Source organism: Hemibagrus wyckioides, linkage group LG16, assembly GCF_019097595.1.
Source record: "Hemibagrus wyckioides isolate EC202008001 linkage group LG16, SWU_Hwy_1.0, whole genome shotgun sequence".
Classification (NCBI taxonomy): Eukaryota; Metazoa; Chordata; class Actinopteri; order Siluriformes; family Bagridae; genus Hemibagrus; species Hemibagrus wyckioides.
In genome coordinates this window covers 13246720-13388607 of record NC_080725.1, presented here as the reverse complement: position 1 = coordinate 13388607, position 141888 = coordinate 13246720, and the positions used below count along the sequence as shown (strand labels likewise).

The window sequence follows — 141888 nt, the reverse complement described above, 5'->3', positions numbered from 1 at the left end:
ACAACTCTTCCAAACCTTTCAAAATTGGAATGCTAACAAACTTTTTTGGGAGGACAATTCTAAAAAATATTCAACAGGCTCAATTACTTCAAAGTTGTCCTTGTAATAAGTGGTTCTTTTGTATTCAGTTGCGAAAGGTCCACTTTTTGAAAGGAAAGTTAGGGGATTCATTTTTTCGACTATTTCAGCTAAGGCAGCAGTCACAATACACAATTGTGCTTAACCAATACACTTTCAATTATTCTTGGAGTGAACTGTTGCAAAGTTGAATAAACACTACAAAGCTGTAACACAACACACAATGTAGAGTTGTTTGCATGGGAAGTAACAGTGATGCTACTTTGTGTTTAATCAAATCCTGTAGGTCTTGTACATCTATGTCACTATCTACTGTTGAACAATCCAGGCAGAATGAATGGGTTTCAGACTCTGCATTTTCAGGGTTTGAATCACCAGGAATGCTAGTTTGTAGTCTGTTCGAAAATCTTTAAAAGTGCTGTGGCAATGATCCCTACTTTTATGAGCACAGAAAGTGCTGTACACACTGGAACTACTGTCTTAAAAGGGGCACCTCACTGGCTCTTTCTTTTTAATGTGTGTTTTAAGATGTGCAAAATTACTGTGAAACACTGCAAGCCTCTGAAAAATTACACAGGTCACAGTTCACATTCGATATTACTTTAAACAATTTTGAGGAGGCTTGAACACACTGACTATGGTCACAAGTTAAATGCTTCTTTAGAGATAGTTCACTGCATGGGAGAGGACAGTGACTTGCCTGATGGCAGTGTTTTAGCTTGTAGTTCGTGATTAGGACACGCTGCTTAGGTGAAGAAAATCTACAAATCTTGCAACACCACCTCATAGATATGGAGTTGTGCGTCCACTCTTCTTGCATTATATTGATCCTGCAAATAAAAAGCAAAAAATCAAACTCCAGCCAAGTATACATACACGTTGCATACAGAAATATTCACTGAACATCTTACTTCCCAAATACAATGAGGAAAAAGGTATAAACACTTTCCACACTATGGCTGGCTGATACACTGAATATTATAATGATGATGTTGCTGGCAATATAAAATTGAGCAACACTGTAAATGTTGTTTTTATTAGGTGAAAATGTTTTCTACAAATAACGTAATTCTGAATTTCATGATTCTTCAGGGTTTCACAGTTAACACAAATGGCATAAAAGTTTAATAATGTGATTGTTAAACTACAAAAAGTTGTGACATTACATTAATACAAGATCAGTGTGCAAGTTAGCTATACAGAAGACACACCGTTTGCATGGGCTCAAAAACATTCATATGGTATGTAATTTGAAAGAAAAATGACTAAGCTATTAAGAAACGTCAATCAAGCAATTTTATAATATAACAACAAATTAGACCTAAATGTTGTATCCATTTATAAATAAAAATGCATATTTCTCATATTAAACACAAATATGGACTGGCTTCTCTGATAAAACTAATGATAATGAGATCTGATTAAGAACACACTAAAAAGTCACTTATATATACTCTGTCTTATCTGTTTATCAACATTAACTTACAATAGTCAAAGATGACTTCTCTTTCTGCTCGCATCTCGACAGAAGCTCGTGTCTAGTGAGCAAACGTTTAGTGATTGCCAGTTCTTTCCTACAGAAAGCACAAATCAAGTTTGTGCTTTCTGTAAAAAAGTACATGTAAAAAAGTACAACTTTCTGCAAGTTGACAGTACATGATTTTACTTGTCCACCTGACTAAAACATACAATTTTTACCAGTGGTGGCCCATGCATTTCACACATAGGCCTTCACTGGTGTCCTTCCTGAATTAATCCACCTCTATAGCATCATTATGACGCCATGGCAATAGATACTAATCAACCGTTAAATAGCTAAGTAAAAAAGAAATTGGGCTACAGTATTTCACACCTCACAATGAATAGTCAATTTTATTATGTTTACTTTTCTTTAAAAAAAAAATATTCTTGATGAAGTATGCAGCAAACTGTAATCTCTGGAGGACGCAGCATCCGAAATGAGATGCAGTGAATATAGAAACAATGTATAACAGTGCGTTGTGTCACAGGCTCTTGTAGCGAACATGAATAAAATTACATTACATATAGCAAAAAACAAATTAACACAACTCAGTCTCACAAGTTTCCTTTTACTGCAGCAAAAAAAAAAAAAACACAGTCCACCCCGGGGATCAGGAATGAAGGTAAACTGTTTGTTTTGTGCAAAAGAAAACCCAAAAGCATAAAAATGGATCTTGAAAAAGCTTACCAACTATTTTGAAGAATCAAAAGGATTTTGAAAAGTCCGCCTTGAAAATGCATTTGTAAGGATGTCTGCGACCAAATCAATTTCTTCTCCTCTGTCAGCCATTGTGAGTTAAAAAATATATATATTATTTAGTTTGTGCGGTTTGCTGCCTCTGACTACTCCAATTATCCAATCAAAAGACGTGAAATTGCTGGCGTAATCGTATGCCTGCTGGATAGCCCCAGTGACGAATCTGATTGGTTAATGGAACAATTTCATTGCCACTTATTTTAAGCTACGGGTGCCTGCACTATTGATTCTGAAGGCCTTAAGGCAGATTTTCACTCTGGCGACACATGATGTCAGCCACTGACTGAAATATGATTGGATAAAAACTCTTATCATAAATATACAAGCTTCTACTGGAAGCAGCGCAACCAAGAGAAAAGCTATGAAATGTAGAGAATAGACTATTGGGAATAATTTAATACACATTCATGGAAAAATATATTAAATATATTAAAATGCAAATTAATGCATGTTTAGACCAACAGAGAAGGCCTTGCTGGCCATGACGGTCCGCCACTGCTTTTTCCAGTGTATGTGTTTTTATTGCACTTTTTTTTTCAACTGTTTATAAATACATGTTTATTTTCACTGCTCTATTATTCTATTTTACTACTACTTTTAGCACTTATCTTACTATGTTGTGCTATTTTTGTCTAATACAAACATACACGCACACACACATACACACACAAACACATACAAACACAAATTATTGTCATCTACTAAAATGAATCTAATAATGATGCGTATCCTGCATAGTGAAATGTGAAATGACGACACACAGCACCATCCACTTATTTTCATTCGACACAAATGCAAAACACTTTAATAAAATAAAAAACACACTCAACCATTTTTGGATTAAGTTTTAATCCCACCCACTCACACCCAGCCCAGGAGCTTTCTTCAAAATTTGCAGTAAAAAAAAACGATGCCCCGAACATAATTACATGCCAAAGTCCATCTGAGGAATTTTTTTGGAGAATGTGAAGCATACAGCCTAAAAAAAAGCTACAATCTACGCTATAATCTACGTTCTCAAACCTGCAGCAGGACTCGTCACATCCTCCAGCTCCTCCTCCTGCTCCTCCAGCAGCGCTCAGACTTTGGCATGAAAATGAAGCAGGTTAACTGTAATAGTGTTGCTGCTGTATATCTTAAACAGTTTTCCGTTTTCTGTAATCTGTGTTGTCAGCTGCGTTTGCGCTCTGAGTAAGGGTACATTATGTACCCTTGTGCATGAATTGATAAAAGCTTGCTGTAAATCATCGATAGTGCGCAGCATAAATGAATTGGATCAAAGAGATTTTTTGTGGCTTTGAAGACTTTTAAAAACTTTTTTATTTTTTTATTTTGCTTGAGATAAAACGAAAGTTTGGCCAAGTCATAAGTCAGTGCCATCAAGCTTTTGGGAAATGCAAGCGGATAACGCAACGCACTTACACGAATCATCTCAACACATGAGTCATGTTGTGTAATGTGGAGTGTTTAATAGGAGAATGCCTGAGAAATGGGCCATGTCTTTATGCTAATGGTGCCACGGGGTAAGGGGCCACTGCTGAAAGCAATCCGAGCGCATGCCGAGAAATCAAATTTGATCGGGGTTGATGTTGCTTAAGAGTTTGAAGAACCCATAACGCATGCAAATGAGTTTTTTTCATGCGCAAGCCTAATGTTGGCAAATAGACATTCAGTGCATGGCACTATTCATTATTTTACATGTGAGCCAAAAGTCTTTTGTTTGAGAACCCAGGATAATTATTTAATCTCTCTCCCTGTGAAAGGTTGGGAAATAAAAGCAATAGAACAATATCTAACAATATGACTAAAAAATTGTACAAATTTGTCAGGTTTACATCATGCCCTCTACGCAGTGACACCCAAGCATCTCTGTCCTTAGTAATTTCCTCCAGATCCTCCCTGTGTGCTCCCATGCCAGCTGTGAGATATAATTACTCCAGCATGTGATAGAGGACCCCAGAGTATACTCCTCAGCATAAGGTACCCAATAGGAATACATATCTGATGCTTTAACCACCTCGGTTGGTGCCTCTCATCAATTTAGTGCAGGTTCTCTTAGATTATCATTAACTCATGTGGTAGAAAGTGAGCCCAGAAACCAACTCAATCTTGGCTGCTTCGATTTTATCATTTCAGGTGTCACAAATTATAGACACAGGTGAAGATTGGGATGTGGATCATTTGGTAAATCAAAAACTTGGGGGGGGGGGATGAACATCCCCACACCTATCCAATGTTTTGCTGAAGAAATCTGTTTCAAATTCATCACCTTAGATCAAGTTGAGCCATCAGGGTCACAGTCTATCCCTAGAATTTTGGGTGTAACTCAGAAATACAATCAGGGATTGGTTTTTAGAGTACCTTCTAAACACAAAGATCACCAATCCACTTAAAAATGGGGAGAACCAAGGATACAGGAAGAACCAAAGTTCCATCCACCATTTCTACCAAATGTGAGGCCTATTTTAGGTGAGTGGTACCTCTCAAATTCATGCACCAGCTTGAATCTAAACTGGGGTTAATTTTTGTTTATACACAGAGATGTTTTCCCCTACCAAGTTTTTCATAACTTCATGAAAAAAAGGCTTTTCAAGCCTTCTTCCATCTCCAACCAAATTGGACATGGCACTCACTCCCAGCTACAGGCCTTTGGTTCATCCATTTTGAAGCCTGTTCTGTGGACTGCTTGGCCACTTGGCCAACAATCGGTGTAGGTCAGGGTTACTATATGCAAGTGAAATGGAGATTATATTTTCTTTAACTTCGTGATTTGGATTCTTTTGACTTGTTGTTGTTGGCCTGTTGACTTCAAGGAGCATATAGCGCTGAAAAATCATTAAATCATGCACGCTTTTCTGCCACAAGGCTTCAGTTCAGGAAGGATGCATCTGCGTTTTTCCTTTTATTTTGCATTAGTTTACTGATGGAATAAAAAGCAGCTCTTGGCAGTCGACATTTTAACCCAACGCACTTCACTTACTGAAGCCAAGCAGTTTTCTGGATTAAAGCAGTACTGCTGCCTTGTATTAACATGTAAATGAGAAATAGACAAAATGTCAGCATTAGGTCTCTCCCCACACGCTCAGCTGTGCTGCTCTGCACTTTGCTTTTTGTGGCTCCACAATTACAAACAGCGAGTCCTATTCCATTACCCGTCAAGTGTTGTGCAAGGTCGCATGGCATGCTTGACCGATCTGACATGCTCTCAGCCTTTTGACTGTAATTGCCCTTTAAAGACAGAGGAAGTCTAGACTGACAAAACTGGAATGTGTGTATGTAAAATGTCTGATGGGCTGATGACCTGCACAGGAAGCTGATAAAGAAAAGATACTATGTAGAACTTCCAGAGCTCCAGAGTGTTTTTCAACTCTGTGTGAGTCTGTGTGAGAGACGTTGAAGGACTGGAACCATGTCCAGGGTGTCCCCCCGCCTCGTGCCCCGAGAGTCCCCTGTAATAGACTCCAGGCTCCCAGTGTAGGATAAGAAAAACAGAAAATAGATGGATGGTAGGAGTCTCCAGTTTCAACACTGTAACAGTCAGAAGTCAAGCTGTAACTTGGACAGGGGAGTTTACATTTTGTGGTAAAATGAGAAGCTGAGATTGGACTTGTACCACCATGTCCCATGTCATTCCGTACAAATATTGTTGAATTTAAAAAATACAAGATCGTAAATAAATACATTGCAAATTGCTGTGGAATAATCACATTGGGATATGATGTTATTGGACCTTAGGATGGTATTAGTGACTCCACTTCCTCTCACCTCCACTGTTAATTAGTTTTCTATCACAGCACACCCCTTGTGTTTTTTATTCCTGACATGGCAGTATTTGTGCACCACAACTTTAACACAGAGCTCACTACATGTAATCAATGGCATCCATTCAAATTTTCCTCAAACTCCATGGGAATATTTACTGCATTGTTAAATTATCATTCACTTGGCCAGTTCTGCGTATTTAGCTAATGCTGCACCTTTAAGGGTCTAAATAGAACCTTTGAATTATTTTGGCCATTGTGCCCTATTTTCAGAACAAACAAATGCTCAAGAACAAACAAGGTGGTTACCTTACTGGCTGAAAGGGGACTTTTAGCGGGAATGCGTCCTTCAAATGCAAGCTGTGAATTTTAAAGACGAAAGCTTTCAGGTGTTTTTTATCATCTGAAAGTAACACCTATTGAACTATAGCAGAACAAGAAAGAGAAGATTTGTACAGAGTACACACACACACACACACACTTTCCAATAAATGATAACCTTCAAGCTATATGTTCCAAGTAGAAATAAAGTGAATGGCAAATAAGTGTTTAGTCCTCCTCCACTTTAAGCTACTTCAATAAATGGATCCTATTCACCTAGTAGACAGCCACCAACAGGCACAGACTTATCTTAAGACTGTCTAGAGGTGAAGCACATCCTCTGTACCCACTCTCATATACCCCTGTGTATTAAACTTCTCAGGACAGGGTTGTGCATTTGAATGGACTTAAAAGCATGTTCTTGCTTCAGACCTTGAATGCAAATGTGGGTCTTAAGTTCCACTTCTAGCTTCTGGAAAGATCTCCATATGTTCTATGCAATTCTCAATCAAATGAATAAGGACTAAAAAGGAAAATAAAGGGAAATAAATAAACAACATGTCCACCACAAAGCAGTTTGATGTTTGATTTGGTTTTACACTGAGTTTAGCAGCCCACATGTACAAAAAATGTATCACTTGTTGAATCACTTGTAATAATCCTTTGCAACAGAGTTAACTTAGAAGCAGATTAGGATCACTTCACTCAGGTGCTCTTTTACGCTTTTACTGACCTGTTGTTTTGGCCCTTCACCAAAATATGTGAAGAAATATGTATGAAGTATAATGTGTGTGTGTGTGTGTGTGTGTGTGTGTGTGCGTGTGTGTGTGTCATGCACTCTAAGACCATCCCCTCTCAGTCCCACCTCTGCTCATTCCCATCTTTGACTGACAAGATAACACCAGAGTGTGTCTTGTAACAGTAATGATGTCTGAACTCTGCTCCCTTCATCTTTCCTCCATCTCTCCTTTCACCTCGGTTTTAAGGTAGTGCTTTATGACAGTTTTATCAGTGCACCTCTCACCAGTCATGGCAGCTGAGTGGCCAGTTCCTGTTCTCTCCTTTAACACTGAGCCCATTACCATCTAACATAGTCACTTCTGGCTCTGTCTCATTACCACACACTGTGGAAAATGATGTCCTGCTTTCGAAAAAAGAAAGGTTATATGAAGGAGACAGCGTTAAAGTATGAGAGTGTGGCTGATTTAAAAAGCAATGCACTGTTAAAGACGTTATTCTACATTATACCAGAGCGCAGTCTTGCTCAAAAGGTGCTGATTAATTTCCAAGAACTTCACTTAAATCATGGAGCAATCAGGAATCCAGAACAAGTGCTTGATATTTCTAGGTCAGCAGTGCCAGATTAGCTGCCAGCAGGTCATTACAGCTGGCACAGCATACACGCCTTTTCTGTAAGGAAGCAAAAAAAAAGACAACCGATATGTAAAAACAACATGTTTGTTACTGTTGATTATTTTGTTTGGGTGCACCTGCTTGATTAGAAAGTCACCAATTCGTCTGTTCTTCAGACTCAGAGTGCCAGGTAAGTTGACGGTGCATGGCGGTGTGGGCGATATGTCTCGAAGCAGCTGTTGCCATGTGAGCTTGGACCCAAGGCTTTCACCTCTGAGACAGCTGAATCCTGGCAACAGCGGAAAACCTAGCATTACCTCAGCAGCTGGAGCCATGAATGGGTGCAATTATAGCCATTAGGTTGTTTAATTAAGAGATTGCTGTCAGCCTAAGGGGAAAAGTAAAAAAAAAAAACAATATGTCTCCTTTTGCTCGCTCCCCTCCCAGTCTGTGCCCTTTCAGGAAGCTCTGCACACTCATGACTACTCTGCTTATAGTAATGAGCTTTCAGCAACTTCTCTGGGATTCATTATACAAGCTGTAAAAGGGCAAGATATTACTTGCCAAGAAAGCAGCAAGTGATTGACAAAGTGTTAAAATTAATAACATCTGCAGATCCGCAAGTCTGTGAAGGTCTACTGAAGTCAAAATCAGAATCACCCCCCATACCCCCTGCCAAAATGACCCACTTTTTGTTTTGCAACACTGCCCTAATCACAAGTCCTCCTTGTTAACCCACCACTAACACTTAAAAGCACAGTTTTATCTAACCTAAGTAAGAGAACCTATGAAAAAGTGACAATACGGTAGCTTCTCCACAATTCATTCATCTTTTGTAAGTGCCAGGGTCTCAGTGGATTTAAAGCCAGTCCAAGGAACCCTAAATAAGAGGCGAGGACACATACTGGCTGTGATGCAGGTCCATTGCAGGTCAGCACATACACATTGACACCTTGGGATGATTTAGTGTAGCCAATCAACTAACTGTGAGGTTGTGAAGCACCAAGTGGTGACACCTCTTCTCCAAGAAAGTAACATGATATATTTTTATAACAAACAGTACAGCCCAGTTTTGTACAATGTGTCACCATTCAGTAGAGCTGACAAGCCAGACCACATCACACAAGCACACACTGAGAAAATAGAAAACAAACTAAACAAGAATCAGAATAGGAAATGAACCATCAAACACAAAGAAACAATACAAGGAAATCTACATAAAAAAGACACATGAACATGAGGGTAGGATAGGTACAACTTTATTTATTTATATATTTTCTTATGGGCTAAAACCTCATTTCCTTATCCTTACCTTTCCAAAGGTAAAGTCAGCATCATCTATCAAACCACTGTCTTCCTGTGAAGAAGATGAAATGGCATTTAACTCAATATTTGTGACCAGGCCAAAGGGTGACTGTTTCACCAAATTTAAATGTAAAGAAAACTTCTTGGTTTGTCTCAGCTTGAAGAGCACACAAACACACACTTTCCAATAAATGATAACCTTCAAGCTATATGTTACCAAAACAACTGAATGGCAAATAGGTGCGTAGTCCTTTTCCACTTTAAGATACTGCACTAAATGTCACTAGAGGTGAAGTTTCTCCTCTGTACTCAACTCTCATTTCCCCCCTCTGTATTAAATTTCTCAAATAGCAGAGGGTTGTGCATTTGAATGACTTTAAAGTGTATTCTTTCTTTAGACTTTGAGTGCAGACCTAGTTCTTAAGTTCCACTTGTACCTTCTGGAAAGAACTCTATATGATCTCCAAAAGATCGTTAAAAGCCCCAAATTCCTAACAGGTTGCTTTTACACTGAAGGTCAGAGTCCTTGATTAGTTCCGCCAGCTGCCTCTCCAGAGTCTGATCCTATTCAGTTGCAGGTGTAATGCAGGCTTGGTGAAGCTTGGCAAATTGGTCAATTGAGGTGTGGAGATTCCAGAAAGTGGGCATGTCAAATCCGGACAGATCAGAGCTGTTGACCGACTCACACAGGAATACACTGGCATTTTATCAGTATTTTTTCACAAGATCAAGGTCCATGTCTCCTCTGAGGTCATATTACTATATGAAGAGTTTGTCTCCAAAGTATCTTATACATCAAAATCTCAAAAACTGTTTCACTGGACTGAACCATTATAGCAAACCATTTAGTATTAGACAGATTATGTGGATGGTTTCATTCAAAACAAGCGTCTGTTTCCACCTGTTTAAGAAATTAGTCTTGACTTTCATTAGACTTAGGCATGGTTTTTTAGTTGGACTGAAATCCTGAACACACACTGTCCCTTTCAAGATATAATCAGGTAACCCAGGATGATAAGATCAGACACCCCTGGACACTCCTGTCCTTTGGTGACAGGTTTGGAAGCCCGTGTAATCTTTCACCTTTATAGCCTATCTATCTTAAGGTGTGACATATTGGGTGTAAAGAGTGCTTATTTGATTTTGTCAGATTAAATCAGTCTGGCCTTTCCTCCTTTGATCTCTCTCATGAACAGGGTGTTTCTACCTGCAGAACTGCAGATTACTGGGGGGATTTTTGTGTAAACTCTAGAGACTGTTGTGCCTGAAAATCCCAGAAGATCAGCAGCTTCTTATATACTCAACAACAATCATGCCATGGTCACTGAGATCACATTTTTACCTTATTTTGATGGTTGACCAACATGGACTGGATGAAGGTGTCCAGCTATTCACATCATCCTAAAATGATGGTTTTCCTTATTTGAATTGCTAACACTGAAAATGAGTTCACTGGAGTGAACTAATGAACCAGCGGATCTTTCCCACGGATTTAGCCTCTGATGAGGATAGAAGAGAGAGCAGAGTACTGCCAGTTGAGGCAGCAATACATCTGACAGGTCACGTTAAGTCATTTCCATTTCATCTCACATTTCTGACAGGTTGAGCTTGACCGGGTCACAGACTTACTCTTGTTTTTACCCTGTTGCTGTGTTCAACTCTTCACATCACTCACCATTTGTTGACCCAGACCAGATCATTTAATAAGAATGTATCTTATTTTTATCTCAGGGATAATAGACAGTATAGACCTCATTTGAGGTCATTCCTACTCAGGATATGTATGTAGGATTTATTAAAAAAAAATAACATCTTATGTCTCTATAATATATTTATTTTAATAACCATTAAAGAAATTATTACAAGCAAGAAATATGCACTAAGAGTCATCTTAATATTGTTCTTATTTTTAGTAAATGTGTTTACTCTTATTTAGTTTCACTTTTTTGTGTTTATTTGCTCATTGAGTCATTTTAAATCCTGCCCTTAAACGTATTTTAATTTCAACCCTGTTCATCTGCATTATTTCCACGTGTGAGCCATCTGGTTCAGGATTTAAATTAACACCAGTGACGTTACTGCAGATGGATGTTTTCATGCAAAGATGTGGAACGCATCACTAAAAATGGAGCTGATGGTCTCTAAGGCTTCCAGTCTTCCTTTGTTGCTTTCTGGGTTGGGGCCCCTTAATCGCTCTTTGCAAGGATATATTTTCTTCTTAATATTATTATTATTCGAATTCATTTAAGCGCATTCATTTTCATTTTTGTAAATGAAAAATCAATTTAAATAGAAGAAAATTCACACAACACATTCAAGCTTATTTCATATCATTTTACCATATGCACTACCTTTTTTATGTAGATGACTGTTAAGGAATTAGCATGGTACTGCCCAGTCTGTCTAAATTGTCAAAAAACTATATATTTAACATACAAGCACTCTGAAACTTAGTCTTTAAACTTTAGAAGTGATTGAGAGAATGCTTGAAGAAGACACACAGGGTTAGACACTCTGCAGGGCCAGCAAAAATAGTCATTTCTCTCCGTCTGTGGGGCAATCTGCATTGCAATAAGAGACTCCTTTTTCTGTACACTGGATGCAAATGAGAACACACAGACACACACACTGGTATGGTGCCCATAGAGACTTGGATGGTGTTCTCATTCCTTTAAGCCGCTTCAGTGCATTTTCATTAGCAACCGGCATTTTTGCCACAGCCTCCTGCTAGTTTCTTTGTCAACAACAAGGACAAGTAGACTTTAGATATAGAGTTCAGGCCTAAAAATAACTGAGCCCAGTTTTCCCCCAAAGACAAGCTCATCTAAAAATTTTAAAATAATAAAAAAAAAGGGTTCAAATAGCAAGAGAACAAAATTTTAAGTCTGTTAAATGAGTGTCAGAAGAGTCACGTGTTGTGAGATTCAGGGTTTCAGCTTCTGTTCCTAAAATAGTCCCAAAAAATAGTCAAGATCTTCACAAATGGTTCCTTGTACTGTAGATACAATACTCTTCAGAATAAAGACTGAAGAGCAGACAGTCTTGATGTACTTTTTTTTTTTCAGATTTGTCTGCTTCAAATACAAATGAAATGATGATGATGAATGCTTATTACGACTGTTGGTTATATAATAATTGAATTTACATGAAGCAGAATTTCATTTCTACAATTATGTTTTAAAATTTAAAATTGTGCAAAAACAAGAAAATAGCACACAATTTGGCAAAAGTTGCAAAAACAATGCAAATTTCACAACATGCAACTAAAGCCATCATCCATTCAAATGCGTGGAATGTGAGTATAGCTCTCATAGAAAGTCATTAGAGATTTTCAAGATGCCTGAGATTTCAATAATTCGGTTAATCTAATAAAAAAGCACAAAAAATTCCACAAATTGCATAACAAAGTTTGAAGAAAAAAAGGCTGCAAAATCAAGCAATTTCGTACTCAACAATCACAAAAAATACTTAGGAAATCAGTTAGAAATATAAAAAAATACATAGAATAGAATAACACATCTGAGAAGTAAAATCATGCTAGAACGTGTAAGTCTTATTTGCATTCCTAAAAAATAAAAAAAGTGAAGCAAGGCTCTGAATCCAGCGTCTCTATTGGTTTGTAAATGAAGTGAGGGGAAAACAATCCAGGTGGACTGATGTCCCGGAGAATCAGGAAGTGCTACTTCTTTGGGGTCTTAGTAATCAGATTTAGTTTAGACTTTATGAAAAACACAACTGGAGCAAGAGACACAGGAAGGACACCATCCACAGAGCCATGATGATACTGTAACTACAAATTTACCAACTATATATGAAACTCTTGTTTTATTCCTTACAACCACAACCACCATTTTTTTTAAATCTGTTTTTCATAATTAGTGTAATAAAAATAGCACCATGATGGAATCATTGTACCAGAATTTCAGTTTTTCTGTTTTGGAAACTCTCCAGCTGAAATTATCTACAGCTATTTGGACAGGTTTCTGATGTTCATCAGAAAGCTAGCTGTACAGGAGAGAGCTAGCGTGCCAGAGAAGACGATACTGAACCGCCAGATCAGCCTGGACCTCAGCCAAACATCTAGAACAGAGGCTAATGAGATGCAGAGGAAGACGACTTTCCTCATTTTCACTCTGGAGGACTTGGATACAGAGGAAAGTGGCATGAAATCCAGTGTCATGAAAACTACACCTTCCATCAAGAAAATCTGATCTGAGTGGGAAAATAAACAGTAACTTGATTGAACCGAATTAATATAAAGGAACGATGTGAAAGTATGACAAAATACAGTTAGAGGCAGGGGCAAGGGAAGAAATTAATGAATTCTTTAATTAATTAAGCAATTAATTAATGAAGAAGACAAGTAAATCTGAATCCGTCACAAAATGGATGAATTTAAAAATTTTATTATTATTATTATTTTATTTTTTATAATAATATTAACTAAATAAATAAATAAATATAAATACATAAATAAATAAATACAGACAAATCCAAAGCAAATATATATATATATATGTATATATATAAATAACATACAGTATATATATATATATATATATATATACTCTATGTTATATTTTTAAATAATAATAACTCCTCTCATCTGACTGCTAAGCCACACTAAATAATAAGAGAAAAAATGTAGTTTGGTGGATTGCACAGTTTTCAGTCAGTTGATAATCAGCAGCTGAAAGCATTTTTTAAGACGCTTTGAGTTGCTGGGCCATTTCACGTCGGCTGAAAGAGCGATTATTTTCCTCATGCTTTTTCTGATTTGTTTCATCAGTCTGCTTTACAGTTAGAAAATTCTGGAACAGCGTGCCTACCAGCTCGAGCTGGAGGTCGTCAGATCCTGAGGATCTATATTGAAGCTCGTGATGTAAACCCTTCATCTTCTCTGTGAAAAAACACATCGGAGCAGACAAGCGCAGACCCAAATAACATGCAGACCACGACTGTTGATGTATGTGCTGGAAATGATGGCCAGCTGTTGTATATTTATATAAATACAGAGTGGAATTCATTTTTATTAATCTCGTGTTTCATTTTTATTTTCTGGACGGCTTTTGGTTGGTTTAATCGCAGCTCTAGTGTGTTCATGAATCCATAAAGTGTGTACTAAACGATGTGGAAAAACAGTGACACACACACACACACAAACACACTTTAATTCCAAAAAAATGTGTATACAATCTCAAAAAAACAGTATGTTATTTATCAAAGGAAAATGTCTGAATTGTTTGGTTTTTCTGTAAGAACACGCTTACATCTATGGAAAGAGTCTCCCATGTCAGTGCTTTCTTTCTTTCTTTCTTTCTTTTTCTTCTTTTATTAACATGATAAGCAATATTTTTAATATTGTTTGTTTTTCTAATGGTGACAGTTAGTAACAACACAGTGTAACTTAAAACAAATAAAGTGTATTTTTTTCAATCAGATTCATGCAAAACAGTCAAATTGCTGTGACAGAAGAGGAATAAAATATTTTTTGAGAGGTTCAGCTGGTATCAGGCTTCATCTTTTCTGAAAAAGCACTACACTAAGTTTACATAGTATTGTGTGTCTGTGTGTGTGTGTGTAAATTATCAGACTTGCACTCTTTTCTTTCAGCTCAGTCTCCTTGCTCTTGTTCACGTGGACCTGCTATATGTTCGGCAAAGCCGAATTTCTATAAAACACTGAATCGTGGAAAAAAGCTGTGATGCAGTGAGCTGTGAGACTCATCTATTATGTTCTGGAAAGAGCTCGAGTTAATAAATCAAACCTGGCATGCACATAGAGCACAACTTTTTACTTTTCTTCAATTTTTTTCTTTCTTTTCACTGTAAGAAATGAGACCTGAAGAGTTACTGAATAAAGGCTGATATTTCTCATTATAGAGTGCTGCAGGGATGGGTCCCGAAACAGGAAACCAGTCGGCATGTTGGTGCTTCCTGTTCTGCCATCCTGAACTCATTGGAGTTTTTTTTAATGGGTTTATGCTTAAACATATACAGAGACTGTTTTAATTGCTGTTTGTTGTTATGGACATTAAACATCATCAAGCCAAACACTAATGTTTGGATTAGTGTTTGATTTGGAAACACTGTTTCTACTAATAACACTTACAAAATATTCCATCTTTTTATTCACTCAGATTCATCTACGAAAAGAGTGCAGAGGAACTGTATAAGGAAACATGATTTTAATTAAAAAGTGAAAACTTTTGATTTGTCAGAAGTTATATTCTATTGTATTTAGGCTTCAAAATTCATAAAAGTTGTGTGAAAATGATCTTAACACTTTGACACAGAGTTTATTTTTAGCAATAATCCTTCTGGATTGCCTAAAAAAAATACATAAGCCCTCCCTGTAGCACAATATTATATTATTATATAAGAAGACAATTTCAACTATTTCTAGCTTCTTACTCAGTTCAAGCTTAACGTCGTTAATGTCGTTTTTTTTTTATATGGGAGATATTCTGACATGCCATGATCTTATATCAGTTACTTATAACACATTACTTCCAAAACACAATATTTTGCACAAAATGTGCAACAATAATATATGAGCATCATGTATTGTATTACTGAGAAAATCAAGTTTAAAAAAATATTTTACAGACTGAGATCAGGCTATAAAACGAATATTAAAAAGATCATTTCAAGCTTAAAAATTTTAATACTGTTAAAAATTGTCTGAAAAATAGTATGTGTTTAAAAACACATAAATCTAACAAAGGGAAAATTTGCTGAATTTGTGTGGATTTAGGAATGTTTTGTGTGAATTCTGGCTCTGACAGTTAGCTACAGCCTCAACCTCCACCTCAACCTCATCCTCATCCTCATAGTCAACCTCATCTGTAGCTGCCTGTGATTCTTTCTAACAAATATAGTTACTGATATATTTGGTTTTATTTTAATTCAAATAAATCATCACTAAATTCAGGAGGAAAATTTAAAAAATCCTCAAATTCTGTAACTTTACTTGATCTATAAAGATTTTGGCTGTTGGCTGAAATGAGTTCATGAGAGCACATTTCCTCTCCAGAACATATTCCTTCATAAAAGAAAAGTCCTCCAGGTCAGTTTTATTCCCACGCTCTGTATTCTCAGCTGGAGTTAATTGACTGCCCTGCTGAGATGAAGCACCTAAAAAGGTCAGGTTTTCTTTCAGTCACTGAACTGTCCGAGTTGTGGTGTAAAGGTCGGAGTGGCGCCTCGTAGATCTCACACAGAGCTTCGGACATGCTCACGGCTGCATGGTCTTTATGGAAAATCAGAACAGTGATTTAAGGATAGACCACAGGCCAGCACCGTTCTCTCTGAGCTTCCTACAGCGCAAGGAGAATGTGTCTGGTTCAAGATGGAACCATGACTGAATACACCAATGTGCACTGACACATCCCACTGTCGTGCTTCAATTTGTGTTTTTTTTTTTGGATATATAATGTAAACAAGCTGACATGGCATACCATCAGAGACATCAACAGAAAAATAACACTTTCAAATAAAGCTCAGACTATGAACTATTTAGTATCTAGTATGTGATTTATTAATGAACAATTAATGAGTAATTAATGTATAATGGATCTAAATAATGTATTGATATATAAATATCTGCTTTTGTCATATAATAAGGATATCAGATTATTGGTAAATAACTTCTGGAACACAAAGACTTCAACTTCTGCTTCCAAAACTGCTCAATGTACTGATAATTAAAGTAATAATTTTACTTAATTAATATATTATTAACTAATGCATGCTAATATAATGAAAAAGAAGAATTATGTAATAAACTAAAGCCTCATTTCGAACACTTTCTAACCAAACATTAAACAGTTCCTGTTTACGAACAGTTAATTTCTACACCTTACACAATAAATAAGTATTGTTTACAAATAGCCTGTTTTAAATTTTTTTTTTTTTTAAGAAACTACATATCACATGCTTATAAATACTTTAATAACAACTTCTAGTTAATAAACTACCTATTATATGCTTATAACTAGTTTATTACCAAAGCTTATTTCATCAACACATGACCTAGTTATAAATAGTTTACTATATAAATCAGTCTGTAGCTTATTACCAAACATATGAACTAATACACTACATATTACTTGTTTATAAACCCTTTATTTCTAATGCGCTGTACATTACATGTTTATATAGTTTAGAACCTTAATTAAAAAATAACAATTGTTGGTCATCTTGAGGTTGAAAATAGAGAGTGAGGATAATAAATATAGAGATTTTTACGCATTAAACTCACCAACAGATGATGAGACGTTATCTGAAACATGAACCACATGAAACATGAGTCTTTATGAGAGCATTCTGGGATCTGGAGGTATTCTGACGTTTTCCTGATCCTCACATATGCCTCCGGCTGGCAGACACTCGGAGAAGAAGAACCTTAGTGTGCTATACATATTCTTCTATATTCCTCTCATTTCTTAACCTGCCTTGGGCCTGACATCTTTATTACTGCAAATACATCAGGGTTTTTTTTTCTCCCTTTTTCCCTTTCCATTTCTGCAATTCCATTCATCAGGTAACACACCGGGACTGCGAGGTTGAGTCAAGTGACATGAGGAGCAACAAGGATATTAAACGTATAAAACAGCTTTCATAAAACACGACAGTGAGAGGAATGACGCAGCCAGGCGAGAAAAATGCACTGTTATAGTAATGCAAGGTTTTTCTCTGTCGGAGCGTGAATCTGTCCTGAATATCCTGGTCTGCTTTGTCACCATTTAAATCATGAGATATCAGTATAACTGGCATACAAACATCTCTGCGATTTTTTCACTAATTGTCACTACATTACAGATGAACAGTAAAATTCTGCATAAAGATAAACCTGTTGTTGAGTGACTCGAAGAAGCTGTATTACTGTCACTACATAATAAAATATTTTCCCCTAAAACCACATCTGTAGTGTTTTATTATATCCTGCTTACAGCATATATAATGCCAAATCCTTACACATATGTAGACATGATTAATGCATTTTTTCTATGAATATTTATGTCCATGGAAATAAAAAAAATGAGCTGGAAATATATTTCATATGAATATGCACAGTTATACAAATCAAACAGTTTTCCCGGACGTATGTGTCAGACAAGGGGGGTATGAAGACAGCGGTAGAGATGAAAACCAGCAAAATGAAATATTTAAGTGGAAGAATTAAACTTGATGAAATACTTTAATACCAAAAAAACTAAGTGTACTGTATTTTTTCCTATAATTAAGTTCCCAGCGTTGGTGTCATTATGATTTATGGTGCCTTATTCTACCTTCTTTGCTCTAGCTCATTTTTTCATTAGGCTTTTTTCTGTTGAGTTCAGGAACCGTTGAATGCACCACGGTCGCCATGACAACATGTGATATTAGCTCAGGGCTGTGTCAAATGTGTTGGGATGGAGTTGGTGGAATTTTTTGTATGAAAGAAGTTCAGAGTAGTGAGTGACTGGCAGAAGCCAACAGCCAATGAGAGAGAGAGTGAGAGAGAGAGAGAGAGAGAGAGAGAGAGAGTGAGAGAGAGAGAGAGAGAGAGAGAGAGCTCAATGTCTTGACCTTGGAAAAGATTTGATGTTTATTGTGTCATTCTTGATTCTGTCTCTTTCATTTATGATTTAAGTCTAGGCTCAATCTCAGCTGATCTTGGACTTAACAATAGTGCTTTTGACCAGTAAACCCTAGAGTTTATGGTTCTTTGTTGAATGAATCAGTGGAAAGGGTTAACAGCGTGTGTGTGTGTGTGAGTATGTGTGTTTTAGGGTTATGTCTCTCCAGTCAGTCAAAAATCTCTACTTTCATCTGCGACTGATTTGGTTCTGAACCTGATTAGGAGTTGAACCTGATCACCATCAGGACGTGATAATGACTATGAACCTGACGTGCATCTGAATGAAGAATCCTCGCCCTGTTTCAGCAGCGCAGCTCCTTGAGACACCATGACTGGAATTCTGATAAACGAACTCCTCTGATGATTAGTGTGTCCTTACCAAGCGAGGCCAAAAGGATGGTTTCGACTTCAAAGCACGTTCCTCTGAGATTAAACCGATGGGTGAAAGCGCTCACGGTGCTAATAACATCAAACATGACCCCATCCAACATGCCAAATCAGTCTGATACACACTGAAGGACCAGAAGTTAAGAAACTGTTTATTTACCGCAAACTGAAAGGCGGGACTGAAGCGGCATTAATGAAGACTAACACCTTGCCTGTAGAGCGTAAGCAGCCACAGATGTGGGAGCTTATAATTAACTTCCCACCGTTTGCCGTCATTATGATTTATGATGCCTGATTCTGGTTTCTGTGATTCCTAACTCAACAAACCATTTGAAGGCACAGCGTTGCCATGACCACCTGTCATAGAAATTTCATACCTGCTGAGGTGTTCTGATCTATATCCATTGCATGGACACTTCATATTTCAGCTCAGATACTAAGAAATATCATCATCACTTTCTAGCTTTAGGTCTACAGGAAGTCGGAGTATAGAGTGACTGGCAGAACAGCCAATCAGAACACTGGAACAAAACAAATCACTTTCGCACACTAAAAAGTTTTCTGATGACTGCATGGTTACTTAAATGACAATGACAGCTTAGTTCAATAAAATAAAATAAATAAATAAATAAATAAATAAATAAATAAATAAATAAATAAATAAATAAATAAATAAAGGGCATATACCATTCCCACATTGTCTATTGTCAGAATTTATTTTGGCCTCAGCAGACTGTTCATGAGTAATCTGCTGCCATGTACAGGCTAATTTTCAGGACAGCCATTATCAAGCCTTTTGATGCTGCAGACTAATAAGCCTAGGCGAGAACGATGCCAAGCTGACGCTGCTGAAATGAACAATTTACACTCACACCAGGGTAATAGACGAGTCCGTAGCCTCAGGGCTCATTGTGAAAAGTCAAATAATAACAAGAGGACAGCAAGCAGTCGGGTCATTAGCATTATGGAATTAGAGAAGCGCGTAGGGACAACACCGTGTCTGGCGCAATACGTGCGGCGTGAAAGAGGAAAAGCTTTTGAGAAACGTAAGTGCTAAGCATAATTTAGCAATTAACATTACCGACAGACTGTAAGGTAAGTCAGTGTTAGACATTTTAGTATTGGAGTGTCAAAATCTGCTCTTATATTTATGACACTCTTGATTGAGGCTTTTACATCTTAAACATATTATTCTCTAATTGTATATGGTAGAACTGTATTTCTGCAAAACATCATAGAATTGTATTTGTAGCTTGGAATTTCGGATCATATGTCTTCCGTGAACTATTTTGATCGAGCATCCGATCTGAGACACAAACTAGGATAATCCACAGCTCAGGGCAGGAGAAAGTCAGTCAGAATTAATGCTAGAGAATGTGTGGTATGATTTCGCAAAGATACTGATACACTAAACACAGCACAGGTGAACACAATAGGACAATGAATCAACAGCAGGATGGAAACTGCTTTAATCAGAATGACATGATGTCGTTTCATTAAAGATTTATTGAAACTGCAAGTTTTTTATTCTCCATCTCTGTCCTCACTCTCCATCTACAGCCACTTTCCTACATTTGCTGCACGATTTCACTCATTCTATCTCATTTCATTTCTGTTTAGGCGGTGTTTTTAGCCATGTAGAAGATACGTTTTGCACACTCTGGTATTATTTAAGTCCACTTTATTTTTAATTAGTGGATATAACATTTTTCCATTAATAGAATGAATAGAATTTTTTACTAGTTTGTTCAGCTGTGTTTTTTATGTAAATATTATATGAGAAACTCTATAATTAAATATAAACTTTGTAGTTCTAGATTAATGCTAAGTGCTCTGCTTTACCATATACACACTTGTCTTTTATTTGCAGCTTTTCTATTGTATAAGAAAATGAATCCACAGCTTTTGGCCAATCAGATTTGATAATTTGAAAGAGACTGTATAAATGGCCTGTTTGAGGCTTCACATGTCTCAGTGATGATGATGATGATGATGTTGATGATGATGCACGTTTTTAAAATGCTGTGTTTGATGTCCTGAGCATTTTGTTTCCTGTTTTGTTTCCTTGGGCAGCGATAAGAGCTACAAGTCGTTATTTACCCCAATTTGCCAATTTCCTCTGAAAGGAAGAAAATGACAAATGCTACACAGAGATCTTTCTCCTTCTCTCTGTTTTTCACAGTCAATGACATTTCTTGTCAGCGCAGAGTGCCAGATTAGACGCCGGCAACTTTTCAGTGTGGGAGATGTGGCGAACGAGTCTTTATCTCCTGCAAACAGACACATCCGATTGCATCCTAAAGGCTTTTATGGATTGGTGTGTGTGTGTGTGTGTGTGATTGTGGAGGGGGTTTTAGTCGGACAGCTTTGATTGCAAAAGACTTGAATGTCTCCTTCTAAGGAAGCACAGGGCTTTATTACTTCCTCAGAATGAATCGCTTTATTATGCTGTTATCTAGTTTGTTTTGTGCAGCTCGATTATACTTTTCTGTTTCAGCCAAATATCTCCTTTCTCGCCGTGATTATTAGCTTGAGATTCAAATCCGTCGCGTCAACAACGTGCCTCCGGATGCAGAGAGTTTCTGATCTAAAATAACAGCAACCAAACAGGCCAAGTTTGGAAGATTGTATCGTCTGCATGATGCTGTTACATGAATTTCTCAATTCTGATTAGTCAAATAAATCAAAACACATGTTTTGATAATATAAATGTGCTTATTCGAGTACATTTAAGTTCAGTTATATTTTCGAGAACTTACCTTTCTTCTTCCTGTGAACACCCCGTTGAACATATGACTTAAGGAATGTTCCAACGATTTCCTGGGGGTTTAGGTAACAGGGTTCTTAAATAAAATCATTTGTTTTTCTATCAGCTTCTATTATAACAGAAAACTCGGAGAAAAATTATTTAAATGTTAATGATTATTTTTGTGAATATTTTACAGAAATGTTTTTTATTCATTCAACACATTTTTATGTGTTTTATTCATTTTTTAAGCTATTTATTCGAAGCATGAAAAGTGGATGTTACATCATTACATTTAAGAATATGTTTTTACCTTGATTTTACATATAATATTATTTTTAATTATTTTTTAATAATGGTACCACAATAACGAAATCACTTCTTTGATAACGTTTTTTTATTCTTTCAGGCTCAGGAATGAGGCTGCACTCCTGCACTTCAGCTTGTGGCATGTCATGTAGCACTGTTTAATAACACGCCTAACAAATGAGGGGATTTAGCAACTAATCATGAGCTTGAAAGACTAAGGTCTTATTATTTCTCAGGTTTGGAGATTTTCCTTGGCATGGATACGAACCACGGGCACTTTAAGACCTAAAGCATTCACCCACTAGCTTTTTTGAAATCTAGTGATTCTTTGGGCTTGCTCCATTTTCCTCTTGAAAGGGAAAGTAAACACACACATACACACACACACATGCCTTTAAGAGATAATTATCAGGGAGGAGGCGTATGGCCCTGTCCAGCTTTATTATGGTTGAGCGTGACTCAGGCGCGCGCTCGGGCGGTGATGAATCCGGGTTATCATTAGCGGCCACAGGCGGCTTTTAGAGAGTCAGCGGGCTCATTAGAATGTGCCAGAGAAGCGCTGGCATTAACGGCTTTCTCCATGCATCACTATGACAGGAGTTATGATTTGAAAGAGTCGAGTGTGCATCTTGCATGAGACTTTTTTTAGCCATTCCGAGTTAATTGAAAGGGCAAACGGGACATCCAGGCGCTCGGTGATCAGCGTAGCTGTAGCTTCACGTCAAGGCTCAGACAAGCATCTGAAAATCAAAACATTTTGATGAGAACAACATTAACCAGACGTCCGTCAAAGAGACGTGCGAGGTCTTCTGTTGGATTTTTCAATGTCTGGTGAAAGGGTATTCAGCTACAAGCAGGTTTCCTGTAATTATTCTTGTGCTTTCTGTGCTGAAACATGGAGAACCCTCTCACACTGGGCTCTGTGTTTTATCCTTTGGGATAGTGTGAACCTCTAATTAACCAATGACCTCGAATCCAGTTTTGCTTTCTATGCTCTTCCAACAAGTGGCTGAGGGAGGTGAAGTTCTACAGGGCACATTTTAGACACCTGATTAAGGCAGTCTCCAGCAGGCAGACAGGACTATCGCCGTGACCTTTAAGTGCTAATTGCAGCGATGTGATGCACTTGGGAACTATAAAGTCCAATTAGCGCTTAACTGACAGCACAACAGAACAAAACATGCACATTGTTTTAGTAGCCTGTGGTGTGTTTAGTGATAGTAACAGAGCTGCCTACAGTGAAGTACACATTTAAATGCCACATCAGGAACCCGCTTGGCCCTAACAAGGATCAACTTTTAGAAAATCAAAGTGGTATGTGTTTATGTCTTAATGCCAGTATTGTAACCTTAGTGACTTTATCGCTATGGCAAATTTATAGAACTTTTTACCACTTTTTACCAAGTGGAAACACGTACCAATTTTTTTAAGCAGACTCTCCTGTATACACTGATCATTGTTCCCAACAACCAATCATTGATCATCATCTTTTTTAACAAGCAATCATTGATCATCACTGTATTCAAAACAACCAATCAGTGACCATCAAAGTTCTCAACAACCAATCACTGATCACCATCGTCCTAACAAAATATATATAAATATATCAACAAACAACCGCTGATCATCACCAATCCTAACAACTAATCACCATTGTTCTCAACAACCAATCACTGATCATCACCAATCCCAACAACCAATCAGTGATCATCAACCAATTACCAATCGCCATTGTTCTTACCTTCACTGATCACCATCGTTCTCAACAATCACTGATCATCACCAATCCCAACAACCAATCAGTGATCACCATCGTTCTAACAATCACTGGTCACCAAATATATCAGCAACCAAACATTGATCATCACCAATCCCAACAACCAAACACCAATCAACATTGTTCACAACAACCAATCATTATCATGATTATCATCAAAACCAACACCCAATCAGTGATCATCATAGTTCTAACAATCACAGATGAACAAATATATCAACAAGCAAACATTGATCATCACCAATCCTAACAATCACCAATCACTATTTTTCTCAACAACCAATCACTGTTCACAGTCATTTCAAACTTCTTCAGTGATCATCAATGTTTTCAACAACCAATTACCAATCACCAAATTTATCAACAACCAATCACTGATCAGCATTGTTCCCAACAACCAATCAAGAAGAACCAATTGTTCTTCATTAGAACCTTCTTCTTAGTGACACTGACTAATAAAATTTGGTTATTCCCACCAGAACAATTTCCTTCATGTCTGTTTCCCAACTCCTGCCTCTGACCGCTTCATGTGCTCTTAATGGAAAACGTTTATAAAAACGTACAGAGAGTAGTTTATCATATTATCTTATGACCAAAAGCTACTCCTTTCTATAAGCTAGAGTTAGCTTCTTTTCCATGAACCAGTTATCTTAGTGCTGGGATGAAGCCTCACCAGATGTTTCAGGCTTCTCTGCACTTAGCCGTTGCTATCTTACATCTGAACGCCTATTAAGAGTGAAGAAGCGTAGTGTTTCCAGCACTCATCGCTCATCCGGTCTTCATTGTGATATGGGAAATAAACCCGGGCTTGCTTTGCATTCCCATTACACGCTATGATAAAACAGGTCTTTGATTACTGCTTGATGTTCCTTTTAATCTCAATGACAAAACGTGGTGCTCGACATGGCATATTACGGCAATGAATTTAGAGGAGCAGAGATCATTTTCATTTCAGCAGTTAGAATTTGTACATTGGTGTATCTTCAGAAGGCCGAAAAGCAGAGGAGGGTAGAAACAAAAGCATGTTGACTTGGTTATGTGTTTGTTGCTACATACTTTCCTGATACTATTAACATTCAGCTAGTTTGCATGGTCAAGTTATTATCATGCTAGCTAACATTTAGCCTTAGCATTCTTTAGAGAAACATGGACTTACTTACCACCAGAAACTAAAAATCAGATGTTTTTATTTAGATAACTTTCCTCACTGTTTGGTTAAAACCTGAACAGTTTATAAAAGCTAGAGCACAGGTTCATGGTACGCTACATTATTCTGGCAAGCTTCTCTGGTATAAATGTCAACAAGATCTTGAACATATTAACACTGCTAGCTGGAGTGTTAGCACATTGGAAATCTTTTAGCAGCAGGTATTATTGCCAAGGTGCCCAAGCTAAGATCTTAGTGAGTCTCAAAGAAAAGCTGTTGGCTCTGGATCACTGCAGGTTTTTTTTACCCTGTAAGAGCCAGAGACGTTCGATTCACCTCTTTGCTCATTCTCTCACATCCTCCATAATTAGCTTTCGCTTGATTCGTGTAGAATTTGGAGAAGTCTGATGTTTCAGTGGGTTTATATTTCTCCAGCTCACAGGGGTGATTTTTTTTTTTTTTAGTCAAGGCTTCAGGAGGAATGTGGAGCAGTGCAGTGGTGGAGATCACAGCGCTTGACTTGTCTCTTCCTGCTGCAGGATTCTGACGAGTGTAGGAGGAAGCAGCTCGGTCTTGTTCGTCCCAGAGGACTGCTTGGCCTTTGGCTTCCTCTCACAACCAGCCAGAGCAAGGGCTTTAACAAAACACCAGAAAATAACATTCGGTCTAAATCCACTACGGGAATCTTACATCAGATATTAATGATGATAATTATGAAGTAATTATGTAATAAATTTATTACTTATTGATGCAACCAATACACTTTGTACATTTTATCTGTTTATGTTATGCTAGTTCAATTCAATTCTACTTGGGGGAGAGCTTTTAATAACAGATATTCTCACAAAGCAGCTTACAGGAATAAAAAAAAATGTAAACAAATATTACACAGTTGAAACATTTTATTTATATTCATCCCTAATGAGCAAGCCAGCTGAAATGGTGGCAAAAAAAGTGTTCATGTTCTAACGTACGTAATAGCAGCTATAAACAGTCCTTTCCTGATCAGCTTTGTGGGTATTTTTCTATCTTGACCTTAAAACATAACATCTGACAAAGTGACACTGGAGATTCCTTCCATAAATCTACTTATAAAAGACTTACAAGAAAGCAATATTAATGTGAATTTTTTTAATATGTTCTTCTGGTGAATGAGAAGAACTGAATGAACCTGCTGATATAGAAATTTAATCAAGGCCTTTTGACCAATCAGAGTCAAGAATTCAACAGTTCTCAATATCTCCTGAGCAGGTTAGTACTGACAAGTGGATTAAAAATTCTCCAAAAACATACTAGTGATAGTTCTCTCTGGACTCGGGTAAAATATCACCAAGAGCTCAGTATTTGTAAGTGCTTGAACCCCATGCTGACTACATGCCATGTCTGGTTAATCCCACTCTCTGGTGTCATCCTGAAGAGGACATGGTTTTTGAGTCAGTCTTCCTCATATCATCTCAGGGAGTTTTTCCCTCACCACTGTCACCTCTGGCTGGTCAAGGATCTAAATCCAGCTCTGGATTTCTGTAAAGCTGCTTTTTCGATTGTGTAAGTCAATTTAAAATCTGAAAACGCTACACAGCCAACATTTCACTGATGAAGATCTCAAGCCACAGACAATGCCGAAGACCTCAGAACGCATTCCAGGCGTCAATTTTTAATGTTTGAGTCAAGCAGATGGAAAATAATTTAGAGCTGTTTGGACACGTCAGGAAATAAATGGAGCACTTGTATTGTATTAGGGATAAAAACACTGTGCTAGTCTCCAGACAGCTCCAGACAATGATCTGTGTTCGAACACCATTTTTGCAGCTCAACTTGTTAAAACCACTAAACAAGCTTCAAAGGATTTCAGCCTCACATCCAAAAAACGACACCCTGATAAGAAACATGTCCATGCTATGTCTGCTGTCTTGTGTTGTCTTGTGGTGTCTCATTCACTGTGCTGTCTGTTGTATCCTGCACAATCCACAAATATGAAGGAAGTGAAATAAAACGTTGATGTTCACGGTGTGTTACCTGATCGTTCCAAACCTCCTTCTCTATCTCACCTCACACAGCCACTGTGAAAGCTTTATCATGATGGTTGTGTCAAATCCTTACCGTGTCTGCTAATATTAAAGCAGCTAATGATGCGGCAGTGTTGCTCTCTGCCGTTTCCGTGTGCTTACACAAACACGGCCTATTAACTTGACGAATAGCCGGAAAACTTGGATATTACAATGCGTGGCAGATGTGTTTCACCACGTTCTCTAGACAGATCTGGAACAGGTTTGAAGATTCATTGCAATGCATTAGATAAGGGTTATACTGGAATAGGCAAAGAACACACACACACAGAATGGTTATCTGTCTGGGCTCTAATACACCTGTACTGTAGACTAAAATCATTTACATTTACACAAAGAACATGGCTCCCTTATCTTGTCTCGTATCATCTACTCAGGATGTAGTCCATGACTGTGGTACCATTTACCCCTCTTCAACTTTTTTTTTTTTTTAAATCAAAGAAAACATGAATAAAAAGTTTGTTTGCTATCTCAGGCTACAATATTTATTTATTTATTTATTTATTTATTTTTACAAAATTGTTTTTTTCCCCTTCAGTGCCACTTCCTATGAGCTAACAATGCACATATCTGTTACAAATTTTTCATAAACATTTTTAATATTCTGATATTTCAATCTGTGGTTTGTAGGTCAAATATTGTATAATATCATTAAAGTATTTATTAGAAATGTACTTACAGAACTTCTTCTCATGATCTACAAAAAAAGCAGATGATGCAACTTCCTGTCTGATGTCTTTTATCAGGGTGAATCTGGAACCTAATGGAAAAGAGTGCTTCAATTCTATTTCTGAAGTTTTTTTAATGATTATATGTTAAGGTGTGATGGAGACCCAGACAGAGTTTGAATAATAACCACAGTGTTTATGAGGCATTTCACATGATTTTTTTTAGGGTTCAACCTCTTTATTAAAGCCCCCTGAAGGATCCAGTGTCACAGCAGCCAATTATTTTTAGAGAGTCTTGTTAGTGTTTCTTTGGGCCAGTTTTAAAGAGGCACTAGCTTTTCATTTGGATGGGAGAGAACAAACTGGTGCTGTTTTTCAGACCCAGAAGACATTGATCGGGGAAATCAGATTGCTTTGTAAAGCAGGAATATAATCTAAAGATAGTGATATAAAGATATAAGATACATGTTTGTGTGTCTTTATTATCGACTTCTGTTTTGTTTCAGGGTGACAGAAATCACACACACATGCACACACACACAATACAAGAAAAGAGCAAATAAATAACTAAATATTTTATAAATGTGTAATATATAAATATAAGTATAAACATAACTTTTCATTATAACTGTTCATATTATTATTATTATTATTATTATTATTATTATTATTATTATTATTATTATTATTATTATTATTATTATTATTATTATTATTATTATTATTATTATTGGGCATTGGTGGCTCAGTGGTAGGTTTCTCACCTACCATCTGGAAAGTCCGGGTTCAATTCCCAGCCATCCGGCGTAAAACCTGTGTCAAATTGTTGTGCAGACCAGTCGGACCACTGTGGTGACCCTTCACACACAGGGAGCAGCCAAAAGAACAACAACATTATTATTATTAGTTTTGATTTTTTTTGGCCTTTTTTTCTTTTATATGCCTCAAAGTTACACACGTGGATCATCACATTACATTTTCTCCACTGACTCATGTTTGGTTTCTGCCCACAGACACGTCGAGCTGCACATGAAGAGCGCGTAGATCAGACATTTACTGCCACCTACTGTGTGAGACACTGAAGTGACAGGAAGTGCATGAAGAAGAAATAAGTCTATAAGAGAAGAAAGAGAGAGAGAGAGAGAGAGAGAGAGAGAGAGAGAGAGAGATGATAATGTCTTGGCCTTGGAAAAGATTTGATATTTATTGTGTCATTATTGTGATGTAAATAAAAATATATATATAATATAAAAAAAGACATAATTTTGTAACATTTTAGACATAATTTTAAAATCCAGGAATTTTGGAAATAATAAAACACAAATAAAAATATATTTGTATTATTTTATCTGTAACTAGAAATGGATAAAATATGCAATGCTTTATTCTTTTATAATGACAAGAAAATGCTCTGGTGTAAGAAGAAGCAAACACTCCAGAACATGCTGAAAGGAAAATAATTTTCTTCCCCATTCTTTGGCCTGCTGCTTACTGTATTCTTGTAACATCACATCGTGCAGAGTTTTATTCTTTCAAACATGCCGGATTTCCAAACATGCCAAACCTCCATTTTAACCTCACAAAAATTGGATAAATCTATACACTCTTTAGTGATCGGATCTCTAAATTGCACACTTTGAGAAAATCGATTAAAACCTTTGCAGCTGTGTTTGATCTGGAGGAATTATCACAGCGGTGTGAGGAGAGACGGCTCGCCGTGTTCCTCTGAGTTTATTGACTTTTAACTTGGTTCTTTAAAAAAAAAACAAGCAGGTGACAGTTCAATTGTAAATGGATAGAAACTCACATTTCAAGTGACATTGTGAGACTGTTGTGAGCTTGCAGTCATACTAGAGTAACTTAAATAAGCACTCCTGACAACCGTGGTGCACAGAAAAGCATCTCAAAACACAACAACAGAAGACAAGTCAGGAATCTGTGGCTACAGCTAACATGTGAGTTTGTGCTTTCAGAAGAAATCCTTGTTTTCGGGCACTGACCCATGTCAAATTAAGAAATCCTCCAACAACAGAGCGAGAAGCGAAGCTGCTCTAAATGTCAGCTTGACTCCGACACCGCAGAGAAGGTGATGCATGACAATATTCTTCGTAAATATTTTCCACATGCATTTGGTATTCCTGGTGTGAAGCATCGATACACACTCTATTATGCAAAAGGGGCAAAAGACTTGGCCCTTTCCTCCGCGCTAATCAGCATGTGTCAAGTGTTCCTGCTGCTTAAAAATGTAGCTGCTGGTTTAAAAAAAAAAAAAGCAGCAAAGAGACAGTTATGAATCACACAGTAAGTAAATCAAACCCGCTGCTATTGAACTCAAGTAAAAGAGGTGTAATGACTGCAAGTTAGAACCAAAACGAATGAAAGCTTTTACACACGATTATGATGTTTTTTGTTTTGTCTCTGATTCCAGTTCAGCTTGTTATGTAAGTTTATATTCCAGACTAGTACAGTAATAAAGGTTTATGTACACCAGCTATAATTTTATCATTATTTAAGTGCAATCATTGTTCTTATTCTTGTATTAATACGTGTAGATATTTTACCCTTTCTTCACTCTTTCACTCTCTCTTCAGTCCCTTCCAGATTGCCAAAAATGGGTTTTGTTTTGTTTTGTTTGTGCTTTTTTGCATTAAACTACTTAAATTAGTAAAATCACTTGCAGGGAATTCTTTTTTTAAACTCCTGCTAGTGGAAACACATATGTAATGACTGTACTATGAGAGCTGTACTCATGTTCCACGCACGTGAATTAAAGAGGATGAATGCGCATGATGACGTCACACAACACCTTCTGGAAAAATTGCAAGATCCACCGTATATCACAGAGTTTGCTTGATTTTGTATTCATTTCTGCAATCGTAAAATTGCCAAAACAGGTTATGCAAGGAATAAAACACACTAGATTGCATAGCATAAGTGCACAGTGTGTAGTAGGTCATTTAGGACACAGCTCTGAGTCTGAATACAAGTAAGTGGAATCTGTGTAAATGTAAAAGTAGTGAACAAATTCCGTCTGTTTGCTTTATTTTGTTACTATTATTAGTAACAAATTATTATTTGTTTTATTTTATTATTATTATTATTATTATTATTATTATTATTATTATTATTATTATTATCACCTGCTACTGAAAGTGACCTGAGGCATTTTGTACTGCTGTCAGGAATAAATGATCTCTCATCATCATAAGGGAGTTATTAGCATCCAAGTTACTCAAACCATCAACCACGTTCATGTTTGTTTCTAATTCGATCCATGACTCACACAACACCTGAATTCATCCTTAGAATTTTTTTTTTAATATAATGGTGATTGCTGTAATGTAATTATTTAACAGTGATTATTTAAAAGTTTCTTTTATCTGACATGTTTACAGCAGAAATCCAATATAACATGCCTCAGGCTTAGCAGATCAGAGTTTTGCTGAAGGGCTCAAGACCGACACCCTGACACTCAGACAGTCCTGGGATTTAAACACAACCTTCCAGAGCAAATAAATATACAGGACGGTTAACAGGACGTGTCAGAGAAAAGAGATTTCATGATGAAAGGTTTCAGGAGAAATTTAGATCCTAATACAGGTATAGAGTATAAACACTGGGGTGGATATAGCAAACGGAGAGAGTTGTGTGTTGGGATTCTGATTAGGGGAGATCTGCAACCCTAAACCTTACACACACAAAAAAAAACACAGAAACAACACACTCACACACAGCAAACATGACAATGACAAAAGCTTGACATAGAAACACAAAGAAACCATGTGACCTGCTGGGGCTGATGGGTAATGTAGTTCAGTGTCAATTCCAGTATAACCAGGACACAGAAACATTACAAAGTTTGAGATATTATAGCCTTCGACAAGATTAAAATAATAAAACTAGCTAATTTTTATCATAGTGTTTTAATGTTCATCAAATCTGATGCTTTAATAATAATTATTAACATATGGATTATTTGTCACTAAAATGTATAATTGATGAAAACTCTCAGGCCAGTCTGCCCTCACAGAGCACTGCAGTCATCACGCAGACAGGCAGAAGAAGTCGAGAAAACACACCAAAAACCACTTTGTTCCAAACTTTATGATGATTTATGGAAATGAAAATCTAATGACGCATTCAAAGCGATACAGCACCTGAAGCAACAGCCTACATTTGCATAAGAAATAGCTTTTCTGGAGGCCTTTTAGAATAACCCAGAAATAAAAGGTTGTGTTTTTTAAGGTTTTGTGCTGTTTCATAAGTCTGTGGAGTGAGTTTTCCCAAAAATAAATGCACCTTTTTAACCAACACTGACCTTTGAAGGTTAGTGGCAGTTTTCACAGGATCTAATTAGCCAGAAGAGATCTTCCTATCCTAATATACCAGTGCTTTCACATGCTGTGCTCATCCTGATTAATTCTTCTCCTACTCTCAAGGTTCAAACGTCAGTCGAGCGAATCGAGGTTCCTTCCCGGCTCAGTCGCATGGTGTTTCCTACATGAAATACAAAATAGCTGGATCCTCTCCAGTCCTGGAAAGCTTGGATGCTTCACACTTCATGATTCAATTCAGTGTTTCCTACATTCATGATTCAATTCAGTGTTTCCTACATGAAATACAAAATAGCTGGATCCTCTCCAGTCCTGGAAAGCTTGGATGCTTCACACTTCATGATTCAATTCAGCAGCTAATTAGCAGGATCTTAACAAGCCAAATGAGGGAAAGAATTCTAAAAGTCTGAGGCAGATCCAGAAGTGGAGTTAGCATGTGGATGTGTTTATATGCAAATATTTACTCCAGTGGGCAGGACATAATCATTTTAATTCCAGATTCACAGTCAATTGTTTTGCATAAATAAAAAATGATATTGAAAATATATAAATGTAAATAAAAATGTATAAATATCTTTTTGCATATAGCATTAACAAATGTATATATATATATACACTGATTAGCCATTACATTATGACAAAATTGTGCTGTGTTATCTGGCAGCAAGATCAGCAGATCTTTCAAATCTTGTAAGTTGTGAGGTGGGGCCTCCATGGATCAGACATGTTTGTCCAGCACATCCCACAGATGCTCAATTGGATTGAGATTGGGGGAATTGGGATTGGGAAGCATTTTTGATTTGTGGCATGGCACATTATCCTGCTGAAAGAGGCCACAACCCTCAGGGAATCCATGAAAGAGTGTACATGGTCTGCAGCAATGCTTAGGTAGGTGGTACATGTCAAAGTAACATCCACATGGAAGGCAGGACCCAAGGTTTCCCAGCAGAACATTGCCCAAAGTATGACACTGCCTCAGCTTGCCTTCTTTCCACAGTGCATCCTGTTGCCATGTGTTCCCCTGGTAAGTGACGCACACGCACCTGGCCATCCATGTGATTCATCAGACTAGGCCACCTTCTTCCATTGCTTCGGGGTCCAGTTCTGATCCTCACATGAGCATTGTTGGTGCTTTCAGTATATTTAAAAAATATAAATCTAAAAATAATTTTTTATTCATAATGTGTTAAAAAATATGTTACAAATATGTTTACATTTAAAAATATGTTAACTTTTTTTTAGCATTAAGAAAAAAAAATATTATGGAAAAAAAAATAGATGTGAATAATAATAATGAAGACATTTTGTAAAAAAAAAATACATTTTAAATGAATCATGGGTTTATTATTAAGGCAGGTTTATTTATTATTATCAGTCTGCATGTAACATATACAGCTATAGTTCAGAATAAAATTCAGAAAATAGTTCAGAAAAAATCTGCTTGTCAGGAGAAGAAGGAAAGATAAAGTGCGCCTAGATAATTAATCACTTTAATAGACCTGCAGTCACCAAAGTCTTCACTTCCCTTTAATTAAGCATCATGGCTGCAGCACAGAAGACTGAACTGATACCTCGGAAATCATTCAGGATATCAATAATGATAATAAGCCTCAAGATGCATTTGTATCAGAACATCACCTCCATGCTGCTTCACCCAGATGTCTCTTAAACAAGTGCATATTGTTAAGTTATGTTGCCTTCATTATTGTATAAGTAGTGTGAATAGTGAAAATCCCAACAAGGAAGAAGAAAAAGTAGCGCACTACAAATACCTGGATGATCATGTGCTCAACAGTAACAACTTTGCTTAAGTAGAGGAAGAGGGACGGGGCTACCAATAGATATATCTCTAAATAAACGTTTGTTGCATTAAAGGTAACCAGTGTGTAAAGAAACTAAGAGAAAAAGGAAGTTTCAGTCCTGACAGAAAAGAGACAGAAAAAATCTACAGTAATATCTACAGCAGTGCTTCATGAATGCTCTGTGATGAATTTCTCCTCTTACAAATGCATTATTGTGAAATTACACAGAAGGAGCTGGTTTCAGTGTGTGTGTGTGTGTGTGTGTGTGTTTGTGGTGTAATAGATGAATCTGGACAGACAAGTGCCAGCGCTGACATATGGCATTAAGATCATAGAAGCAGCAACACTGGAGCCATAACTCTCTCTCTCTCTTTCTCTCTCTCTCTTAGTATATCTATCTGTCTGTCTGTTTGTCTGTCTATCTATCTATCTATCTATCTATCTATCTATCTATCTATCTATCTATCTGTCTGTCTGTCTGTCTGTCTGTCTGTCTGTCTGTCCAAAGCACGTAATGGCGTGAGACTGGGTTGGTCAGACTGTCTGTCTGCCTGCCTGCCTGCCTGCCTGCCTGCCTGCCTGTCTGTCTGTCTGTCTATCTATCTATCTATCTATCTATCTATCTATCTATCTATCTATCTATCTATCTATCTATCTATCTATAGATATCTATCTCTCTTGCTCGCTCTCCTTCTCTCTGTTCATCAATCTACATTATAGCAGCTATAAACATTCCTTCCCTTGTTACAGAAAACGTTACCATATCAAAACACACACACACACACACACAATTAAGCCATTCATTGCTAATGCAGTAGAAAATAAATCAACTTCTTCTAAACATGGAGAATTTAAAGCACAGTAGTTAAATATCTGTATCCTGAAAGGGAGAAAACCATTCGAGGAAATTTACCCAAGTGCATTCACTTCCAAATTTACTCACAGGGGATATGCGGTTTGTCAGAAAATGTGTCAGGAAATGAAAACAAACACTTACTCGAAAAAATGCAATGCAAATATAGTCTGAAACAAATTGAGAAACTTTTCATTTCCATAAACACCTCAGATATTATGTACCACCTCACAGCATGCAGTGTGTGCATTTCATTGTGCCTTCAATGAGTTCTAGTATGAAAAAAAACCATTTGCTCTTCTCTGTTTCCTCTCTATGCTTGGTGACACGTTCAGGCTGATGGCTGATAGCTTCATCTGCACAAGACGAAAGAAAGCTCCTAAAGCTCCCTTTCTCTCTTTCTCCCTTAACACTGAGCTCATTACAATCCAACACAATCACTCTCGGTTTTGTCTCATTAGCACACGACTAGGGAAATTACTGACCGCCTCCGAAGTGAACATCATGCAAGCAGGATCGAAGCCTCTGAGATCAGGAGTAACATCCTCCACACTGCCTCTGCATGAGTATGCATGCTTTTAAAAGGGGAAAAATAATTGCAGGATTCTAAGTGGCTCTCTGGGTACAAGGGGCATCATAACTGTCAATCAGAGCAACTCTAGCCAATCATGGGTGAGCTCATGTATGAGGAAGAGGGCAGACGTCATGTTTACGATGAATCAGCAGTCATTTGAAACGATATAAGAGTAACCATGTTTCCGATCCGGACTGTGTTTCCCAAGAATGAGCTTTTTCCTTCCTAATTAATTCTCCACCATGTCAGAGCTTGTGTTCTCGTTCTCTCCTAAATCACAGCTCATCAAATCACTATCAATGCACTTCTAATGCAAACTAATGAGCTTTTAATTGCTGCTCGGACCTGAGGGGGGATACCAGTCGCGTGGAGCTGATACAAGAGACTGGCTATTCCTGGGACTGGAAAAGACACGGCCTGGAGACGGCTCTTTGTGTTATTCTTACTGAATGATGTTGAAAATAGCAATTACGCTATTGTCCTCTTGTCTTCTATGCATGCTTGATTGAGAGACAGAGATTAACCGTGAACTAGAGGAAGCACCAACTGTTGACTTTTTTGTGATTGTTGTGGACAAAAACGTTAATTTTTTTTTACTTTTTTTTATTTTAGTTAAAAGTTAAAAGATATATATATATCTTTTTTAATGTACTTTAGGGTAACTTATATAAAAAAAAAATTTTTAAAGTAAAAAAAACTTAACGTTTTTGTCCACAACAATCACAAAAAACTCAACAGTTTTCTCGTCTCGGGATTTGGGAACAATTTAAGTTATTTTCAGCTATTATCTGTTTGATAGGAGAGAAATGAGTTGATTATGATCAAATAAGTACTGTTACAAAAAAGTTTCCATCACCTTCATAAATTAATTTAAAACTTTTTTTAATTATTTGTGTATTATTTGTTATTCATTTTCTAGAAGTAGAGCTAAAAAAACCTTTTTAGAATAATTATAATAATAATATAATAATAATAATAATAATATAATAATAATTAAGAGACCTTCATTCTCCATCTTGCTAAGAATTGTCATATTTCTTCCCAACACGTAAACAGGAACTTCCCAGAAACACCTGAACACAGTTTTAGTCTTCAGCAATCGATGTGCATTTAAAATCGATTCTAAATCACTTATTACTAATCAAAATCTATGCCTTCAGACTAACAAATTTGCATTTATAACATGGTTATGATGCAAAAATGACAATTCAGATAATAAATTCTGTAAATTACTCTAAATATGCATGAAAAGTTACATAAAAGTCACTTCCTAAGTTTTCCCCAAGTTCAGCTCTCCGAAAATATTTATGCAACGCTCATGATCCTTACACCGCATATTACTTTCTAATGAAGTGTTTTTTTATAAAGTCTAATTAAGAGAACTTTCTGCTTTGTTGTTGTTCTTCAGCACGACATTTCATTTCACTGCACACAGAGGTTGATTAAATCCAAATAAACACGTCCATAAATAAGGCATGAAGGCGTCGGCTCGGATCGTTTTTGACGGAGTTTATTTCTTTGTTTGAGCTGCTGGAGAAACATAATTGCGTTTAAATTGGAACGAAAGAAGTGTTTCATGCTTGCTTCTGAAATCTCTTTAAAGCCAAATCTAAACAGTTGAGTGTTTGATATTCAGTCTTTATTTATGTGCTGAGCAAAATGGCGTGAGAGACATAACGATGTTCGTCTGATCATCACAGCAAATTACTTGATAATGATTATCATTATTAATATTGTGCTTCTACGTAAGATTCCATTACAGAAAAGATTTTTCCAATCCTCCAGGTGAGTTTTATTCTCTCACTCCGCTTCAGCTGCAGTTAACTGACAGCCTGCTGTGACAAAGCACCTAAAAAGGTCAGGGTTTCTTTCAGGCACTAAACCGTACAAGTTCTAGTGTAAAGGTTGGAGTGGCACCTCATAGATCTCACACAGAGCTTCGGATGATGACGGGCATGCTGGTGTTGATGGAAAATAAAGGAGAATGAATGAGGTAAAGGGTCATGAGATAAACAAGTCATGAGGAAGGCTGAACCTCATCACATAAAACAGACAAATCTGTCCCCTTGTTAATGAGGACCTGCACATTTAGATAAAAACAATTCAAACTCTGAGACTCTGCATTCAGGTGTCAGGAGAGATGAGAAAAAAAGGAAGCACCGGGCAGGTAAAAATCTCAGTAGCATGGAATGGGAGTCATTTCCCAGGGCACCTGGTAACCACTTCACAAATCCGGTGTAAAAAATGAATCAGCGGACGATACGCAAGATCTGAGAGATTGCTGAGCAATCAGAAGTCCAACCCTCAAAAGCCCCTCAGATCCAAATCTTCTACAGCCAGATGTTTATCCATCAGGACGTGAGGTTGTAGGGAAAATAGCAAACAAGCAGGTGATGTGATGAAGTGCTGATGAGACTCTGTTGCCATGACGATGATGAATTGCTGTGTATCGTTACGTTTTCAGTTATGTTCTAGCAGCTATAAACAGTCCTCTCATCAGATATTTTTTCGCAGCTTGTCAAACCACAAAGTGTTAAATCTTCAGCTCTGACAGTTCCAAAGCACTGACGCTGGAGACTCCTTCCGTAAATCTTCTTTTACAGAAAACTCCATGTAAGTAGTTTATTACTGAATCATAAAGTGTTACCTTTATCAAAGTACTGGCTGTTGAACACCAGCTGAACTCCTGTCATTAACTGTTCATTATACAGACACTGGCTTCCTGAAACAGCCTTTATTTGTCACATATACATTACAGCACAGTGAAATTCTTTCTTCGCATATCCCATCCTTGGAGGTTGGGGTCAGAGCACAGGGTCAGCCATGATACAGCGCCCCTGGAGCAGAGAGGTTTAAGGGCCTTGCTCAAGGGCCCAACAGTGGCAACTTGGCGGTGCTGGGGCTGGAACCCCTGATCTTCCGGTCAACGACCCAGAGCCTTAACCACTTGAGCCACCACTGCCCCTGACACGTTTCACGTTGCACGTTTCCTCACATTATGGGATGTTGATAAAAGCGCTAGCCTTATTAACATAAATATAATCATCTTATAAAAGCAAAGCCTCTCAGACAAACTTGTATTGAGACACCAGTTGTGAGATTTAATAAAAGAAAAAAGAAGAAGAAGAAAGAAAAAAAAGGCTTTCAGAAGCCGGGCTTATTAAAACCATTACACGGCTACAGAATAAGGAGGATACAGGATTTCTGTAATGTCTATCTATTGAACTTCTGAAGCGCAGTTCTTTTAATTTTGCCTTAAGATGTCTTATGAAGAAAAAAAGAAGGAAAGAAAAAAGGCTTCTGAATTAAAGTGTGTTGAAGCAGCAGATGCATTTTTGGCGAGAAGACGATGTTAGAGTTTGTTTTAAGCAGCGGTCATGACATGGTGTCATCTTAAATCAGGGTGCGAGAGGAGATGTCATGATGATGGCTGGAATTTCAATGTCGGCATCAACGTTGTAAATGTTTCGATGTGGAGTTGATATTCGTGTTTATTTTCATGCAGTGACTCAAACAGAAGATGTCCACTTGCAATGAGCAGTAAACTCCTACTCTGCTCTATAGAGACTTTCATACTGAGATTAACCCCAGGATACTGTCACTTTAAACCACGCTTTTAACCCCGGGTAGAGGAAGGTTTCACACTCTATATATGTTGGGTAAACAGCACTTGAGGACGTTTTTTAAAAACGTTAATAATATTAATGTGACGGTTTTATTTATACAGTTAGAGTCAGAAAAGTCAGTTCAGGTCAAACTCAATGGCGGTCAGAAATCACTGTGTTTAAGGAACTACCTGAAAGTAATTACCAGAAGCTGGATTTCATTTTAATGACAAAGTTTTTTTTTAAATCCGCTATTCTTTTCTCACTGATGCGAAAACACAAGACCACTATTTAAAGTGATCTGACTGTACTAATCTAATCAGGGTTGTTGAAGGTGCAAATATGCAAATAAGAGTTTAGGAATGTACAATGTAAAACATCAGATTATGAAAAGCCATTATTAACTGTTAACCCCGGGTGAAGTATGAAACGTCTAACAACGTAACCCAGGATTCTGTTTAACCAGGGGTTACTAAGACCCAGGGGAAATATTTTAAGGCATTATACTGTATTTAAACACTTTTTTGACAGTTGTTCTATCGTGTATTATTTATCACATACAGTCTCACATATACAGATGAACAAAATCTTTAAATATATATATATAAATTCCAGGATGCTGAAATGTGACATGAGACATCTGGACGTGATTTATTTCAGTTTTCCATGAGCACACACACACCAGTTAGTATTCTAGGGATAAATACAAATAAATCTAAATATAAATCTAATGTTAATCTTGAACTTTTTGTCTAATATTAATCTTAAACTTTTTGTTATGTTCTGTAAAGCTGCTTTGAGACAGTGTCCATTGTTAGAAGCGCTGTACAAATAAACAACTAAACAACTAAATTAAACAACTAAATTTCTGTCTACATCACACGAACCAAATCATCTCATTATATTACGGCCTTCTAGCCCTTCGTTGCAGTAGCATAAGTGCCACGTTACTTTACTACTTCGTTTTCACTTTTCCATTGGCGCCGTCTTGATCAAGATTAAGACTGAATTATAAAACAGACCGGAGCTGCGAGCAGAGCGATAAATCGAATATAAAGAGTGACTTTGCGTGAATACGAGACATCACTGGGGAAATTATCCCGGCGCAGAAAGCAGGAGTGTAACTGAGCCCTTAATGCAAAGCCATAAAAAATCCCCAGCAGGACATGATGTAAATCTCGATCTCTGAACGCGCGCGACTCTGATTTACGCGCACTGAAGGCGGCTCGAGGGAGAAATGATTGACACGTCACACGTCTCTGTTTGTTTTATGACTTTGCTTCTGGTCTGACCAAAAATAACCCCTCACACACTGCATATTTAACTCCATGATCTCTGAACTGTGGTGGAATAACAATTGCTTATATTTTATTAAATAAAGAACTCATCGCAGGAGTTTTTAAACGGAAAGAAAATAAAGTCGGCCGTCAAAATAAAGAGTTATTGATCTTTTAGAATTAAAATGAACACCCTGGACTTTTACTGCCATCTAGTGTGTGACAGGCAACTCTGTATTAAAATAAATAAATAAATAAATAAATAAATAAATATACGGGACAATGCGACTCAACTTACTTTTGAAAAATTATTCTTCTTGTAGATCGTTTTATTCTGTCAAACTGTTTTTTTATTTATTTGTAGAGGATCTCAGAGGATCCCTGGCAACATTTTTTTTATTTATTTATTTATTTATTTATTTATTTGAAGAGGATCTAAGAGGATCCCAGCCAACATTTTTATTTATTTATTTATTTGTAGAGGATCTCAGAGGATACCTGGCAACATTTTTATTTATTTATTTATTTGTAGAGGATCTCAGAGGATCCCTGGCAACATTTTATTTATTTATTTATTTGAAGAGGATCTAAGAGGATCCCAGCCAACATTTTTATTTATTTATTTATTTGTAGAGGATCTCAGAGGATCCCTGGCAACATTTTATTTATTTATTTATTTGAAGAGGAGCTCAGAGGATCCCAGCCAACATTTTTTTTATTTATTTATTTGAAGAGGATCTCAGAGGATCCCAGCCAACATTTTTATTTATTTATTTACTTGTAGAGGACCTCAGAGGATCCCTGGCAACATTTTATTTATTTATTTATTTGAAGAGGATCTCAGAGGATCCCTGGCAACATTTTATTTATTTATTTATTTGAAAAGGATCTAAGAGGATCCCAGCCAACATTTTTATTTATTTATTTATTTATTTATTTATTTGTAGAGGATCTCAGAGGATCCCTGGCAACATTTTATTTATTTATTTATTTGAAGAGGATCTCAGAGGATCCCTGCCAACATTTTATTTGTTTATTTATCTGAAGAGGATCTCAGAGGATAACTGGCAACATTTTATTTATTTATTTATTGAAGAGGAGCTCAGAGGATCCCTGGCAACATTTTATTTATTTATTTATTTGAAGAGGATCTAAGAGGATCCCAGCCAACATTTTTATTTATTTGTAGAGGATCTCAGAGGATCCCTGGCAACATTTTATTTATTTATTTATTTGTAGAGGATCTCAGAGGATCCCTGGCAACATTTTATTTATTTATTTATTTGAAGAGGATCTAAGAGGATCCCAGCCAACATTTTTATTTATTTATTTATTTGTAGAGGATCTCAGAGTGTCAGGAACAGCTGGCCCAGAGAGGGCGCTGGCAGGTGAACCTTGGAAGCCTGCTTCTTTGTGTGTCTTTTGTTACGCCCTTCCTATTGTTCCTATCCTGATTGTGTCACCTGTATCCCATTAGCCCTAATGTCTACCCCTATAAATAGGGATCCTTGCGTTTGTGTCCTTGTCCCTGATTGTTATCTGTACCGTGGTTTCTGTTGGGGTTTTGTTTGCTAGGTTCCATGGCCAAGCTAAGGTCTAGGTTTTGTTTTTGTTTTTGTTTTGTTTAGTTAACCACGCCATGTCTTGTGTTACGTTTGTTTCCCTATGTCGCGTCTTAAATGTAATAAAAGCAGTGCTTCGCTGAATCCTGCGCATGGGTCTCATTACACCGTGTGCTGGCGTGCGCACACACACCACGGGCGTCTTGGGTCGAGCCCCGCATAGGGCGGGGGTCCCAGACGTTACACAGAGGATCCCAGCCAACATTTTTATTTATTTATTTGTAGAGGATCTCAGAGGATCCCTGCCAACATTATTTATTTAAAGAGGATCTCAGAGGATCCCAGCCAACATTATTTATTTATTTGAAGAGGATCCCAGCCAACATTTATATTTATTTATTTTTAGAGGGTCTCAGAGGATCCCTGCCAACATTTTATTTATTTGAAGATCTCAGAGGATCCCTGCCAACATTTTATTTGATTTATTTGTAAATAAACATTAAATAACTAATAATTAAATAAACAATAAATAATTTTTATTTATTTATTTGTAGAGGATCCCTGCCAACATTTTCCTCTCTTTTATATATAATATATTGTTCTGAAAGAATTTGAATAAGAGAATTATTTATGCTGTGTTTCTGTAACCTAACACTTATTTCCAGACTTTTAAAAGATAATTATGGTATTAATTGTATATTATGGTGTTTGTAGCACTTGAGCTATATTTCTATTTTAATTTTAAAGCCTTAAATTCCCATTGTCATGGTAACTGCATGCTTAAGTTGCCCCAAAAAAAAACCCAGACAGCAGTGATGTGATTTTGCAGGTGTTGTGGATTAACTAAGCGACAGGAGCGTGTACATCTCAGAGCGGCTTTTATTACGGCTGTAGAGAAAAGTTAAAAACGGGGACAGTTACTTGCAAAGCAACTCTTTACCAACTCACTTTCATCACACCTGGTGTAAATGAACTTGTACCACAGCAAATCCGATTGGTCGGAAAGTCAGAAGGCGCGCGTTATTCAGGTGGAACGCCAGGGCTCGGACCTGATGTCCTGCTGGAACGTAAATAGGTTCATTAGATTAGATTAGATTCAACTTTATTGTCGTTGTACAAAGCCAATGAAGTGCGATTATGTTAATGCATTCGTTCTGATGTGATGTTCAGTCACAAGGAGGTGCAAAAACTAATAATAAACAGATTTGGAAAAAAATAAATTGTTGTTTAACCAAGAAAAGAATCATTGATGTAGTGATGCTTTCTTGTTGTTAGGAGAGATTTAACATTTATGGTGTCAGCACTTAGTGCTATGTAAAGTTTCCCGACAGAGTTTATCATGGATATAAATTACGTAAGTAATAACAGGAGCTAACTTGTCTCATGGATGTTTCACAATAATAAATATGTCTAAAACCATTCAGATAAAGCCTTTGTAATCATTAGAAATCTCTGCAAGATAAGCTGTATGCTACAATTCAACTAATTTACAAAATGTCTGTTGTTGCTTCCTAAAGGTTCGACAATATTCTACTAAAGTGAAAGGTGAAAAAATGAACATTTGATTCAATCACAGGAAAGTGTAGAAAAACTGGATGATCAAGAGAAACATCTCACTCAGAAATAACAGATCAGAATCAGTGGATGAGATCCTGTACAATAATAAGCTGCTAAAAACTAGATGTAAGTCACCTGTAGGCCTCTGGATGGAGGTCTTATGGATGACATAACAGAAGAAAAACCTAAGAGAAGGAAAGAAAAAGTGTCAGAATCTCTTAAAATCATACTATGTGACTTGTGGCTTGGCTGATTTGATTATTTCAGTGTAAATCCTTACTTACGTCAGAAGACAAACATGACCCAAAGGTCAGACTGACAGCGAAATCTAATCTCTCAAGTATCCTCAATGCACCTCTCGTTGTCCATCCAGTGAAAAGCCACCTGTAACAAGACATCATGAATAGCAAACAAAGGACTGATGTCATCACAAGATCATATTCATACACACTTCTAGCACAGCTTAGAGTGAAAAGTGCTCAAAGTATCATTTATCACCATCATGCATAGAAAGAGATGTTTTATATGAAGGGAACAGATGTTTGTCATGTTTAAGCTGCAAGAACAGATCTGACTTTTAAAAGTAAGTAATAGACCTCCATCCATGCTGTGAGGTTTCTAAAGAAAAACTATTTAAAAAATATTAATGTTCTTTAAACAGCTACCTGTGTTTATTTCTGTGGATTCTCCTAAGGTCATACAGGAATATGTAATGTATGTGTAACATATAAATGCTGAAGATTTTATACAGTCACAATAAGAGCCAGGGAAATTTGTCTGGAAAATGTCAGAAGATCCAATAATTCTGGTAGAGAAAAAAAGACTGAACTATCAAGGTTAAGCAGTCAAGGTTTAAAAGTCTAAAAGAGTCTGCCAGGTTTTAGTCCAATTTTACAGAACACCTAGGAGCACTTTATAATTCTGCTGACAGCTAAATTACAGCCCACAGATCAGTCCCTGGGGTTCAGATGCGAGGGTGAGAGGATCCAGAAATAACTCCTTTGAAAAAGAGCAGGAGAACGAAAAGTAAACAGAAATTACTTGGTTATTGTCAGCCAGCAGGCAGAAGAAGAAGAAGAAGAAGAAGAAGAGATAAGTAAGAAAAAGAGGAGAAGGAGGACAAATAAGAAGAAAAAGATGAAAAAGAAGAGGAGGAAGAGGATAAAGGAGATGATGATGATGATGAGAGCACTTGTCATACTGAGAAGTTCAAAGTTCTATATAATAAATATATTTAAATATAAACAGTAAGGAAACAAGGGAAAATAGCTTTTTTTTAAAATAAAAAATTAAATAAAAAGATGACATGAAAGTAAACAAACGGAGATACACAAATATAATATATACATAATTTAAATTTTAAATGTAATTACATAAAAATTATACTAAACCTGAGGAAATCCCAAATTAGAAATACAGCAGATTTCATTATATACACTATATTGCCAAAAGTATTCGCTCACCTGCCTTGACTCACATATGAACTTAAGTGACATCCCATTCCTAATCCATAGGTTTCAATATGACGTCGGTCCACCCTCTGCAGCTATAACAGCTTCAACTCTTCTGGGAAGGCTGTCCACAAGGTTTAGGAGTGTGTTTATGGGAATTTTTGACCATTCTTCCAGAAGCACATTTGTGAGGTCACACACTGATGTTGGACGAGAAGGCCTGGCTCTCAGTCTCCACTCTAATTCATCCCAAAGGTGTTCTATCGGGTTGAGGTCAGGACTCTGTGCAGGCCAGTCAAGTTCATCCACACCAGACTCTGTCATCCATGTCTTTATGGACCTTGCTTTGTGCACTGGTGCACAGTCATGTTGGAAGAGGAAGGGGCCAGCTCCAAACTGTTCCCACAAAGTTGGGAGCATGGAATTGCCCAAAATGTCTTGGTATGCTGAAGCATTCAGAGTTCCTTTCACTGGAACTAAGGGGCCAAGCCCAGCTCCTGAAAAACAACCCCACACCATAATCCCCCCTCCACCAAACTTTACACTTGGCACAATGCAGTCAGACAAGTACCGTTCTCCTGGCAACTGCCAAACACAGACTCGTCCATCAGATTGCCAGATGGAGAAGCGCGATTTGTCACTCCAGAGAACGCGTCTCCACTGCTCTAGAGTCCAGTGGTGGCGTGCTTTACACCACTGCATCCGACGCTTTGCATTGCACTTGGTGATGTATGGCTTGGATGCAGCTGCTCGGCCATGGAAACCCATTCCATGAAGCTCTCTGCGCACTGTTCTTGAGCTAATCTGAAGGCCACATGAAGTTTGGAGGTCTGTAGCGATTGACTCTGCAGAAAGTTGGCAACCTCTTCGCACTATGCGCCTCAGCATCCGCTGACCCCGCTCCGTCAGTTTACGTGGCCTACCACTTTGTGGCTGAGTTGCTGTCGTTCCCAAACACTTCCACGTTCTTATAATACAGCTGACAGTTGACTGTGGAATATTTAGGAGCGAGGAAATTTCACGACTGGATTTGTTGCACAGGTGGCATCCTATCACAGTTCCACGCTGGCATTCACTGAGCTCCTGAGAGCGACCCATTCTTTCACAAATGTTTGTAAAAACAGTCTGCATGCCTAGGTGCTTGATTTTATACACCTGTGGCCATGGAAGTGATTGGAACACCTGATTCTGATTATTTGGATGGGTGAGCAAATACTTTTGGCAATATAGTGTATATTTTTTTCTTTTTATTAGTTATTATTCTGTAGACAGACAACCAAGAAAAATAAATAATTTTAGTATAAACTATAGTTTATTTTACAATATTAGAATTTTCACAGTTATAAATATAATAAAAGTGTGAACAGGAAACCTCATCATTCTTATTATTTAAGACAATTTTCCCAGTATAAAGCAGTATGACATATTTACCAGTAATGATACTTTTCCTTGCCAATACAATCAGTCAGTATTTAAATCCTGATTTAATTTTTCTCGTTATTTAACTGTGGTAAATCTGTTATTTTGTATATATTGAGAAATTGTAGCTGGCATAATGTTCCAGGATTGAAGTCCCAGTGTCAGAAACGCTGCATAAAATCATCGACCCACACAATCTGTGACCCAAACTATCATCTTACTACTTATTCTTTATTCATGGCTGAGAAGGTGTATAAAAGGAGTTGGTCTTCCACGACAGCACAGGTACAGTGGCGAATTTAGACAAAACTTTTCTTACATTCTACAATCATGAACATGACCAAAGGTACAGTATCTACTCTACTTCATTCCCTACTACAGAAGCATCAGAATGAGATCAGGATATGTTTATATGGCTTTATTTATACATGGCTTAGGGCTTGTATCACAGTGCTGTTGAATTCTCAAATCTGATTGGTCAAATAGTGCTGATCAGTTTCTATAACAGCAAGCAAATTAATGCATATTGTTTCTATAGTGATGGGAACTTGTATAGCAGGCATGCAAGATGCCTAATTAACATTTACTGGAAGGAGTCTCCAGTGTCAGGGCTTTCAGGAGTTTTTTCCCAGATTCGTACACTTTTTTAAATGAAAGACAAACAAGAGGCTTGTGAGGGTATGACTGTTTATAACTTCTGTAACATAAGTGATAACAGGAACGACCTTTGTGGTCATGCTTCGACATAACTATGAATGGATGAAAGCATAATGTGTCACAAATAAAACTCAGCAACTAAGATTCATTTTAGTGTAATAGTCAAAAAATCACTGATGTCTAAAATGAAAACAACACTTCAGAACATTATAGAAAAATAATCCAAAACTGTAACTTCATTACACCACTCCAAAACTGATTATTTTAAAGTTTTCTAAATCATTTTTTTGTGCTGCAGTTCTGCAGATTTGGATAGGGATCTTGCTGTGCTCTGTAAACGGATTACTGGGCTCGGCTCTGGAATGCTCAGATCGTGATCTTACAGGAGCGCGATGCTCAATTTCTGTAGAGAAACTTCTGGATCGAGCCATCCAGCATGCTGAGCTCATCTACCGCATCTCAGATGAGGCCAGGACATTGTTTGTAAGTAAATGCAGGCATGTTTAAATTGAGATTAAGGATGTGAAGGAGCTCTGTGTGGGCAAAGCTTGGTAATGATTACTTGATAAAAAATGTTCTATGAAAAGTTCTTCAGTAGTGTCTCTATTAAAACCTATAATGATTCTTGCATAGAACCATATAAAAAGTGTTTACTTTTCAAAGAAATTCCAAGTAAAACCATTTTAGAAAGCTAAACTTGAACTATCCAAAAAACCCTATTTAGGAGTTCTGCTCTGCAACTGCACATATCCCAATGATGTGGAAGTTCAGCCACTTGATTCCACTTCCAATTCATCTCCTAATTACATCAGGACCTACTAGTTAGTAGAGGTATGGCTCAAGGTGTGCATCAAGGTCTTTCTGGACCTTCAGGCCCCAACATAAAAAGCTGTAGAAGCTGAAGTTTTATACAGGAAAATGGAAGGCCCTTAACTCTCACCTGCCCACATCTATGCTCAGATTTTATTCTGCCTTTGATAAATGTGCATCAAGTATCAGCAGCTTTCTGATTTGCAGGAGGAGATGTTCATCCCTTTAGCGATACCTGCACATCAAAGCTATGGAGGCAACTCTTGCATGTCCAATCTTGTGCACATCCCTACATCCAAACTTGAAATTCAACAAATTTCGGTAGGTTCATCAATATAGAGTTCCAATTGAGTAGGCTGTCTGTTAGAGATGTCAAAGTTGATGAGACAGCACTAAAAATGCTTTAAGGTCTGTGGGTTCTTCATTGTTGCAGGACAAATGGCTCCTCCACTCAATCTTGATTCTGGTTCAGTTCTGGATCGATCCCCTGGCTGACCTGCAGGATTCTCTTGACAGGTACGACAACGCCCCCAGCTCTCTCCTCAGCAAGACCAGGTGGATGTCAACCAAGCTGATTAACCTTAAGCATGGAGTTCTTGTGCTTATGAGTAAGGTATGTTCAAGAAATCAGGGGAATGTTTTCCCTGATGTCCCAAGTCCCTTTGACCAAATGTAACCAAAAAAACTAAAATTTAGCATTCTTTAAGTGTTTCATTTGTGTGCACAGATACTGGATGAAGGAAGTCTGGAGCTGGAAAATAATGAGAGTGTGACACGCCACGTTGTTGCTCCTGCCATGGCAGAGCAAGTGCTGAGGGACTACACCGTGTTGACCTGCTTCAAAAAGGATGCTCACAAAATAGAAACATTTCTAAAACTGCTTCGATGCCGCCAAACTGATAACCTGAGCTGCTCCTTTTTCTGAAGAGTCTGGAAAAATCCTATACATGCACAATAAAGGGAATACATATTTTTTTTGCAAATTTATTTTAGAATGAACGTCTGTCTCTTTGTATGTTTGCTGAGCTATTGCTGCATTAAGCAAAAATCTCTGAAAATTGCACAAACCACCTCAACGAAATGATTCATTTGTTAGATGCATTTATTATCAATTAAAGTAGAATGGTGTCAACTGCTGCACTTGTATTTGAAGGCAATTATACAATCAGTAACAATCAGGTAAGAGAAAACTTGAAGGAGTGAATGAGCCACAATTACTTGCAAAAAAGGCTTTTTAAGTAAAGACTTTTTTACTTTTTAAGTAAAACTTTTAATTAAATTTAAACAGTAAGTTGAAATTGGAAATCCAGTAGATTGGATATATATTGTACCTGTGAAGATTAGCTTGTAATTATTTTTCAAAAAATAAATGCATACTGAATACAAGAGAGGCCTTAGTGCAGAACCCTGAGGAACACCTTATTTGTCCTTTGTATATTGAGAACAATAATATACTGACAAACCCTTTTTTCTAGGCCATGGGTTCCCAACCCTGTCCAGCACATTTTAGCATTTTTTGAGCTCTAGCACCCTATCTGAGATGGGTGTGTTACAGCAAGGAAAGCGCTAAAATGTGCTCCAGGTTCTCCAGCCTTCTATGTCCAAGTCTCTACATTTGCGCATTGGCCATCAAATCTTCTGTAGTTACTACCTCAAACCCAGGGTTGTCGAAGCCTTGCTGTCCATGCTGGTGAAGTTCTCTGTTGAGTTCATTTAGATAGCAGCTGGAGCAGTGAGGTGTGGCTACTGGAACGGTTTTGGAGAAATTAGAAAAGTCAACATGGTATTTGCCCCCTTTGGTTCGGGAGATGATGGGCAGGAAGCAGTAACCCCACTGGATCTCACATGGGATGTAGGACGTGCGAACCTGGCATGAGGAGCTTGTGGATTCAGCCATGCCTTCCAAAAAGACCACCAGCTCAATGTCCTGCTGCTGAAGAGTATCAGCAGTCATCTCTGAAAAAGGACTAGAACTGTCAATTACATGGCACAGCGTCAGCGGACAAACGAAGAAGAGGTTGTCCTTACCAGCATCCACCATGAAGTCAACATTAATCTGGTCCAGAATGACAGGTTCTCCATCTGGGGTGACGCTGGTTTTCAAAAGCTTGCCGTAAATATGGCTGCCAATGAGCAGCGTCTTCCGAAGGTTAGCAACTCGTATCTGCAAGCACATACTTTCGTTTTTCAAACAGATCACAGCCGTGTCACTAAAGGTAACGGTCTTGGCTCGGTTTTTCGGTAGGGAGATTTTGGCCAGAATCAGGCCGCACATGAAGCAGTTTATAATGGCACCCACTAGAGACTGGATGACGAGAAGGGCTACAGTCTCGGCACAGTGACCTGTCAAAGCTCGTCCTCCATATCCAATGGTCGTCTGTGTCTCTAAGGAATAAAGAAAGGCACTTGTGAGACCATTTATGTTTTCAATACACTTTAAATGGCCATCTGGAAGGTTTTCTCCCTCTAGGTCCCCGTTGCTTTTTGCAATAAGGTACCACAACAGGCCGAAGACAAACCAGCTCCCTGTGAAAGCAGCGACAAAAGAAAGTATAACAAAACGCCATCTGATCTCAACAAAGGTGGTCCAAAAGTCCATCAGGTAAGCAAAATGGCTGTGATACGCAACATTGCCAAATTCAATGTTACAGTGACCGTCCTTGGTCACAAGTCGCGTCCGTTGAATCCTACGTTCCGATACATGATCATGAACTTCCTTGCGGATGAACTGCAACATTCCTTCCAAAGAAAAAGAAGCAAAAATTTCCAATATTCATGTAGCAACATTCTGTTATGATTTGATACTGCTGTATTTACTGTACACGGTAGCAGATATTATGCAACAAATTAATAAAAACAAGTATGGTTATAAGATAATGTTACAAAAAAAAATCTCTCAATTTCTTTCCACAAACATCACTGCCTGAATACAACACCACTCTCGTTTCAATCATATTAATCATTGCAGAGATCCTGTCATTTACTGAACATCAGCAACCAGCTTAATTAGTGAGCTCTAACAGAAAAAGGAACTTACCTCCACTGACACAGAGGTTTGCAGCAAATGTACCAAATATATGAGCGTGTTTATCTAAAGCTTTTAACAAAGAGCAAAAGACGAGATGAAAGTTCTGTATTTTCACATCTCCGTCTAGCAAAACACCATTGGGGTACCTTGAAAAAAGTAATCCGCATTGCAATGCCCTAATCCTAGGCACATGCCAAACTGTTTACAAAGAGGAAAAGCGGTTCAAAACATCCTACATTATCTTAAAAATCAGAAAAAAACACACAAACATGCACTTATGACTATTATGGTACCTTGATATGACTGAACATTTATGGTCTACATGGCTTCTTGGACTTTGAAATAGGTAACAAAAACCCTCCAAAGAGCCTCCCCACTGCTTGGATTTTACCCATGAGGGGACTAAACCTTCACAAAGCAACCCTTCAATCACACTTTCCTTTATTCTCTAAACCCCACACACCCCTCCTTCACATCCACACTCTCAGAATGCTAGAATATTCCATATGACGATCTAAATAAAGTTGGTTATAAAGTATTACATACTGTGCATAAGTATTCATTCTGCTTTCCTGTATTTTGTAGAAATCTTATATATGGGACACAAGTAGTCCATTACTGAAAAAAATCAATATAGTTTGCAAAACTGATTGCCTCAGAAGTCATGTAATTATCCGAAAGAAGTCAAACTGTGTGCAGTTAAAGTGTTGCGTTATGCAAGGCACTGTAAAAAAGTATTTAATTATTATATTAAATTCTAGCAGAATACTGTACAACTAATATTACATTCTAGCAGAATACTGTACAACTAAAACACACACACTATAATCTGATTAGTCAAACGGCTTCATTTTATGATGCCGTAAAGAGTTTTTGAGAGAGAAGAGAGTCTGTGTGTGAAGTTTGAACTCCTCAAAAGAGGCCGCAAGTTTGTCAAAGAGGCCCCTCAGCTTTGCAACTCAATGAATTTTGCACAGCCAGGGACCCTGGGCTAAAAAAACGATAAATATGCCATAGATTTTTTTTTTCTTTCCTCCTAGGGATCCAGTTGAAGCCGGTTTGGAGATGTATGTAGGACAAAATACACAGAAAGAGCACAAACTGTACAGAAGGGGGAAAAAATGTCATAAATTATTTGTAATAATGTATATTTAAAAAGCAGTTTTCATCCACCAGTGCGAATGTGTTTGAAGTCTCGGGGTACAGCAGTGTTAATTATTCATATTTTTCGTATTACACGCATTAGAATTCAAACATTATCAGAAGACACACAAAAAAAAAACACAAACGGATCAATTATACAGATTATTACAGATATGACGACCACACACTGGTGGAAAGTTCAATAATTTACTATTTTTAAATAGTAAAAGGAGTGTAGGTTTCCATATATGCAAGAGCCCCAGATTTTATAAAAGTTCTCGACAGAGCCCTTCAGTGAATATCTGTGAGTTATTTTCTTTTTGGTGAAGTGAAAAATGTCTTTAATCCACAAGGAATGAATCGGGAGAGCAGATGATTTCGAATGCAATAAAATCAGGCGCCTAGCCAGGAGGGACACACAGGCTACAAAATCCGCCTCATAACCTGGACAATGAACTGATAAAGGAAGTGAACCAAACGGTGCTGCTGTAGCCACAGGTTTAATTGCTATTCCAGCCACCTGAGACACGGTCTCAAATATTTCACAGCAGGGTTGCCAGAGCCTGACGACAGTAATAACAGATAGGATCAACATCAACATAAATTTGTGAGAGTTTGACCCAAGTAGGATGGAGTATTCTGCATTGGATCCAGCCATGTTTGCACCCTGTATAAAATACTCTCCCATAATTCATCTGAAATGCTCTCTAATAATTCTTCTTCCCACTGAAATTTTATGGATTTCAATATAGAGAGTGTATTTTTATCATAAACAGAGGAAATCATCCCTTTCCCAGTGGACACTGGTTCAAGGAATGAATCTATAGGTGTGGTAGTATGGAGACTGGGAAATTGAGGATGTTTATCATGGATAAAACAACAAGTATTGTAAGAAAAATATATATATTTCTAGCCAGTGAATATTTATTTATGTATATATAAATATTTAAACATTGTTAGATCGTATGTTACCCACAGGGGATCCTGTACATCACTGATGGTGGAAAAGCAAAATTTAATGCCAGACAGTTTGAAATTCATAATGTAGCTTGTAATTGTCTCCAGATTCGCAGCGATGTTTTTACAAATACGTTTTTTTTTTACAAAGGGGGAAGTGGAGCTGTTAGTAACAGGGCAGTTAATGAAGTACATGAAGATGCTTCAATGGCAAGCCACATGGGTGAACCTTGAATATTTTATTCGTATAAAAAAGCGTATAAAAGGCTACATGACATACATGTCAAATGACAAAATTGGAACAAATTGGAGAAGACGTTGTCAGGATTACAGTAAGAACAAGAACAATCGTCTCTCACACTTACAAGGTTTACAAAAGTAAAAGTCTAGACTCTCCCAGCTTCTCTGAACTTGCTCAGCAGTGCGTCGTCCGCTCGAATGGGGAAAGTCAGTGCGTGTTTGCGGTAGTACTCCGGTCGGTCCTGCAGGTTTTGGATGACGTCAGTGAGCAGGTGCGCTCTCTCCACACCACACCCTGGAGCTTCATAATCCAGCGTAATGAAGTGCACATGGAGGTGGTAGTAAGATGGCTGGTAGTGCAGCATCACTCGCAGTTTAGATGCCGGGACGCTGTAGCGCTTCATGATGGCCTCCTGTTAGGAGTCAGGGAGCATTTTAAACATATTCTACCACGAGCAGAGAACTGTATTCCTCAACACCAACAAAAACAAATGAGAGAAAGCAAGAGAGAGAGTGAAACATCGTGCCCTGTTTACTGTCCAGGAATATACTCATTTAACAAACTGTTTAATATTTAACATAAAGAAATGATCCTTTACACCCATTTTTAATATTTTCTGACGCTTCCGTTCCCTGTGTCAGTTCTTACACACTCACCAGTCCTTTCTCCCGGATGTTTCTCAGTAAAGGCAGATGATCCGGCGTGAGATCTCTCAAACTCTTCACGTCCCTTCGATGTGTAATTGCAATCAAATATAAGTCGTCAACCTGAAATAATGCAAACAAAACTTCTCAACTGAGGCCTGATATTTAATTTCTTCTTTTGGACTGAATAAACCTCCTTATCATTAACAGTGCATTCGACTAGACTGTTCACTAATCCGGGAACAAGATAACTCCAGTTTACTTTGGTCTAATGTTTTATGGTGGAGCTCAGACACTAACATAACCAGGTTGCTCTGAGTTTTTTTTCTGAATAATCAGACGTTATTTATCATACTAATACATTGTAAAAGATCTAATTCTGTGCTCAGAGTTTTAGGCAACGCCTCCATTTAAAATGTGCTAATAAACAAGTTGTTGATATTTAGTGAAATAATTATTTCTTTCATTTATTGTCACATGTTCACAAACCTGCTTTTGGTCCCATTTGAAATCTGGAAGCAGGACAAAACCGTCCTGTGGGTCTGGATCTTCGAAAACGATCCGGTCAGCTTCCGCTTTCTTTTCCAAGATGTTGTAGACCCACTGTATAGAAAAGCAACCAAGTTTTTATTGCATTCGATATTATAAGAGACAGTCCTCACACACACACACACTCACACAAAAACCATGACAACAATGGCATGACAACAAACTTCCCTATCATGTAACTTTACCTGTAAAAGTAGAAGTTTCTCAGGAGGTTAGCAGCTCAGTGATGGCTCAGGATCCCAAACAGAGCCAAGTGTGCCAACATTTTTATTAAAACACACAACAAAAACAGATGTGTATTTTCAAGTGCTGAAGCTAAATGCCAGTGGGAATGGTGACAGCAGCAGTCCAGAGACATGACCTACCTGCACACTGAAGCTCTGGCTGTTAATGTAGGGAAGTGTGATGGACTGATAGTCTTCTTCAGTCTCCTCAATGAGAAACGTCTCTTGACGCTGATACTTCTTTACGTGTTTCTCCGTTGCTGGGCAGATCACAGTGGTTTTAACCCCTGCAAATAAGACAGAATTCGTTAAAAACCATTATTTTACACAACGTTCACAATCTACATCAACGTCAGCCAACGTCTTTAGCGGAAAATACACCGTAAATACCTCAAATCAAGACGCACTACCAAGCTAGAGTTTACCCAGGATCAGCTGTCAGTCTGAGGGACATGTAGGTTCCTTACCGTTGAGATACGGTGGTGGTTGGAGCTGGTAGGTGCTGTAGATGTCGTTCTTCATTTCCAGCAGCTGTGTGCTCTTCTTCAACATCTCTGGAAGGACATCTTGTGTGATCGGAGTTTTCTCCAGGATGACAATAGCCTCCTGGTCATCAATCTAACGAAAGGTGATGACACACAGAGCCAAAATGGAAAATAAAAGAATGAATGTCTTCTAACCTACTATAAGACAAAGCTGGAGAAATGGGGTTGGCAACGGAAGAAATAATGCGAAAATGAAGTATTCTTCATGTCTTCATTATAAAACTCTTGAAATGTTCTGAATGAATCTGAGAATGAATGAAATTTAAATATGCAATCTTGCATTATCAGCTCTCTGTAACTTCATGGTAAGTCAACCGAATCCTAAACGGCTCCGTGTCTCACGTACAGTGCACTACAAATGGTGTAGAAGCCATTATTTCCCACACTAACGAGTGCGCTAATGAAGACAACAAACAGCTGTTTGAGATGCAGCCCAGGAGTAACGTTAGTTAACAAGCTAACAAGAACGTCTTCCCGCTTTGTACCTTTCCGTGCACGAAAATGTTTTTCTCCCTGGCAGAGTCGCGGAGGATTCGCCCGACTTCAAAGCCCGATATGGAGCTCTCCGCTGCGGGCTTGCCATCATTTTCATCGGGTTTATGTCGCTTTGTCTCTCTCTGTGTTTCAGACTCGACGCTATTTTGTGTCGCTGCCATTTTGTGACCCACGTGACCCAAAGGACCAATGGCGTTTAAGAAGAAAAATGTAAATATTATTTGTTGCTTTTTTATTATTATTATTTTAGAACTAATAGTACAACTATTTTAAAAAAAAAAGGGAAAAAAAGAAATGTAGATTCATTTGACAAACACAGTAACTACAACAATTAGACCATACTTCCAATGTTTATTTTCCTGGTCAAAAAAGCCCTAAATAGTGTTGTTAAATAAAATTATTGCCACATTTTTGTATAAAGTAAAAATTGTTTCCAGCAACAATTTTATAATTGAAATCTGTAGTTTTCAACTATTTTTCCCGTAAAGCCTAATGGATCATTTTTTTACTTTGTCGCCACCTTGTGGTAAAGATTGTTGTAGCACGAAAATCTTTATACGAGAAACACCTGATGTACAGTTTACTCCCAGTATATTTCTTTCACACACACACACACACACAGTGACCATTTCTGTAAACTTCCACTCAGAAATGTGCCACAGCATTTTACAAGATTTTCTGAATTTTATTACGATGCTAAAACACATCCACGTTTGATTCTCCAGCAGACAAACTGGAAATTAAATCAATTAATGTCAATATCAGAATTATTGGTACCCTTCTAAGAAACGGGTAAATTACACTTAAAAACACAAGACATGATTCAAAAGTTCCTCTCAGTTCAGTTTTGCCTGTAAAATTCAAAATGCTGTATGAAATGCTGCATAATTACGCATACTTTTTTCAGTAAAGAGCATTTCAGAGAATGAGTAAGGAGTAATTATCCTGTTTGCACTTTAGACAGCACTTATGTCACGGCGCCTCCTCTTATTTCCTTCATTTCTTTTCCACGACGTGTCAACCTGAGTGGTTCAGGTTAACGGTTTTAGAGCATTAATGATGCCTCCTCCATGCTCACACAATGTTCCTCTCCAGCATGGGCTCCTGACAGAGGATGCGTCTGAAATCGAAGGCGCTCAGGTCAATGGTCTTGAAGTCCCCATCCAGGATGAGCTCAGCCACAGCACGGCCCACGGCGGGAGAGTGCTGCAGCCCATGTCCACTGAAACCTGTTGCCAAGTACATGTTGTTTACCAGTGGGTGCAGACCCACGATGCCGTTCTGGTCAAACGTGTTGTAGTCATAAAACCCCGCCCATGCTCCTGACACCTGATGAAAACAGATATCAGCAATCAGGTGGACAAATTATATTCCCAGGTTAATTTACTACAGTGTTTCCCATAACGCATGACTGAATAAAAATATAAAGCAGCATGTGAAATGGATAAAGCTATGTCTTGCATTTAGTACAGAATGTTTTCACCTTCAGACTTTCAAAAGCAGGAAGTCGATGTGCCAGAAGAGGCCAGACTTTCTCCTGGAAAAACTCATGGTCCACATCCAGGTTACTGCAGTCCGGTTCCTCGTTCTGCAGCAGGTCAAGAAACAAGAACATGCAGGAACTTGTTAGGAGAAATTCTCGAATAATTCAATCCAATAATTTAAAAAAAATCACAGTCCTCCTTCCTTTATAGCAACATGCTGTTTGGTCTTTTGGTGCTTCTTTAGTTTTGGTTTCTTTTGGTGTCAATAAAAATTCTGATAAATCTGACATCAAAACTGTTGTTAGTAAATAAACAGTGTTGATGTATACAGTGTTGTTTACGTCTCTACGGTATTCTAGAATTCTCCTAAAATAGCTGAGAAAACAGAGCTAAGCCACACCTCCTCCGGTGACATCCCTGTGATGTAATTTCCTCCAAGGCCTTCTCTCCGCAGGTAAACCCCCGAGTAGTCGATCAGAAACGGACACTCCAGGCCCGGCCCGTCTGGACAATGCACCACATAAACGTACCTGCAGGTTGTTGGAGTACAGAACCACCCTCATGCTGTTAGAGAAAATGAACTGATTCAGAATCAGAATGTCACTGAATGTTAGCGCTACCTCTTTCTGGGTTCTACAGGTAACCGGAAGGCCTCCGCATGGGTTTTCAAGCCATGTCCGACACCTAGCATGTCGACGATTTTCCCCGAGCTGGCGCCGGCCGCGTTTATGACCACAGCACACTCCACAGGCTGGTACTCCAAACTGTTAGGCATCTGAACCTGGAACAGAATCACAACTGAGCTCATGCTTCACTTTCTCTTACACCAAGCAATTATTTACTGCATCATGGGGTGAACTGGATGCTATATTAGTTTGCATCAGATAATTATAAAACAATCTGCTTTATTAATATTGTGATTTAATTGTTCATATTATTAAACCTCTAGTTCTTGGTTTAAGGGATAAAACTCACATTAACATATTTGATCCTTTTTATGTTCAGCAGGTCTCCGTCCATGGTTTCTGCATTTTGTGTCCAAGATCTAAATCCTGAAAAAAAAACAGAGAAAACTGTAACAGCCATCGCACATGCACATGATTCCGGTCATGATTAACAGAAGTCTACAAACAGCTACACAAGTCAGAGGCCAGAATAATGTCACAGTGCTTTTAATATGTTATAAAAAATGATTAAAAAAAAAAGTTAACCTGTGACTTCTCCAAAGCACTGATACACTCCCATAGACATGGCTTTGCGTCTGAAGGCATTCAGGAGGGTCCAAGGGTCGAACCAGCCTTCGTTCTCGAGTCCTGGTGAAGAGAAGCTGATCAGTATGGTCTAAAATTTAACAGTTTTTAACAATTAATAAAAGATGATGTTATCTAGAATAACCATGACAGACTGTGGAAATAAAATGCAGCTTGATGTGCTAAAAATATCGCTAAAACTGTCATTTTATTTACCATTTGTATTTGTTCTGTTGACTAAAAGCCTGAGAAATACATTATTTATTGGATATAAAAAAAAATCCAAAAATGTATGTCACCTGGACCCAAGCATAGTGTTAAAGTTTACTAGCTCTCAAAAAAAGACTAACCAAGAGAAGCCAGAGCGACGCCATCGGTGTTCAAACAGGGGAATCTCTCCTTCAGCTGTGTGGGTGACAGCAGGCTGACTTCAGCCCCGAATTCTCTAAGAAGTGAAAAATATATAGATAAATACAGATTCATTGTAATATTTGAAGTGGTTGATTCTCACTGAGCCTTAGAAGGGAGTTGACTCGACTTTGCCGGGTATCGATTCAAGACGACATGAGACTCAGTAAGTCTCCACTTGACTCAATGAACCACCACTAGATTCCATGAGAATCACCTTGATCCTCTCAGACTTTGTCCTATCAATTGTTACTTGCCTCTACTCTTGGTGATTCAACTCAGTGGACCTTGACTCATCTCAGTTGGCCTTGACTCGTCTCAGTAGACCTCCACTCGACTCACTGGGCCTATTAACTGGTGGATTAACTGAATCTCAACTCCATGGGAATCACCATGACTCCCTCGGACTCTGCCCTATTAATTTGGTCTTGACTCACTGGGATTCGACTTCTTGAGATTCAACTGTAAAGACTCCAAAGACAGCCTGTCGTTATAAAGCTAGCTTCCTTATTTAACAGTAAACTAATACTACTTTTTAAGAATTAAAAAGGTTCATTTATTATAACGGATGTAATATATCTGGATGTTAGATATAGACCATACTGTATATACACGAGTGTGACACAATGTGACCTTTTCAAAGCAACACTGTTAACCATGTGGGTGACTGACGTTCTCAGTCACCACACCTGAGCTTCTAGAGGTAACACTGGGTGTGAAAGAGAAGACATATACACACACACACACACACACACACACACAGCAGTAAACCATGTACAGATCATCATCCAGCAGATCTATAGGTAGCGCTGTTCAATTTGTAAATTATTCTCACTTTTGAATGGCGTAGTTCTCCTCCATAATGTGTGCCGACGCTTCACTGGCCAGGAAAAGATAACCTGAGTGATTAAACTGCAGGTCGATGGGATCTTCGTTCAGCACGCCAAGATGTTCCTGCACAGAGGGGATGTCAAATCCTAAACCATTTTCACATGATTAATGATGTCATAACAGTGTACTGGTGAGAGCGAGATTTACATCTCATATATTTCTAATAAACTCATGAGTGAAGCAGTGAAGGATTACGTTAATATTCTTCATGAAGTTAGCGGAGGCCAGAGAGAGCTGGATGTTCTCCTTCAGTGAGAACTGCTGCCGAATTCCTCCAGCAGAGAGCACCGTGGAGGACTGGCTGTACTGAGAAGATAGAAAAGAAAAAAAAAAAGACGGAAACTGAAGTAAGAAAAAAACACAGAACTTTGTAAGTACATGTGGCTCGAGTGAACAGGACTTACAGTGGGATCCTTCTCCACCAACAGCACCCTCAACGAATCCTGAGACATCAGTTTTCTCTTCAGCCAGTACGCGATGGACCAGCCAATCACGCCTCCTCCGATGATCACGATGTCAGCACGTTCAGGTGGAAGGCCTTGGGTCAGCTCGAATGGGCTCCAGTCACTGCCTGGCATCGCCGCTTTTGCTTTCTCACGGAACGCTTTAAACTGGTCCTCAAGATCTAGGGAAAAAATATACAAATTTTCTTTACACTCTTTCTTTTTAGACTCGAACAATCCAACACTATTCTCACTGTTTATCAGGCGATTAATAAGAAATTTACTTCAGCATATGTCGATCCTACTTTTTTTTTTTATCTTCAGTTCTTTTATGAAAACAGATTAAGGAGGCTCAAGAATTTTTTGTTATTATAAAATTAGATTTTTTGGGCCAAAAATCTTGGTCACAGCTGTCAACAGAGTCAAGACTGCATTTCATTCAGATCATCAGTTAAAACATAAACAAAGAAAATATTTTCATCATATTCACTTTGATTCCTAACTGTGACTGCTCACGTGTATCTGTGAAGATTATACACATACAGCAGCATGACTTCTCATATCGGAAGTGTAACTACATTTACAAACAGATTAGTTACACACAGTTACACAGAACAGTTTACTTTCACGTCCTGCTTTTGCATGCCATCGCTGTTATTGTGAACTTTTATACCAGTTGAGAAAACGCTGATATGAAATCAAGATAACGCGTCTTTCGGTCAGAAAGAAGGAAGCAGGAAAATTATTTTTTATTGAATGTTGTATTGTAGGTAGGAAAGAGGGAAAGGACAAAGGAAGTTCAAAAGGAATGGAAGAAAATCTGAACGTTGAGAAACAAGGAAGCTCATAAGGAAGGAAGGAAGCTGGAAAGGAAAGAAGCAGGGAGGGAGGAAGGAAATTTGAGAAAAAGGCTGTAAAGAAGGAAGGAAGGAAGCTGGAAAGGAAAGAAGCAGGGAGGGAGGAAGGAAATTTGAGAAAAAGGCTGTAAAGGAGGAAGGAAGGAAGGAAGCTGGAAAGGAAAGAAGCAGGGAGGGAGGAAGGAAATTTGAGAAAAAGGCTGTAAAGAAGGAAGGAAGGAAGGAAGGAAGGAAGGAAGGAAGGAAGGAAGGAAGGAAGGAAGGAAGGAAGGAAGGAAGCTGGAAAGGAAAGAAGCAGGGAGGGAGGGAGGGAGGGAGGGAGGGAGGAAGGAAATTTGAGAGAGAGAGAGGGAGAGAGGAAGAGAGGAAGGGAGGAAGGAAGGAAGGAAGGAATTTGAGAGAGGGAGGGAGGAAGGAAGGAAGTTGATTCGTAAATGTGAAAGTTCAGGATTATGAAAGCTATGTAGGAAGGAACCAACAAGCTTATAGACACGATTTAAACATCCACTCAGTTCACACCAAGCACTATCAGTATCTCAGTGTATTTAAGCAGAAATACAGAAAATACGAGATTTGAGATTCAGACAAAATCTACGTCTAATAAATAAAACCGGCTGAGAGCAGGTTATTAAAGGTGACTGACTGGTTATTGGGGTTTATCTTCATCTGACAGATCAGTAATACTGTCCTGGTTACAGCAGGCAGCTGAACAGCTCTAACTCACCCGAGATGATGTCTTTCCGCACATGTCTCCCTGTACTGAAACTCCGACTGCTTCTTACTCCACTGCTGCAGCGGTTAGAGTTTACTAAAGCCAACGCTTTGTAACTGTGGCCATTTAACAGGATTTTATGCCAACTGGACATCGCTGAAGTTAACCTACTCCTTCCTGCCGTGATCTTCAACTGACTCTCACGCTGAGAGGATTCACACGACGTGCAGGCGTAGCTCCGCCCCTTTGTGATTACGTCACGCCACACCTCACCAAGCTGCTCCCGGAAGTGTATTTAATTATTATGATTAAATTATAACTTTATTCAGCCGTGCGTATGTTTTACAGCTTAGTTTTTAAGCAGTGGACTCTCGAATTGCACATGGAAAACATTATCTACAGCCAAGAACGTTTGTACCGACATTTCAAGCTGTATTAGTTAGATTTAGTGATTTCTTGCAGCTCCCTAAAAACTACATATCCCATGAGCACTCCGCTTTTAGTCTCGACCGCGTGTCGTGTAGAAGGTTTTGAGCTCGCAAGTTAGTACGACAAGGTGGCTCGAAATATATTGTTTTACCTCGAAAAAATGAATAAAACAAAAAGCTGTATTATTAAATAGCAAGTCGTCGTCCATGTTTATTAGCTGGTATAGTCTGTGCAGCCAGGACAAGTGCCCGGATGAGACGGCGAGTTCTGATTGGTCCAGATGCTCCTCCTTCAGCTGATGCCAAAATGGACGCTAGTCTGTTTTATTAAAACCATGGCCAGTGCTGAGGCGGATTTAATTCGTATAAAATCATGTAAATAAATTCGGATAAAGTCCTAATCACTTTTATTATATTCTTATAATGTGAAAAAATACTGCAGATTTTTTAACACATGTCTATAATTAAAATATAATAAATCACCTCATGTAGTGGTAAAAGTAAAAAATAAAAGTAAAAAAAATACCATGAATGAATGAAAATCTGCTTTTTTTGTATGAATGTACTGTTTTGCTTTTTATAATGGTATATTTTTAATAACTTTATATATAATATCTATATATATGTAAGCCATTCTCAGGCCATGGTTAAACAAGTAAAATACAAAAAGAGTGTCTCGGACAGATTGATCAAACACCACCAATTATCTTCCTGTGGCACCATAAAACGCACATTAGTAAATATACTTAATTAAATTTTATACAGTAGACAAAACCACTAAGCTGAAGCCTCAGTTATTTTTTAGTTTTAAAGCATCAACAAAATGAATAAACATTAGCAAAGTGCATTCTGTGGAAAGAGATGCTAGCTATCTAACTTGAGCTATATTTTACATGATGCAACAGGTTAGTTTTTATAAAATTTGGGAAATATTTTTAGTTGTTTGTTTACCTTTGACTGTAATAATAAACAAAAGACACATGTGTCCCATTCACTCCATTTATTATCCCATTGGTAGACAAATCATTTGGTTGGTCACTGATTGCAGAAACACATACTGACGTTTTCCTGTTGTTTTGAAGTCTCACTTCATTCCAAAAAAAAAAGTAACACCACATTGTAAATCATAAAAAAGGCAATAGAACCTTGTCCTGCAATCACAACAGAAGTATAAAAAATATCCACACTGCTCTTCAGATCACAGGGGAAGGTGTTCAGTGCTGTGCGTTTGTGTCTGTGTGTGTGTGTGTATGACGAGTGTCTGGGTTTTACGTTCGCGAGAGGCCTCGGTTGTCCAGGTCTTTAACCTGTTGGGCAGAAGGACAGGCTTATTAGCATATCTTCATTTGACTTTTAAGAGATGAGATGCAGTGATGTTTAGAGATGTTTACCTTGTATATCCTGACCAGCCAGTGCTCTGTGGTGTATGCCTCCTCCAGCACATCTAGCTCGAAGTCCTTGTTGCCGATCTCAGCGTTACGGACTCGGTCATAACCGGGAGGACGTTCTGCAATGAGCATGCGTGTTAGTTTTGTTTAATAAAAAAGTGCAGAGCGAATTTAAACTTTAGACAGAAGCAGACTGGACAGAGACACTCACTGGCCTCGGTGTAGACCTGGCCGAAGCGGTAGTAGCACATTTTGTACATTAAACAATTAAGCAGAACTGGAGACCCTTCCCTGTCCACGCGGAACTCGCCAGTGGGAGTGTAGTAATCGTGTTCCCTGATGTGCCGCCCCGTGTCTGTGCTGCCTCCAATACGCACCATCCACAAGAACTTATTTATGTCTACAAGACCGGAAAGATTTCATTAGTGAAAATGAACTTCATGAAAAGATGGTAACAAAATAATAATAATAAATAAAACAATAAAATAGCAATTAATAGCAATATTCAAGAAATAAAGTAAAAAATAATAAAAATAAGTAAATTATATATTATATATATAAAAAATAACAATAAAATGTGTTTTTAAAATAAAAATTAGCTTCATGGACTTTTTCTGAACATGGACCAGATTCTATTAGATATAAATAATTAAGAAAATAAATACAGAAATAAAAAAAGTCAGTTCATGATGAGCTGAATTGAAAAATTAGATATTATCTAATTATTATGATATGCATTTGTGCCTGTATTTGAAATAATAAATGAATCAAAATCCTTTTCTTTTTATTGTTTTACTGAGTATGAGCACCTACCGTCTGATGAATATCCAGTCAGTCCTCCGAAGATCACCAACACGTAGCTCACGTCCAGCTCTCGCATGATCTCGTAGGCCTTTTCCTCTGAAGAGGCCATTGCCTACACACACACACATTATAAAACACACACCAATATTATAATCATTAGGTCCATCTTAAAACCTGATTGTAAAATAGAAATAAATTCAGTCTAAAGAGCACTGAGCGGCTCACCTGGCCAACTCGAGAGATGTGCGTGTTATTCCAGGTGTTGTTGTCAACCAGAATTGTCCGATTTGCCATGGCAGTTATCTGATAGCCGTAATCCCACCAGGACATGACCTTGGCATCCTGAGGGAGAAAAAAAAGGTGTGTGAAATCACAGGAACAAAATTTTTAACAAAATGGAAGTCTAAGGGCTTCAGAAATAAGCGATTATACGTATGTTTGTAGCACATTCATGAATTTTCTGATTAAAATCTGTAGCCTGCCACTTTTTTTGGTCTGTGACAGACTAACGTCCAATCCCAGGTATATTCCTGCCCAGAAATAGTTCTGGATCATGAAATCCATGGTCAAATGAAGAATAAATGAATGAATGAAATCATTTGTGGTTACGCCAGTAGAGAAAAGATAAAACAAGGAGTGTAGTGTAAAGTAAACAGAACGATTTTTACAGCATTGGAAAGCCGAATTAAAATTGCACTACATGTGAACGCAGTGTGGACGACGTGATTAAAGAAAGCGAGTTAAGTATGCGTGTCTGACCTCAGGGGTGTTGTGTCTGAGCCAGTAATAAGCCTCTCTGAAATCGTCAAAGATGATGCGGCTGCCATCTCCTCCACGAGCCGAGAGCACAATAGAGGGGGAGGAATAGGCCTCACTGGTCACCCATGTCGAGTGGAAGGTGTAGGTGATCAAGAAGAAAGCCATGACCAAAATCATTCCACTAGCAACCTGCAGACATGTGGAGAAAAATACCACAATCAGTTTAACACAGTCTTTTTTTTTTTTTTTTTACTGTATGGTGAGGAATGTGTGACTTCTGATTTGAAAACAGTTTAAAATGTCATTAGTCAGGTCATTGTATCTATCTGTGATTTTTGCAGAAATTCCAAATCGCTTCAATTTCTCTAAACTTAACTTACTCTCCAAGGGGTGGACGAGATCATATCGAAAATATCTCACATCATAATATGAAAAGACATTTCAATAAAACACGATTTTTAGACTAAATGTATTTCATTGAATTTAAATATCAACATTATATCACCCAGGTATAATTCAGTTTTCTAATTTTCAATCAGTTTTAAGCTTTCACCTCATTCTTGATGGGGTAGGTGGAGTCCTGCTGCTTCTTGGTCTTCTTGTCTGGTCGGCTGACGTCCAGGTTCTTCATGTACGTGGTGAGAACCTGAGAAACACCGATTCCTGACAGGATGCACATGACTGGAGCCAGAACCAGCATCAGACGCACCTACAGTGGGGGAAGGCAATGAATCACAGCTCTAAATTACACAATATAAAAGCAAATTCACAAAGTAATTCACAGCTTAAAGGTCTTTAAATCCTTCACAAAATGAGCCTAAGGCATTTACATTTTGATTATTAAAATATGTAGTATTTAAATGTATGTGAATATTAACATGTTTATAATGTTTTAGTTGTGGGACAAATCCGTGTTAATTTATTCCATGCAATAATAGTTTATGGAGCTAAATCCCAGATAGCTTCATATTCATTGCAATTTTCTCACTATGTGTCTTTGCTATATATATATATATATATATATATATATATATATATATATATATATATATATATATATATATATATATATATATATATATAAAGCCTACATAGTGAGTGCACAACATGTCAAACAGAATAAATAGAAAACAAATTAAAAATGTTTTAATATAAATTAAAAGGTGAGAATCTGTAACTTCACCAGATACACTGAACATTTTTTAAAATGACAGACATGGAGCTTACCATCACAGCTGAGAAGTACATGCTGGTCACTCCGTACATGATGATGAAGATCCTGGCATCCGACAGGTTGTTGAAACAGTAATACAGACCCACTGGAGAAATTAAAGAAAAAATACAATTAACATTATGTTTTTGAGATTCTAGAGGCAAAATAAATGAAATAAAGTAGGTTTCTTTACCAGGGAACATGAAGACCAGCAACTGCAGGTCAAAGTAGTAAGATGACCAGGTGGTGGGCTGGTGCTCGGAAACAGAGGCGATGATGGGGATGTTGTTCTTGGCATAGGACGGGTCCAGGAGAGAGTAGAAACGGCCGGTCCATGGGGAAATCTTTCCTGATCACAACAGAAAGAGCCACATGTTCATGATGGGATGCTCTTTTTTTGTGGCTCATACAACAAAGTGACATTGTTTTATAATTTTACTGTCAAGGGTTATGACCGTATTTGGGGTAACATGATTTAGAAACAAGGTTGTTATTCATTTATAAGCTAATATTACAAATATCACTACCTATGAAGGCTTTTGCAATCTAACTAGAAGTCAAGTTACAACGAGCCACGTTTAAATTAGACGAGTACCTGCTATCTTTGTCTTTTCCTCCATACTGATGATGATAAAGGACAAATTTTTCCATTTATCTACTTTTATCAATAACACTGTGTAAAACACAGTTATTGGAAGGTTGGTTGGAAGGTTACAGCAACCAAGTAATAAACAAAATTAAAGGCTACTTTTAACATTTACCTCCTGCCTGTCTCCAAGCTGTGCTACAATCTTAAACAAACACTTTTTTCATTATTAAGATAAGAGCACACAGACTGAGCAGGTGTGCGTGTGTGTGTTCATGTGAGAGGGAGAGTACAGGGTGTGTCGTGTCCTTACCAGTCACCATAAGCACGGCTCCGACGGTGAGCAGCACGAAGACGACCAGGGAAAAGACGCTCTTGAAGAGGATCTCAAACTGCTGGGCATTGAGTTTGCTGCGCAGGTAATCCACAAAGGCATGAATCTGGCACAGGCCAAACACGCCGAAGGCAGCCATGTGCTCGGAGGATTGCACAGGCTAGAAAAAAAAAACAAGAGTGGAGTAAAATACCTCTTCATTTAGAGAGCCAAGAGATTAACCATAGGTTCCGAAAACTACCTCGCCCCAAAAAAATACCTTTTTGTTATTCAATGAATATTCAAATCCTTTCCTTTTTAAACTTGGAAAATAAGCCCCACCCCCTAGTGTAATACAGACCTTGTTTTTTTGCTTGTCAATGACAGTATAGGACACTGAACATTAACTATTTAAAAACAGACAGTTTCTATAGATTTTTTTTTTTTAGATGACTACTTAAACCGTATGTATTTGTACATATTATAAACATCCCAATAAATGGACGGTCCTTGTGCATGAAAAAATTTTTAATAATTGTATTCAAATGTATAGTAAATGTATGGAGACTTTTATAATTGTTTACAAAATGTATAATGCTGATAACCATTACATTGCTAATAAAAAATTATTTATAATTTATTATAAATAGGTGATTTACATCTGATATTTTCCTAAAAAAAGAGACTGATCTACCTGGAAGCCCACAAAGGAGATTTGCATGGACAGGATGGTGCCCAGGCAGTACACAGTGCAGTAAGCCACGTAGATACGGTGTGAGAATCGGCCGGTGAGCATCAGCACCAGTACATGCAGGGGGATCAGGTTGATGAGGAAAACGTAGCCTCCCCATGATGACACCTACAAGGGAAAAAAACGTGGCTCTATAAGAAATCAGAACAGTAGTGATAACATCACTACCACCTGGGATGACGCTCACCATGTAAAAGTACGCTAATGCGCAGATGGCCGACCAGTAAACTGAACCCGTCTTCACCGCCTTGATCCACATGTAGTAGGTCAGCAACATGCAGAAAATAGCAATTCCTTTAAAGAAGAAGAAAAACAGCCTAAGTGTCACAAATTATAAACATAAATAAACACAATTTCCCTACTAATTTCCCTCCCTCTCCTCGTCATGGTTACATGTCAAAATGTGGTTAAACAAGAACAGATCTGTATAACCATGAGATAAATAAACACTATTGTACATATAAAAATAGTCAAGGTGCAAGTCCTGAAGTGTTTTAATCCTTCTTAATAGAACGAAACATCAAACAAATATCAGTTAAGTTACAGACGTTCCATCATCAGTCTTATTTTTTCACTCTCACTCTTGAAGATAATATAATTAAATAAAGGAAAAAGGTCTGTAAAGATTTCAAATCATAGCTTTATGCCTGAAACTGGAGACTTCCCTAACTGTGGTATAAACAGGAAACATGAATGAAAATGAATCAAGACCCATGAATCTGATCAATCAGAACAGACACCTCAACAAATCTATCATTATAAAACCTAAAGCAGTGGTTATTAGTGAAAGACAATAAGGATGAAATCTGAGAAATGGAACACATACTTCACACAATTATATAGTAACTTGCATCTAAAGAGCAACTGAAAGACAGTGTCGATATGTCAAACTTTGCCTTATATGATTTCTTTCCAAAAAAAAAAGTTTTTTAAACCTTCGTTATCATAGGAGCCTGCAACAGATCGGGAAATGTATCCTGGTACGACAGCGATCATAGCGGCGGCGAGAAGTCCAGCACCAGCATCCTGTCAGGAAAAAAAAAAAAAAAATCAGTATTGCATATCTGAGTGAAACAGCACAACCTGAAACGAGTCGATGAGGACAGAGAGAAGAAACCTTGAGCTCCTTGGTGAAGTGGTAGGTGACGATGGCAGTGAAGGAGGAGAAGAGCGGTGCGAGAAACACGCACACATTTCGGATGTCGATGGTGACGTGGAAGAAGTGCAGCATGTGGTAAAGGGCTGCCGAGGTCACCATCAAACCTGCACAGAAAACGTTTTCTCATTCTTAAAGTGTAGAAATTCTCTTGGATTGAAAAATTCTACTAATCAATTGATTGTTTGATTCAGTTTGAGGCAGGGCTTTTAGGAGCATGATAAGTGATGTCACTAAATAAGATCCACAGTTTGAACCAATCATGAGCTGATATGCAAATTATATTTAAATCCGAAGACACAGAATTGAGAGGATACAGAGATGAAATAGTAGTTGTTATGGTAATAGGACATGTTTCATTTTAGTGATACTGAAAATGTACAATTTGCATATCCATGGAGAGAAATCATACATTCATTTGCAAGCAAACTTTCACTGTGAAGCACATCATGGTTTCACATGGCCACATTAAGGGTATTATGGTTGCACATCGCCACATACCAAATAAAAGACTTCCACCTCCAACACTGTATACTAGCACTCTGTTGAGTTTCACTCTACCTACCAGGATAGATGGTGCCTCCGATGATTCTGCCGAGTGGGTACCACGCACGATCATCGAACCAGTTGTGAAACTTGTAAAAGCCCTCCTCGGCCAGGAAACGAGTGGTGCGGTAATTGAAATACCTGAGAACCAGAACCATGCATGGTAAATATCTACATCATGCTTTCTCTCCATCATACCTGTGTGTGGATACTTACGGATCGAACTCGTGGATGACGCTCTCGAACCTCAACACAGAGAAAAGGCGAGTGGAAAACGCTGTAGTTAGAAAGAGAGAGAGTGAGAGAGAGTGAGTGTGAGGCATTAAAACATCTGTCTACTCTGTAGAAAAACCATACAAGCTAAATAAAAAGCACTCACACAGCACGGCCGCCATGGACAGGATGAGGAGCTTCAGCAGCGTGTCCTGTTTCTCGTAGGACAGCCGCAGGAAGCCCATCTTCGTCATCTTTACTTTTCTAGCACTGGATACCTGGGACACAGAAAAACACAGTCATCTGTTTATTGGCACATTAAATGAAACATTCATTCTGTGCGTCTGTGGCATTGTTGTTCAAAGCAGCCAGTCTGACAGGTCTACAGAGGTGCAGCAAATCCAGTCAGGCATGCTTTGTTGTATTTCTTCTACCTGTATTCACGCAAATCCCGCCTCCGTGCACTATTTAGTTTACATTCATTATCTTCTGATTGGCTGATCTCACTGTTCATACAAAGCGCTATTAGGTGTCCATCAAACCCCTCGGTCAAGAGGCGGGTTTTCTGGAATACGGGTAGAAAAATAAATCGAGTTTGTGTTTTTTTATTTTTTGTGCAAACAAAATGTTTTCAATGCGCGTTATGATTAGCATACACAGTCACCAAAATAAGTGAATGAACCAGTCAATGGAATTCAGCTACGTAAAACACGTTAACAGGATCTGGCTAGCTGCTCGTGAAACTGGGCAAAAATGCAAGAAAATGCTCGTTTTATATTTCATGCACAATATATTTAAAATTCCTACTACCTCTAGACAACTAATGTTACTAAAATAAGCAATAATAAGATTACAAAACGGTTCATTTCCTATTGCTAACCTGAACTAGCTTGCTAACTAGCAAGCAAACAACACAGCATGCTACACCATTTTAAACATTTTCCTTAATCTAATTTCCTCCATATATATTGCAGATTATCTATCTTCTTCTCGATTATTAGGCAAACTGATAAAAAAATTTTTTTTTTTACCAAATTCTTTCATCGGCGGTTCCCTTCCACTCCGCTCCTCTTCCACACTTCACTTTTCCCCACACACACTACACTCTCAACGATCAGAGCCCCGCCCAGCCACGTAAAACTCGCGCTTATTGGATGATCAACAATCATGGCTACATTCCCTCTTTTCTGATTGGTTGCATACCTGTCATTCAAAGCGATACGAAGTCCATACTTTCTTTAGGGCGATTCAGAACTGACGTGTCCTTACAGATGTGTTACTTACGGTGTAGATTCACAGAATAAGTGCTGTACACTAGTACTAAAAAAGTAAATACAAAATATTATGATTTTTTTTTAAAAAACATTGTTTTTTGCACCAGGTGATAAACAGGCAAGAATGAACTGGGAATAAAGAGAGTTTAAATAAAGTGTGTTGGACAGTTACTCAATCCCTAATCTTTCTACGAGATTAGTTATGTTATATTATATTTATTCACTGTGTGGCCAAAACTATGAGGACATCTTGACTTTATAAGCTTGGGCGTATATATACCTCCTCTCACACAGCTATCTATAAGATTTTGTAGTGTGCCTGTAGAGTGGAAGTTCTGCCAATCAGTCGCAACCGTGAAGTCAGGTACTGATGTTGGACTGATGAAGGCCTCAATCACAAAAGACATTCTAATTCATCCCAAAGGTGTTCATTGTGGCCGAGGTCAGGACTCGATGGAGTTCCTCCACCCCAAACTTGTCAAACTGTGTCTTCACGGACAGTATGCAAAAAAAAAAACACCTGTAAGCTCAAACCAGGCCATTGCATGAATTTATGACTGTCATTCTGACCTCCAAAAAAATACATGGCTTTGCTACTAGCAGGATGGTTAGACACCCAAAGTCATTTTGGCAAAGACATCCAAGCTATCTGTGACTTAAAATGTTATTTTATATTGCACTGTACCTTGTACTGTATTGAATATTATAATTGTTGTTGTATTGCATATTGTACAAAGGAATAAGGAACCCTTGGTGGGTTCTAGTAGGCTTTTAATTTAAAGCCTGTTACATCGCACATGCTTTGTAACTGTCTCAGCAAGCTCAAAGGTTTGTATCCCCGCAGACAGATTATTAGATTATTTATTTGTTTGTGTTTGCTTCATTAAGCTCTCAACACACACACTTTGCCCTTTTGTTTGTCGCTGGAACTCACTGTTAAACATCATGGCAATTTCATAAACTTGATAAACAACATTACCAAAAAAAAAAAGGCCATAAAATCTTTAAACATGTATATACAGACCAAATTTATTGAAATTAGGTTTAACACTTTTTACAAAAAAAAGGTCACTCACAAATACCAACCTGCATTTGTAACACTACTCACTTCTTATGTAATGACAAACCCTTTCAAGAAATAACATTGAAATAAAAATCAAGAAATACACCACACATCTCCCCCCCGAGTGAATTCGCCGATGGTGAGACGGGGCCTCAGTATGTGCTTCAGTAAAACATTAGTAACCGGCTGAGATTCCTAAGTGAAATCGGTTTTAATATCAATGTCAGTGTGAATATGGCAAGAGGGACGGTGACTGAAGTGGAGGTTAGACTTGGACTTGGCATTTTTATAGCTTACCGTCAGTTCCATGTGTTAACAGTAGCAGCATAGAGCCTCGTTTTCATATTGATCACTCAGAGGATTTGATTGGATTTTCGCATCCAGCTCTTAATTCATATTATAGGACCAAATCATATAGAAAAGAGCAGCTTGTTTAGTTTGTCACAATAGTAAGCTGATCTTGATCAGGTATTATCATTAAAGAATAGATAACAGGTTGAGGGATTACAATAAAATAAGAATGCAAGCATGAAAAGACACCAATTTGTGGATTAAAGGGACTTTTCAATTGTTCCATCGCTCTATCATTAATGACACGAACACGAATCAGATGCAAGCATTAGCTGTGGTATTAAAGGAAATCACAAGGCCAGGTTTAAAAGAAAATAAGCACTGAGGGCAGTGACCGGGGCAATGTGGTTAAAATACAACGTCCTTGTGCTGTATTTTCTATAAAATCACCCAAATGGCACACGACGGGTACAAAACAGTCGGACAGAACGCACGGTTGAGACACAGGTCTGTCTGATCCCACATGCTCATCATTCACAGTTAAAATTAAGCCTGATCGATCCTCTGCAAGAACATTACAATGTGTTTAAAACACAAAGAACACAAATTAAACACCTGTCTGAAAAGCGCCTGAGGTCACTGAGAGGGCGGAGCTTTGAGGCGGATCGGGGATGCGTGAGGAGAAGCGAGTTTCTCTGCCGAGCTCGAAGAGGTCAGAGATGTCTGCAAATGAACAGTCTTGTGGAAGAGCTTGTTGCTGATCAGGACCACCAGGGAGAAGAGACGAAGCTGGAAATGGCTGCAGATAAAGGAATTGGGTCATTTCTGTACAGAAATACAGTGCTAATTAAAATATCAGTAAAAGAAAAAGTGGCTTCTGTGTCAGACAGAGGCGGTATCATGTAGTCAGCATGAAGCGTGAAAGAGCCGTGGCCTATGTGCATTTCAGTTCTAGTGACGGGGGTGTGGCCTATGTGCATGTAAGAGTGAAAGAGGTGTGGGCTATGTACATGTTACTTCTAGTAAAAGGGGTGTGGCCTATGTACATGTCAGTGTGGAAGAGGTGTGGCCTATATGCATTAGTTCTAGTGAAACGGGTGTTGCCTATGTGCATGTCGGTAAAAGAGGTGTAGTGTATGTGCATGTCAGTTCCAGTGATGGGGTGTGGCCTATTTGCATGTCAGTTTGAGTGAAAGGGGTGTGGCTTATGTGATCATGTCATAAAAATCTTGTTATAATAAAGAAGACACATCACTTCAAAACAACATGTTTGTTTAAAAAGTTGTAGCCTAATCATGCATGGCCTCGACCTTGTATTAGATAGACTCACTAAAGCTTCACAGGGGTCTTGGCCTCATTAGCGCTGATGATGAAGAGCGGAAACAGGATAGAGAATAGACAGCCACTGAAAGAAATAAAACAGACACTGAATAAATGCTTTAAATTATAATTCTGTGAATCTGTTTAAGGTACACAAGCAATGCAATTCCATTTGTGCCAAAACAACGATTAGTATTGAACCTTAAAGTGCATTATATCATACAGATTTGCAGAAACTAATTTGTTTAAATGCGTTCATTTTTGTGGTGCTTCAACTGATGGATTTTTACTAACAGCTCATGAGTTATGGCTCAGTGTTGTTTCTCTAAATGATTCCAGTCATGCCAGTTTATTTAGTGGCCGATATTACAGGAGGTTGACTTTCTTAGTGGTTAAGCTAGCAGGTAAAACAGGCAGCTTCTGCACAGCATCTATAGTTCGCAACTTGACCAAATAACATACCTTATAATGTATGATGATGGCAGTGCAGTCAGCAGAGCCATGGGCAGACCGAACCCGAAGTAATACGGCCAGTTCCTCTCGATGTTCGATAGCCTCTGGTGCATCTCGATCCCTTCAACCCACAAAGGAGACATGTGACTAACAGCGCGCACACATACACTCGGATCACTACAGACTGAGCTGAGGAGGAGCTCACCGTGGTTAAACCAGCGATATTCAAAGCAGTAGAGTGAGTAAAGCAGAGACATGTGCAGGAGGCTAACCATCTGACCGATCGCATAGATGGGGAACAGACTCACGATCATTCCCTAGAAAGTAGGAACAAAGACACACAGAAAATACCAAAAAGTTGTAGTAAGTAGTACTAAAAAAGCAGTTTTTGTTAGTTTGTGCACATAATCTTAAAGAAATTTAAGAAATGAAATTGAGTCATATGAGTATTTATTCAAATTAAATTAATTAGACTTAACAAATTCAATTTAATCTAATCTAACTAAACCAAAAAATATTGGAGTCTCCTAAAAATTAAACTAAAATGCAAATCATCAAAATAAATAAATGACATGGAAAACCATAATATATGCAGTTTCTGATTTTGCTCAAATTTTATTTCTGTTCATTTCTGTTAACATCTTATGTTTTTTATTGAACATATACAAAATTAATCTAATATAAATATATCAGATAAATAGAATAAATAAAAGATATATAGGTTTAGATTTTGCCATTGTTTTTAATTCCATTTTTTATTTAATTAAACCATTTCTGGATGTTTCATTATAAAGCACAGATTTATTTAAAATGTTAATACAAGATTCAGTAATAAATTTGCATTAGTTGGGTCACAATAGTTGTGATGTTCCAGTCACGTGCCGTTTGCATAATACTCGCTCGGTTTTGCATTTATAAGGCTGCCTGGTTCACCCGAGTGTGTCGTAAGGAGCAAAAAAGCACTTCCTGTACCTGAATGAGGAAGAGGGCCTGGAGGAGGAGGTTGAAGAGCATGTCTGCTATAATCTTGCTTACACTTGGAAAAGGCTGAACTTTCCGTCCAGATACTTCAAAAGCCAGATCGGCAATGTCCTGAGAAACGGAGAAATCAACACATTGATATGCTAATCGTAGGAGCATAGAAAGCCATCCTGCATCTTCCTCTACATCTGTGTTACTGTTTTAAGTGCTTAATTTCCTGACCTGGAACCAGATGGCATTGACGATCTTGCTGAGCACAAACAGAGGGAGAACCCAGAGCGCACTGAACACTGACGTCAGGATGAACTCCAACCAGGACCACACATTTCCATGCAGCGACGGATCACCTGAACATCGACACACAAAATAAAACTTCTCCTTTGCTAGCTAATGGTGAAAGTTGAATACAGTAACAACAGGAGATAGACATACCGATAATTTTTGCTGTGAGAGTCTGGAGCAGTGGTATAAACACTCGGTAGAAAAGAAACAGACTTAGCTGCCGGGGGAGAAAACAATTCAGTCAAGTGAGAAAGTTGAACATGTCTGCTTATAACAGGGTTATTTCATTTAAGCTTCACCAATTAGATATATTGGACTTTTATAGTCTTCATAAGAACCATCTGGTCTGTATTAGCATTATTAACTAACAATCATTACACTGCCTGCAAGAATATTGCCAAAAGATGATCAGTAATTTACCCAAATATTGCAAAATATATTTGACTTTATTTTCAAAATAGTAATATTATTTCACATAATAGTAATCATGTTTCCTGGAACAGACTCATTCAGTATCAATTTAGCAAAATCCAATAATATCACATTAATGAATAAGTAAGGATGGATTTTTCAGCCCTAAATACAAACATTAAAACTAGCACACCTTCACTAGGCAAGAGAATACGTACCCAAAACACGCCTCCGTTCCAGGCACAGCACTGAAAAATCCTACTTGCTAATTTGGGCTCGCTGAAAAAAAAAACAAACAAGGAAAATGTCAAGCACGAATCAAAAAAGTACAAATGTAAAAGACAGAATCTCATGCATGCTGATGCATGCACTTCACACATCACACCTACTTCTCATGTTTACGGTCCTGACTCTGCGCCCGTCTCTGTGCCAGTGAGCCACTCGCTCGGCGCCTGCGCTGCTCTTCCCTTTTCTGCTGGATGCGAGCATCGAGCTTTGTGATCGTCCCGATCCCCAGAATAGAATCCTTCATCCCCTAAAGGTGAAAAAACAAGATGCTGGAATAAATGAAGCAATACTTCCACAGAGGTGCTGAATCCACAAATCTGACTGATTGTGGCCCCTTAATCTGGGAACTGACACCGACTACATTTTTGAATGTATGCTGGAGGCCGAGGTGCTGACCGTCGCAACATTGCGGAGGAAAGCCCTGACGCTGTCCGTCATCTCCAAACCAGCTGGAGAATCATCAACTGCAGAAGGAGGGCGTGCCGGAAAATAAACTCATGATAGGAGCAGGAAATCCCGGTAAACTGGAAAAGACAAAGATATTTTCAAAGATTACTCTTTTCTTATCTTGAGCAAGATGGGAGAAATGCTTCCTTCAGGATAAAGTTTTATCTTATGCAGCCACCAAAAAGTGGGATCCATTTTGAATAGAAAATCAACCTAAGATTACATTTTGCTTTTTATGCAAAACATAACATAATTACATAAACTTTTGCTCCCATTTTTTCAGTTAAATATAAAAAATCAATAAAATATGCAGAATATACAAAATGATTGTAAATACTGATTTGTGCAATAAATTTAGCCACAATAGGAGTTTTTTTATCTTCACATTTATACATTACGTTATGTACCTTTTACCTGGATACGCACAAGTTTGTTACAATGTTTTGTTAAAAAATAAAGTAATTATGGTTTAAATACACACCTAAAGATACACTATATCCACTATTTCCAGGTGAAGACAGAAACAAACAATACCAGCAACAAGGAACCCTTTTCCCAACTCAACATGTATAACTGAGTGCAAAAGTTTGTACACCCCTGGACAATATTTAGAGGAGAGAAATGTTAATTCTTTCAGACTTTCTTGATATATCTTTAGATCTATTCTTTAGGTTACACTTATTAGATTAAACTGTAGTCTTGTGTGAACATTTTTATTTGTAGACCAAATACAGAGCCTTTCTTCCATTTGAAAGCTATAGACTTTTGCACTGGACATGTCCAAAACATGATCAAGGTTCAGAAGCAGAAAAAAATAACTCAAGTCAGCTTTAAAACAACTGGTGAAAAAAAGGTTATATTTAACTCTAAAAAAAAAGTAGCATACTGAAGTGTTATGCTACAGACATAAAAATTTCTGTTTGTTTGTAAACAGCCAGCTGTTGTCAACTACTAGCTGGTATTTTTATTTCAATTTATTTTATTTATCATGGTGTTATTAATTTCTACGCACACTAGTCGCGATCATAACCTCACTTTTGAAGTCTCATTTAAAGAAAATGACTTCAAAGGGTATATTATATCGTACAAACAAACAAAACAACAAACACCAACACCGCTGTGTGATTTAAAGAGCTAAGCTAAGCTACATCAGCTGTAGACACGTCTACACAAACACATTTAGCACGCCACAGCTACAAACCTCAAAAACAAAACCTTCATACCTCATATACACGATATTGTTAAATCTTCTGCATTCTGAAGTCTTATTTCAAAAACCCACACTCATTCTACCACACAGAGAGCTAGCTAGAACTGTATATATCGGGTTATCAAAAACTAGCCAGTGCGTGCGCGTGCGCGTGCCCATTCGACGTGCACGCTACAGCAGCCACTAGCGAGCACGGCGAAATTTGAGGCTCACGTTCACGCGCACAAGTCACAGCTCACGCGCATTGTGCGCTACCTGGGCGGCGCAAAAAGAAACATCGCGTCTCTAAGAAACGAGCGCAATGTCATTTCTGTTTTTTTGTTTTTGCTAAGCGTGCGGTGGGTGAAGGAAATGGTCATTTCGTACAAAAATAAATAAACAAATATAAAGTATTTGCTCTTTATAAAGAATTGCTCACTTTTAGCCTGATGGTGGTTCTAAGCGTCAGGAGCGCGCACAGGCGGCGGTTTGTGCTGCTTTTCCTCAGTATCACCGGGATCATCATTTACCGGCACTTCAGGTGAGAAGATTATTACACTGTAAAAAAAAAAAAAAGAGGCTGTAAAAAGTTTGCCATTTACTGGCAGTAACATTACTGTAAATATTTGGTAAAGTAGTTAAGATCGGCTTGCAATTCGAAACTTTCTGTTGTTGGGTTCTACATAGAATGCTTAAAGGTTAATGCCAAATTGACAGCATGAAGAACCATTAACTGTTTCAATTCAACCATCCATCAATCACAGACAACCAGAAGTATTTCCCAGTGCACAAGGTAGGGGACACCCTGGACAAGGTTCCAGTTTGTCGCAGGGCACACACTCACACACTACAAAGACAAATATTTTAGAGATGCCAATCAGTCCAAATACATGTCTTTGACTGGGGAGGAATCCAGAGTACGCAGCGGAAACCCTTATAGCACAGGGAGAACATGCACTCCAGACACACAAAGAATGGTTCCTCAAATGGATTTTTGGATTAGAACAAATCCCAGATTAGACAGCATCAGAGCACATTGGATTATCTCATATTATCTCTGATTATGTCATTCTTGCCTTAGTGGACAAAGAGAGAAGGTGAAGATCAACAGGAAACAGGGATTAATCATGAATTCTTCCCAGTTCATGCTGGGAGGTGAGCCATTCCGCATCCTCGGGGGTTCCCTCCACTATTTTCGTGTCCCTCAGGCCTACTGGAAGGATCGCATGATGAAGTTGAAGGCTTGCGGCCTCAACACTCTAACCACGTAGGTGTGGAACATGTAACCGCCCATGACAGCAATGATTTTTTTTTAAAAAATCAGATGGTTTCAGTAATCAGATCCATGACTGTGTTTCAGATACGTGCCGTGGAATCTGCACGAGCCTCAGCGAGGGAACTTCCAGTTCAGCGCAGGTCTGGATTTGGAGTAAGAACATTTCCATCCTCATCTGTTTGTCTTTAAACAACCTCTGTATGTAGGAAAATGTCCTGCAACGCCAGGTGTGATGATACACCAGGTATAGATGATGTCATCACACAGGTGTGGTTCATCACATCCACTGTACAATATTTAAAATACATAGTTTATAACAAACGTACCAGCTGGACACAGCACTTCTCCTGTACTGATTTGATAACCAAATAACACAAACAACATATAAACATGCACACACATAAAAATTTCTATTTGGATGCAAAACTTCACACCCCCAGTTTTTGAATGGGAGAAATAGAAAATGCACCACCTTTTTTTAATCTGCAACATAATATGATCTACAAGAAAAAAAGTGCCTTTTGTCCTGCAACAAGACAACCACCTAAACAAAATGCTCATTTACAAAAGCTCGTCAGAAGGAAACACATAATCAAATAAGCGGCTTAAAATGTGTTTGTTGTTTATAAAAGAAAAACATAGACATTTTTTCTGATAAAACAACTTGATGGAAGGAGTCTCCAGTGTCAGTGCTTCAAGCTGTGACTTTAAGTCTTCCGACAGCTTCAAGAGAAAAGATTTTGTGATTTTGCTGTTTTTTGTCTTATTAACGTTAAAAACAGAGGAATAAAACACTGTGGTATGCTGTTAAAGTACAATAATACATTTTGAGCATATTCTTGCGATGCAGCCTTGTTGATTATTTTACTATAACAGCAGGACAGAGGGTTTTATTAATTACATATATCCCCGTCTGGAAGAGAGGTACAAACAGCACTTATAACAGCGAATAAATCATTTAACTTTTATGTTACGTGCAACACTGAAACGTGTGAAACTTATCACACACATTATGTCCTAAGGGGATGCAAACTTTTGCACTCAACCGTAACGTAAAATGAGGTTGCCTGATTATCATACCGTGACTTTTTCATTCTGTATACACCTGAGCGGGTAGTCAAGCTGCTGTCTCAGGAGATGTGTGTTTAGTTGTTTAGCGCTATAGGAACCATAACACACTCGTAAACCCTGATAGTGTTTGTTAAAAAAGTGAGCTTAACACGATATGCCCTTTACGTATTCTACTCCTGAATGGGTTTGAAACAAACGAGGATTGTAATACTTAAGCGTCTGTTAACACACACGATGACTGGCTTTTCCCTTGATAGTTTCAGTCAGGTGAGATTAACCCGCTTGTTTAGGAGTCATTAACGCTACAGCGATTACATCAGCATGCCCTAATTAAACCACTGCATCGTCACCATGACGACAGGCACAGTGTTCGCAACACCTGTTGACGCTTACATTAAATCTGAATGAATGCCTGCATATGAAGTCCAGAACATGCTTTATTTACTTACTGTACATTTATCTATCCACTCTTAACACTTTTCCACAATGTAAGCTCTTCCATTATTCCTCAGGACATTTCTGCTCCAGGCAGCTGATTTGGGTCTCTGGGTCATCCTTCATCCGGGTCCGTACGTTTCCTCAGAGCTGGACCTCGGAGGATTACCCAGGTGAGACTTGTGATTTTATTGTGTCTCAGCATCGCTGTCGTAGCAAGAAATAAACCTCAGTGTCAAAACGTTTTCATCCTCAGTCTTGAACAAGCTTTTCATGAAGGGACTGCGTGACAGCAAGTGATTTTTTTTTTTAATTTCCTGACCAATCAGATCTCATGTTGGGAGGCCAAAACAAACACGGAGGTTTGACAGGTATAATATTTGATATGATGATGATATGAGAATATATACATTACATTCACACTTACAGCGACAAAGTGACCGGAGATCATTCATTTTCAACAAAAGCTACCGCAATCCACCGACACGACTAACAGAGTCTTGGTGACTAGGTGTGGGTGTGTCCAGTTGAGAAAGGTTTAATTTTATGCAAATATGGAGGGAGTGAAGACAGAAGAGCGCAAAGAGCACACATTTCCTCCAGAATGTTTCATTTTAGCGGCAAGAAAACGGATTTGGTGTGAAGGGGAAAGCTCACGTGGAAACGTTGTTACTATAGCAACCGGTAGTAGGAACGGCTACTGGCGACTTCACAGTGCAGTGACCTGAGAATTGTGGCAATAAATCACTGTCTGTGAACGTATATACATACATATATATATATATATATATATATATATATATATACACACACACAAACCAGTACCATATATATATATATATATACACACACACAAACCAGTACCATATATATATATATATACACACACACAAACCAGTACCATATATATATATATATATATACACACACAAACCAGTACCATATATATATATATATACACACACAAACCGGGACCACATATATATATATATATATACACACACAAACCAGTACCATATATATATATATATATATATATATATATATATATATATATATATATATATATATATATATATATATATACACACACAAACCAGTACCATATATATATATATATACACACACAAACCAGTACCATATATATATATATATATATATATATATATACACACACAAACCAGTACCATATATATATATATATATATTTATATATATATATATATATATATTTATATATATATATATATATATATATATATACTAAATAAATGCTAATTAAATGGCAAAGTACAGCCTAGCTCTGTAATATCTCAACGAATTCATATGTAAATATTAGCAGATATTGTTCTGGCAAATTTTTATGAGTCAATTTTAAGATTTAAGATGAACATGTTTTTTGTTTTGCTTGATCTGTCGCTTTGTGTAACTTGTCTCCTCCGACAGCTGGCTGTTAAGAGACAGGAAAATGAAGCTGAGGACGACGTACACCGGCTTCACGCAGGCCGTCGATGCTTTTTTGGACAAGCTCATTCCAAAAATGGTGCCATTACAGGTCTGTTTGGTTGCTAAAAATCCTACTATTTAACGTTTCATGAGGAAAGCAATAAAATAAAATGGTATTGGTTTGTGTTGCAGTTCAGGAACGGCGGCCCCATCATTGCCATGCACGTGGAACATGAGTACGGCTCATATGCAGTGGACAGGAAATATATGTCCTTTCTGAAAGAGGTAATTCAGCTTGTGGGTTCAAATCTCTGAACCAGAGAGACACATTTTTAGCCTTTAAGGAAAAATCCGCACTGAACTTCTTGCTAATTAATCTGCAACATTAACACCTGTCCGGTTGCATCAGATTACAGTTTCTTTTTCCTTCAAATTTCTCAGTTGCTGTATTTCTGTCTGGAGTAGTCATTGTAAAAATGAACAAAAATTCCAATCAGGAAAAAATGTAATAATACAAGAAGGTTACTGTATAATGTATAGAAGTGTTGCAGGTAAACACCCTGCACTAAAAGACTCGTCATCTTTGCTGCTGACGCTGTTTTTACTAACAAAGTAGTGGCTGGATTGTTTTTAAAAGGGTCTCAGTCATAAGCATATGTTTGCCATATTGTCAACCAGAAGTCATATGAAAGAATGTATTATTAAAAACATGGGGACAGATTGGTTTCCGAGGTTTGGAGACATCAAGCCCGAATCACAAGTTACACAAGCTGTGATGTGATGGCGAGACTTGGCTTGCAGGTGGAAATTTTATCTGAGGAAAAGGACATGCTTTGAGGTAGCATGCTGTAGGTGTGACTCACATGTCCAGGGTTCAATCCTGAGTGTCCTCTGTGCATTCGGCTTTCGTAATGTCTCTCAAAAACAAGCAATGGAGGCTGATCAGTTCATTTACATTGCACCGTGCTGCATTATTTTTTTAATCAATGTCTCTGCAGTAAGAGTCAAATGAAGTTAAGAAGCTTTTATTGTCATTTCAACCATCTATATCTGAAACAGTAAAATGAGACAACATTTCTCCAGGACCCTGGTGCTACATAAAACAGCATAACCACATATAATAGAACAATACAAAACAGAACAACAACAACACAGAGCGAAGGCCAGAAAGTTGTCCTAGTTACATAAAGTGCAACAAGTACAACAAACAGTCCAAGACAAAATACAGTGCAAACAGACAACACAAAAGAGTACAGGACACATAGATGGGTCCTGAGCAATGGTACAATTAGTTTATTCAAGTTTATGCACTGTCCAGATTGGTGCAGATTAACTGAAGGCACAAACAGGAAATATAAAGCATTGTGTGGTGTCTTTTATAAGGGCAAATCCTTCCGCAACATGAGTCAAAACACAGGTGTCTATTAGCAAAGACAGGAAATCAATATTCAAAATGATATCCCAGGGTTGAGTTTGAAAAGACCATAAATAATATTTTTTAAAAAATGCATGATACAGTTGGCAAGACTTCACAACTCAAATGGAAACAACAGGGCATAAATGAAGGGTCAAACATGGAAAAGGTGCAAACAATAGACAAAGGAAACAATGGCGTTAAAGGGCAGAGACGGAACCACAAACAACACATACACACACAAGGAAAAAAAAAACCCAAAACTAAATGGAAACAACAAAGAACAAAAGCAAACTGGAATACTGTGGTAAATAAAACAACAGTGGATTTATTTGCGGTTTCCTCTTCAGGCCCTTGAGCAGAGGGGCATCAGTGAGCTTCTCCTTGCTTCAGACAGCCACGAAGGCTTAGAAAGTGGAGGAGTGAGCAGAGGTAAAGCCCTGGCATCTGATAAAACATTTGAAATAATAATTTATTTATTTGCTACAGTGTAGGAGTTTAGATTAATAAATTTAGATTAATAAACTTTACCTGTCTCAGTCCTCAGGACTTTGAATCTATTCAAACTAAATCACGAAGACATCAAATATCTGGATTCAGTGCAGGTAATCAGACTCAAATCACAATTGTCTCTTGATATTTTTGTGTTATATTGTGATTCACATTACAGTGCTGTTGAAATCTTGATTATGACTGGTCAGAAGCTGTCCATTTGTTTGATATGAAACAACAGCCGTAATTATAAAGAGATTAAGATGTGTTGTGATTTCAAATTGTATGATTGCTATCATTAATGGAAGTTGTCTCCAGTGTCAGCACTTTGTACTGGTTATATCATTTTTCACAGCAAAGGACATATAGTGCTTTGTGTTTTTAAGGCACGGCTTGGCTGTTGTTTGTTTGTTTGTTTTTGTCTTAGATTTATTTTGAAACAACACTTTTTAGCTGTTGTAACATAAGCAAGAACTTGCCTCATGACATTCCAGAACATTAATGTAACCACAAATGGATAAAAAGTATGATTAATAAATAATTTAACAAATCAAAATTTATTTTCGGGAGCAAATTGCTGTCGTTGAAGAGGAGTTATATTGACACTAAAAATAAGAATTTTTCCCCAATTTTTTTATTTTTATATATTGTATAACTTATTACCAGCCAAACAGCCCTGTGTTCATTACGGAGTACTTCACTGGTCACTTTGATGGCTGGGGAGATTTGCATCACATCTTTCCTGTAGAAGGTAATTTTGTATTTTTCCAATAGTACAATCCAATCATTATATTATAATAATTCATTCTTGCCTTATGGTTATTTATGTCTTTACATAGTTATGCTACCTCCTATAATATACTGTATATAATATGTATATAAACCAGTGGAGTATGAATGTGTGTTGTATGTGTTAGACATGGTTGCAGTGGTTCGAGAGGCTCTGCGACGCGGCATGTCCATCAACCTGCACATGTTCCATGGAGGAACAAACTTCGGCTTCATGACCGGTGCTGTGGCCAAGCCCTCTTACAAGGCTCTAATCACTAGCTATGGTTTGTCATCTTTTTATACTTCACTTTCAGGAAAAAAAACATCTTTCCAAACAATACACAAATAAAGGTACAAAGGGGTCATAAGCATATATATTGGGTTAAACAATAAAAACAGACAAGTTTCTCTGTGCTGCTAGCTCCACTAATTCTTGAACAACAAACTCTGACACAAAATATAGCAACAACACATTCAATAAATTTGAATTTATAAGTTTGTGGTGGTTATAACACCAAGACGTCCATCTGGGGTGATTTAAAAAAGAAACCCCTGTCAAAATGAAACAAGATAAAACTCTCCACACTGGTATTAATTAAAGGTAGATGGTGGTTTAAATGGTCCCTTGTACACACAGTACATCAAGATCACCACCAGGGAGCAGACTCGAGCCATTAAACGGGAGTGTGTTCATTTTAGCTTTAAGGAATTGTCCTAGTGATCTATATATATGTTTTTTTTAACATGATGTATTTTATTCGTTTAGATTATGATGCGCCTCTATCCGAGGATGGTGAATATACACCGAAGTACCACCTGCTGAGAGAACTCCTCGGTCGATACAGTGGTGTGTGACCTTTTTTCTTTTAAAGGAAGTTTGGCCCAAAATAAAATGTATACCTCTCTGCACTTCTTTTAAAAACTCCTAAAAAATCTGTTGTGTCCAGTGTGTCACAGATTGCTACAACGATATACTGGAAGCTATAGGTTTACATTACTAGTTAGCTACATTAGCTTCATAGCTACAGTACAAAATGAACAATGCAAGCTTGGTTTAATCAGTTGGTTTTTGGCTACATTTTGGCCAAGCTATTCCTTTTCATCAAATTTAGTGTTTTTTGTGTGTGTGTTTCAGTAAGAACTAATTTTAGCGAGTTACATTTCAGGCGATCCTCTGCCAGAGATGCCGGCTCTACGCCGAAAGGAGAGCTACGAGACAGCCATCATGTACCGACACCTCACTTTATGGGATGCTCTGCCTTTCACGAAGGAGGTGTGGACTTTATTGCTTAATTTTGTCTGTAATGTAACAACAGAGACTCTTATTACTGTTATTTTAATTAAATTACAGCACAGAAGATGATGTTAGTTTGGGACTAAATTCTAACAGTCGACAAGATGTAAACCTTTAAGGGGTAGATTCTGGCCTGTGGTCAGTGCATGGCCATAATACTATAAAACGATTTTTAAATATTATATATAAGTTGATATATTATTGATTTATATATTTGATTTATGTATTTTAATATTTTTGTGTATTATTTTCTCAAACAGGATTCCATCAGCCTTAACATACATTAAAATATATATATATTTATTTATTTATTTGCTTATTTATTTTATATATATATATATATATATATATATATATATATATATATATATATATATATATATATATATTTTGTGCATATTTTTTTATTTACAGGATAGCTTCATCTTTCTCTAACATACCACATTTTCTTGGTTTGTTAGTAATTAATAACTAATAAGTCATAAATAATTAACAAACTATAAGTTACTTTATTAATAAATAATTAACCACAAAGGCAATAGTTTTTGGATGTTAATTAAATAATTAACAGTGAGCATACAGTCGAGTTAAAAAGTTTCACAAGTTGCATCCCCCAATGTGTATGAATGCTTTAATAAATAATAATAATAATAATAATAATAATAATAATAATAATAATAATAATAATAATAATAAATATTTCTGTCTTTTAGAAGCCTTTTAAATCCAGGAGTCCTGTGAATATGGAGAGTCTCCCTGTAAACAACAAGAACGGGCAAGCTTACGGATACACGCTCTATGAGACCACTATCACCACCGGGGGCTTCTTAAAATCGGGGAACAACATCCGAGACAGAGCGCTGGTAAAAAAAAAAAAATTCTGTAAAAATCAAATAATAATCTGTGTTATTTTCTGATACTAAGATTCCCTGTCTGGTGGCCATGTGGTATTTCAGGTGTTTGTGAACAGAGGCTTCATTGGCACTTTCGACTACAAGACTACAGAGTTAGCGGTTTCTGATGGGAAGGTATTGACACTTTCCTTATTCACTAATGTAAGAGTGTTTTTATTATACAGTGACATGTAACATATAGCGAAATGACTTAAGCCAGAGTGAACAAGCATTATTTAAATAGGCAATGGTAAATGAGGACAATGTGGCACTCTTGAAAAGACTATCAGAGCTCTTACCTACGTTGCTTCATCTATTCAGTGAAAAAGAGAACATCAGCAGAACATAACTTTAACTTTTAAACACTAACGGAATTCCTTGTTGCATCGCATTTCACTTTCATCACTGTATCGCAGTCGCATGCTGCTGAAATGCAATCACTGTCTAATCAAAGCTGTGCTGCGACTTCACTAAACTCAACTTAATAATCAAGAATTTTCAAGTGTTACACATCAATTAAAAGACTCACAGCACGATCAAGGAGTTACAATTACAGCATTTTAAAGATGCCCTTGTCCAGAGCTATGTACATTTTGCCTCATTTTATACAACTGAGCAATTCTGGGTTAAGGGCTTTGCTCATGGCCCCAGCAGTGGCAACTTGTTGGACCTAGAATTCTTCTGAGACCTTAACCACTAGCTCCCACAACCCCCAGTCAAATTTCTGTTTTAATTCTTCAGGCCATGTTGCTAACAGGGATGCTAGTGCTGACTAAAATACTTTTTATTCATTTTATTTTGATTTTATCGTGTGTGTTTGTAGGAAGCTCGGACACTGAGTTTCCTGGTGGAGAACTGCGGACGAGTGCACTCTGGACAGACCATGGACAATCAGCGCAAAGGTACTGGATCATGATGTTCCCCAAAATATGACTTCCGATGCAATAACATCACAAAAAGGTCTTTTTTTGTTTCAGGGATTGTTGGAGACATTTTATTGAACAATGTGCCTCTTAAAAACTTCATAATTTACAGCCTGGATATGACACGTAGCTTTATCGACAGGTTGGTGAAATAATATTCCTGATACACGCTGTAAACGAGTTTGTGTAAGGAGTTGGTCTAAGCCTGGCAAATTGCTGTGTTTAGTTTATACAGAGCTCCATGGAAGTCTCTCCCTCAGAAGCCCAGCTTTCCAGCGTTTTTCCAGGGAAGGCTTTTCGTGGACGGATTTCCAAGCGACACCTTCGTCAAGCTGCCTGTGAGTCTGCTGAGTGCTGAAATTCAAAAATCCCCTTATTTTAAAATGTACTACAACGTTTTGAGTTTTATGTGAATAAATGAAAGTATGATACATTTTCACAACGGGTATGCAAACTTTTGCAACAATTAAGTAAAATAAATATTTTCAGATCCTAGCACACTCATCTATAGCCGATCAAGTTCATTCTTTAAATAAGGTAAAAGTTGTATATTCTGTGTCATTTCAGGGCTGGAGCAAAGGCGTGATCTTTATCAACAGTCAGAACGTGGGGCGTTATTGGCACGTTGGCCCTCAGCAGGCGCTCTACATCCCGGGGCCTTTCCTCAACAGCGGAATCAACCAAGTCAGTCATCACAATATTCATATTTTGGTTACGTTTTTGGTCAGGTTTTGTCTCTGCTCCTTCAGGTAATTGCTTACCTCTTATCTATTGTGTTCACCTGTTCTGTGATTTTTTTTTTTTCTTTAATTTTTGTTGCTTACTAGACCACCTTCATTCATTTGTTCTTGATGATTTCATTAAATTAAAGGTTAAATATGTGTAAAAAGAATAGAAACCTATAAAAAAAAAGGTGATAAAAGGTGAATCAACGTCAGGTTTTTGTTTCAGATTTAAAAATTAGGACTAAGACATCAAGAACTTTTATCCACTGCAGTAAAAATCAAGGGTTATTTTGATCCGAATTGGACGTAACGTTTGTTGGTTTCTCCGGTTTATTTCAGGTGACTGTGTTTGAGGAAGAGGAATCCGATTTTAAACTCCAGTTTGAAACCTCTCCTGATCTGGGAATGACCATGGACATTCAGTGACGACACGGAAGAGTCGGGAAAACAACGAAATAAAAAAATATCTGCTGATATACAGGCTGAGCGGTGTTACCATCATCATCATCATCATCCCAGTAACATCCAGCTTCAAACTGAGGATGTGGAAACACACCAGATTGCACTAAGAAAAAAAAGAGCTTAGCTACATTAGAGCTTTAGTGCAAAACAAATTAAAGAAGCAAACATTGCACAATCAATATATTCTGACTGATTGAATACATTCAGGCATTGTGTGTGTGTGTATATGTGTGTGTATGTGTTTTTGTAATGTTCTCAAATGAAAGTGTAATACACTCTTATTTATTCATTTTATATACATATTTCTAAACTATTAATCTTTTGATATTTGTGATTTGATAATAAACCTCCAGTGTGGTAGTGTCGGTTTTCATTTTATTGCCTGTTGAATCTTATCTGTAGTAACTAAAACAAAGAATAAAAACTAAGCCAGTACACAAAAATGTACAAAAAATAAAGACACTTAAAATGTAGCAAGTTGTAGCACAATGATAAGTCGCACAATTAAGACATATGCTGCGTCAATTCGATTACTTCGATTAATATGTGCTAAAATGTGTGTAGTTTTTGTGTAGAGTCCCAGGACATACTGAGAAGTTCACTTGATTTATTTTTCCACATTTTTTCCCTATGTTGCTCTCCCTCATGCAAGGAATTATGAGTAACATTACCCACTTTAAAAATCTACCAGAAATAGTAGACCTCGTCCCAATTCAATATGATTTGGGACACATAAATTCTAATCTCGGACACGATTTAGGACGGATATGAGGCGAATTGGGACACAGCAAATGGCTTTTAAACAAGCAATGAGGGAGGAAGTCATTGTTACCACAATGTGCTGTTAGAGTTTAGGAGAATATCAGTTCTATACACATGCCATCAAGACATTATAGAATAAAAAAAAATAGTAAGGGACTCCTGCAAACCTGGAGCTTGCAAAAAAAAAATTGCCAAATACACAAACAGGAATAAACAGGAAACTCCAGCTTTCATCAGTCATTCATCAAAATGGCTTCATTATTGCAAGATAAAGCAAATTAGGGGAGATTTAAAGGCCATGTGTTATTGTTTTTATCCACGTATATGATATATTGTCATGTGAATACAATAAGAAGTATTGTGAACAAAAAAACAATAATTTATGAAAATGTCAAATCTGGGATATATTTCCCTCAATTCCCCCAGTCAAATAGAAGTAATAGAAGTTTCATTTACTTCCTCTTTGTTGATTTATAATAATTTAAATTGTGTTAAGAATTGTAATTCAACACCTGTACATTGCGTAACGAGAATTTACACCAATCTTTATTACCTTAATTATTTCATTGTTATAATTAAAATGTGGACTGAATTTGCAACAACACAACATATGAACAAACCAGAAGACAAAATCGACACGATTTGGTCGTGACGCTCTCTGTCTCTAAGTTTATGCTAACTTGCACTGATTTTAATTTAACAGTTCATGATGTGTTAATGAAGTAACACTGACGAAATTAAACACTAAAGGTTGGTCCTGGGTGTGTGTGTGTGTGTGTGCAAACTTTTGTGTGCGTGCAGGATTTTTTTTCAGCTGTAAAATTTTTTTAACACTGACTTTGTAATCCAAGGGCTTCTGTTTTTGGAGAGAATTTATCCCAAGATAAAAAACAAAAAAAAAACATTCAAAGACCTGAATGGCTCAGTGTGTCTGGGGTAAAGATGACGTTGACAATCGCTGTGATAATGAAGCTATTGCTGAGAGGTGACTCATGCCAAACAGCGGCCTTTTTCTTCTTCTGCTGATTCTCAGTTTGAGAAAACAGAGATCTGTCCAGATACCAGCGACAGTGTCTGGAAAAATGTTTTTGCAGCTTAGTGTAAGTTCAGTAGTGCCCTCACTTGTAAGCAGTCGTTCCGTGGCTTCCAGTCAGTGCAGGATCTTTAAATGATTGTTATTGCAACGTCCCATGTTATGTGCTGCGAGGAAACTGCTAAAGGGTCGATATTTAAATACCTTGTCTTTTATTATTCATATCTCCACGTTGAAATCGGTGAAGCCCTTTTTCCCTTCGTTCACTAGCACAGGTCTTTCGGTCCGAGTGTGCCACACCAGCACCTGCAAAATCACATGAAAAAATCTTCAGAAAGGAAGCAGTTGGGTGTCTTTTGAAAAGTGTTTTTCACAGACAAGAAAACACTTTCAAGGTAACGCTTGAGTTCCAGCACTATTACAACGGTAATAAGAAGGTTCATTGTTTCCATTTTATTAATAATAGTAATAATGTAGTAATAGTTACTTTAATAATAACAGTAGTAGGAATAGTAATAACATGAGTAATCATAATAGGTATAAATAAAGCTGCTACTTTTAGTAATAAAAGCTGAAGTAAAAGGAGTAGGAGTAGCAACAGGAGTAGCAGAAGTTGAAATAGGTGTACAAGAAATAGGAGTAGCAATAAAAGTAGAAGGAGAAGAAGGAGTAGAAAGAGTAGAAGTAGCAGACGTAGAAGGAGTAGAAAGAGTAAAAAGAGTAGTAGAAGTAGAAGGAGTAGTAGGTGTAGAAGGAGTAGAAGAAGTAGTAGAAGTAGACAGTAGTATTAGTAGAAATAGGAGTAGTAGATGTAGAAGGAGTAGAAAAAGTAGAAGTAGATGTAGTAGAAGGAGTAGGAGTAGAAGTAGAAGGAGTAGGCATACTACTTGTAGTAGTAGTAGTATAAGTAATAGTAGAAGTAGACGGAAAAGAAGGAGAAGGAGTACTAGGAGTAGTAGGAGAAGGAGAAACAGAAGGAGTAGTAATAGTAGTAGTAATTGTATGAGTATTACAGAGACTATTCTTGACACCTTCGTGCAGTTCTCAGCTTTGGGTTCCAGCTCGTTGAGAGTGACCAGATCCCCCAGCAAGCTGCTCTCCTGGTATCCTCCTTTAACTCCGTTCAGCTTAAAGTAGGCCTGAGGTTTACTGAGGATGAGGCGGAGGTTAACGGCGAACCCGGCCATGTCGATTGCAAACGGCCGCCGAGGGTCAAACACGGTACTCCAGCCGTAAACTTTCCCCAGGGTGTTGATTTTAGGCGACTCGTAACGTAGGCCGCCTACAAAGGCAACGGGCCACACAGAGACCTTCTTGGTGGAACGCATCTAATTAGATAAAAAAAACATACACAATCAGGAAACTACAGGATCAAGTTTTTTTCTCCTAAATAGGAAAGCATCTCTAAGTACAAGAGAAAAATTCTCTAAACCTTGCAATTAAAATAAATAAAAATAAAATAAATACAATTAATATTTAAAAAATTAAAATGAAAAAAAAAAAATTGCTCTCAGTCTCCAAGAATTCACCAGGCTTCATAATGGCTCTACATACTTCATTATTTTGGGAAAAGTTAAAGCCCTTTCAACACGACAAATCTTAAAATTATAAGACAGCTAAAAAGCACTAAAAAAAAATTAACAGCAAGAATAAAACATTTTAACATCTGGATTGAGTTATGTGTTATGTCTTTCTCTTCTTCACAGTGCTGAGGGTAATTTTTTTTTTTTTTCACAATATTTTTCATAAAGGGTGCCAATAATTCTGATATCAGTTATAAATATATAACAGCTGCATGTAAATGTTCAGTTTTTGTTAAAAAAGTCAGGAACTTCCATCCTTCTTACCTCCTCAAACAGCTCCAGGCTGTACGTGTTGTCGTCGTCAGCAAAATACACAACCCCCTGATGCCTGGATGTACGGCCAAGATTTTCTCGGAGCCAACGCAACCCTAGGTTCCTCTGTGCCGTCCCACGTGGTACACGGCTGCCCCTTGCCTCCTTGCGCATCCGGTGAACACGTGGCGTCTCCACGTTCAGGTGTGTGTGATTGAGCCCGGAACTCCTCAGCAGTCTGGAGACGAGTGGTGTTCTTCGTGGAGAATCTTCCACTACAATCCAGTGCAGGTTGGGGACGTGCAGGAACGTGTTGGTGAGGCGCGTGAGCTCAGCTTTCTGCACGGCTCGGGTGTAGGTTGGCGTGATGACATGGATGGTGGGCAGCATTTCAGACCATGGTGCAGCACGCCTGAACGCATGGTCACGGAGGACGCCGTTGTTTGTGATGCAGTTTTCTCGGAGGTGAATTTTTTGTACTTTTGTGACATCTGTGACAGGAGTAAAAATAAAAGTTTTTCAAAAATTAAAAATAAGCAGCAGTGGAATACCAAAGCGAGGAAGAGTGATGTTCATGATGACAAGCTTTACCAGGATATTCAACAAGAGGGTGTTAATAATCAAAATAATGGAAAAGTATTTTTTATCCATTTATAGATACATTAAACATAATAAAACATGACACAACTCATGGGGATATGGAAAGAGATGTTTAACTTGTTATTTACTCTTGAGAGTGACATGATGTGGTGTTACAGGACTCTGATGCCACATGTTGATGAGTAAAGTCCATGGTAGCACAATCAGCACGAACGCAAGGATGTCTCGTCTCCTCGGCATGTCCAAGTCTTGCTCTATTGGGGGGGGGGGACATTTAGCCATTTCAGCAGATTCAGCAGCTGTGAGCATACAGTAGATATATTTAATAAAAGCAGAATAATTAATTCTGATAAATGCAGAAATACATTGCGTTATAAATACAGTACAACCATAAGCTGTAGTCTGTGGGGTCCATGCATCCTTTGAGGTCCAAAACAATACCCCAGTGGTCAGTTCTCAATAATCTTTATTATTATCATCAAAAATCCTCACACTAATTAGCACAAACATGCAATGAACCAAATATCAGTTCCACTGAATGTATAGACCCTGAGAAACCTTTTATGTGTGAATGACCTCCACCCCAGTGAATGTCTACACAAGTTACAATCACAAGTTGTTTAACCTGATTAAACTCTACCGCACCAAAACTGTGGCAGCCATGCTGTTAGAAAATCTCACATATTATTATGTTAATTACCTCACAACTGAATGTGAGCAGAGCTAAATGGCCCAAATAAGCCAAGAAATCAAAGTCTCTAGGACCAATTGTTCATCTGAAACACAGGTGATAGTATTTTTTTCACTGCTAAATGGAATAGCTAAATTAAATCTTTTTTTCTCTCTGATTTTTATCTCAGTGACAATAAATGTACAAATTGAATAATTTAGTAGTTGGAGCCAAATGGTCCAAATGGTATATCTCAGCAATCTAAGGGGAAAAAATGAATTATTAGGGAGCCAAGCACTTATTTGTCTCTGATGTGGGCAGAGCTAATTAGTCCAAATTGCAAATTTGTTCTCAGTAAGCAAATGAATCAGCATAAAAAACAAAATTAAGATTCTCAAGTTATTCTGTTTCAGTGGAAAAAAATAAGTGATTGGCCCTCTATTAAATACTCAAATCTATGCTACTCAAGAGACTTGAGACACATTTAATGTGGGATGAGATTACAGAGCAGTCCAGTGTCCATTATCGCTAAAAGGATACTGAAGGATAACGAGAAAAATAAAATGATATGGACATGAACGACTTACACGTGTTTAGGAGGCAATGCTGGAGTACGCACTTGAGCTCTTCCATTGTATTAAGGATCTGTAACACATAATGCAGAGGAGTAACAGGTCAGTAGAACAGTGTGGGAGGCAGCACAGAGAGTGCTGGGGTTCCTGGTTCAATCCTGAGTTTCAATTTCTGTCTGTACAATGTCTATTTGAGGCTCTTTAAACGGCTTTCCAAGTTTCTTCCTGCCTCAAAAAAACACGCTATTAAGTGGATTTGTGAGTCTAAATTGTTCCTGGGTACGAATGTGTGTGTATGGTGCCCTGTGCTGGACTGCCATTCCATCCAGAGTTTATCCTTGCCTAAAATCCTCTGCAGTCCAGGCCAGGATAAAGCACTGACTTAACAAGAGTGAATAAAAATTAAAATTATTTCTGATAATGACTATGTTTCTGTTTCTATCTCTGTGATTTAAAAACAAAACAAACAAAAAACAAATCAGCCATACTCACGAACCATGTGCACGTCCTGTCGCCTTGCAGTGCTCGTATGCGTCTGTCAGCTTGAGAGCGACTCCAGCCTGGCACTGAGGCCAGTGCGGGGGCAGACGTGCGCAGTGCCAGGGCCTGCGGAGACGAGAAAAATCATCCCTCTGGAAGAATGTCCCCTCTCATCCCGGCAACAAAGGCAGCGATTGTGGACGCTGATGGAGACTGGCAAAGCGGAACAAAGAGAAGAAAATACAGCCTAACAGGCTCGAGATCTCCTCAGTCAAGTGTTTGAAAATATGAGAGTGCGTTTTTGTCCTTCGCATCACGTGGCTTGGGGGGAGAGCGGGGCTTCTGGATGAGCGCTGGAACGTTCATGAATATTTATGAAAGCTTCAAACTGCACTTTCTCAAGTCGTTTTAGAGGCAGAGAAGATGCAGGAGGTCCCAAACACCCACCCACCAACCCAACCACACACCCACACACATACAGTGTTCACTTTAAATGAAGGTCATATACTGTACAAAGTGTCCTAGTAACAACATCTACACCATTTCCAAAAAAAAAGACCCCACAGAGCAGAGACATGTTTTCTCTGCAAATCTTTAATTTATTCATCAAATCAATAATATGAAGTAGCTCTGTTTTCTGGCTACTAAGCCCAAATGTCATCTCCTGTTCATAAAATAGCTGTAATAAATAACATCAGGTCACACACAGCAACACACAGCAAGCTTCAAACAGAGAACTTTTCACCATAAGTTCATCACATTAACACATATTACTGACTGGTAGAGTTTATAACACCGTATTGAACATTCACGAGCACTTACACAGGAGCAGGGCAATGACCAAGGAGCTGGTTCAAACCAGAACCAATATTATCTCTACTTGTGTTTAGGTTGAAAATGATTTAGAGAAAGGAGCCAAGGGATATGGAGACTGGAATTGCTCATCATCCCTATCATCTGGCAAGTTTTACAGAAGAGCAACAAATTTGAAGCTCAAATCAGTTCAAAGCACAAGTTTCTACAGGATTTTCACAAGCTTACCCCGATTAAAGCTTGAAATCTTCTTGCCAAGTTTGTCTCAATGTCCTGCTCCTCTGGAAACTGTGTGGGCTACACTAAACTTTTATTACTTCATCATCATCATCATCATCATGAGTGAGCTGATTAGTAATCATACTCTAAAAACAGAATGTGTGCAGCTGAAGCTGTGTGTGTTCACAAAAGAAATGATGACTAATGGCTGTTGCTATGACAACTGAGGCACCAAATCTGGAATCAGACAGCGAGGTGACAGACAAATCTCTGTCTCTCCCTGTCTGCTCTCTCTCGTTTGTCTCTCTCCATCTCCATATCTCATCTCTCTCTGTCTCTCTCTCTCCGCATTTCTGTCTCCTCTCTCTGCCTCTCTCTCTCGTTCTCCATGTCCCCTCTCTCTCCGCCTCTGTCTATGTCTGTCTGTCTGTCTGTCTGTCTGCCTGTCTCTCTCTCTCTCTCTGCATCTTTCTGCTTATGTAACTGTGACTGATGTGAGAACTTGGTGGTGGGCTGATATAAAGATTTCTGGAATGTTTACGCCCACATGGTCGTGTCCCAGTTCTGTTCACAGATCCTCAGGCACTAGTATAGCATCCAAATCCATTTTCCACTAATCGATTTGCAAGCTCCATTTAAGGATGAAGCTCTGCATTGTTTTTTGTTTTTCCCCAAAACGTGTTTAAAGTCTACCAAAATACAATATTTAACAAGCAAGGAAATTTGCATGCAGATAGTCAGATTAGTCAGCGTGCATGCATAAAAAACCATCACAGCGATAAGAATGTGTTGAAAATAACATTATTTACCTGTGATGCTTCTCTGAGCTGGTTCAGCTCAGTTCTGACTTTCTGCTCGTCCCCATTCGGATGCTTGAAGATGCAAAACAAGGCCAGTTTACTGTGTCCTCTAAACTGAAGACACAATGATTAATGTTCCACCCTTAGGCACACAGAACAGGCCTGCAGAACACAAAGACACACAGCCATCGTATAAACCCGATTTACAACCAGCACACATCCTCAGTGAGCATGCACACTGCCTCTCCTCCCTCTCTCTCTGTTTCTCACATACACACACACTCACACACACATACTCTATCTCTCTCTCCCTCTCACACACACACACACACACATACACACACACCATAAAGCATATCACATCGTCTTTCTCTCATAGACACACACACTCTCCCAGTCTTGTTCCTTGGTTGCACTCATGCACTATGCCACAGTTTTTTTGGACAATAAATACGAGGATAACATTTAGACATGCCACAGCCTGTGTATGTGTGTGACCTGGATGCAGATTTAAGACCTATGATGGTGTGTGTGTGTGTGTTTTGTGTGTATGCCATCCTTGTCTATATATACACTGATCTAATAATCATTTTTCACTTGGTAGAAAATTCACATTGCCCCATTCACAGACATGTGATGTGTAGTCATTTATTCCGTCTTCACACTTCCCTCACTACAACACTTCCCCCGATAATTCTGCAATCCGAAGCTTGGTCCCAATGCACTGATGCCTTGAACTATCCCTTTAATTCCAAGTGGAGCAGGACTAAAATAAACCATTCAATTCAATTCAATCCACTGAATTCAAATTATAACGCACAAACCTAATGCATGAGCTTAACCCTGCAGTACCACGAATATGTACGTGTGTGACTTGCAAATGCAACCCAGTCACAAATTAATCCTTTAAATCTGAAGAATCACGCTTTCGTTATGAAAATAAAAGTATGCTGCACGCGCGCGTGATGAGCACTGCCGCAGAGAAATGATTGACAACTCGGCAACCAATCAGAGTCCAGGACCAGGGATTTAGGGCGGGAGATCCACCGAGAGCAAGCGGTTTCGCGCTAGCGTGTCTGGAGCAGATGGAGGTACATTTTACTCTGTTTATTTACATTATAGAGTAAATTATAAGTTAAATGCAAAGTGTTTTAAAACATAAACCCCTGTTTAAAAATGGTGTGTGCATCGTGTGAACACCCGTCGCTGTTTGTATGTCCATTGATTCTTTGAATCAATGCCGAGTGACAAGTATAAATATAAAACACTAAAATGGTACCTACAGTTTTCTCTTATGTTATTGTTGGTTTTGCTCGCATATAACTGTGAGAATGGGAATGAGTCGACTCCAGTTTGTGACGAATAACATTCGTTAATGCCGCTGACTGACTGACACACAAACGAATCGACTCTTATTTGAACGACTCGTTTATGCGAACCGATCGAGCGATTCGTTTAGCGAGCAGTAAGAAATCCTTAACTTTATGCAATTATGCAACGTTTATTTATGTACTTTTTAACGTGGATACTTGAACAGACATTTCCAGTTTTGTTCTCATTCACTGATTTTATTGCCTTACTCATGCTTTCTCATTGGCAAAAATGTAACGTACATTTGAATAGTAATTGAAATGTAATAAGGAAGTTGTATAAACAAATAGACAGTCCTTGTGTCATTCTGATTTAATGAACGTAAAAACTAGATTAATTAAATAAACAATACATTTGAGCACAATATGTACCGCATGTATATCAGTGGTCTCTAATTTTACATGAACATATTTCTTGGCGCCTGCTTTGAAAGGTGAATCGCGTTGCTTGAGTGTAAATTCACCCGGAGAGTCAGCTGTAACTCGACCGCCGACGTGCCTCTTTTATTTGTTTACACCGATCAGCCATAACATTATGACCACCTGCCTAATATTGTGTTCGTCCCCCTTCCACCCATCGAGCCATGGACTCCACTAGATCCCTGAAGGTGTGCTCTGGTATCTGGCACCAAGATGTTCGTTGCAGGTCCTTTAAGTCCTGTAAGTTGCGAGCAGGGGCCTCAATGGCCTCAACAGATGTTTGATTAGACTGCGATCTGGGGGGATTTGAAGGCCAAGTCCACACCTCAAACTCATTGTTGTGCACCATTCCTGAACTGTTTTTGTTTTGTGGCACGGTGCCACATGGAACATCCACATGGATGGCAGGACCCAAGGTTTCCCAGCAGAAGTGGTCTGTGGCTATGCAGCCCTATACGCAACCATCTGCTTTGCACTGTGTATTCTGACACCGTTCTATCAGAACCAGCATTAACTTCTTCAGCAATTTGAGCAACAGTAGCTCATCTGTTGGATCGGATCACATGGGCCAGCCTTCAGTCCCCACATGCATCAATGAGCCTTGGCCACCCATGACCCTGTCGCCGGTTCACCACTGTTCCTTCCTTGGACCACTTTTGACTGACCACTGCAGACCCGGAACACCCCACAAGATCTGCAGTTTTGGAGATGCTCTGATCCAGTCATCTAGCCATCACAATTTGGTCCTTGTCAAACTCACTCAAATCCTTACACTTACCCATTTTTCCGGCTTCTAGCACATCAACTTTGAGGACAAAATTTTAACTTGCTGCCTAATATATCCCACCCACTAACAGGTGCCATGATGAGGAGATAATCAGTTATTCACTTCACCTGTCACTGCTCATAATGTTAGGTGTATGTAATTGCTGTGGCTGCAAGGAGAAACTGAATAAATCGTATTATCTGATAAAAAGCTGCTGCACTGTTAAAGCTCAACCACAGCTTTGCATGACTGAGATTTAGGGGTGGTTTCTAACTCTTTGATTCTAACTTTTATTTCTCTGCGGATATCTTGTTTGTTTCAGGTGCCTTGGTTAGAGATGAGCCATCTCTGATGAACAAGAGTTCAGATTTGTGTAAGAAGAAAAACCTTTGATTCTTCTACAACCTCTGGGTCTCTTTTTGGGAATCTGTTCTCTTTGTGGAGCTGAGATTACTCTTAGCAGATATATTCACTGAAAGGTCTTAATCTCTTCTTAAAAGTCTCTGAAGGATCTGCAGCAGGATTTTTTTTCTTCTTTCCAAACATTCCTCATCTCAGTGGTCGGAATCATGGGGGCTACCGGGTATGGCTATTACCGCTCTGTCATTTTCACCTCAATGTTTTTGGGATACTTGCTGTACTACTTCAATCGAAAGACATTCTCCTTTTTGATGCCATCAGTAATGGAGGAGATTGAGCTAGATAAGGAGGAACTTGGTGAGTCTTGATTACTGCAGTAATAACTGTGGAGTGATGCTTAAAGTTTGTAAATCAATTCGTCGGATCATCTAGTTTCTGTCTGAACTAAATGTTTTAAATATATACTGATATCACTGCTGTTTGACAGCAAAGTTGTTTATTTAATGATAATATGCAGATTACTTAAGAGTAGACAAAAATGTACTCTTTATTTCACTGCATGAAATGTGTGGTGTGGAGTGTGATTTCCGTCCTTATCGAATCATCCCAATCTTCTGTCTCAGGTCTGATCACAAGCAGTCAGACTCTGGCATATGCCATCAGTAAGTTCATCAGTGGTGTGCTGTCAGATCAGATCAGTGCCCGCTGGCTCTTTTCCTCTGGCCTCCTCATTGTCGGGGCCATCAACGTGCTCTTCTCTCAGTCGTCTTCGCTCACGGCCTTCACTTTACTCTGGTTTCTGAATGGCCTCGGCCAAGGATTCGGCTGGCCACCATGTGGCAAAGTGCTGCGCAAGGTAAGGCATTTACTATGTAATACCCTAGATCAAGTTTCAAGACATTTTGACAACGTGATCTTATCCTTATCCTTTAGCCAATACAGTAGGTCAGTGTGCACCTGTTATTCAGCGTCAGCAGCACTACAGATTTAGTTTAGAACGTGCAGATCAGGTGTCACATTCTTTTGCAGTCATGACTTTTAATTTGTAAATATTTTGCCTATAGACTATATAGATTCCCCACTGCTTCAACATGATGAGGTATTATGTGTAGGCTCATGATATTTAGAAGGTCACAGAGGCAAATACTTATGCAAAGCACTTTAATTATGTGAGGGTTGAGTATAAATAGGCTTTCTGAATGTCTTATGTTACAAAGAATGCTATTTTACACACACACACACACACACGCACACATACACACAACAAGATTTTGTTTCAGGTTAAACCACTGAGACAGATTTGAAGTTTTTTAGTAACCTAGTCCAGTTTTTACTAAGTACATGTACATAATTAAATAAATATGTAATTTTCTCTCTGCAGTGGTTCGAGCCGTCCCAGTTTGGCACTTGGTGGGCTGTTCTGTGCTGCAGCATGAACCTGGCTGGCAGTGTGGGTCCCATTATCACCACACTGCTGGCTCTGTACTACAGCTGGAGGAGCATCATCTGTGCCTCCGGGGTGATCTGCATGGCCTTTGCTTTCATCTGCCTGCTGATGGTGAAGAACGAGCCCAAAGACGTGGGTCTGCCCAGCATCCAGCAGAGCACGAAGAAGGGCAAAGGCAAAAAAGGAAGTAAGGGCTCGATAGGAATGTTCTCCAAAGTCAAAATACTACAGCAGCTCTCTGTTGAGAGACATATGGATGCTGAGACAACACACCATACCTCTTTAGCATTAGTTGCATTTCAGGCCACGCTACTTCTATTCATGACCCTTTAAATCTGATTACAGTTCTATGGAAATAGTTATGCAACAGGAAGTAACTATATCCATGCATTATGTTATTTATTATTTTTTTAATTAATGAAGTCACTTCCATTATTATTTGAATTAATATGTAAAAAGCCACAAGAACTGCAGTTTTTTTTAAATAATTATTTTATTATTCTGCATCTATCTATCTATCTATCTATCTATCTATCTATCTATCTATCTATCTATCTATCTATCTATCTATCTATCTATCTATCTATCTATCGTAACTTTTTATTATATAAATTAGCTCTCAGAATGAAGAATTCAGAGTCTTTAATTCCTGTTACATAACCAGATTTATTTAATAAGATAATAATCCTAAAATCATAATAATAAAACGAATATTCCATTTAAATTCCAAAACAAACCCCAAATAAATCTTTTTGTAGTACATGGATATTGCCTTGAGGGGAGGAAACAAAACCACTGAGGGGAGGCAAGCAAGCAAATTTTTATTTCAAAATATACTCAATACTTAATAAATAATAATAATAATAGTAATAGTTATAAATAATAATACAATATATTTATATAAATATACACTATATGCCTAAGACTTTTGACTCCTGTATGTATGTATGTTTACTAATGAGTATAGTGTGTGTATAAAACAGAATTAATGTTAATTTCCTGTCTTTCCTCTCACTGAAGCCCTGAATGATGACAGCACATTAAAAGAGTTCCTGCTCTCTCCATACCTGTGGGTTTTGTCCTTCGGGTACCTGGTGGTGTTCGGGGTGAAGATCGCCTGCACCGACTGGGGTCAGCTGTTTCTCATGCAGGAGAAAGGCCAGTCAGCCATGATGGGTATGACTGCAGCACCACAGAATAAAGTTAAACCTAAAAAAAAAAACATTTCGCACAAACATTTTGCAAACATCAACTATTCACACAGTAAGCCTTTTTAAAGGTGTGAAGTCATGGAGATTTTTATTCCTGACATTTCCGTTTACAGAACACATTTTAATTTAATTATCATTAGGTGTGTACATAATTTTTAGGCTGCTGGTTTTTGAGTTTGCTTTAGAAGGATTTACTCTCCAATTAGACAATCCAAGGCTTAAATAAGCATAATGTTGCCAGCTTTTTTGGTAGATATTTGGAAAAGTGTTAAAATGTGGAATTCAGTGAGCTATAATTGAATATAAAGTGATGCCCTTGCTTTTTTGTTGTAGGCAGTTCGTACATGAGTGCCCTGGAGGTTGGCGGTTTTGCTGGTAGCATTGCAGCAGGCTTCATCTCTGACAGAGCTGTTGCTCGGGTGTGTGTGTGTGTGTGTGTGTGTATTTTCTTACAATAAGTAATGGGTCAACAGCATAAACAAATCAAACATTTCATTGTGGTTTAAACAGCATGGACTGGGTACACATGGCAACCCCCGACACACACTCCTCTTAATCATGATGGCGGGCATGGCCTTGTCTATGTATCTCTTCCGGGTCACCATCACCCCGGATGTACCAGAAGTATGTACTGCACCTTATTTTATTTTGTACTGAATAATTTTAAGGTGACCTGATCCTAATTTTTATACGTCCTTACTAGCATGAGCGAAGCATTCTCTTAAACACTCCTATGTCCTTGAGCTGTACTTTTCTAATTAAAAAGTAATAAATATTCAGTTAGTATGGATATAGAGCTTGTTCTTTAGTGAATCACCTATTTCCTATTCTTTTAGGAGGCTCCACTGTGGGTTATTGTTCTCCATCCAATGTCAGTCCTCACCGGGTTGTCTGAGAAAGAGGTACAGATGCATACAGACACACAGAATCCATGCTTTCTTCACTAGGACTGACTCACAGAAACCACAGCTCCTTTACTAAGACTGACAAACAGAAACCACACCTCCTTCACTAGGACTGACACACAGAAACCACACCTCATTCACTAGGACTGACACAGAACTCACATTTCCTTTACCGTGACTGACACAGAAACCATACCTCTTTCACTAGGACTGACACACATAAACCATGCCTCCTTCAGTAGATCTAACACACAGAAACCACACCTCCTTTACCATGACTGACACACAGAAGCCACACCTCCTTCACTAGGACAGACACACAGAAACCACACCTCCTTTACTAGTAGTGCTGCACAGAAACCCCACCTCCTTCGCTAGGACTGACGCACAGAAACCATGCCTCCTTCACTAGATCTGACATACAGAAATCACGCCTTCTTCACTAGGACTGACACACAGAAGCCACGCCTCCTTCATTAGTAGAGACACACAGAAACCACGCCCCCTTCACTAGTAGTGACACACAGAAACCACGCCTCCTTCACTAGTAGTGACACACAGAAACAACGCCGCCTTCACTAGTAGTGACCAGAGGTGTAAAGAGTACCTGAAAACCATACTTGAGTAAAAGTACAGATACCTTATTGCAAAAATTACTCCATTACAGTTTACAAGTCTCTAATTCCCAAACAACTTGAGTAAAAGTCTTAAAGTATCATATAACAGTACTTGAGTATTTTACTTATACTAAATGTAGGTTCAAAGATGCACTAGTCCAAGAAGTAACACCAAGAGATATGTAAAATGAAAAACAAGGAACAGTTGATTTGTGAGGGTTTATTTCCAAAAGTATTTTATTACATCAAGATACAACAACAGCCTCAACACAATAGCCTCTTAAGCATGGCAAAGACTATGAACAGTCATAGTCAAACTCGTGTCTTCAAAAAAGGCATAAGGAATTTTCAGTACAATAGACAACTAAAATCAAATTTTAGTAAAATCAGATTTGAAAATCAGAATCAAATTTAACTCAAAGTTTATTTATTCTTGAATCCAAAAAATCAGGAATCAAACACCCCTACAGCAAACATCTGATTTGCGTTCATGTGGTGCAGAACATTTGGTGCATAAAGGCAAATCGCATCTAGTACCTTCAATTCCCAGCAGATGGCGATATTCCTTCTTTTGCTGAAGAAGCACCAGCAGATAAAGTTACCATGCACAATGTAATGAGTAATGGTAAGTGTCAGTTCAAATGTAGTGGAGTAAAGAGTACATATATTCAGTCAAAAATGTAGCTGAGTAAAGAGTAAAAGTTTCTTATATGTTTGATACTCAGTAAAAGTACAAAGTTGCCAAAAAAATACTTAAGTACAGTAATTAAGTACATTTACTCCAATACTTTACACCTCTGGTAGTGACACACAAAATCCACGCCTCTTTCACTAAGACTGACACACAGAAACCACACCTTCTTCACTAGGACTGACACACAGAAGCCACACCTCCTTCACTAGCAGTGACACACAGAAACCATCTTTTCAAAGAGCTGTTATTTTAAATGAGAGTAAATTCCTGTCTTTCCTTCCATCCAGCTCTGGATATTAATTCTCGGAGCTGCTTTTGGATTCTCGTCGTATGGCCCAATCGCACTGTTTGGGGTGATCGCTAGCGAGAGTGCTCCCTCGAACTTCTGCGGGACATCACACGCCATCGTAGCTCTTATGGCAAACGGTGCCTCACATTGACTTACAAGATTTTAATAGAAATACAGTCTTAATAGTTACATTTTAAATACTCAGTATGTCAATGTGCTTGCTGTGAAGCGTTCCATAAATGCTTTTGCTGTGTGTGTGTGTGTGTGTGTGTGTGTGTATGTGTGTATCAGTTGGTGCGTTTCTTGCCGGCCTGCCATTCAGCACCATCGCCAAGCGCTACAGCTGGGACACAGCATTCTGGGTAGCAGAGGTGACCTGCGCCCTGACCACTGTTTGGTTCTTCATGTTGCGCAACATGCGCACGAAGATGGGACGAGTGGACGAAAAGAAAGACTGACCCACAAACACACACTGAACCCAACACACTACTAAAACCCTACCAATGTGAAATCACTGAGCCACAGCCACATAATCAACCAAGTATCATCTCTGCTCAGAAAAAAACTCTCCACTTAACCTATTTGTTGTGTTAGTTCTAAGTTTATCCAAGTTCTACAATTAAGTTCTTCTGTAGCAACTGGAACATCATGGGTTGTCCAGAGAGTCACGTTCCAGACGCAGAACTCTGAGCCTCAGATTTGTACTCTGTGGATTGGAGTTTGCTGCACTTTGGATTAAAGGGTGTGCTGAAAAAACATCCATCCACTGAGTGACTTTACTGCACTACATTGTGTTTGTGTGCGTGTGGCAGTGAGTGTTTACAAAAGCAATAAGTGGTAAGCGGTAAGTGAGGTAAAAAATTAATTTACAAGATAAAAATAAAAGCTCATGCATTACTGGGTTAAAATTTTCTTCAATTACGATATTTTAATGGGATTAAAAAATATATGATTAAAGAAGATGGCATAAGACATTTTATTTCCAACAGAAATATGTCACTTACAATGTTGTACATATACATAAAGGTATGAGACAACTGGATTCTATTAACTATGCATTGATCAGCAAAGCCTCGTTGCTGCAGTCAAACAAGATCCTGCCGTTCACCGTCTGGTTGTTTTCAGGACATTTCAGAAACTCCAGAACTCTATCCTTCAGCTCTGTCGGAGCGGTCTTACGGAATTCGATCACCTCGGTCAGAAGGTCTAGTAGCTGGTCTCCTTCAACTCCAGGTGTGAAACATTCTGTGATGTCCAACAGACAATGGAGTTTGTAGCTTTTGTAGGGGATTTTTTTGGAATCCAGAAAGCTCTTGATTTCACTGGCAGTCAAGTTCTGCGAAATTCCCTCCTTGCACACCTGAGTGTCGCACACTTTCGATAGCCTGGCCCATGCGCTTTCATCTGCAGGGGATTCTGTGCATTAGCAAAGCTCTCACTCACTCCCCGTCCTTTCCCTCGGATTAAAAGTAATCGGGTGTTTGCTTACCTGCAACCAGAACGAGCAGGACTTTGCCATCTTTGTGCAGTAAACTACGGTAGAAGGAAAGCGTGGCCTCTGGATCCTCCACATAGTACAGCATCTGTGATAAAACAGTAAACCAGGTTCAAATTTAATGGCCAAGAAAATAAATGCTTCAAAACATGTAAAAGTTAATGTCTTTCATGTTTACTAAATGCTCTCTTCCATGCAAAGGAGCCAATCAAGATTATCTAGTGCCGTTCCGATTGACAACGAAGAAAGAAACAGCTGTGCCATCGTATGGTATGTGGCATCGATTGAACCAGATTTTTAATATTTCATCAAACTGATTAGAAACGAAAAGAAAAGGACCCTAAGGAATATGCAGAGGTACATGGACGAACCTGAATCATGTTAATGAAATGCATCTTCTTTTCAGACTTTCTCTTCTTCCATTCTATCTCAAACTCTGTCGCTGTCATTTCATTCCAGTTGAAGGTCACATAGTCAAGTCCGGGCGTCTTCGATAATAAAGCTAGAAGAAAATATTCCTGCCTCAGTACATTATGAAACATTTTCATAAATGATTGCAAGATCTTCAAACCCTAAGTCTACTCTGTAATGAAAGAATTTTCATTTAGCTACTATTATACTGCAGAAACATCATCTTAGCAACTAGTCAAATTTAGCTATGATTTTATGTTAGATCACAATAAACTCTCAATTTTGACTCATTTTATGATGAGTACAAAAATGACTGTAACCTTTGAACCATTTGTCACAGACTCAAGTATCTTATATCAGTAGAATGAGTGACTTTAAATGAAGTTCCATGTACAATTTAAATGCTAAATAGTCCATATATTTTTTCTTCAGTTTTTGAAGGGCTTGAGCTCTGATCATAGCTGCTGCAGTTTAAAGTTTAAAGCTTGATATTAGACATCTAGAAATAGGTTTAATAATCTTATATTTGGTTTAAAAAAACCCCAAATAAATCAGTGCACCCTACAAATGTTGTCTACTTATCCTTTCTGTGATTTTTCTTCTAAAATAAATTAGGTCTGTAAAATGATTGAAATCAAACCGGACCATGCCACAAATAAGTTTGTGTTCATTCTTTACCCTTATATTTGTTAAGCATGATGTTGCTGGGCTCTACCACCTCATTCTCCACTTTGGCATCCGGATGCTTTTTGTGCAGCAATTTGAGAATTTCCAACTCAATCTCACCTGTAGAAAGATTTTTTGTAGAAAGACCGCTTTTAATACACATGATGCAGATGCCTTTACAGAGTTAGAACCACATGATAGAGTTCATCTACCTGATCCGCTTCCCACACCCATCACATTCAAAGTGGACTCTCCTGTTCCAATGCTGCACACAGCAGATAGAGAGAGAGAGAGGGAGAGAGAGAGAGAATGCATTTTGAGATATAGAGATGCTGTTTTGTGTGTGTGTGTGTGTGTGTGTGTGTGTGTGTGTGTGTGTGTACCTGGCCAGGATGTCTGGGAGTGTCATGTGGATAAAATCTTTCATGCATTGGTGTTCTGTGGAATTCGCCAACAGCAACTCAAAGGTTTGGAAGTATTTGTAATAATCATCCACCAGGCTCTGCATTTTTATCTTTATTTTTCCTGAAAGACAGGAACACTGTAACTGTCAGCACGAGTTGCACAATATAGTGCCATCAAGCATTCAAGCCACAGATAGAGAAAAAAAACCCCCAAGGGCAGAGTTGATCGGATCCCCCGGGCAACTGCGGTTGGTAAAATAAACAGGTTTATTTTTTCACAGAAGAAAGAAAAATTTGAACGACTGTAAAAAAATCCAAATAGCTACATTACACTTTTAATTTTTAAAAACAAAATTAGTTCTTCACTTCTGTTTAATACAATTTCATTTTACTTGCAAAAGATAAAATTGTGCTTTAAATACATTTAAAGAAAATAATGGAATGAATAACAAATTGCTTGAAATAAAACCCAAATGAAATGTAGACAATTATTAGTTTCACACACACACACACACACACACACACACTTACAGCATGAATCGATGCACACTGCAAAGTAACCACTTACTTGTAGTCTTCAGCCAGTTGTTCTGTTGAGGACGCGTGCCGTACTGCAGGAGCACCTGATCATCTCAGACCAGTGCTGATCTTTTTAAATCTCCAGCTCCACCCATCATCTTAGACACCTTAAACTTACAGGAAAGGTTGTTTTTTGTTGATCAGGGTGTTTCACATATAATTACCACCACTTTATCTCACATTAAAATCTGTCTGCTTCACTGTCTTGAGGCAGACAGCAGGATGACTTCCAACGCTGCAGTGTGAACACCTTGGAGCACTATCATTCTATGATAGTTGTTATCTATATTTCTGGCATTCCAAATGCCAGAAATGTTCTGACCGTCAGGAACATAGTGATCCTTCATCAACACTGAATAAACCGATCAAGATAAACCAGTAGGAGGTAGAACTTATTATTATTATTCACATAATCCTATAAGGTTTTGATGATTCAATGCCATGGATAATACAATAATTAATTTCTTATCAAATAAATTCTCAAACTGTTGTCCTTCACATACCTCATATTCGTTGGGTTGTTCATACCTATTATTGATGTATTATTTTTCTTAAACATTTAAATCTAGATTTACATTTGATTTATATTTGTAATATAACTGATTGCCATTACATTTATATCTTAAAACTGAAAAAAAATTCTATATTGGACCAATTCCAAATTGTTATTAGATATGGGCATCGAATAACAAAGAAACGTGTTTTTTAGTATGTGACTCATACTAACTTATAGAACTTTCAATTCAATTTTCAGGCCCAGAGAGGACGAACCTTGGAAGCCTGCTTCTTTGTGTGTATTTTGTGCCACACCTTTCTCAACGATAATATGTAGCCCTATAAATAGGGATCCTTGTGTACCTGTCTTTGTCAGTCATTGTTGAATATTCTGTGTTTTATGTTTTAGTTACAGTCATGTCCAAGTTCAGGTTTTTGTTTATGTTTCAGTTTAATTAGTGCTATGTAGTGTCCTTGTGGTTAGTTTAGTCTTCCCCATGTCTGTCTACGTCTATAAAGCAGTGCTTCATGGATTCCTGTGTATGGGTCTGTCTCCATGGCGTGCTCATGCCCTGAGCAGTGCAGGGGTTTCTACACGTGACAATCTGATTCAGTTTCATATTTTTTTACCTGTTAATCTGGTTAAACCGCTTAATTAAATGTGCATGCACGTGTTTTTATTTCCTTGTACAGATTCCATATGCCATTAAAATAAATATCAAATTAATTTTTTTTTAAATCCACATGAAATCTCTTTTTTTTTCTTTTGTGAGTTTATGAAAACTGATTCCGGTCTTTATTTCATTTTTTTTTCATTTTCAAATAATTTTGCTTAACACATTAATGTTTCTCTGTAATATAAGAAGCTGCATTTTTAACCCTTTTTTATTAACCCTTTTTACCAATCCATCAGGGAAATGGACCTATGGGATCTTTTGAATCTGTATTAACAAATAAATGATTCTCTAATGGGCAGCACGGTGGCTTAGTGGTTAACACTGTTGCCTCACAGTAATAAGGTCCTGGGTTCTAACAGGCAGGGGCCTTTCTGTGTGAAGTTTGCATGTTCTGCCTGTGCCTGCAGGGGTGTACTCCAGTTTCCTCCCACAGTTCAAAAACATGATAATTCTAAATTGCATAGGTGTGTGGTTGTCTGTCTATATGTGGCCCTTTGATGGACTGGTGACCTGTCCAGGGTGTACCTCTGCCTTTTGCCCTATGTGCGCTCCAGCAGACCCCTGTGACCCTAATTAGGAATATAGACAATGGATGATTTTCAGAACTGTGACTCCAGAACTGTGAGTCTGATCTAAAATAAGTCAGGACTTTCAGTGTGAGACATGTGTTTTTCCCTCTGTTTCCCTCTGTCCCTCTGTAATGCCTGCTCTTGGGGCGTTACTTTGAAAATAGTAAATATTTTCTATGAATATATTGCCCCTAATGACTGTAAAGTGGTAGTGGGAGAGAGTGTAGCCAGACAGCAAAGGATGGTGGTGTGTAGGATGAATTTGATGGTCTCTAAGCAGAGGTCAAAGATAGAAATGGAGAAGAAAACCAAGTGGTGGAAGCTGAAAAAGGAGGAACGTTGTGAGGAATTTAGACAGAAGTTAAGGCAGGCTCTGGGTGGTCAGGTAGTGCTGCCAGATGACCGGGAAACTACAGCAGAAGTGATCAGGGAGACAGGAAGAAAGGTGCTGGGTGTGCCATCTGGAAGGAGGAAAGAAAATAAGGAGACTTGGTGGTGGAATGAGGAAGTTCAGGATAGTATTCAAAGGGAGAGGTTAGCCAAGAAGAAGTGGGACATGGACAGGACTGAAGAGAATAGACAAGAATACAAGCAGTTACAGTGCAGAGTGAAGAGGGAGGTGTCGAAGGCCAAGCAGAAGGCGTATGATGAGTTGTACACTAGGTTAGACACTAGAGAAGGAGAGAAGAACTTGTACAGGTTAGCTAGGCAGAGGGATCGAGATGGGAAGGATGTGCGGCAAGTTAGAGTTATTAAGGATTGAGATGGAAAGGTGCTCACACACTTCCCAGAACACCGATTATTTCACCTGTACTACGGATCCAGCATAACATAACTGGCAACATGCCAAAGCACCAGGTGCTGAAAGCTAAAGCCTAGTTCACACTACAGCCCGATTTGCAAATTAACGAGTTCGCCGACAGATCGGGTTGTGATCGTGGGAAAATAAGCGGGTGATCAGCGCTCGGCAATCTTTATGTGTGAACTACTCCACGACGCATCAAAGAGGCTCGCTGACACCTCGAAGACAAAATCCAAATGTTAAATATAGGCCTGGTCACACTACAAGACTTTAGCCGTCGGCAGATCGCTTTGCTGTTCAGACTTCATAACTTCACTGTATGTCTTTTTGTCCTTGTCGTGTTCACACTACGCGGCGATTCGTAAATGATCCACAAGAGGGAGTCGCAAACCACACGATCTGACAGCAACTCTTGTCACCCAACGCCGACCTCAAACCACGTTTTGTCACGAAAACACACGCGACAGGTGGAATGACGCGAGACTTTCGGTAGAGGTTTGTTTTGAAAATGGACGTCGGCAGGAGTCTCGCTCTAAATAACTGTCTATAGCCTTAGTATACCTGAAGACCTTGATTAAGGTTGGAACTAAACTCTGTAGGACAGTGGCCTTCCAGGACAGACATTACCTATCTTGGTATAGCTCAATTTATACATAAAATTATCTCGGTGCCGCATTAACGTGCATGCAATGCAAAGAATTGTTTAATACTATACATGGTATTAGAATTTTTAATAATGTTCTTTTCAATTTTACATCACTGATTTGACAAGTACTGTATCAGTGAGTAAAGTGTGTATATTTTTGTAGTATTATTTTAAAAAAAAGTGATAAATAGCAAGGATCATGAGATGATGGGAAAGGGGCCTCCCATATACTGTGTTTGCATAGGGCCCAAGAATTGGGGCTACACCCCTGATACCATGCAATATTATCTCTTTTACAGCTTGCGTGTGAAGCAGTGCCATGTAGATCCTTTTTTATTATTATTATTTTACAATAATCTGTATTATATTGTGCACCTCTTATTTCATTCCTCATTTATGCTGGCACTACTGTATGTATTATTCTTTGTTTGTTTATTTATTTTTTCTCTCTTTTTTTATTGTTCTCTCATCTCTCATTTTCTGATCTGTCTTGCTGCTTGTATCTTGTCTACTTCATGCTCTTGGTGACTTTTCTATCCTATTTCTTTTTTCTTTTCTTTTTTTATTTATTTATTCATTTTTATATTCACAGCAAAAAGAACAAGACATGGCAAAAGAAACAGGAACATACATACACACACACACACACACACACGAGATACAATAAAATAAAATAAAATTAAAAGAAGAAGAAGAGAGAGAAAAAAAGAAGAAGAATATATTCACAATGCAATATCAGATCAAACCTTCAGTACAGAGCTACTCAATACAGAGAATCCACCTCTAGATTGATGGTCAAAAAAAAATAGGGGGATGCCGGAAATGCTGGGTGGGTGGCGGGGTAAGAAGGCAGGTCATTCAAAGACAGCTGGGTCAAGTTTGAGAGTTTCAACATAATCACGAAAGGGCCGCCAAATTTTACGGAAAGTAGCAGTTGGACGCTGTAGTGAGTACCTAATTTTCTCTAATTTTATGAAATAGAGAACATCTCTAATCCAGCGAGCATGACATGGGGGGTGAGGACTTTTCCAATTCAATAGGATTAGATTCAGCCAAAAGAGTTAAAAAAGCAACAAAGTCAGAAAAGTAAGAGGGCATAGAGCAGTCAGGTGGCAAAATGCCAAAGAACCCAGTAAGCGGACATGGTGGTATGTCTACAGATGTAATGGCAGACAATGAGGCAAAGGTTTGTTTCCAGAAGGATGTCAAGTCCAGAACATATGTATTAGAGTGGCTGGTCCAGAATGACATCTGTCACACTCATCATCAATGGACGGGTTGATCCGAGCCAACCTACTCTTGGACCAGTGAAGTCTATGAACAACCTTGCACTGTATGAGCCTGTGACATGCACAGAGAGATGAAGAGTGGACCATATTCAACACTTTTTTCCATGTCTCTTCATCAATTTCTGTACCTATATCCTGAGACCAGACAATGCGCAAGTCATCAGAACATGATGATTCTAAATTAGCTATAAGATTGATTAATTTAGAAATTGACCCCTTGATACCGGGGTCCACCCCCAGGATAGAATCCAAACCAGAAAGACAGGGTACATTTGGGAAATTGCAAAATTTTTTACGTACAAAATCTCGAATTTGTAAATATCTAAAGAAATGGCTTTTGGGTACATTAAATAGGGTGGTTAATTGCTCGAAAGAGGCAAAAACATTATCAATAAAGGTCTGCAAAAGATGCTAATCCAAGCCTTTTCCAGGAAGCATAAGCGGTGTCCATAATAGAAGGGTGAAACAGAGGGTTAGAGTGGATTGCAGAAAGGAGGGGGGTATTGTGCAGACCAAAGTGGCGTACAAATTGGGTCCAAATTTTGAGACTGTTTTTAACGATAATATTTTTTACGTTTTTTATAGGAGACTTTGTGAAAGGGAGACAGAGAAGGGCAGCCAGGGATGAGTGCTTACAAGAGGCATTCTCAATTTGGAGCCATGCTGGCGGGTGGATTAATTTACTTGAATGGAACCACCAGAGAATAGAGCGAATATTAGCTGCCCAATAATATAATAAAAAATTAGGAAGAGCAAGCCCTCCAAATTGTTTTGTCCTCTGGAGAATTACCTTTCGAATCCTTGGAGTTTTTTATTCCATAGGAACTCAGAAATACAACTATCCAGAGCAACACAAAAGGACTTTGGAATGAAAATTGGGATACATGTAAATAAATATAAGAATTTAGGGAGCACATTCATCTTAATGCAGTTGACCCAGCCAATCAATGATAAAGGGAGGAGGGACCAACGATTAAAATTAAAACTGTTTGAGATGATTAAGTAGTGGGGTGAAATTATGATCAAATAGATCTGAAAAGTTTTTTTTCACATAAATACCCAAATATCTGAAACTACTCAAAGAAGATTTAATGGGAAATGATGTTAGTGGGTATTCCCAAGCTGCATTATTTATGGGCATTAATTCGCTCTTGTTTAAGTTTAATTTGTAGCCAGAAATCAAACCAAAATCTGCTAACAGATCCAGTACCAAGGGAATAGAGGTATCGGGATCAGACACGTATAACAATAAATCGTCTGCATATAAAGACAGCTTATGCTCCATGCGTCCCCTTTGTATTCCAGCCATCACACTGGATCTTAAAGTGGGCTCAATGGCTATTGCAAATAGAAGAGGGGATAGAGGGCAACCTAGTCTGGTCCCCCGGCCAAGAGAGAAATATTTGGAAAAGTAATTATTTGTTCTTACACCTATCCTATTTCTTTGAGGGTGGAATCATCACAGAGTATCTCCAAGACTTGACTTGAGCAAAACGGTCAATTACCATACTAGTATTTATAGTGCTGAGAATTCCTTTTTCAATAGACCTGAACGGCCGAATGATGGAGTCTGTTCTGGCCCATTGTTCACCTAAGCCATGTATGTATTTTAACTTAAATACTGCATTAGTTGAATAATAGAAAGTCATGATGTTCAGACTGTAATGTCTTAACGCTTTAACATTTTATTTAGATATCTTTAGGCTTATTTAATTCGTACATCTTGGGTATGGAATAATATTCAAAAGGGTCATATACACTATATTGCCAAAAGTATTCGCTCACCTGCCTTGACTCGCATATGAACTTAAGTGACATCCCATTCCTAATCCATAGGGTTCAATATGACGTCGGTCCACCCTTTGCAGCTATAACAGCTTCAACTCTTCTGGGAAGGCTGTCCACAAGGTTTAGGAGTGTGTTTATGGGAATTTTTGACCATTCTTCCAGAAGCGCATTTGTGAGGTCACACACTGATGTTGGACGAGAAGGCCTGGCTCTCAGTCTCCGCTCTAATTCATCCCAAAGGTGTTCTATCGGGTTGAGGTCAGGACTCTGTGCAGGCCAGTCAAGTTCATCCACACCAGACTCTGTCATCCATGTCTTTATGGACCTTGCTTTGGTCACTGGTGCACAGTCATGTTGGAAGAGGAAGGGGCCAGCTCCGAACTGTTCCCACAAAGTTGGGAGCATGGAATTGTCCAAAATGTCTTGGTATGCTGAAGCATTCAGAGTTCCTTTCACTGGAACTAAGGGGCCAAGCCCAGCTCCTGAAAAACAACCCCACACCATAATCCCCCCTCCACCAAACTTTACACTTGGCACAATGCAGTCAGACAAGTACCGTTCTCCTGGCAACCGCCAAACCCAGACTCGTCCATCAGATTGCCAGATGGAGAAGCGCGATTCGTCACTCCAGAGAACGCGTGTCCACTGCTCTAGAGTCCAGTGGCGGCGTGCTTTACACCACTGCATCCGACGCTTTGCATTGCACTTGGTGATGTATGGCTTGGATGCAGCTGCTCGGCCATGGAAACCCATTCCATGAAGCTCTCTGCGCACTGTTCTTGAGCTAATCTGAAGGCCACATGAAGTTTGGAGGTCTGTAGTGATTGACTGCAGAAAGTTGGCGACCTCTTCGCACTATGCGCCTCAGCATCCGCTGACCCCGCTCCGTCAGTTTACGTGGCCTACCACTTCGTGGCTGAGTTGCTGTCGTTCCCAAACACTTCCACGTTCTTATAATACAGCTGACAGTTGACTGTGGAATATTTAGGAGCGAGGAAATTTCACGACTGGATTTGTTGCACAGGTGGCATCCTATCACAGTTCCACGCTGGAATTCACTGAGCTCCTGAGAGCGACCCATTCTTTCACAAATGTTTGTAAAAACAGTCTGCATGCCTAGGTGCTTGATTTTATACACCTGTGGCCATGGAAGTGATTGGAACACCTGATTCTGATTATTTGGATGGGTGAGCGAATACTTTTGGCAATATAGTGTATGTCAGGGGTTTTTGTAATCATAGACAGTGGGCCTCCTTTTTGACACAACATACATTTGTTAGCCGACTTTTTATCAACTGTGTTAACATTAAAAATTAAAGGTTAGGCTATTATCTGAATAATAAGATCGTTGTGTTTTCTGACCTAATTGCTGTGGCGCTCAAGGGCTGTAAGGTGTTTTAGTCACGTGGTGTGTGTGTGTGTGCGTGTATAGGTGTGTATTTTAGTCACGTGGTGTGTGTGTGTGTAGGTGTGTTTGACTTTAAATGGCGCTGTTTAGACCGACTGGTGTAGGACATGAAAGTATCGCGAGAGCGGGTCTAGACCATATTCGAGCGCACACTCTCGCGGTATTTTGGAGAGCGTGTGTGTGTGTGTGTGTGTGTGTGCGCGGAGAGAGATGTCAGTCATAATCGTGTACAGTAAACGGCAACAGTGCTCAACAAAACCGATCAACATTTACTTAATTCCTTTCCTCGGCATAAAACATTCGAATGATTAGCCCTAGCGACGTCCCTGGTGACACTCAGGGTGGCTTTACTCAAAATTCTAAAGTGATTCATGTTCAAGTTCTGGTTTCTATCTTGTTTTGCTATAGATTTTAAATTTCTGACTATACCCTGTTTCTGAACTTTTTTGACATGTATTAAAAAAAAACAAAAAACTTTGGATGCTTGCTATAACGGGTGTCGTTTCAGTGAGGGTGGAGAAAGACATCGACAAACAGATGAAATTACCTAGAGAATCATGGGGCTGAACTAAACAGTATAATTATTCATGCACTGTCAATAATTAGAATTTGAAGCTTACTTGGATATAAGCTCCACAAAGCCAATGTTACAAAGTAATTATTTGCTTTGCCTTTAAAGCAATGTATATAGGAAGAGTTAGGATATTCCCATTAAGAAGGTGATTAAGGAATCATGTGACTAATCCCTAGACTATAGACTTTAAAACACAACTTGTCAACGTTGTATGTTACCATTTTCCATTTGAACCAGTTAAGTTGAAAGAGGAACGTGAAATATAATTAACATTTGGAAAGTATTGTTTAACTGGGTCATTTCAGAAGAAGAGAATCTTATAAAAAGAAATGAAAAGATGATATTCAATACTTAGAATAATTGAAGGAAATATTAATGTAGTTTTTAGTTAATTACATGAATAATCCGTTTAAACCGTGTGACGTAATGTTGTGTTGCTATTTTGGCCCTCGGTCTTGTTCTGTTATCTTGTTCATGTCTTATAGCATATCTCTACCATCGCTGTCAGTAGATCCTCTGAACTTATTTTCACATTTCTTGTTAATTCATTTGGATTCTGTGCCTGCTCCATTGATAAATATGCATTTTACTGCATCTGCACCCATCTCAATTCCCACTACCTGAAACAAAGCTTTGGCTCTGACAAGATGGATGCCCACAGAAAGCTCATATATGTGCAACTAGTGTCTGAAATTGATAATTATACAGTATTAAGAAGATTAGAGACATGACATATGAGAGAAGTCAACTGTTCACAAAAATGCTGACAAAAATAATGTCACAATGATCTTATCGTGTTACAACTGGCCAAAAATGAATGGAATTATGTTCCAAATCTATATTTACCTACGAATTTCTTAAAACACAACACACACACACACAAATAACTTAAATATCTAGTTTTATTCAGTAGAAAATGATGAAGGGAAATTTGTTGACTGTGTCGCTATATTGTTGTTGTAGTTGGTCAATGCGAATGTTATTATCTTAATATTATATAATATTATAATCAATCTTTTGCCATCAGAAAGTCAAGTATATGCCTGCAAACTATAATTTGTCTCACAACGAATGTGGTTTGAACAAATCTGTAGTCAGTGAATCGTTTGGCTACTCGTTTATATTCGTTTTTATCACTGGCAGAATATAAATTATGTAGAGTGAAATATGTTAATACAGGCAATTCATTCAAATATAATTCACTGGTTTGTTGCTAGATTATTGTATGTGAGATGGGGGACTTGCTCCTTATATCCTTTAGCGTTTTACTGATGTTGCTAGATGTGTACTAACCGCTTATCCAATCTATTCTTGGGTCATGGGGAACCTGTGCCTATCTCAGGGGTCATCGGGCATCAAGGCAGGATACACCCTGGATGGAGTGCCAACCCATCGCAGGGCACACGCACACACTATGGGCAATTTAGAGACTCCAATCAGCCTAGAAGCATGTCTTTGGACTGTGGGAGGAAACCGGTGCAAACCCACCAAGCACAAGGAGAACATGCAAACTCCACACACACAGTGAGTGGGAGCGAGACTCAAACCCTGGACGCTGGAGGTGTGAGGTGAACGTGCTAATTAACTAACCACGGTGCCACCCTTATTTTTATTTTTTATTATTATTTATTTATTTTTTTACACCAATTAAGAGGACGTCAAGGAGGGAATATTCTCCACCCATTATTTCCTTCCAGAACTGCAAACACACACAGAGTTGAATATATAAAAAAAAAACAGCTGATGTTTTTCCAATCTTGGGTGAGTCTGTGTCCACGATAGTGTCAGACTCTTGTTCTTGGTTGATAGGAGAGGAAAATTCAATATTTTGAATATTGTTGGATTAACATGTGATTTGTTTATGTTTAATGGCATCCAAATTTCTGGCAGGTTCACAAGGAGGAAAATTATTTGTGAACATATAACAAAATTATATTCCAACAGAGATTTCTTAACAGACATTTCCCAGTCTGCGTAAATAGATGTATTATTTAAATTATAAAATTGTATTATTATTATTATTATTATTATTATTAACTTGTAGTGTACTGAGGCTTGATCCAGAAGGTGGCGATAATGAGTTTAAACGCCATGACGACTAACTTCGCCCAAAAGCCGAAGAAGCGCGTGCACAAAGCGGACGTGGAATTTTTTCAGCTTCCTTTTTCTCGCGCAGCTCGCCGAAAGCCTCATCATGGTGTGTACCTGAGACTAAATGATACAGAAATAATGTATATAACCATCAAGTTAAAACATATGGCTGAAGATGGGTGATCGATAAGGATGAAAGTAGTCACGAGGAGCAAGAAAAAAAGGCGTTCAACACAATTTCAACGTTTTAATCGACTAGTTCGTGCGGGTGTGATACAGTTAGCATGTTAGCTAGCGGGTTCGCGGAACGTGCACGCGGCCCGACTGAGAATCAGCGCAGTGTGTCAGCTAGCAAGCCAGCACGCGCCCGTGTAGAAAACCTATTTAAAGACTGATCTAAGCTTGATCATGTGTGTGACTGGTTTATTTGGTTGGTTTTATATAATCCTGGCCCTTCATTGTCTTTACACTGTACACATGATGGAGTTTTACGCTTTAACACACCCGTTTAGATGCCTCAGTAATAGTGTGTTAGGGAAACAAATAGCATTATTGCTATTTATTTTACACAATATTTATTTTTGATATTTCTTTTATCTGTACTTATCCTTAACTAAGGATACTAAGCACATCCGGAAAAAAAAACATTTTCCTTAATGATGTGTGGTGTTTAGCACCATATTTTTTACATGTTAGACTTTTCAGACAGAGTGGGCTTAAGGTGTATTTGCTGTTAGGAAGACCCCATTAGGAAAAGTAACCCTTATTCCCATAGTTTTATTCAATAATTTATTGAATGTCATCTGTGTTTAGCCACCTAAGGACAGCAAACAGAAGAAGGATACGTCCAAGGCCAAAAAGGACAAGGATCCAGTCAACAAATCTGGAGGCAAAGCAAAAAAGAAGGTAATTTTACCTTTCTTGGTGTTTTTCTAACATTCTTTTAGTTCAGTTTCATGGTGTCAGTTTCAAGTCCAAGTCTCAATTCATTCTTCTGTAGATGATGCTTCTCTGTAATCATAAACACAGGACTCTTATTATATGCTCACATTGAACATCTTTTCAGTTATCCAAGTCTCCTACACCTTGTCTTGTTTTACCTTGCCTCTGGCTTATTCTGGTATCTACATCCATGTTTGTTTAAAGCTGTTTGTCAGTGGTTAACTCTCCTCTCCTTGTCTGGAGTAGAAGTGGTCCAAAGGAAAGGTGAGGGACAAGCTCAACAACCTGGTCCTCTTCGACAAGGCGACTTATGACAAGCTTTACAAAGAAGTCCCTAACTACAAGCTCATCACTCCTGCTGTGGTGTCTGAGAGGCTGAAGATCAGAGGCTCCCTGGCCAGGGCAGCCCTCCTCGAACTGCTCGGCAAAGGTAGTAGGGGATGCAGTGTGTGAGAGATTGTGTTAAATTATTGCTTAGAACAGTGCTGCATGATCCTGATAAAGGAAATCACAAATTTAGGAACAAAAGGCACAGATTAACAGTTAAACTGAGTACAAGCTGTTACTTAAACACATTCATGCTGTATAAATATTTAGACATGTAGCTCCTTTAAAGTAAATTAAATTATTCTCCAACTGGATTAATACAAAGTCCTTTACAAGCTTCCAAACTGAAGACTCTCTTCAGATATGGATAAAAATTAACGAATGGATAGAGCAGGATTCACTTAATTTTTCTTTTCCTCTTTTCACCACTTCTACCAAGTATCCATGGCTAGTATGCACAGAAACATAACTAGACATCATCTTTAATGCAAAAGAATCCAAACAACCCACAAGAAATTTATAGGTAGTTCTCTTGGTGTGTCCTGGTGTTATAACAACTGAAATAAATATCCAAACAAAATGGAGCCGCAGTTTAGCAACTAAGTCGGTATTGTGCCCTTTTTTATTTATTTATTTTTATTTGACCAAATGTTCCTGATTTAATCCAGGAGTTAACAAGGTTTAAGAAGTCATAACTGTCTTTGACATAAAGGGATGTCTTTGTTTGAAGTTTTAGAAAATGAAAGTGATTTTAAATTCTTGAACAACTTTTATATTGTAACATTTTCTTAAATGCAACTTGTTGAATTCTTTATAGCAGTACAACACACCAGCATGAAGATTTGGTCAATGTCAGTTTGAAAATAACCTTTTTTCCTTCCCCCTGTCTGTCTTTAGGTATGATCAAGCTTGTGTCAAAACACAGGGCTCAGGTGATCTACACACGCAACACCAAGGGCACTGATGAGGGAGCACCTGAGAAGGATGCATAAAAAGGTGATTTTTGAAGATTCATGTGTTTTAGTAAATAACACATTTCTGTATAAGAATCGTCAAATTGTTATCCAGTTGTACCAACCAAGTTTTCCCCCTTTTCTTTCCAGGATCCTCTCTGGCTCATCAATGTGTTTTGTATAGTTCAATAAACAACAAAAATGGATTTTGGTCTGTCTTTGACTTATTTTTGCCATGACATTTGCTCTCATGGATGCATGGGGATCAAATTGCTGTTCACTTGTAATCCTGTTGGATTTAATTGTGTTGGTTGTAGAGAGAAAACATCACTGCAGGTTTGCTGGTCAGTTTGATCAGTTTTACATGTCCACCTAATTAAAAACCAAGCAAGTGGCAAGACAGAAGTTATATTGCAAAATGCATTTGTAAAAGGCTTCATTAGTCAAAAATATGTTGGGGAAAGTAAAGTTAAACCTTTACCTAAATATCACCTGAGCACAGACAACATAGACCCAGCACTAAATAAACTGCTGAATAAGTACATATAGTAGGGGAGTAAACATCACTTCTTTACACTACAATTCAAAAAGTTTTAAAACGACTTGATTTCTAAACCGGATAGAAGTATTTTGGGGAAAATTTTCAAAAGAAATTCCAAGATGTATTTACAATTTTGTGTGTTCGTATGGATCAGGACAAATTTCAAATTAAAATACTAAGTGCATATTACAGCATATAATGATGTATTACACAAATACCCATTGGTCAGTGTTGGGGGGTGGAGTTACACTATGGGTTGTGTTTGTATGTGGAAGTTACATCAGAGTTTAGGGGCAAGAAGCAAAATGTGCTGAAAAGATGACTGCTGATGAGTGTACAGTGAACTGTCTTACCAGCTTGTTGAAACTTTTTGTTCATTCAAAATATTGATATACACTACTCACAAAAAGTTAAGGATATTCGGCTTTCAGGTGAAATTTCAGGATGCACCTAAAATGCACTATAACCTTTGCAGGTGAACTTAATTTGACCTTCTCTACACTTTTGAATGCACATGTCCAACTGTTCAGTGTTTCAGTACTTTTTTGCATAACTTGCTGTTCTCTAACAAGGTGCTTAACGGCAAAATTCACAACTGGTGTTTGATCCATGAATCGACCAATAAATTTTCTGGTTCAGTTAGAATTGGTATTTAAACAGTCCTCTTCATCATGCTGTTCACATTTTGACATCATGGGAACAAGACGACATCTAACAATTGATCAACAGTACCTCGCCATTGCGAGGCTTCAAACAGGATGTTCTCAGAGGGAAGTGGCCACTGAGCTTAGAGTGTCACAGAGTGTCATCAGCAGGTTGTGACAGAGATACAGAGAGACTGGAAGAGTCACAGAAAGGCATAGAAGTGGGCATTCTTTGGCCACATCCCATGTTGATGACCGCTTCATTGTGAACAGTGCCCTGCGGAACCGGATGATGAATGCCACTCAACTCCAGGCACATTTAAGGGAGGTGAGGGGCACCCAAGTGTCACGTCAGACCATTCGAATCCGTTTACATCAGCATGGTCTGCGTGCTAGACGACCTGCAAGGGTACCTGACCACACCACCAGACACAGGTGTCAGGCCAGGGAGCATTTATGTTGGACGAGGGACCAGTGGGCCTCAGTGCTGTTCTCTGATGAAAGTCGATTCACGTTGAGCAGAAATTATTCAATTCAATTTTATTTGTATACGCTTTTAACAAAGAGCATTGTCTCAAAGCAGCTTTACATAAGAAACAACATAAACAACATACAGACAAACAGTCCCAGATGTTATCCCAAGTGAGCAAGTCTGAGGTGACGGAGGCGACTGTGGCAGGGAAAAACTCCCTTAGATGGTATGAGGAAGAAACCTTGAGAGGAACCAGACTTAAAAGGGAACCCATCCTCATTTGGTTGACAGCGGAGAGTGTGATTATATTGTGCGTTTATGTGTAGTCAGTTGTGTGATGCCGATACAGCATGTGTAGAATATTATGTAAATTAATAAGGAGGTTATTGTCGTCCACAGCATTGCTTTGAATACCCCAATCCTCACAAAGCAGAACCTGGCTGGAGCTGGTCCATCTCCGGATGCCACTGGAGCCGGCACAGTCTCTATATGCCTCTGGATCAAAGTCAAAGTCAAAGAAGCTTTATTGTCACTTCAACCATATATAGCTGATGCAGTACACAGTGAAGTGTCCTAGATCAGAGGTGCTACACATACAAAGACAAAGTACAGTGACGCAGACAAACAGAGCTAAACATAGAGATAAAGACTAAACTATACTTAAGGTGCAATAAAAAAAACTAGACATACAACAGAAGCGCACAGGATGACAAGACAAGACAGTGCAGACAAACAACATATAGACCGACTTTTGTGCAAATAACAGTGTATACAGTGAGTGCAAATAAGAAATTGACATTTTGTGCAAAGAACAGTGTATACAGTGAATGCAAATATTAAAGTGACACATTTAAACAGGATTAATATAAAAAAAAAAAAAGTAAAGTGACGTGCATGCAAACAGGACAATTTAGTTTGTGTGTGTGTGTGTCTGTGTCCAGCACAGTTCAGTTCTTCTTGGAACACAGTTCTCAGCTTTTGTGCATGTGTGTTATGTATGTGTGTGTGAGCACGTGTCCAGCACAATTCAGTTCTCCTGTTGAGATCAGATCTTGGATGTGTGTGTGTGTGTGTGTGATCAGTTCAGCTCAGTACCCGATTGCCTGAGGGAAGAAACTGTTTAACAGTCTGGTTGTGCAGGTCTAGTCTCCGGGACCTCTTTCCGGATGCGAGAAGGGTGAAGAGTGTCTGTGAGGGGTGTGTGGGATCATCCACAATGCTGTTAGCTCTGTGGATGCAGCGTGTGGAGTAAATGTCTGTAATAGAGGGAAAAGAGACTCCGATGATCTTCTCAGCTGTCCTCACTATCCACTGAAGGGTCTTGCGATCCGAGATGGTGCAATTCCCAAACTAGGCAGTGATGCAGCTGCTCAGGATGCTCTCGATGGTCCCTCCGTAGAAGGTGGTCAGGATGGGTGGTAGAAGAAGGGAAACAATGGAACAGAATTAGCATAGCTGCTGTATTTCATAATATTAGCAGCACTAGATGACAATGTGCATTTAATCAGATGTACTGAAGCACAAGCTTATAGGATGTGTTAAATGTATGCCAGGCTAAAGAGATGTCTTTAGTCTATGTTTAAACTGGGAGAGTCTGTCTGAGCCCCGAACACTGTCAGGAAGGCTATTCCAAAGTTTAGTAACTACATACGAAAATGCTCTACCCCCTTTTGTGGACTTTGATATTCTGATGACGGCCACAAACGATGTTGGAGACGTCAAGGAGAGCGCCACTGTTTAGCCACTGTTGTGGTGGTGTTACAGTCTGGGCAGGTGTGTCTACTCAATACAGAACTGCCCTACATCTTGTGAATGGTACAGTGACAAGCCAATACTACCTGAATAACATCATTAATCCAGTCATTGTGCCCCTGCATGAACAACACAGGCCTAATTTCATCTTCATGGACGACAATGCTCCAGCTCATCGAGGTCGCACCATTAGGGAACGGCTGCTGGAGGCTGGGGTACGCCAAATGGATTGGCCTGAACTTTCTCCAGACCTGAATCCCATAGAAAACCTATGGGATCAGCTGAGTCGCCGTGTAGAGGCTTGTAATCCTGCACCCCAGAACCTCAATGACCTGAGGGCCGCCCTTCAAGAAGAGTGGAATGCCATGCCTCAGCAGACAATAAGTTGACTCGTGAACAGCATGAGACGTCGTTGTCAAGCTGTAATTGATGGTCAAGGGCACATGACAAATTATTGAGACACTGACATTTTTTGTTGTGGTATACCCACCACTGTTGTTGGCTTTTGTTTCAATAAATTGTTTAAGATGAGGAAATCACCATTGTACACCATTCTACTTAAATGCCCTACTTTCATGATATAAAATCACTGTAGCGTGAACTTTTTACATTTTCCATAAATTTCACCCAAAGGCCAAATATCCTTAACTTTTTGTGAGTAGAGTATATCTGCAAATCAAACACAATGGCCTGGTTTTACCATGTTTGTTTATCAATATGATTTTTAAAAAATCATTTAAAATTGTGCTATTCTTTTGATTCATTTGAGGGGACATGAGTAAAAGTAAGATCAAATAAAACATGGGCTCATTATGAATTCTAAATAACTCTAGGCAAAAGTTGCCTTCCAGGAGTAGAACGCCAAAATAAATGACACAATGTCTCAACAGATGTATCACAAAAAGAAAAATTAATATCAGTTACACATATTACCTCCTGATTATCTGTCTGTATTTGATTATCTGACCTGCTGATCTAAATCCTTCAGCAGTCTAGTCTAGTACATTATAAAGTCTTGATTGGAGACAATATCCATCTGAAATAAAGACAAACTTTATATTAACATGATTCACTCCAGGAGGGAAACAATGGTGTCCAAAGGTGTGAAGTAAATCTGAAACAGAACGAATATTTAGCAATTTTTCTTCTTGACCAAATAAGTAAAAAAAAAGGCCTTACACAAAATTTACAGAACATGGCAATTCTACAGCGCTATATCTCTGTCCTTCTCAGCTTTAGTTTAACAGCTCACAACTACAATAAAGTGCTGCAGCACGAAACACAGCATGTTTGATTTACTTCCCTTTAAATAAATGTCTGGTTACACTCTGGACAAATGTGTTCTCTGGAACAAGTGATTAGTGCCTCAATCCCATTACATTTACATTTCTGGCATTTGGCAGATGCTCTTATCCAGAGCAACGTTCAAGAGTGTTTTGAAATCTACATAAAACAATACGTGGGAATCTACATACAAAACAAACGGAAAAATAAGAGCTAGTTTAAATGCTTCTGGAAGTGGTAGGTCTTCAGCCGTCGTTTGAAGACAGTCAGTGACTAGGCTGTATGGACATCTAGGGGAAGTTCATTCCACCACCTCGGTGCCAGAGGTGGTACCCTGAGAGATGGTGGGACCAGTCGGGCAGTGCTAGTGGATCTGAGGGAGCGAGGTGCAGTGTGATCAGTAATAAGAGCTTTGAGGTAAGATGGTGCTGGTCCATTCTTAGCTTTGTAGGCAAGCGTCAGTGTTTTGAATCTGATGCATGCAGCTACAGGATGCTAGTGGAGGGAACGCAGCAGTGGGGTGGTGTGGGAGAACTAGAGCAGGGTGAAAGTCACGCAGCTGTATTTCGGATCATTTGCAGTGGATGAATTGCATTCAGAGGTAGACCTGCTAGTAAAGAGTTGCAGTAGTCCAGTCTCAAAATGACAGGACACTGAACAAGCACCTGAATAGCCTGTGTGTATAGAAATGGCCAGATCCTTCTGATGTTGTACAGAAGAAATGACATGAGCGTGTGACATTAGTAACATGGGAGAAAAGGGACAGCTGATTATGGTTACCCCAAAGTTGCGGGCAGTGGCTGAAGGGGAGATCAGAGAGTTGTTCAAATATCGCAAGGTCCTGGACTGGTGATGAATCACCTGGGATGACCAGCAGTTCAGTTTGCTGGGACTGAGTTTCAGCTGATCATCCACAATGAAATGTCCGCCAGACACACTGAGATCCGAGCACAAGCCATGGTATATGAGGGAGGGAAGGAGAAGATAAGTTGGGTGTCACTGGCATAGCAGTGGTATGAGAACCCATGTGAGTATAGAACTTAGTATGGAGGGAGAAAAGGAGAGGACCAAGTACTAAGCCTGGTGGGACACCAGTGGAGAGTCTGCATGGAGCAGATGTCGATCCCCTCCATGTTATCTGATATGAGCGACCATCCAGGTAGGAGGCAAATCATTCCCATGCTGTTTCACGAATTCACGAAGGGTGAATAAGAGAGCCTTGAGGTTTACTGTGTCAAATGCTGCAGAAAGGCCTAGGAGGATGAGGACAGATGACAGCTTGGCTGATCTAGCAGTATGTAGTACTACGTTGAAGCCAGACTGGTTGGTATCTTGGAGATTGTGCTATTCAGTCAGCTGATAATAAACAATGCTTTCAAGAATTTTAGAAAGAGAAGTGATACCAGTCTTTAGTTGCTCATGTCTGAGGGATCCACAGCAGGTTTCTTCAGTATGGGGATAACCCTTGTTTTTTTTTTTTTTTTATGGTTGTAGGTACATGGCCAGATTCTGTGGATCCATTGATGACTGTGGTGATGAAGGGCAGGAGGTCACGCGAGATGGTCCGGAGCATAGTGGAAGGGATTGAATCCAGTGGTTTGGTGGTAGACTGCAAGACTGGATGATTTGCAAAACCTCTTCTGTCTCAGATGCATTATAGAGATACACAAAGCATTTCATCAATTCACGACAAAACACAATGTCTACAAATGGAGCTACTCTCCCTACGACTGGATATCCAGCAGGGTTTAATTAATGTGCTTGTGTGGTGATTCAAAGCTTAACGAATACAGGGAAGTGCTGACTCAATTCCTGATATAATTAACCAGTTAAAAGAATTCTGGTTTTTAGATTAATGTAACATAAATCCAGCCAGAAACCAGGAATGTGTTTGTACTTCACCCCACAGCGGCGTTTATTTAAATATAGACTCCAGTTCCCAGCGTGCTTTGCTTTGCAAAATCCGGAAGCCACGAGGAGACTTTTCTAAAGCCCTGCACCTCCAAACGGCTCGTGCAGATATCTACGCGTTAATTCACGAGTTACATCTTAATATTTTGTAGGAAAGAAACGAATTAGTCACTTCTGCTATGAACGAGGAAAGAAAAACAAAATTAACGCGTTGTTTTCCTGCAAATGGTCGTGTTGTTTCTTCTGCACATGCGCATTGAAGGCTCTCTCACCACGAACGGGACACAAAAGATTAATTTGTTATAATATTGATCCTCTTGGACTTATAAACACATTTCTAAAATATGATTATTTAAAAAAATGTGTCTCAAATGCAGCTAGATGGTATAACTACTTAATGACAATGTTAAGCTGGTCAAACCAGCCTATGCTATCACTATATGACGAAATCGATTCTGGAAATAATATATATATATATATATATATATATATATATATATATATATATATATATATATATATATATATATATATATGTGTGTGTGTGTGTGTGTGTGTGTGTGTGTGTGTGTGTATTAAAAAAGTCCTATATAATGGCAGTGCAATAGCTTGGAAGGAAAAAAAAAGGAAAAGCGTAACTTAACTTTAGGATTTGTTTCACTAAAGCTTCACTAAAGCACTTTCTCCAAAATGAAAAAAGTACTAAGTCAGAAGATGGACAAATTCAAATGCTATCAATTTAACTATTATATAATTGTCATTGTAATTGTCATTTGATTATGATTATGAAAACGGAGGAAAACATCTCTGAATGTTTGCTGAAAGTTATATTTGCTGTGTTTAACAGGATTAAATGGAGTTCTTCATCCCAATAAGTTTGGGTTAACTTCTTTGTGGTCTACAGTAACTAAACCACCTCGAAAAATAACCATGTAAATTTGTACACTGATGTGTAAATGAGACATCCTTTTCCCAGAATCATCCATTCTAGGTCACAAAAAAATTGCATTGTAGTGTCACACAACATTCATTTAACCATGTTACATGAACACATTTAAAGCTAACAAATATTATAATACTTAGCAATCCTTGTTTTTTTTTTTTACTTTTTGATTATAAGAAGAAGAAAAGTATGTTCTTCTATGATATTGTTATATTGCCTGGAGTGGTCACTTTGAATCTACACATTTTCATTTAAAAATAAACTGTTATAGAGTGCTCACTGTCCTCATGATTTGTGTAGAAATGTTTCAGTGTTTGAAAATGTTCGTTTAAAGAAGGATAAATGGCACTGCAATTGTGTAATCACCCAAATATTTGAAATATTAATCTAATTAATTTAGTGTGAATAAACACCATAGTAGCAATATATAATAGCTGAATTTTTAGCGCTATAATTTAGTTAAATTTGGTGTGTAAATCGCTGCAGCAAAATGTCTTTTAAGGAGCTGCCTTTTGTGCCACCAATATAGCTACATCATTACTTCGAACTTCTGCACTGTGTGATCTGTAGAATAATAGCGAGCTGGATTATAGAAAAGTGTTTTAACCTTTGCAGGACATTGTAGTGCTTTGTGTTTCACTTCTACATGGGTGTGTTTGTGTTATTACTAGGCTTCACATGGAACATTTTGGGGGTAAAAAGGTAAATGTGCCTGTAGGGTTTTAAAACTTGGTCAATCAGTTATTATTTACGGTCCTGATGTAAAGAAAGTAAAGAAGGAAAAACATCATACTTTGATGTGATACAGCAATCGAAAAAATTCAAGTAAAAAAAAGGAAGAAAAACAGGCAGAATTGAAAAACAGACTTATTGACTTTCATTGGTTGCATGTGTTTAATTTAAAATTAGTTTAAAATTAGAATTAAATAATTAGTTTAAAATTAGCATTACATAATTAATATTATAATTAAATAAAGTCTGAAAAATGCTGTCATATACATACTATAAGAGCACCTGGCTCTAGTCTTCTGAGAAAGCACTCCACTAAATTTTGTCCACTACACCAAGGGGATTTTAGTTCATTCAGCAACAACTTCATTCAAAACAGCTGAACAGCATATAAGAATTCAACAGCAACAAAAAAAATTCTAGTCATTGTAACATATTAGATAAGCACAGATTTTTAAACCAGGATTTTTTAAAAATGAATTTCTTAAGTGTTGTATTTGTTTCTAAACAGCCCTTTTCTAGTGCTTGGAGAATTTAGATGAAGGCTGTGAAAAGAAATGATTAATTTGTGCCAAAGCAGTAAGAGAAGTGTTTTTGGTCAATTTGCATTTACAACATATGATTGCAATGAATTAATTAATTCCTTTTGATTTCTGTCATGTGAAAAACATTGTTTTGTTTTTTTTTAAATTGAACATTATCACTTAATTATAACGCTGTTCAATGTTTTTTATTGGTTCTGATTGGTCTTTTAAGTGTCATCTGACTGTCCAGGGACAACAGCTAAAAATAAACCTGACTTATTTACATCAGAAGTACTGATGATTAATATGTATTTACATAGTTAATTAGAAAATATATATATATTTTTAGTTCTATTTCTTGTCCCAAATGTTTGACTTGCTTTCTTTACTTTTACTATAGCAACCAGAAATAATGGAAGAAGGGTTAGACCTGGGGGCAGCATCTAGGCTGGATTAAGACGACCTTCATAGGAAGTTGTAGCTACGAGAAGGTTCAGAAATATTCTGTGCTGATGATTGAAGGGGCGTGAGTGCAATAGATGAAACAGCATTTGTGTCTAATGTTTTTTTTTTTATTTTTAGGAATGTTAATCTAATTAAAACAAGTAACAGTAAATTACATGAGCCAGAGTCTTTCCTGTAAACATACACCACAAGTCACATCTGGTTCTTCAGTGATCACAACCAGGGCCACTTTGAATTTTGTATGACTCCACCCTTTAGACCCCACCTCTCAGTTGGATATTTGACTGTTGTCTGTAGTGAAAAAACTGCTGCAGATAAAATGCCCAAAAGTATGTGCACCCAAAAATTGGAAACACACAGTTGAATGACATTGCATGTTGTAACTTTACAATTTTCCTTCAATGGAACTAACAGGTTGTAGTGAATGAACCTGAGTGTCCTGCCCAGACCCCACTGAACACCTTTGAGATGAACTGGAACACCAAGTTTTTGCACCGGACCTTCTTTTATTCAATTCTGTTTCGCTCTCGGTTAAGATAATTGCAACTTTACAGTATAGAAAACTAGGTCAAAGATAAGGTCAAAGATAAGTTTTCCCAGTAAACAATCTCATAATATTGAACTGGTCCAAGTTGCATCCTGCTCAAATCAGCCTGAGTGACTTGAGATACTGTGCTTAAAGAATGAGCAGCTTATCACACATTGATTTTTCTACTGTAGACCATGGGCGAAGTTCAAAGAGGCAGCAGAGCAGTTGTGCAAAATCTCTTAATCACATATACAAACCCCATTCTTATAATCCTGCTTACTAAGCACACACCACAACTTATTCCACAGTAATAACACTGTGAGAGAAACTATAATCACATGCCCTATAAATGGGCTCTTTCATTACAAACTGGCATTCACACAACTTCTATCATCTGTGTATTTAAGGAAGAAATATACAGTAATAATAAATGGCACATTCATATAAAGAATATTTGACACAACAGTTTCTGATATCTCAAATAAGTAAGGAATAAAACATTACAAAGTGTATGTAAATAAAAAAAAATTATATAGACAGTTTTCCTGTTATCAAGAAAACATGAAGTCACTGCTTTACTGCTGACTGATCCCCTGACCCTGGAGACCCCTTCTACAAATGTCCTCTTATAGATCACTATATTTCTGCAATATATCAGTAGATATCAATGATTTATTTTTCTCATTATTCTTAAATGATATGGCACACCTTATACAAGTCCCTGCAAATAAGCCACTACTATATAAATATATCACAAGTGCATTAAAATAAACCTGCAAGTTTCAGCTGTACTACAGTCTGAGCTGCTATTATTGAAAATAAACCAATGTTTTTTGACCATTAACATTTACATATCCTCATTTCTTTGAAAGGAAACAATCTTTAAAAAAATCAGGAAATCACTTTTTTAAATCTACTTGTTATGACCAAATAACCATAACATTAACTTTTACTCCATTCTGTTGAATGACATTTAAAAGTATTATTTGTGTTCATTATAAAATACTAGTTAGGAAGTTCTGTATAAAAGAATTATATACTAAATACTGTAGCAATGAACCCAAAGTGGTTGAACATAAAAGTGGGAGAAAGCAAGTGTCACAAACAATTTTTATTGGCTCGCTTTAATCAAACAATACACAGATACATCTATAAACAATGATCTGAAAGAAACTGTACATTTGTAGTTGCACGTGTATATTGCTACTGCTGGTACGAGTGCTGTACAGTTTTGTCAGATCTTACACTCGATCATCGGACCGGCCTGAAAAAGTGGCCAAGCTTTTAGCGTGTCGATGCGATTTAGCTTTGCCAAGGATTCAATCTTGAGCACGTCCGGACAGGGTACCATTACACGCTGCATATAAAGTCGAAGATCGTTTCACAGCTGCTATATAGATCTATTGTGGCGCTATCACATGAAAGACAACAAATCAAAACACGTGACGATGCACAGGCCTGACATGGAGAGCTCCAGTACTACAAAGTAGGTTTATTAAGCAGAATTGGTACAAGAATTAACATACAGAACACAGCTTACAAACGTCCTAGGTAATCTGCCTCATTATAAACAAGAAAACGATGAGTGATTCGCACCCCTCCCCGCCACACACACATACATAACAGGTTACACACATTCAAACAAACAAAAAAAAATCCCTCATTGAGCCAATGGAATGTTAGTCATCTGGGCAAGTTGTCCAACTGTCTTTGTAAACGCCAAGCGCAATATGTGTGTGTGCCCATGGCGTAACTCCTTCCCACTTTGAAAAGAGGAACTGACAGACAATAACTGTTCTGGATGTACAAATGTGGGATGGGATGAAATCCCTCTCAAAATGCATTGTAGCTTTCATAAAAAATGTGTCTCTACAATCAAACTACTAAAAAAACTGCCTTTAGAAAATAGTAGATAAAAATATTCCCCTGAATTGTACAAGAAGAGAGGTACAGGGAGCACTGGTTTGAGATAAGACGTTATTCTGCTGCGTCATCCTTCTTCTCCGACTCTTCTGATGCTGGTGCCTGAAAAGCATAACATGTGAGTGTTACACCTGATTTTTATGATTATTTTCACAAGGGGAAATATTCTAACTGAATATCTCTGTCCTGAAGGTTTACCTCATCGTCGGCCTTTGCCTCGCCATTCTCGGCAGGGACTTCCTCTTTCTTCTCCTCGTCCTTGGGCTTGTCCTCCTTGGGCTCCTTAGTCTTTTTGGGCTTCACAGGTGCCTTCTGTAAAGAATGTGTCGTTACTTGTTAATAAAAGATCAATCTAGGTATTTTAACATGGAAGTAAAACAAACTGACAGGCTTATTTTTACCTTTGGCTTCGCCTTCGGCTCTGCCTTAGGAGGTGCAGGTTTCTGTAAATAAAAATAAAATAGTGAGATTTGGGGGAAAAACTTGTATATATGCCAAATCAGCAGTGTCATCACTCTTCAGGCACCTACTTACGTTTACCAATCTTGCCGATCTCCTTTTGGGCTAAAAATAAACAAAGAAACGTGTGAATTTGTGTTGTCATAACTTGGAGTAGTTAAAATATAAACAAACAAAAACAAAACTCACCTCACTGGCTTCAGTGTCATTGTTCGCCTGAAAAACAACAAAATGTGAATCAGTTTAAATGTAAAACAAACAAACAAACAAACTTAAAAACAATGCAAAAAAAGAACTGAATAATTAATAATGACTAAATAATTATTTGAATGTGTTTATAAATATATATATATATATACAGAAACAAGAACTTACAAGTGAAATCTGAAAACATCGCCCCACCCCCTTCGTGAAAAAACCCCAATGTTGATCTCAAAAGCCCGCCATTTTCATAAAGCTGTGCACTGATTTGCTGCCCGTGTGCGCACGAGGGAGAAGGAGGGAACTACGAACCCCGCCCCCTTCCACACTAATCTATTCAGCAACGCCGACGATTTAATTAAAGATATACGGTTAAAATGGCGTTTTGAAACAAACTCGTTATTCACCATACCGTTCTTGTTAGTGCCAGGACACGTTCCAACAGCTTAGGGTCGTTGTGAAGGAAAAATAAAACGTCAGAAAACAACGGAGTCGCTGCGGTGTGCGAGATTCGCCATTTTTACAACCACAGATTTGCACGAATCTACAATCATGGCGACGAATGTATATCGACTACAAGCACACGGGATGCATTTGTAGAAGTCCAATTGACTCCCAATGAGAACAAAATACACACGTTTGCTTAATATTTTATGTGTTTTCGGGTTTTTAAATAACGCTCGGGAGGATCATGCCACGGAGCTTTTCTTGGAGGAGCATTTCACCCAAGACCGTTTTCCAAAACAGAAGGATTGAGGGTCCCCCCCCCTTTAAATCCCCAAACACATATAAACATTTGTATTCGTTAAAAAACTTAAAAGGACCTTAAATACATGCGTTTTTTTAATCATGCATGTAGCCTGTGAGGCTGGAATGGAGAGGAAAGAATTTTAAAGTAGAGATCGCCTCAGTTACACCCCTTTGTCTAGATCCATGTATCCAGGGCTACTTCGTCGATTTGTAAACATTGAGCATTAAAATAATCTTCTTCAGACTAAAAAAAAAAATCACCTTCATCTACTAACGTTTTCCTAAAGCAGAGATGCATGCACTCGTGTTAAGAAGATAAAATCTCAGTCTGTGCACACTGAAATGAAGCGCTTCGCCAATCAAAACATTAAAAATGTGCACCAAAATGAATGCACAGTGCAACCTCGATTCGCAAAGTGCAAAGAAATGGAATTAACACTCGAATGCATGTTTTAAAAACAATGCATTTACGAACATTTTGCATATTTACACCGATTTAAAAACAGATCAAAGAGAATTCCAAGTATCACACGTATAGTACTTACTTTGCTCCTTTTGGGCATGGCTGGTTTTGAGGTGTTATTTAAACACAAAAAAAAACAGGAATAGGCTACAAGGAGGGGAAAAGTAAGCAAGGCAAAGAGACTAAAAATAGCTAACAACAGTGCTTAGTTAGCTCGATAAAAAGACACACAGGTTTCAGCGCAGGAAGACGTTAACGTCCCATCGAAACACAAACTAGCTCAAACCGGATTGGATTCTCCCCCTTCTTTCCCCCTATTCACTTCATCATCATAGCACCGAGCTAATGACCACGCCTTCTGTCCGCATCGCGCACGCACCTGATTGGCGTTCTTGGACGTTCGCGACGCCCCTCTCCGCCTCACGCACGAGCTGATTGGCTCCCTGGGGCGACAATGCGATTTCAAATCATAGCAACGTACCTGTGTGGGTGCTCGTGTGTGCCAATCAATGGAGTGGTATTTGTTTCAGCAAGGATTCGTGTGTTTGAAAAAAGAAACTGCTGTGTCGAATTTACATTTGTGTTTTTTTTTTCTCCATCTGTATAAATGTAAACCTTATCCTAAAAGGTAATTCTATTATGTATTAACCGACTAACGTGTATGAAGTCGGGGTTAAAAATGACCACAAAGGTGACATATGTGCAGGCGAGTTGTGTTGAGCTGCTGGGACCAAAATGGCGACTGTTTTGTGTGAAACAATTTACAGTGCCTTTCTTAACCTCGTGTTATGTAATTGCCCATGTTACATATGAGGAAATGCCTCGAAATGCCTTTGGCGCTGCTCTCTCTCTCTCTCAGCTCTTCAATAAACAACAACAAAAAAAGATGAAGTATGCTGATTTCAGAAGACTTACTTTTGAATAGAGAAGGAATTGCAGCACAAGATCCAAAATGGAGTCCCAATTAGTCCCAAAAAAGAGAGAAAAAAATAAAATAATGCCAGGCCCTATTATATAAAATAATTCACAGAAAAAAACTAGCTGTTTAGTACGTGTTTACAATAGGCCTTTCATGGGTTTAAAATAATACATGTCACAATTTGTGCTGGATAAAATTTAATACAACTTCTGACTGATTGCCAAAAGTTTTTCTAGAGCGGGAGCTAAGGTTTTTGACCATAATTGTTGAATTAAAAAAAAAACACTTGTTAATCTGAAACCACATATGAAACAACAAAAATACATAATATATGTATAATGACCATTTATAATATAATAATAACAATAATAAATAAGACAACACACATTAGTATTGAACACTTGTTTAAAAACTGTATTTATGTTACGCCTGGTTTACTCTTTATGATTTTTGGCCTGATTTTGTTGTCACCAAAAAAAAAAAAAAAAAATGTCGTAAAAGAATTATTCGGCTGTGAGTTGAGATCAACTGTCTTGGAAGACGTAATGTGATGCTCCCTGCTAGCTGTGTTGACTAGATTGACGCAACAGTTACAGGACAGCTACAAATTTGTCAGAGGCAATGTCAAAATGTAAACACTTAATTAATTCATATATAACATTCACGTTAAGTGATATGCCATTACCTGTATATAACACCTGGCTTGTTGTTCAGTGAGTTGGAAAGCTTCCTTAAATGCAAATCGACCGATCGTTTTTAACTATTTTATACAACTATGAAAATCGTCTCCAAAGCCCTGTTTTAAATCATGTTTTCTGTAAACATTTCACAGATACTATTATATCAAGGCCTTGGTTCTGTTTATCCGAGTTCATTTTCTTGCCAAACCTGAATCGACCTGATTAATGATGTAAGTAGAATGTAGTCCTTTTCTTTAACAGTATGTATATATGTACATAGAGGTTGTTCATCTTATAACCTGATTCATGTTTCATCGCATATTGTGTTATAGAATTCAGCTAAGAGTTCAGAATTCAGTAAGAGTTTACCCAATAATGTCATCCAGTGATATAGTAATAATCTTAAAAGGTTAGTTTACAGTGTCACAGTCTGACACTGGATTTAAGTAGGTTGACATTAACTACACAAGCTTGTTGGTTTGATCTAAAAAAAGAAAAAAGCTTAAGACACATTCTTTAACTCGTAGCTTTTCGTGAATCTGTGCTTCATGTACGCCTTGAGTCTCAACTTAAACTTGAAGTTGCACAAGCTGATGAGTGGATAAATACAATCCAATGTGTAGAAGGGAATTTTAGGAACAGTTTGTCTACTGAGGCATTGTACTCCTCCCCTCCCCCACGGCCCTCATATGGCTTTCTTTAGGCCCAACTTTCAGGCGGGAAAACACTGGCTCCTGTTGCTGCTTCCCTCAGCGGTGTGTATGCACACACATACACACACACACACACACACAGACACAGACACACACACACAGGATTGGGGGATTGGGGGGAGTGGGAGTGGCAGGTGGGTTTCAGATAACACAGTGAGCTCTAGGGCCCCTCTGGTACAACAGCTGCCCATCGCTGTCCCCTCCATGTCCACGCCACTGAGGAGGAAATGAGCCTCAATTACAAAATGCAACACTCACAGACACATGAGACTTGAATGAATGCATGCACACTGCAACATGCACGTGCCATCCACAGGAAGTAAAGTCTACAAAATAATGCTGTAATTTTGGCTGTATTGTGTTTTTACCATTGTCTGAGAAACTAAATTAGATTAGAGAATCAGATGTCAAAAAAAGGGGGGATTTTTATGTAAATGAAGAGAGATCATTATCTGTGTATTTGATATAACAATAACATTATCTATTTATTATTTATTTTTCATTATTTATTTATTTATATTTGTGATCATTTTTTATCATTACCACAAGAAATTGTTTTGGTATTTTTTTGTATTATTAAAAAATATATTATTATTATTGATTATATTATATTATATTATATTATATTATATTATATTATATTATATTATATTATATTATATTATATTATATTATATTATATAGGGCATATTGGGCAAAAAGTTGTCATGTCTCTGGTATTTATAAACTTGGTTTATATTTCATTTTGACTGACTTTTACATAAGTATTAATAAGGAACAAGGTATTCATGTTTTTTCCGTATGTAGTATCAGAGGTCAGAAATGACATAGTTCATATATCTGTGTGGAGTACTAACTTCCTGAAGTATTTCTTATGAACCCTGATTGGATCAGCCTCATGCTAAAGGCTTTTAATCTCACAAGTATACCATGGAGGGGGTGGACTTCCATTTGACCGCCAGTCTCCTCCCAACACCATTTGCACATCTCACCTCTTCTATATGTTGATTCAGCCTGTTAGTGGTCTGTTTTATTGCACCCCGGCACACCACAGTGTAGTAAATAACACTTGCTGAACAGAACATATGGGACGACTTCCCACATCGGCTGAGGGACCTGAACATTCTGGGAAAAGTACTGTTCTTCTTCCAACCACTGTGAAGCATTTGAAACAGACCTCACATATGAAAAAAAATACTGTAATTTTTTCTGAAAAACATCTTTGTCATTCAGAAAGAGATAAAAAAAAAAGGAAAAACTGTTATGGCTTGCTGTTATAACATAAGCAATAAGAGGAACTTGTTTCATGAACGTTCCACATTACATATCCATGAACTGATTTAAAAATGATCATGTAATTTAAAAAAATTATCAAATTACCATGGACTAAGAAGAATAAATGAGATTTGAGCTGCAGCACCTATAAGAACTATGATAATAGCTTACAGTAAGTTTAAACACATTATACAGCATGTATAATAAAGTCATAGACTAAAATACTACGCTGATGTAAATATTTTTTCCTTTCCTTTCAGAAATGTAATTGTTTTTATGTGTGTCTGTCTTCACAATGGTTCATTCCTCAGTTTTGCTGTATGTCTGAAGATATTGTATGTGGAACTTGTAAAATAATTTATTTTAACTGGATTGTAAAATTGCAGTGGAAATTGTGGGAATCCATCTAGGATGAAATATATTGCAGGAATTTATCTACATGGGGAAAAACACTGTGAGTAAGGATACCTTAATGAATGAAATTAAATATTTTATACATAAGTGTCTCAAGCACAATGCATACAGTTTTATGAGAACATTTTGCCAGGTAGGTTTTTCTAGGGATTGTGGAAAATCTGACACAGTTCTTCTGGAAACGTTGCCAAACTTGCTTTACTTTTGTCTTCATTGTGTTTATTTTTGAATGAAATCTGTTCTAATATGTAACACGTAACTTACCTTACTGATGCATTTTACAAAGAATTTCATGTAAAATTGTATTATTTAAAAAACAATTAAAGCTCATATAGCTAAAAATGTGATTCCCTGCATGATAGTACTGCAGTTCTATACATTCAGAGACATTTTTAAGGTTCTTAAGTCTATATAAAGAAATTTGAAAATGTTCAAAATTTTCAGAGTTGAAATTATTCCATTGGCTTACAATTTCACTTAATACTTTTAATTTTAATTTTAATTAATTTTAGCATTTATTTAAAAAAAAAAAAAACTTTCTTGACATAAACATAAAATTCAGGATATTTTATTTGCTAAAAGTTCTTTTTTTTGTATGGTCAGTTATAATGAAATTCATTCAGTACTTTTACAGCATGATGACTGATTTAAAATGGCTAACAAGTCACTAGAAGTACAGATTAAAAAAGATCTATGGATAATTAGTTGACGACTGACATAATTCTGTAGTTAAGTGTATTGTTTCAGTACACATATTCTACACACATACACACAATAGGTGCAATTAAGCCTAAGATTTCACCCTGATAAATACAACAATAGAATTCTAAACACAAAATAATTACATAGAGGTTTTGGGACAGAACTGGTTTAAAAAGTAAATGAGCACCGTGTAAAGGCCAGATGTAAGCTTGTTATTAAGGGGGCTTCCCCTCCCTAACAATACAGTTGCCTATAAGTCTATAGGACTTCCATAGCAAGACAATGCTGCTGTTGTGTCTGAGACAGCCATTTTAGCTCTGTCCACTCCCACTCCCTCAGGTCAAAGGTCACAGCAGCCAGCTCTTAGGATATATGGCACAGTTATCTATGCTTTATGGTTTATCTATACTGAACAAACTCAGTGCAATATGATAATAGAATATTTTACTACTTCATTATAAAGGGTTAATGATATATGCTAGATGTTTTTCTATATAAATATATAAAGCACTTTGCTTACAGAGCTCTTTTGTTTGCATGTGTAGCTACTAAAACCACTAGAGGGCAACAAATACTAAGTGTTCATATTTGTATGAAAGCCCAACATGTCATATGTTTGGGTCTCATGCATAACATAAACCTTCTGCCTCTTACATAACTGCTGCAAAGTCATAAAGGAACAGTTTACCGAAAAATCGAACAAACAAAACAAAATGTTCCATTTTTTCCCCAATGCAATTATTTAGCCATGACATGTTTGGCATCTGAATTTTGCTAAATATTACAATATCTGCCGAAAAACCACATCCAGTTCTTCAGTCCTGTCACACAGGCAGGACTAGAAGCGATACACGTGAATAAAACCGAACAGAGCAGCCATCTTGGACGGTTCAAGAAATCGTTGCAAAGGGTGGTGAAAACCGCCCAACGCATCATCGGCACCCAACTACTTGCCATTGAGTCTCTTCACCACAGTAGATGTCTGCGCAGAGCACACAAAATCATCAAGGACTCCTCCCACCCAAATCACAAACTGTTCAACCTCCTTCCATCCAGGAGGAGATACAGGTCCATCCTCACCAGAACCAGCAGGTTTAGGGCCAGTTTTTTTCCCTCAACCATAAATCTGCTGAACTCTACACTACACCGCTAGGACACTCATGTCTTACTACACTCACCACTTTATAGTTCTGCTCCACCCTGTACATTCTGTTAATATAATATTTTTCACTGTTATACATTCTGTTATATACATTCTCTTTCTGGTATAATATAATATTTTCTCACTGTGTAATATAATTAATTGTACATATTGTCCATTTCATAGATACACCTAGTTTTTCTTATCTATCTGTCTATCTATTTATATACATTTATATATACTTTATTTATACATACCATATACTATCTGTAAATTCACTGTTATATATTATTTGTTATTGTTGTACATACATTGTACATAATGCACACATTTTTTTAGCACAATTATAATTACACCTGTCACTTTATCTGCTGTAAATACTACCTGCACATACTTTTCTATACACACTCTGACATAGCCTTATTTATTTATCACTGTCCATATTTACATATTTATCTGCACTTGTTCATTTGCACAATTTCTACTATTTGCATTTCTGGTAGATGCTAAACATAATTTCGTTGCTATGTACCTGTACTTTGCAATGACAATAAAGTTCTATCTATCTATCTATCTATCTATCTATCTATCTATCTATCTATCTATCTATCTATCTATCTATCTATCTATCTATCTATCTTGATCTGTTATTTGCTTTAAACTGCAAATAGACTTCCATTTCTACAACTAATGAAGCAAACGTCATCAAACATGTCTTAACTGAGTGGATATTTTGCTGTGATTAAAATGTGTGTAAATTTCATTTGTGAGAGGTGAAACCTTACAGATTTGCTATCATAGAAACAATGCACAAAAAATATAATATGTATTTCATTGTGACTTGGAATGCATAACGTGAAGATTAAGTGGCAGTTTGTCTAAAAGCCGGAGAAAGACGGAAAACCTCACGGGACATGAGGAAATGTAATAGAACCGTGGCAATGGACAGAGAATATCAATATAATGTAATACAATATACTTTGTATCTGGCGGCATGGTGGCTTAGTGGTTGGCACGTTCACTTCACACCTCCTGGGTTCGAATCTCGCTCCCGCTCACTGTGTGTGTGGAGTTTGCATGTTCTCTCTGTGCTTGGTGGGTTTCCTCCCACAGTCCAAAGACATGCTTCTAGGCTGATTGGAGTCTATAAATTGCCCGTAGTGTGTGAGTGCCCTGCAATGGGTTGACTCTCCGTCCAGGGTGTATCCTGCCTTGATGCCTGATGATGCGTGAGATAGGCACAGGTTCCCCATGACCTGAGTATAGATCAGATAAGCAGTACAGACAATGAAATGAAATAATTTGTATCAGCAATCAATGGCGTAAGCAATGATGTATGTATTAATTTTCTTATCAGAGTTTCTTTTTCATCCAGGAAAAGCAACACAGAGAGATTTGTGAAATGAGAACCCCACGTCCTCCTGTACGATGGTGTTTTTTGACCTTGCGTTTCAGGCCCCCGCTGACTCTAATCAGAGGTGTGAGTCGCAGTCTCACTGCTGTCCACAGTGGGGAGGACCTCACA

The 141888-nt window shown here is 38.1% G+C and overlaps 12 protein-coding genes across 23 annotated transcripts; 4 read left to right on the top strand and 8 right to left on the bottom strand.

The window, feature by feature from the left end:
• The first annotated feature begins 46520 nt into the window (after positions 1 to 46520).
• smtlb (somatolactin beta) lies at positions 46521 to 48708 on the top strand. 2 transcript variants are annotated; one of them, XM_058411415.1, is made up of 5 exons: positions 46521 to 46600; positions 47210 to 47394; positions 47929 to 48042; positions 48155 to 48334; positions 48449 to 48708. In XM_058411415.1, exons 1-5 carry the CDS (start codon positions 46585 to 46587, stop codon positions 48644 to 48646), a joined length of 693 nt encoding a protein of 230 aa, XP_058267398.1. In that variant the 5' UTR covers positions 46521 to 46584; the 3' UTR covers positions 48647 to 48708. The 2 variants fall into 2 exon arrangements, with proteins under 2 accessions (XP_058267398.1, XP_058267397.1); XM_058411414.1 differs by having other exon boundaries at positions 47914 to 48042.
• A 622-nt stretch (positions 48709 to 49330) lies between these two features.
• On the bottom strand, positions 49331 to 50458 carry kcnj1b (potassium inwardly rectifying channel subfamily J member 1b). The gene has a single exon (XM_058411397.1). The coding sequence runs from the start codon at positions 50456 to 50458 to the stop codon at positions 49331 to 49333; it is 1128 nt and encodes a 375-aa protein (XP_058267380.1).
• Positions 50459 to 52798: 2340 nt separating this feature from the next.
• dcps (decapping enzyme, scavenger) lies at positions 52799 to 55740 on the bottom strand. The gene is made up of 6 exons (XM_058411411.1): positions 55538 to 55740; positions 54975 to 55125; positions 54649 to 54794; positions 54224 to 54337; positions 53747 to 53857; positions 52799 to 53502 (listed from the first exon to the last, which is right to left on the bottom strand). The coding sequence occupies exons 1-6, from the start codon at positions 55706 to 55708 to the stop codon at positions 53236 to 53238; spliced, it is 960 nt and encodes a 319-aa protein (XP_058267394.1). The 5' UTR covers positions 55709 to 55740; the 3' UTR covers positions 52799 to 53235.
• Positions 55741 to 55894: 154 nt separating this feature from the next.
• Positions 55895 to 61805, bottom strand: foxred1 (FAD-dependent oxidoreductase domain containing 1). The gene is made up of 11 exons (XM_058411394.1): positions 61605 to 61805; positions 59985 to 60205; positions 59776 to 59886; positions 59525 to 59643; positions 58632 to 58726; positions 58243 to 58344; positions 58007 to 58083; positions 57652 to 57812; positions 57432 to 57561; positions 57031 to 57135; positions 55895 to 56876 (listed from the first exon to the last, which is right to left on the bottom strand). Exons 1-11 carry the CDS (start codon positions 61744 to 61746, stop codon positions 56622 to 56624), a joined length of 1518 nt encoding a protein of 505 aa, XP_058267377.1. The 5' UTR covers positions 61747 to 61805; the 3' UTR covers positions 55895 to 56621.
• Positions 61806 to 63005: 1200 nt separating this feature from the next.
• stt3a (STT3 oligosaccharyltransferase complex catalytic subunit A) lies at positions 63006 to 70897 on the bottom strand. Its single transcript, XM_058411390.1, has 18 exons — positions 70781 to 70897; positions 69916 to 70027; positions 69753 to 69813; positions 69556 to 69677; positions 68952 to 69097; positions 68770 to 68860; positions 68022 to 68128; positions 67778 to 67942; positions 67084 to 67264; positions 66378 to 66533; positions 66199 to 66290; positions 65525 to 65680; positions 64972 to 65160; positions 64438 to 64554; positions 64222 to 64324; positions 63620 to 63808; positions 63412 to 63527; positions 63006 to 63327 (listed from the first exon to the last, which is right to left on the bottom strand). Exons 2-18 carry the CDS (start codon positions 70001 to 70003, stop codon positions 63289 to 63291), a joined length of 2118 nt encoding a protein of 705 aa, XP_058267373.1. The 5' UTR covers positions 70004 to 70027; positions 70781 to 70897; the 3' UTR covers positions 63006 to 63288.
• Positions 70898 to 72036: 1139 nt separating this feature from the next.
• Positions 72037 to 77943, bottom strand: ei24 (EI24 autophagy associated transmembrane protein). Of its 2 annotated transcripts, XM_058411402.1 has the most exons (12): positions 77783 to 77931; positions 77041 to 77156; positions 76509 to 76636; positions 76214 to 76359; positions 76043 to 76103; positions 75564 to 75630; positions 75354 to 75478; positions 75123 to 75242; positions 74356 to 74467; positions 74160 to 74271; positions 73708 to 73782; positions 72037 to 73176 (listed from the first exon to the last, which is right to left on the bottom strand). In XM_058411402.1, the coding sequence occupies exons 3-12, from the start codon at positions 76548 to 76550 to the stop codon at positions 73014 to 73016; spliced, it is 1023 nt and encodes a 340-aa protein (XP_058267385.1). In that variant the 5' UTR covers positions 76551 to 76636; positions 77041 to 77156; positions 77783 to 77931; the 3' UTR covers positions 72037 to 73013. The 2 variants fall into 2 exon arrangements, with proteins under 2 accessions (XP_058267385.1, XP_058267384.1); XM_058411401.1 differs by lacking the exon at positions 77041 to 77156 and having other exon boundaries at positions 77783 to 77943.
• A 63-nt stretch (positions 77944 to 78006) lies between these two features.
• Positions 78007 to 88968, top strand: LOC131366702 (beta-galactosidase-1-like protein 2). Of its 2 annotated transcripts, none has more exons than XM_058411393.1 (19): positions 78007 to 78289; positions 78830 to 79015; positions 79109 to 79177; positions 80608 to 80703; positions 81977 to 82085; positions 82169 to 82261; positions 83741 to 83822; positions 83931 to 83995; positions 84549 to 84633; positions 84800 to 84937; positions 85420 to 85500; positions 85820 to 85926; positions 86664 to 86810; positions 86904 to 86975; positions 87664 to 87742; positions 87818 to 87905; positions 87990 to 88101; positions 88331 to 88447; positions 88828 to 88968. In XM_058411393.1, the coding sequence occupies exons 1-19, from the start codon at positions 78198 to 78200 to the stop codon at positions 88912 to 88914; spliced, it is 1905 nt and encodes a 634-aa protein (XP_058267376.1). In that variant the 5' UTR covers positions 78007 to 78197; the 3' UTR covers positions 88915 to 88968. The 2 variants fall into 2 exon arrangements, with proteins under 2 accessions (XP_058267376.1, XP_058267374.1); XM_058411391.1 differs by having other exon boundaries at positions 78008 to 78289; positions 86661 to 86810.
• On the bottom strand, positions 86999 to 97023 carry b3gat1b (beta-1,3-glucuronyltransferase 1 (glucuronosyltransferase P) b). Of its 7 annotated transcripts, none has more exons than XM_058411407.1 (8): positions 96744 to 97023; positions 94919 to 95115; positions 94438 to 94495; positions 93309 to 93434; positions 92593 to 93071; positions 91759 to 92073; positions 90950 to 91051; positions 86999 to 88117 (listed from the first exon to the last, which is right to left on the bottom strand). In XM_058411407.1, exons 4-7 carry the CDS (start codon positions 93418 to 93420, stop codon positions 90965 to 90967), a joined length of 993 nt encoding a protein of 330 aa, XP_058267390.1. In that variant the 5' UTR covers positions 93421 to 93434; positions 94438 to 94495; positions 94919 to 95115; positions 96744 to 97023; the 3' UTR covers positions 86999 to 88117; positions 90950 to 90964. The 7 variants fall into 7 exon arrangements, with proteins under 7 accessions (XP_058267390.1, XP_058267393.1, XP_058267386.1 ...); XM_058411410.1 differs by having other exon boundaries at positions 91777 to 92073; positions 96744 to 97005; XM_058411403.1 differs by lacking the exon at positions 86999 to 88117 and having other exon boundaries at positions 89515 to 91051; positions 94915 to 95115; positions 96744 to 97019.
• A 700-nt stretch (positions 97024 to 97723) lies between these two features.
• On the top strand, positions 97724 to 105688 carry slc37a4b (solute carrier family 37 member 4b). Of its 2 annotated transcripts, XM_058411396.1 has the most exons (11): positions 97730 to 97825; positions 99613 to 99665; positions 99792 to 100007; positions 100274 to 100506; positions 101032 to 101284; positions 102118 to 102273; positions 102642 to 102727; positions 102819 to 102932; positions 103145 to 103210; positions 104812 to 104950; positions 105105 to 105688. In XM_058411396.1, the coding sequence occupies exons 3-11, from the start codon at positions 99860 to 99862 to the stop codon at positions 105269 to 105271; spliced, it is 1362 nt and encodes a 453-aa protein (XP_058267379.1). In that variant the 5' UTR covers positions 97730 to 97825; positions 99613 to 99665; positions 99792 to 99859; the 3' UTR covers positions 105272 to 105688. The 2 variants fall into 2 exon arrangements, with proteins under 2 accessions (XP_058267378.1, XP_058267379.1); XM_058411395.1 differs by having other exon boundaries at positions 97724 to 97825; positions 99613 to 100007; positions 105105 to 105687.
• A 22-nt stretch (positions 105689 to 105710) lies between these two features.
• LOC131366711 (histamine N-methyltransferase-like) lies at positions 105711 to 108640 on the bottom strand. Of its 2 annotated transcripts, none has more exons than XM_058411413.1 (7): positions 108321 to 108640; positions 107769 to 107910; positions 107598 to 107650; positions 107398 to 107505; positions 106680 to 106810; positions 106303 to 106396; positions 105711 to 106217 (listed from the first exon to the last, which is right to left on the bottom strand). In XM_058411413.1, exons 2-7 carry the CDS (start codon positions 107891 to 107893, stop codon positions 105865 to 105867), a joined length of 864 nt encoding a protein of 287 aa, XP_058267396.1. In that variant the 5' UTR covers positions 107894 to 107910; positions 108321 to 108640; the 3' UTR covers positions 105711 to 105864. The 2 variants fall into 2 exon arrangements, with proteins under 2 accessions (XP_058267396.1, XP_058267395.1); XM_058411412.1 differs by having other exon boundaries at positions 108358 to 108638.
• Positions 108641 to 118677: 10037 nt separating this feature from the next.
• Positions 118678 to 121135, top strand: rps25 (ribosomal protein S25). The gene is made up of 5 exons (XM_058411416.1): positions 118678 to 118813; positions 119521 to 119613; positions 119896 to 120079; positions 120874 to 120972; positions 121080 to 121135. The coding sequence occupies exons 1-4, from the start codon at positions 118811 to 118813 to the stop codon at positions 120966 to 120968; spliced, it is 375 nt and encodes a 124-aa protein (XP_058267399.1). The 5' UTR covers positions 118678 to 118810; the 3' UTR covers positions 120969 to 120972; positions 121080 to 121135.
• Positions 121136 to 131819: 10684 nt separating this feature from the next.
• On the bottom strand, positions 131820 to 134832 carry hmgn1b (high mobility group nucleosome binding domain 1b). Its single transcript, XM_058411419.1, has 6 exons — positions 134602 to 134832; positions 133295 to 133321; positions 133181 to 133210; positions 133048 to 133089; positions 132845 to 132958; positions 131820 to 132748 (listed from the first exon to the last, which is right to left on the bottom strand). The coding sequence occupies exons 1-6, from the start codon at positions 134617 to 134619 to the stop codon at positions 132701 to 132703; spliced, it is 279 nt and encodes a 92-aa protein (XP_058267402.1). The 5' UTR covers positions 134620 to 134832; the 3' UTR covers positions 131820 to 132700.
• Positions 134833 to 141888: the final 7056 nt, after the last annotated feature.

Coding starts and splice junctions, on each gene's coding strand:
- smtlb (XM_058411414.1), top strand. Junction 48,043..48,154: donor TTGAAATTCAACAAATTTCG/GTAGGTTCATCA, acceptor TCATTGTTGCAG/GACAAATGGCTCCTCCACTC. Junction 48,335..48,448: donor TTCTTGTGCTTATGAGTAAG/GTATGTTCAAGA, acceptor TTGTGTGCACAG/ATACTGGATGAAGGAAGTCT.
- kcnj1b (XM_058411397.1), bottom strand. CDS start 50,458: ATGTTGCAGTTCATCCGCAAGGAAGTTCATGATCATGTATCGGAACGT.
- dcps (XM_058411411.1), bottom strand. CDS start 55,708: ATGGCAGCGACACAAAATAGCGTCGAGTCTGAAACACAGAGAGAGACA. Junction 55,126..55,537: donor ACATTTTCGTGCACGGAAAG/GTACAAAGCGGG, acceptor ACCTTTCGTTAG/ATTGATGACCAGGAGGCTAT. Junction 53,858..54,223: donor TCAAATGGGACCAAAAGCAG/GTTTGTGAACAT, acceptor GCATTATTTCAG/GTTGACGACTTATATTTGAT.
- foxred1 (XM_058411394.1), bottom strand. CDS start 61,746: ATGTCCAGTTGGCATAAAATCCTGTTAAATGGCCACAGTTACAAAGCG. Junction 58,727..59,524: donor GAGAACTACGCCATTCAAAA/GTGAGAATAATT, acceptor TTCACTTCTTAG/AGAATTCGGGGCTGAAGTCA. Junction 58,345..58,631: donor CGTCGCTCTGGCTTCTCTTG/GTTAGTCTTTTT, acceptor TCTCTTCACCAG/GACTCGAGAACGAAGGCTGG.
- stt3a (XM_058411390.1), bottom strand. CDS start 70,003: ATGACGAAGATGGGCTTCCTGCGGCTGTCCTACGAGAAACAGGACACG. Junction 66,534..67,083: donor AGCCGTGCTTATGGTGACTG/GTAAGGACACGA, acceptor TGTTGTGATCAG/GAAAGATTTCCCCATGGACC. Junction 63,809..64,221: donor GACTGGATATTCATCAGACG/GTAGGTGCTCAT, acceptor CCGGTCTTGTAG/ACATAAATAAGTTCTTGTGG.
- ei24 (XM_058411401.1), bottom strand. CDS start 76,550: ATGACGGACAGCGTCAGGGCTTTCCTCCGCAATGTTGCGACG. Junction 74,468..75,122: donor AGGCCCTCTTCCTCATTCAG/GTACAGGAAGTG, acceptor CCTACTTTCTAG/GGAATGATCGTGAGTCTGTT. Junction 73,177..73,707: donor AAGACCCCTGTGAAGCTTTA/GTGAGTCTATCT, acceptor CTTTATCTGCAG/CCATTTCCAGCTTCGTCTCT.
- LOC131366702 (XM_058411391.1), top strand. CDS start 78,198: ATGGTGGTTCTAAGCGTCAGGAGCGCGCACAGGCGGCGGTTTGTGCTG. Junction 85,927..86,660: donor CTCTGCCTTTCACGAAGGAG/GTGTGGACTTTA, acceptor TCTGTCTTTTAG/AAGCCTTTTAAATCCAGGAG. Junction 88,102..88,330: donor ACACCTTCGTCAAGCTGCCT/GTGAGTCTGCTG, acceptor GTGTCATTTCAG/GGCTGGAGCAAAGGCGTGAT.
- b3gat1b (XM_058411407.1), bottom strand. CDS start 93,420: ATGCCGAGGAGACGAGACATCCTTGCGTTCGTGCTGATTGTGCTACCA. Junction 93,072..93,308: donor ACATCATGTCACTCTCAAGA/GTAAATAACAAG, acceptor CTCCTGTCACAG/ATGTCACAAAAGTACAAAAA. Junction 91,052..91,758: donor AGGTGTCAAGAATAGTCTCT/GTAATACTCATA, acceptor GTGATTTTGCAG/GTGCTGGTGTGGCACACTCG.
- slc37a4b (XM_058411396.1), top strand. CDS start 99,860: ATGGGGGCTACCGGGTATGGCTATTACCGCTCTGTCATTTTCACCTCA. Junction 100,507..101,031: donor GTGGCAAAGTGCTGCGCAAG/GTAAGGCATTTA, acceptor TTCTCTCTGCAG/TGGTTCGAGCCGTCCCAGTT. Junction 102,933..103,144: donor TCACCCCGGATGTACCAGAA/GTATGTACTGCA, acceptor CTATTCTTTTAG/GAGGCTCCACTGTGGGTTAT.
- LOC131366711 (XM_058411413.1), bottom strand. CDS start 107,893: ATGCAGAGCCTGGTGGATGATTATTACAAATACTTCCAAACCTTTGAG. Junction 107,651..107,768: donor CTCCCAGACATCCTGGCCAG/GTACACACACAC, acceptor TGCTGTGTGCAG/CATTGGAACAGGAGAGTCCA. Junction 106,397..106,679: donor ATTTCATTAACATGATTCAG/GTTCGTCCATGT, acceptor GTTTTATCACAG/ATGCTGTACTATGTGGAGGA.
- rps25 (XM_058411416.1), top strand. Junction 119,614..119,895: donor GAGGCAAAGCAAAAAAGAAG/GTAATTTTACCT, acceptor TGTCTGGAGTAG/AAGTGGTCCAAAGGAAAGGT. Junction 120,080..120,873: donor CCTCGAACTGCTCGGCAAAG/GTAGTAGGGGAT, acceptor GTCTGTCTTTAG/GTATGATCAAGCTTGTGTCA.
- hmgn1b (XM_058411419.1), bottom strand. Junction 133,211..133,294: donor ATGACACTGAAGCCAGTGAG/GTGAGTTTTGTT, acceptor GTTTATTTTTAG/CCCAAAAGGAGATCGGCAAG. Junction 132,959..133,047: donor AGCCGAAGGCGAAGCCAAAG/GTAAAAATAAGC, acceptor CATTCTTTACAG/AAGGCACCTGTGAAGCCCAA.